Source organism: Spermophilus citellus (assembly GCF_964194105.1).
Source record: "Spermophilus citellus genome assembly, chromosome: 6".
In the NCBI taxonomy this organism is placed as follows: Eukaryota; Metazoa; Chordata; class Mammalia; order Rodentia; family Sciuridae; genus Spermophilus; species Spermophilus citellus.
The window spans coordinates 157563290-157685185 of NC_138187.1; the positions used below are offsets into that span (position 1 = coordinate 157563290).

The 121896-nt window shown below is 48.3% G+C and overlaps 1 protein-coding gene across 2 annotated transcripts; it reads left to right on the plus strand.

Annotated features, from left to right (window-relative positions):
- Positions 1 to 48540: 48540 nt before the first annotated feature.
- On the plus strand, positions 48541 to 121374 carry TNR (tenascin R; the record flags this gene model as incomplete). 2 transcript variants are annotated; one of them, XM_081300340.1, is made up of 21 exons in its annotated part: positions 48541 to 49039; positions 51309 to 51785; positions 57962 to 58225; positions 60488 to 60603; positions 62844 to 62994; positions 68315 to 68584; positions 74069 to 74254; positions 83724 to 83813; positions 84892 to 85155; positions 85709 to 85978; positions 87114 to 87233; positions 88133 to 88279; positions 91030 to 91149; positions 93945 to 94088; positions 94943 to 95073; positions 95978 to 96110; positions 110766 to 110917; positions 112273 to 112369; positions 116049 to 116210; positions 120237 to 120400; positions 121255 to 121374. In XM_081300340.1, 21 exons carry the CDS (start codon positions 48541 to 48543, stop codon positions 121372 to 121374), a joined length of 4077 nt encoding a protein of 1358 aa, XP_081156466.1. The 2 variants fall into 2 exon arrangements, with proteins under 2 accessions (XP_081156466.1, XP_081156467.1); XM_081300341.1 differs by lacking the exon at positions 48541 to 49039 and having other exon boundaries at positions 51705 to 51785; positions 58066 to 58225.
- Positions 121375 to 121896: the final 522 nt, after the last annotated feature.

Genomic DNA, 121896 nt, shown 5'->3' on the forward strand with positions numbered 1-121896 from the left:
AAAACTGAGGTCAAGGTTGCAGAGCCAGGGTCCCAGATGGTAAACCAGCTTTGGTGTGGGTATGAAAACATAGGAACCAAGTGGGAGAAGGCTGTCTCAAGCTCCCCTGCAGCACCTCGGGGACCCAGCAATGGTTCCATCCACAGGGGTGTTCACGGAGGAGGGGGTTTCGGGACCAGCCTGAACAGAGCTCTTGGCAACTTGAAGCTGGGAACCTGCAGGGCTGCAGAGGCTGGTCCACAGGCCTCCCAATTCCAAAGAGCAAGCAAGCGTCTTCTCACTTTTGAAAGACCTCATAAAAAAAAAAAAAATCTCATGAGGACACTTAAGTGTGATCAATGTACTTTAAAATCTACTTGAGCTTCTGTCATCAAGTCTCATCTTGTGCCCCTGACTGGCACAACATAATCACTAGCACTTATCAAGCACTTAAAATGTGCCAGGCGCCAAGCAAAATTTTGTGAGGTTGATGATCTCAGCTCCCTAACGGGGGGACTTCAGTAAATGGTCTTTCTCCCCGTCGTATAGGTCAGGATGCTAAGGTGGAAAGAAGTGAAAGAATCTGCCCGAGATCTTACAATAACTAAGTAGGAAGCTGGGGTTCCAATCAAGGCCAACTGAACTTTAATGGCTCTGTGTCATCAGCCCTCTACCCAAGGCCAGCAGGGCTCCTGTTCATCCCTCCATGATGCCCCTCTGCCCACCTGGTACCTGGGCCTGGAGAATTTTAATGATTCTCCCATCAGCCTGTGAAAACAATAATGGAGTATGAGGGGTGGCTCCCAGGACTCCCCAGACTCAGTGTCCTCTGGGTATGTGCAGGGCAGAATGGGCACCTGTCAGGGCTAATGGCCCGCTCCCCTGTCCCCTCCAAGAGAAGCAAAGCCCTCAGGGGACAAAGCGCACTCTCCACAAGCAAACTGGTGGCTAGACTTCTCAAGCCTGCATTTGAATGATCATCTTCATTTGCAGCGCTCTTTCCATGGTACCAGAACAGGGGAAAAAAATTGAATAAAGTAAATTGATAGAGTATGAGACAATGAAAAACAAATTTTCTCTATTATAATGAGCACTTTGCAGTGACTGTTAATGTAGCGTGACAGCAAAAGGTCCTGCAAGGGCTGCTTCTCCGCTCTGGAGAGTGACCTCAGCTCACACGGAGTGTGTTCCCCAGGGTCTTTCTTTAGGTAATGTTACTCTCCCTCTGCCCAGGAACAGTCCCAGGCTCCCCAGCCTCCGCCGGGTGCTCGAAGCCTGTGCTCGGTCTTTCCCAGCACCTCAGCCTTCCCATGCTCCTCTCTGCCGCTCCGTCCCAGTCCCCCTTGGTCAATTTCTCCCCTTCCTCGGGGCTGGCAGTGTCCTCTGGCTTTGTGCCATCGACACTCTCAGTGGGCTTCTTGCTCTTCTTCAGGATTGTTCACATTTCACTCATGGTTTTAATTCTGGACATCAGATTTTGGAAGGCCTGCAGTTCCTAGGACAGAGGTTAACCAGGTCTGTCTAACCTGGTGGGCAAAATAGATTTGTCCCTCATTCAGAAGTGCAGTGGGGATTTGTCCTGTCATCAGACTTTCCCCCGATTAGTCCCCTTTGAGTGAAGGATTTCTACTAAGCGTTGGGTGAAAGACACTTGTGGTTTGAATTTTGTGAGGGCAGTAATCAGATATGTGGGACGTGAGGGACCTGCTTCTCAGGATTACGGAGCCTGTGGGATAAATGCACGTGCTTTTTGATAGCACATTGATGGATTGATGGTTCGGATTTGAGAGCCCTGAGACAGGTCAGACCAGAGAGGAAAACAGCATCACTCCTGGTAGCCCTCTGCCGCATGTTTATATTACCAACTGCGTGGGAAATGGTGTTCTGTGGCCATCTGTCCAGCCACCTTTCCTGGGTCTTCCTTGCAGTGGAACCCCAACTTGGTTCAACTGTCTGAGGTCCGTTTAGGAGGAAGCTGAGTCCTACTCCAGCCCCTGGTAGGGAGCGGGGACCCTTGATACATCTAAACCAACGATGGCATCTCTCTTCTCCTTTGAGAGTAATTGGCATAGAAATGGGCATGTGGCACACTTCTGGCCAGTGGGCTGTGATGTAGCTTTAGGGAACACTGTCACCTTTAAAAAGAAAGGAAAATGCCTTTTACCCCACTTACAAACCTTGATACTCCTACAGAGAGGGGTGACAATTGGTCCCGTGGCAAGTATTTTGGGATCAAGAAGAGTCTAGCTTTCAAACAAAGGCCAACATAGGGAAAAGTCGATGCAGGAAGCCAAAACTAACCTCATTCCATGATGATTTATTGAGCTGATGAATAGAGTGGCTTTGCCCAAAGTTTGACAAGCATATATATATTGAATGTATGGTAAAATCAGAAAGGCAGAGGCTGCTAGCAAGAACATACTTAAGCTGTCCGTGAGGGTGCACTCCTGTAATCCCAGAGACTCTGGAGGCTGAGGCAGGAGGATCCCAAGTTCAAAACCAGTCTGGGCAACTTAGCAAGACCCTTTCTCAGAATAAAAAGTAAAAGGACTGTGGATGCAGCTCTGTGGTAGAACACCCCTGGATTCAGTCCCCAGCACCACACACACACACACACACACACACACAGCATACTTAATAGAGTCACAAATGAAAACCAGGAAGGAGTCAAAATCTCTAAACAGAGAGGAACCAGGAGATCCTGTTGGAACCTTCAAATAAGTGATAGAAATAGACCTGATGGGCCACCTTCTGTCTCTAGGCCTCTGGCTCTGGGCGCCAGACTCTCTGTAACAAATGTGGCCCCTTCTAAGGCAGAGCCTCTCCGCTGTGCTTCAGAGAAGGCTGCCCTGGCTCCTGGCTCCTGGCTCCTGGCTCCTATATAGTTACTATTGCCTGTTTCCTTCTCTAATCAAAGTCCAATAACACAATTCTACGTTCTATAGAAACAATTTCCAGAACATGGCTTATCACTGCATCAAAAAGGATGAAAAGCAAGTTAGGAACCAGAAACATCCAGTGCAGCCAGTCACAGGCTCGCCCCACCCCCACCACCCTGTGGCCCTTGCTCCTGCACCCTGGCCAGATGTTTGTCTTGTCACCATTGTTGTTTTGAGGGTGGTGACGATGCTCTAATCCTTGGTAGGCGTAGCATGATCTGCAAATCTCCCAACTTACCCTGTCAGTGTGAGTTAATCCAGTTTTAAGGCGCCCTAACTTAAGTTTTAGGACATTTCCATATTTGATCATCATTACAATTCCCGGACTGGTTCCCAGTGAACCCAAATATTGAGACTGCTTGTTTTACTACAGACTCCAAACACACAAAATTAGCAAGATCAGCTCCCACAGTGTCGGCTGCTGCCAAATAAGAGCTCGGGAGAAGTCCTGTGTGTATTATTAAATTGTGCATAATGATGGTGTGTGTCTAGAAAACGGCTTTCATGGGTGAGTACGTCTTCATCTCACAGGCTGTGACAGCGTGTCTGAACCAAGGAGCACATTTTGATTCTAGTCCTTCTAGTTCTTATCAGCTTTCAGTGAGCACCCGGTGCCCGAGGAGGCTGCGGTGGTCTCCTTCAGTGTGGAAGTTGCTCCTGTGTCCTCATTAGTGTCAGGTCAGACCTGTCCTGCTCACGATCTTCCACATACACCTTGTCAGGAGCCGATTATCCCATGCAACCACATCCACCCACGCAACTGGACCCAGGTCAGTAATGAATCCAAAAAGGAGTAGGGACACATTCTAGGAGAAAGTGACAAGGACACGCTGTGAGTACCTACAATTGCTGGGCCTGGGATCTCATTTAATTCTCAGAATGACTCTGTGCTGTTGGTAGATCAGCCCCATATTTCAGATCTAGAAGCTGAGGCTCTCAAAGCAGGGAAAGTAGCTTTCCAAGGTCATGCTGCTCTTGGTGTGATAGTCAAGGTCAAACTGAGGCTCAGCTCGATCCCGACTCCCCACTTTGCCTCGAAGACCTGCCTGTAGAGGAGGGAAAGCGAAGGCAGGGCAAAGAAATGTCCCAGGGAACAAGGGGGAAATAAAAGCAGAATAATTGGCAGAAGTAAGAGTCTATCAGAAAGAGACCATTAAAAATTCATAGGGGTAGGAGTAAAAAGTCTCATTGAAAAGGACATTTAAAAAATTGACAGAAAAGCATGAGCCGAAGCCATAAACACCCCAAAATATGAAAAACTAAGATTTCCCAAGAGATGTTGCAGAAAGATATCAAAATAAATCATGGGAATAAAGGAGGGTGAGGGTGGAAAGAAAAATACAAGATAGATGTAGAAAATTCACTTTCTCTTATTTCTTGGAAAGTCCCTTGTAGGTTATTTGAGTAAAGAATCAAGGAAAGAAGCTCTGATCAAACCATGATTCGGCTCTGACATTAATGATAGCTAATCTTTGGGGAAGTGAATCCGATATTTAAAATCGTAGAAAGCCTCTCACCTCTCGGAGTGATTCCTGAAATGGAAAGCCGAGCCAGAGAGGTGAACGTTTTCTTGGGAGCAAAAGCTGTCCCTCCTGTGAGGAAAATTACATCCTCCTGGACACGGGGTGCTATAAATCTCAGTCCCAGCAAATTGTAACCACCAACTGCTACCAACCCCAACCAGAGGTCAGCCGCTAAAAGAGGCCCCGATCATGATTCTCCAAAGTTGCAGACTCCTGCGGTGTGGAAATCATTTCCTGGGGCTCTGAGGTTGCTCCTCCCATCCATCTGGGACCAGGAAAAAGTGATTCTTGAGGTTTTGAGTGATTTTTATGTGAAAGCAGAGGAAAACAAACTGGATAGCAGAAGACCCGCCCCCCATCACCACCGCCGGGAATGCGTCTGAGGCTTCAGCCGTGCCAGGGTAACCATGTGTGCAGTATCTGTATGTACGTGTGCCTAGCACGTGTGCATGTACGTGTGCGTCCGTGTCAGCACCGCCCCTCACTCCACACTTTGCCCTCCCAGGCCATCATGCTAGTAAGTCCATGTCTGAGTGGACTCTCCCTCTTACTCCTTTTCTCCCGTGGACAAGTGACTGAGCCTTTCCAAGCCTCAGCTTGCCCATCTCTCAAGTGGGATAACAACTCTGGCCCCGTGACTGTCAGGATCCAATGACATAGCACGTAAAATACGCGTTCTCGGTGCTTTAGGGGGCAAAATAGGAAGTCATCCACGATGATCAAATTTTTAATACAACCATGAGAGACAAAAGTGTTTGTCTCTTTGAAATCTAAGGGCTGGCTGAGGGAGTGCCAAGAATCAAAAAAGTTTTTAAATATCCCTCTGTCTCTCCAGTCTCAGGAGGGCGAGGAGCCCCCGTGGCCCTGGGGGAAGAGCCCAGGAGAGGTTGTGGGCACATCTCTGCACACTCCAGGGGAGAGGTGCTGGTGAAGGCAGCCTGAGTCCTGCACTCCCGCTTGGGCAGGCGTCACCTTGCCACCTAGTCCCAGGAGCCCAGAACAAGGCCAGCCCTTCCTGCCTCCTGCCTCCTGCCTCCTCCCACCCTCCACCGAAAGGCAGAAGTGCCGGGCCCCAGCTCAAGGGAAAAGCCAAATTAACCTTTCTGACACTACAGCAAATGTTAACCGTCCACCTTGGCTTTCATAATGCCAATCCAGGCACCAGTCAGTCACTGTCTGTTAGAAATACAGAGAATGTATGTCAAAACTCACCCGCACATGCTGAATCGGAAAAGAGCAGTTATTACTGCAAACTCTATATACATTATTTATCAAATGAACTCTCTGCAGTAGGAATACAATTCATTTCTACTCTCTCGCTCTTGTTCTTTCATTTCAATAGGAGATGAAAGAAACCATTTATAGAATCTTTCTGGGCATTACTCATGCAACAGTATCCCCAGCTGGGTCTGAAGTCGGAGCTGTCTATTGCAGGAGGGAGTGGGCTGTTTGGAGTGGGAGAGAAACAGCCCCATCTGCCAGGCTTTCTCTGGTGCTCCCCCGAGGGCCCCACCAGCACCGCAGCCCACCCCCTGGAGCTGTGGTGCCTGGGCCTCCCTCCCTTCAGCTCTCCAGGCACACTCCAGGGGGCGGGAAGCTTGGCTCACACTAAGGCAAAGGACTTCCCCATGCATTTTTTATTTTTGTAACATCAGCTTTAACAAATTATTACAAGGTGAGGAAGGTGACCCCAGTCGGTCTGTTTGGGCTAGAGATCAATCCCCACTTGGCTCCACATTAGAGAAGAGAAGAAATAGATCTCTTACTCGGCCTGGACTGATGTAAGTCTTAAAATGAAGACTGTGCATGTTCACGCTCAGGTTGGCCCCAAGTTAGGAGTTTTGTCTGGAGGACATGGTGGTAGCAGTGATGTTGGAGGTAATGATGATGGTTGTGGAGGGGTGGTGGTGGTGTTAGGAGGTGACAATGGGTTGAGTTTGATCATGGCAGGAAAGGATGGTGGTGGTGCTAGTAGTGACAGTAGAGGAGATGGTGGTGGTGATGGAGGTCATCCAGTGGTATTGGCTTTGATGGTGGTGGGAGGGGGTGTTTTGGTGGTCCTGTCAGTGTGGTGGTGGTGGTGATGACTACAGTTGTATATTATGGGGTAGTTTCACCATATAATTTTTGGATTCAAGAGAAATTTCCTTGAGAACTTGGTCACTTTTTTAGTAAGAAGGCACATTGCTCCTATTCAGATCAAATCTTCATGAAACTCCTCATCTGAATTTTTGTCCTATTTGTGTAACTCAGAGTAAAGATTTAAAAACGAAAGTTCCCTTTCTGAGGGACTAACTTCCTGCTGGTAGACTAAGTGCATTCTTGATTTAGGGACCAGGTGTCCCAACCCTTAGCTTTCTGTGCTTGATCACCCCAACCAATCATAAGATTGTTGAAAGCAGGTGCATGTCTTCATGTCTTTTCTTTCTGAAGTCCTATACCCTTAAATAAATATATCTTAAGCTAGATGAAAACATGGATGGCTGGATGAATCTATGGGCATTATCATTTTCTTCCCCAAACACATGGTACCATGATGCATACGATGGTTGAGGAAGGCAGGTGAGAATGAGGGTCTCTGGGCCTCATGAGGAAGTGGGAATGGAGTTACCACTATCTATCGCCACTTCAACATCAGCCACAGGACTGGGCTCTCAGCGCATACGCACATTGTCTCCAGGATCTTCACAATAATCCCACGAGGTGGGGGCTAACTTTCACAGATGGAAATCAGGATCAGGGATTTTCAACAATTTGTATTATAAAATTATGATCAAAATTTTTAACTGGATTCAGAAAGACATGGGTTCAGATAATAACTGTCTCTTAAAAAGCAGTGGCATGACTTTTATTAGATCAGTTCTTGTCTTTGGACCTTCTCTTTCCCATCTGAAAAGTGGGAAAATAATAATTGTACAAGAAAGAATTAAATAAGGAAAGCCTGTATTTCTGGTATACAATAATAATCATTATAAATTTAATTTATATTTATTTAGTAAATATAATATTATCATAAATTTTATACACACATGTGCATACACATTCTCTGCTTCTTGCCCAAGACAAGAAACAAAAAACGTGTCCAAAACATAATAGCTCTCTTTATTCTCTATTTCTCTGTTTAAGGGTTTCTAGCTAACCCCCACCATTGTACTAAGGATTGAACCCAGGCGTGCTTAACCCTGAGCCACATCCCCAGCCCTTTTGTATTTTTTACTTAGAGACAGGGTCTCACTGAGTTGCTTAGGACCTCCCTAAATTGCTGAGGCTGGCTTTGAACTCACGACCCTCCTGCTTCAGCCTCTTGGGTCCCTGGCATTAGAGGTGTATGCCAGATGGCACAGCAGGCATCTAGCTTTTAAGTGGTGGAAACAGATTCAATTACAATGGGACTGTAAAGACCACACGTCCAGCCTGGGGGTGGGGTGGGGGTCTCAGAAGTCCACCTGCACAGAGCTCACGGCCAAGCCTGGGAGGCCACCAATGCTGAGCCCTACCTGGGAGAGGAGCCCCTCCCAGGGGTCAACCTCCCAGACCTCCTGCCCCCCCCCCAGCAGCCCACCTGGAACTGCTCTAGGAGTACATTTCTGCTCTACCTAAGGGTTAAAAATTAATTTAACTTTGATGGCATTGACAGGGGAAAAGTTAATAGAAGTTTTATTTTTAATATGTGAGGTACCTTAACAGGAATTAAGCTTAATGCCTCAGAAATGGGAAGGACTGCTCACAATCTGTCTCCCAGAATCTGTAGACATTAGCAGGCAGCTGAAGGAATGGAAGACGTATTATTCCAGCAACTAGAGGCAGGATTGAAATGCCCCCCACAGCAATCGGGAGAAATCCCAAACAGTCTGCCAACCCAAGAAATTGACTCATAAATTGTCCAAATCCGCAGTTTCCCCTTATTACCTTGACCTCCCGTTTTCTTTTCCATCTGGAAAATATATCATTTCAAATTTTTAAAGATATAATAGAGCTTGTCACTTAGAATCATAGAATTTTAGAGCTGATTTCTTCCAGCTATAATAATTTATGATACTAAGCGAAGTGGAGGAAAGTTTATAACAGGAAATTGTGCTGAACCCAGGCCATACATTTTGTTTTAGACATGGCTTTTGGCTGTTTTCAAAAGCTACTAACTTAAAAAAGTCTCTCATGCAAAACATTCTTCAGTATCCTTAGACCGGCCCAACTCCCTGAACTGTTCAGGGGTAGACTTCAATCCATTAAGGAAACCATCAACTGCTTTACTCAGGAATTCTTTCACCCAATATTTATTAAGCATTTACTAGGTGTCAGGCACTATTGCAAGAATTTAAGGAGGCAGCAGCCAACAAAAGACTCGGAAGTCCTTGCCTTTATGGGACGGGCATTCCAGTGCAGAGAGACAAAAATATTAATGAAATAAATAAGTTTTATAGCATCCTAGAAGGTGACAAGTGCCGAGAAGTAGACAAACCAAGGGAGAAGGGAAGGCTATTGGGAGAGTCCATTACAAACAGGGTGCCCAGGCAGGGCCTTACAGAGAAATGAGGCAGAGTAGAAACTTAACAGAAGTGAGGGGAGGAGCTAAGGGACAATCCAGGGACAGAGCACTGGGCAGAGGGACCCGGAGCTGCAGAGACCAGGGGAGAACTTGCCTGGTGTGTTGGTGAATCATCAGGAAAGCTGGCAGGCTGGACTGAGCCCAGGTGAGCCAAGGGAATCCGTGGGATGAAGTGGAAGGTCAAAGGTTGCCCCAGGCCTTAGAACTGGTGCATGTGAGTGACCACACATCTTGACTGCCCAGGACATCCCCGATTAGGCCTACCATCCTGGAAGAAATGCTAGTAGTGACCCCGATCACTCTCAAAGGGCCCCAGTTTGGTTGATAAATTATATGGGGGGGGGGCTGTTAGACTCTGGCTTTTACCGTGAGCGTGTTGGGAACTGAGGGGCTTTGGACAGAGTGACAGGACCTGACTTCCATTCACAGTGGCTCTCCGGCTGCTCCGTCTGAAAGAGGCTGCCAAGGAGCCCCGGTAGGAGGGGAAGTGTCTCCTCTGTCCCATTTGGTCTGACTGGTGACTTCCCAGCACACGGCGGGGCTTTTCCAGGGTCTGATGTAAATATCTCTTTCCGAGTCTTCCCTGCCTCAGCCCATAGCCCAAGACCTCACAAAATTAAAAAGCTCCCTAACCGGCTGGTTTTCTGGATTTTGTTTATTTTTGCCATTTTGTTTTCAAACTGACTTGGGTGTTTACACACTGTATTTAGTTATTAGTCAGCGGGCTGACTTCTGCTAGACAGTGAGGATCTTTCTCTTGAACAGGGAAACAAACTCCAATCACACTGTGGAAAGTTCCTCAGTTTCCATTTAAAATGCACATTCATCCTGAGGAATCTGATGTGGACTCTGGACTGGTTATCAATGCAGCAAACCATCTCAAACCTAGTGGTACACAGTAGCAGCCATTCCATTTTGCCCATGGACTCTGTGGGTCAGGAATTTGGGCAAAGCTTAGTGGGTACATGGGGCTCTGGTAGGTAGAATGACCAGAGGTCAGGTGAGCCGGGGTTGGAGGACCTATTTCCAAGATGGCTTTGTCCCTGCCTGTCTTTCCCCTGGGCTGGGCCCACTCAGGGTTGCGCTCCCTGTGGATGCTGGCCACAGTCTCTACGCATGCCCTCTCCAGCAAGGTGGCCTCAGTGTTCTGGGGAACAGGAAAGAAGCTCCGTGGCTCCGTGGCTGAGCCTGTGAAGTCAGTGGCTTCGTTCCCTCCACTCTCTGGGACTGGAGCATCATAAACCTGCCCAGATCCAGAGGAAGGGACACGGGCTCCACCTCTCTTGGGGGGTGTATGGAAGAATCTGCAGCTGTGCCTTTAAAGCTGCCACAGTTCTCCCTGCACTGATGAAGGACCCGAGGCTAGGGGAACGTGGGTTACTTGTCCAGAGTCACCCGACTGAACATGCTCAGCCCCTGCTGGGCCACAAAGCACGTTTCTTTCCTCCTCGTTGGGACGTCTCCATGCTATCACCTGTGCCCAGCAGAGTTTGGCATGCTGTGAAGGAAGGAAGGAGTGAATGTGGCATGGCCAGCAGCTCTGGAATGTTCTCCAACTTCTGCTTGTGACCTGAATGGGTGGCCCCGATGCGGGGAGTTCACACCGTGTGACCAGAGGCATGGAAGACCCTAGAGGTGTGGGAGACACTTCATGAAGGGCTCCGTCTGCCTGAACCCTTTTAACTTACAGACCCCTTCTGACATTTCCAGCCCCAACAAAGGGGTAAGACCCATTTGGAGATGGGCCAACGCAACTGTTGGGTGGCCTGGGTTGCAGTAGGCCTAAGCACATCTTCCTTCCCCTATAAGGACAACAAGAAGCCTGAGACAGGGAAGACAGGGTCCTTCTCTACTCCTGCCTATCCCTCCCCAACTCACAGTCTGACCTTTTTATAAAGGTGAAATATGGCTAGAATGAAAGCAGTTTCATCCTTGATCAAAAAGCTACAAACCAGAGGTCTGAGCTCACATCCCGGCCTCACCACAAATGTGCTGTGTGTCCCAAGAGAATTCATCTCACCTCCCTGAGGGATCGCTGTCCTCCCACATCAAACCTCCCGCAGTCCCAGGGGCTGGACTATGACTCTCTCTTGCCTTCAGCCTTCACAACTGTGCCTGCACAAGCCTGGCTCAACTTGATTCGCACACTGCTCACCAGTCACGGGGGCCTGGGGGTGGTTGGGAGATTTTCCCCCAATCTTGCACCTTTTCTGTGAAGTCACCGTCGTTTCTATCTGTTCGTTCTCTCTCCACTCCCTTGTAGCCACCAGGGGCTGTTCGTCTAGGCCCAGCCCTGACCTTGGGTGACAGGGCCACTGTCTTCCTGGCATGCTACGAAGCAGGCTGCCTTGCTCCCTGCCGCCATGCTCCTCACCTGGGCTGTGCTGGTGCCTCTTCCCTGCCCTTGTCTGCTTGGTTTCTGCATCTGCTCTTGCTGTCCTGCTGCAGCGTCCACACAGAAGCCAGGGTGGTCTTTACTGCTCTGCTTTTTGCTTATTTTTGCTTTGTTTGTTTCGGTAAAATATACACAGCCATGTGGACCATCTTGACCATTTTCAAGGGTATGACTCCCTCGGGTTTGGTATGTTCCCAGGGCTGGGAACCCCCCCCCCCAACCCTCTGTCCATCCACAGGACTTTCTCCTCCTGCCAAGCTGAGTCTGCTGTCGGGACACAGAAGCTCCCTGTTTGTGACTGTCTCATCTCACTCAGCACAGTGTCCTCATGGTTCCTGTCGCTGCATGTGTCAAACCGTCCTTCCTTTGAAACAGTGAACAATACTCCATTGTGGGCGTGTACCCCATCCCATTTATCCATTCATCCATCAGGGACATTCGGATTGCTCCTGCCTTTTAGCTCTTGTGAATAATACCGCCATGAATGGTGGTGTACAGGGCCACCTTTGAAAACTACCAATCAGTTTCTGTCACTCTTCACTCACCAAGTGAAAGTCACCAAGGCTTAGCACCTTTCCCTTGTCCACCGGCCCCACCTCCTGCACACCACTCCCGCTCACCAGGCTCCGACCGCATCAACTCGTCCCGTCCTCAGAGGCACCAAGCACAGCCTCACGAGGGCCTTTGAACTTGTTCTGTCCTCTGCTAGGGAGCTTTTCTGTCCAGCCAGAGCAAGGCCAGCCCCTTCTCGCCACCCAGGTATCTGCTGAATGCTCTGCTCCTCAGAGGACCTCCCTGTCCCTGAGCTGTAGGAACCACTTGTAGCCACCAGGGGCTGCTCGTCTAGGCCCAGCCCTAACCTTGGGTGACAGGGCCACTGTCTTCCTGGCATGCTACGAAGCAGGCTTCCTGTTCAATCACAGAGCCCAGGACAGCCTCTTGCCTGGCACACAAGAGGCTCTCTGAGTGAATAGTGTCCACATATTCGATTTGACAGTCCAGAGAGGAGGTGTAGCAGCACAAGGGTCTCAAGACCCCGAGAGGAGCTGGCAGCAGGGAGGCACAGGATGCCTGGTGTTGACTCCTGTTCCTCTTTCACCCCCGTTTAGCTCTGGCTTCCCCTTCCCTAGGTCACTGCTTTGGCCACCTCCACTGGGAGCCTGCCACGGACCACGTATGGCATGGCAGGAGACATGGACACAAGAACACCAAGGCCCAGGTCCACTCTCATCAGTGTCAGGCTCTGTGTTCTCAGAGAGCTCGGGATGACAGGGGAGACCTGGCTGGGCTCAGTTGGAGCAATTCTTTATAGAGGTGCACCTAAGTCACCACACCACATAATATATATAAAGAGAGAGCCCATTAGTCTGTGTCTCGCCCACGTTCAAAACGCGAAGTCGTTTTTCAGGCTTGGCTCGAGTTCTCCTTCATCAATAAGAGCTACAGCCCTGCCAAGCTGGGAACAGAGAGCTCTACCTGCTGCTGAGATAGGCAGGCCCCGTAACAGGTGACGAACATGCTAGCCATCGTAGGAGCCCAGTGGGTTCCGCATGTCTCCCAGGCTGGAGAGTGTCCATCCTAGTGCCACTGTGACAAAACCTCCCACTGGAGAGGTGTATCAAGGATCCCCTGCTAGGAGCAACATGACACGGCAGAGAGGCCTCCAGGTCATCCCTTGAGAGGTCTTTAAAAACCTCTTTGGGGGCTGGGGATAGAGCTCAGTTGGTAGAGTGCTTGCCTTGCATGCACAAGGCCCTGGGTTCAATCCCCAACACCACAAAATAAATAAGCAAACAAACAAATAAATAAATACCTCTTTGGGCCTCAGGTTCCCCCAAGTGCAAGAGCAAGTAATCAGGCCAGGTGGTCCATGGGTCCCTTTCTAGCTGGGAAATGCTTAGCCTTTGAGCTCTTTGGTCAGATACAAGAAAAGCATGCAGAGAGGAACGTGAGGGAGCGCAGGGAGCCCAGCCCGCTGTCACCCCCCACTGTCCTGCCTCACACTGGCCTTTAGTCAGGGGTCCACTTCAGGACTCAGCTAAGAGTGAATTTGCCTTTGTGGGAGGAAAAAAGAACAAGAGCGGAAAACCCCCCTCCCCCTCCCCCTAAAATGAGCAGCTAAGATCTGTGGCCTGGCGGAGGATGCCAACAGCTCCCTCCTTGTGCTGAGGACGTAACGGGCTGTGCTTTCAGACCCCAGGCTGCAGATGACATCTCAGGCCTCCCCGGATGCTCATGAGTCCCTTCGGAGAGAGCAGCTGCCCCTGATGGCCGGGTCCCTATCATCCCCTGGGTCTGCATCCTTGTTTGCACAAAGCATGGCTTCATTCACTCATTCACCAGGCAAACGTGCTGGGCACTCTAGCTGAGCAATGAAGGACAAAGTCTTTGTTCTCCAGGAGCTCGCTGTCCAGAAAGAGAGAGAAGCAGGGTGAACCAGCCACAGTGCTGTGATCCACATCAGAGGCACAGGGTGTCCCACAAACTGCTCTTCACGCCCAGGGAAAAGAACTCAATCCAGAGCTGGGCGGGTGCTTCTGCTATCAGGGAGGAGATGTCATTGGAGCTGTGCCTTAAGGGATTATAAAATCTCCAGTTTTGCCATTGTTAAAGGTTAAGAAGGACCACAACTGCAAGGGACTATGGGGAGATGGTCACACCAGGGCTTGGGGAGAGGAGGGAGTGTCTGAAGTAGGAGGGACAGAGAAAGGGGCCTTGTGAGGCCCCCAAGGACCAGCTGCAGCTGAAGCTGTGAATCTTTTGGAGCACCAAATGACAGCTTGAGAAATCATTTTTTCCTTGCACTGCTACGTAAGGCAAAGGGCCCCAGCAATGGAGAGTTGAGTTTGTCCAGGAGATGCTTTCAACGAACCGGAGCAGAAAGAGGGTCAGTGGCAGCCAGGTGGAGGAAAGCCCCATGGAGATTGAAGGGAGGGTTTGGGGAGCCAGCACTGGGGGGTGAGCAGGGAGCTAAGAGGCTGCAGATGGAGGTTACAAAGGAGGCAGCCCTGGAGAGGGAGGCTGAGCCTCACAGAGCCCAGCTGAAAAGTGGCAGAAGTTCCCTGGCCTCTGGACTCTGACCTCTCCCCTGTCCTTGGAGAAGGTCAAAGAGGACCTCCTGAAACATTCCATTCAATTCGATCAGGCCAAACACGCAAACCCCGAGGTGGGGCCCCTCTTCCTCTGACGTGCCAGGAAGCCTCACATCTCCTTATCACCCATGGCTTCGGCTTCCCGCTTTGCTTAGTCTTCACAAATGCCTTTTGGGAAACCAACAGCAGCCTGGTATCTAACCTCAGGGGTGTTGTGCCGGGCATGGGTGGTTCAGGTGCACACACAGAAGTGTGTGTTTGTGTGCCTGTGTGTGGAAGGAAGGGTGGCAGAGCCCCCTAGGGAATGGAACTTTCGCCACCAGGTTCCATTGAGGTCTGCAGATGTACCCAGTCCAGCTGCTTGGGCAGGCAGCAGTTTCCACAGTGTTTCCTACAACTCTCAGGGGTCTCTACAGCTGCAGATGAAAGGAGTTCAGGGTGTTGGCAGAGCTTCCCACAATCCACTGTCACTTAAATGTGTCAGCAGCAGCAGTGCCAGCAGGCTGGTTGGGTTCGGAGGCCAGGACCCCATGGGAAAATCACCCTGTCGAGTTGGAGTCAGATGCTTCCTGACCCACCAGGACAGCGGTGGGCCCGGGCAGCCTCCACGGCTCCTGGACTACCCTCTGTGTCGCTGCAGTGACACCCGGGCTGCTCTTGGCTTGGAAAAAAGCAGGACAGCTCCGAGCCATGCCCCACTTCCTCCTGCCCCCTGCCTGCCTGCAGAACAGGAGCTCCAGGTTCAAAGTGACCTTTGGGGACCCAGAAGCAGCTGCTTCCTACCAGGAAGGGCATGATCAGTCAGCTTCTTGCCATGGCTTCTGGTTGCTTCTGCTGATGCAAAGCTGAACCAGCACCCCTAGGTCTCTGTGCGTCCCATGTGACCTTCCACCTTGGCCTGGTCAGGTGGACAAGGAGAGCACAGTGCACCACCAACTACCAGACTGGGAAGCCGGTGAGACGCCTGAACGCTCCTGGGAGCAGGATGTGGAGGTAAGATGGGGTGGTCTGGCAGCCTGAGGAGCCCCCCGGGTCAGGGAGGCCAGGTGAGAACAGCAGGTGGAGGTCCCCGGAGCTCTGCGGTGGCTCCCAACCCTCCCCTTCCCAGGCTGAGGAAGGAGAAGCTAGGAGATTGCTTTCTTCTCCAGTGGAGAGCAATGAGCCACACAACAGTGAGCCCTTACTACACACCTGGCATGCGCTGAAAGGTTTCTCGTGGACTACCTCATTAAATCCTTGTAACAACCTTAAGAGATGGGGACCTAATTGGGTCCATATTACATGTGTTGGAATGCAATTTGGCGATATTAACTTGGGGATTTTCTCTTGAGCTCCACACACCTCCCTGACCAAAGCCTCTCTTGCCTCAGAAACCACACTGCCCATAAGTTGAGAGGACACAAAACTGGGAACTCATAACAACCAATGGACAAAAAGCAGAGACAACCCAGAACTTATGTCTCCAGGCGGGCACTGCCGAAGCCACAGCAGGGTCAGGGCTTGAAGTCTGGGTGCTTTGGATTCCCCAACGGACTCAGACTTTTCGACTTGCTGTTTCAGATAGAAACTGTTTCCAAGGTTCCAAAAGTTAAGTTATTGGCTGGATGTCAGAGGAACGGAAAGTGTCAGCCGTAAAGTGGCAAGAAGGCAGAATGGGGACCAGTGTAAGAGCCATGCTTCTCCCCCAGGATCCCCTGCAAAAGAAGCAGGAATAAAGAGGGGGAGAGAGACGGACAGTCCACAGAGGAGCACAGGAGGACTAGGGCAAGGAGGGAACCAAAGTCACCTCCGCTCCTGAGAAGGAAGAAGAGCTGCCCCTCCTCCACTTGGCACCCACCCCACCTGCTCCAAACGCCACCACAGCCAGCGGATAAGAACCCAAGTTAAGTGTGGGGACACGCCTGATGAGGGTCCTGGGCGGTCCCAGAAAGCAGCTGGGAAGGCTTGGAGCCTCTGAACACACACTCATACACGGGCACACACACAGAGCATGCCCAGGCCACCTGCGGCCTGAGTCTCTGAGGGGTGGGAAGCCTTCCCTTAGTGTCCCGCCCTTCCCTTCCCCAGCTCACCAGGACCACCGTGTCCCTTGCTCTGGGCATCAGAAAGAGAAATTTGTTTTTGTTTTTTTAATTATTTTACAAACAATTCAGAGTCATTGCAAAAAAAAAAATTAGAACATATAGATAAACACAAGGAATAATTAAAATCCCACCATTCAGAGAAAAGCACTATAAACAACTTATGTTCTTGTACATATCTATCTATAGACCTATACATATGATTTATATCTTTATAGCAATACCATTTCCATCAGTCTTAAAATCAGATGGAAAAGGACAAGAGCCTTAAATTAGACCGTGCCACCCAAACTTCAAGGCAGCACTTATGTCAGAAATTTATGGCCCCGGAAAGCCAACATAAAGGAAGAAGAGCATTCTGTGGATGAGAAAATGTGCCTCCAGGGAGGAAATGACGGAGCCCAACTTCTGACCCAAGGATCTGGTGCAGAGCTAGGTGACCTACTCGTGACTCCCAAGGCAGCATCTCCCTAGCTCCTGCATCGGGCCAAGTGACCGAGGTATCATTCTCCCTCTGCAGCTCAGACCAAGGGCTCCTTCCATGTCCAAGTAGGTGCAATGCTGTCTTGTAAAATGACCTGAGTTAGGAGCTCTCCTTGCGGGATCAGAAAGACGTGCATTAGGGGCAGGAGGGCAGATGGATCCCTAAGAGAGCCAGACCTAGAGATTTGAGGGTCAATATCCAAACCACCATCTTAGTTATCAGTGAACAATTTAAAAACCCAGACACACAGGACCCATGTGTTCCCCATAATGGTTCAAATGAAATTATATAGTCCAGAACATTTCAAAAGCAGGAGCTTATTTCAAACAGGGGCACGTGAAAGCTACCGATGTGTACTGTGAAAATTCGATAAGGGAGAACATCTAATGAAAACAGATAGAACATACAATCACAGGTCATGCATGACTTATTAACCCCGGGGAGTTTTCTATCAGTCCTGTGAACTATGGATTGCATCTCTGGAATACAATTTGGGAGCTGTTGGTTTCACAAGAGAGAGCTTGAAGCAGGAGATGTAGTTTTTTCTTCTTTAAATATATACTGCAATTACCGGTCGCAGTGACTAAATGTTATTATCCATCTGTTGGCTGTTCAGGGACCCGTAATCAGTACCCCTCAGCAGGTCTCCACCATTCCCTGTAGCACCAGGGCTGCAGCATGCCCACACCTATAAAGTGCTGAGAATTTATTGTTGAAATTTTTTACTGAGAGAAACTAAGAAATGAAAAACTCCTTGAACAGTTTTACAACTTCTGCTCAGAAACTTCTGATGGATTCTCATTGCAAGCAGAATAGAATCTCTGCCCTCCTGTTGGCCTCTCAGGCCTTATTGTCTGGTGCAACGCCCTGGGTCCCCGGCTTCCTCCTTACTAACTCTGCTTCAGCCAGGCTTGTCTCCAGAGGCATTGAGAGCCCAAATCCTTCCCCGGGCAGCTGCTCTCCTCCCACCACATCATTTCTTCCTCTGCTTGACTTTTTCATTCTTCAGGTCCCAGCTTAAACGTCACCTCCACAGGGCGGGACCCAGGCACCTTTTCTTAAGTGACATCTGCCTGCCCACATGGGTCCTCTCAGAGTTCTTGCATTTCCTGCAGGTCCCAATTACCATGTAGAGTTGTTCAGTTGTCCCTCCCATGGGGCAGGACGGCAACGACGTCTGTATCACTCACCATTGTAATTCCGGCCGCAGGAAGGCCACCTGCCATCCATCTGTGGAATGAGTGGATGAACCGTGTATTTTGTTAGTTCAGGGCTGTGGTGTGAAGGAGGGGGCTGAGTCAGGACCTATGACACATGTGTAGGGATCAGAAAAGGCTCTGCTCAGAGGTTAAGGAGGAGGTGTCCAGGGTGGCCAGCTGCACTGCCTCAACTCCCAGGGAACCTCGTATAGGCACCTCTCTCTCAGCATGCACCCAGTTCCTTCTCCTCGGTGACCCAGATCCTTAAGTCTGATAAGGCCCCCAGTAAGTCTCACTTCCTCCTTAGAAAGGTCTCAGATTTCTTGGTCAGAAAGTCAAGAGACTCCTTAAAACCCTTGCTCCCCCAGCCGGGCGGCCTTGGCCCTTGTAATGACACCTTGATCGTATTCTGTCTCTATCAGAGGCTTAGCTTTGCGTGCTGGGTTTGACTTTCCCACCAGGTTCTATGTGTTGGATTGGAGTCTCTAAGCCTGGCCCACTGCTAGGCCTGGAAGTGGCGTGGGCCTCCCTATCCTGAGAGACATAGACTTAATGGACACTGACCCCCAAGTCCAGACCAGGTGAGGCTTAAGCGTCCCCCTGGGTTTGTGGTTTCACTCATGTCAACTAGAAGTCCAGTCCTCTGTGAGTTTCCTCTGCAGATGGCTTCTGCCAAAAAGGTCAGCCCTGCACAGAGCTTTGTATGGACAAAATGGGAAATTTTGCACAGAGGGACACCTCAAGCCAAGGACCACCCTTCCCCATTTGTTTCTTCTGGGTCCTTCCAGCGACTACTCCTTCATCCTTTCTATGGGCCTTTGTCTTTGTTTTGCTTTGTTTTTCCTTCCCCATCTCTCCTTCCTCCCATCTTTCTTGGGAGCACAACAATTCTGCTTGGCCCTGGCAGAAATGTGGGCACACCGAAGGGTTTACTAAGAGAGACTCACCCCTGCACCGGCCGCTTAGCAAAGTTCTTCAAACACTCCTTATCCCACACGATAATCTCTCTCGATGTTTTAATTAGTGCACTGGAGTTCCACATAGGGTTGGGCTCATTTTGACATGACCATGCATGATGGAGTAGACTGTTCCACTGCAGTCCCCAGGGCTCCTCTTTCCCCTCCCTCTCCCCCCTCCTGGTTCCCCTCCTCTACTCTATTGGTCTTCCTTCTATTTATTTGTAGGTTTTTAAATCAGTGCTTGATAGATACACGTAAAGGTCAGGGTCACTGTGGCATAATCATATACCTACCTAGCATCGTTTGGTCCATTGAATTCTCCTGTGCCCCCTCCCTCCCCCTCCATCCCCTTCCTCGACTCCACTGATCTCCCTTCTGTTTTCATGGGATCCCCACCCCCTCACTTTTCTTTCTCTTATTTTGCTCTAGCTCCACATATTACAGAAACACCCAACCTTTGACTTTCTGAGTCTGGCTTATTTCACTTAGCATGAAGCTCTCCATTCATTTACCAGCAAATGCCACAATTTCATTCTTCTTTTATGGCTGAATAAAACATCGTGTGTGTGTGTGTGTGTGTGTGTGTGTGTGTGTGACTTTTTTTTATGTGTTCATCTGTTGAGGGGCACCTGGGCTGGTCCATGTTGTGGCTGTTGTGAAGAGCACTGCTGTCAACACTGACATAGCTGAATCACTCGGGTGTGCTGCAGTACTCTCTTTGCGATAAGTGCCCAGGAGTGGGATAGCTGGGTCAAGTGGAGGCTCCATTCCTGGTCTTTTGAAGAATCTCCATGCTGCTTTCCAAAGTGGCTGTACTGATTTTTGGTCCCACCAACAATGCATGAATGTGCTGTTTTCCCCTCCATCCTTGCCAGCATTTACTGTTATTTGTATTCTTGATGATTGCTACTCTAACTGGAGTGAGACGAAATCTCACTGTAGTTTTGATTTGTATTTCCTTGATTGCTAGAGAGGTTAAACATTTTTTTTCATGCATTTGTCAGCTATTTGTATTTCTTCTGTCGAGAAGTGTCTTTTTAGTTCTTTTGTCCCTTTATTAAGGAGCACTTGATAAAGATAGTGACTCCTAGGCCAGCATTCCTGCCCCTGAGCTTCCTGCTGTGCCAGAGAACCATGCCCTCTTCCAAACTCTAAGAGAAGTGCCATCCAGAGACAGGAAACCCACCATTCAAATTAAAGTAAGATGGCAATAAAGTGACATACAAATACCTAGTTGAAGGGACTTCAATCAAGCAAAAGGGCACGCGTTCCTATGGCGGCATCACACGAAGGCATTTTATTAGTATGGCAATTGGCAAAAAAGTCAAATGACTTTATGGGGCCTTTTTCTAAATTACATTTATTAATGCATGTAACATTGTTGAGAAATAGACCTCTGGGTAGATGTTGCATTGAGCTACAAGCTGCCTGCAGGGAGGCATTATAAATACCCGCGGGAGCACATGTCACTATCTTTACAACTCACTGCGCACTTCATCAGCCTTCTAAAACCCAACTAGCAACCAAAGCGTGGAAAGGTATGAGGATTTCACAGCAAGTATACAGCACAGGTACATTTTCAGAGCCTGGAAATACATCAGTTGTCTCTAAGTGTGATAACCTGTTTTGGAGTTCTTTCCCGACTACATTTTCTCACTCCCCTTAGTTCTTTCTGATGTGTTGCCATTTGCTTTTAGGAACCTGTCCTGGCTGGTTCGAGTGAATGTGGTGGCAGGACTTTTCATATTTGTTATATTTTCATCCTTGGAGACAGAATGGCAGATGGCAGAGGCTCGCCGGGGCGGACATGGGCGAGAGCCTTCTTCTCTCCCCCTGGTGGCCCTGTGAGCATCTGTCTTCATGACAAACGCACGGAGTCCGGTTGAGGGTCTCGAGCCGGCCCCTAGGCCTCCCCTCACTCTCCATGTCCCATAACCAGGTGACGCAGTTCCAGAACCCTGGCGTCCAGCAGCCACGTTCAGAGCCCCTTGCTCCCAGTCTTCAGCCTGACCGCGGGCAGGACCCCAGGGCCACTCGGCTTCCATCTTGCTTCTGCTTGTTCCCAGCCACCTCCATGGCGCTAAGTCACACTGATAGGAGTCGCCTGGCCCAGATTTCTGCAGCTTGCTTCCGTGTCCAGCTGGCTGCTTTCACATAGATTCGACAAATTGGTTGAAGATGGAGACGGGGAGGGGGAGAAAGCCAAAGGAAAAATAAGATGTAAGACAGGAGGCCAATGAAGCAACGCGACACGGACTACACTGCTCACCTGCTGTCTCCCTCCCGCGCTCCCACGTGGGAGGAGATGAGCCGCAGCCCGCCGCAGACCAAGCCCCAGCGGTGCGAGAATCCAGGCTCCAGCAGATACCAGCTTTGCCCCCTCTGTTCCCACTGCAGCTAGATCCGGGCTGGGAAGGCTTCCAAATGCAAAATATGTCACGCGCCTGTGTAGCTTTTCAATGCTGCGTTAGTAATTCACACTCCTCTTTCTTGCTTGTCTAACCCCCACTGCCTCGGTGTTTCGACGTTTTTGGAAGCCTTCCCTCCGTTCTTCTCGCAGCGATAGGCTATCATATTAGGAGGGTTTGACCTATTGGGAAATCGTCAAGCTGGTCAGAACTCGTCACCTGGGAAGGGAGAAGAAAGCAAGATGCTACCTGGGGCAGTCTTAGCACTAGGTGGATGCGTATGGTGATTTCTCTAAGCAGCCAGAGGGACTGCAAGAGCCCCCCACCACACCACTCCTCCACCTGTATCTGTGGACTCGAATTCCTGCAGTCTACAGGTTTAATTTTAAGAAGTATGTATAGACCATTTTAATTGCTAGGCACCATTTTAATTGCTAGGGACACAGAGATAGCAGAGATGAATCAGATATTCACACTCACCAACATCCTCAGCCGGTGACCTCGCTTCTTATTTCTTTGAGAAATGGAAGCAATCAGAAGAGGAATTCTGTCCGCCCCGTCTTCCCCATCCATCCACCACCATGTGCTCTGCCTTCCATCACGACGAGTCTCTTATCTAAAACCAGCCCTTCTCCTTCAATCCTGGACCCCGTCCTCGGTCACCGACTCGAGGACCGCAGTCCAGCAAATGTCCTCTCTGTTCTGCTCTGAAGACAGATAGTCATGTCTGACTTCCACAGTGCCAAGTCCAGTGGTCACTTCCCAGCCCTCCCTCATCTGATTGGGTGAATTCACAGCTCTTAAGACTAATGAATCCTCCTGTCCCCAGGAAACAGGGTCCTCACTGGTATCAGCAAAGTCACTCAGTCTCCTCTCACTCGCAGGAGCTCCTTCTTATTTTTTTCCCATTGGTTCCCCCTCAATATTCAAATCTAAATGCTGGCATGCCGCCAGTTCTGAGGACCCCCTCTTCTTCCTTCTACGCCCTCCTCACCCCTTTCCATGAAGGTTCCTGATGATTTCCCATTTATATCTCCAAGCTGAATTCTCCCTTGAGTTTCAGATTCATGTGTCCAACGTTCTCCTCCAATGACCTCTGGGTGTGCGAACAGCCATCTCCAAAGTCATGTGCCCTCTTCGGGGGCTTGAAGTTCTCCTTGTTCTAAATCGGATACCCCTCGTCTTCCCCATCATAGCACATGCAATGCCCATGTTCCACTTGGACAGGCCAAAAATTTTGATGCCATCTTTCACACCTTCCTTTCTCTCACCTATCGTATTCAATCCACGAGTTAATGTTAGTGCTCCTTCCCTCAAAATGTATCCAGAATATGACCATGACACCCCGGTCCAAGCCACCGCCATCCCTCTCCAATCCCACTGCAATGACCTCCTGGGTGGTCTTCCTACTTCCAACATGTGCCCCACCCCCAACCCCAGCCATTCTCCACAAGCAGCTGGATAGAGACTTCAGAACACAAGGCAGATCAGGTCACATCTCCACTTGTCACCCTCCAACAGTTTCCAAGAAAAACTCACGTCCTCACCCTGACTCCCAAGGACCTACACAGTTGCCCTAGGACAACACACTGGCTTTATCTTGTATCTCTCTCTCTCTCTCTCTCTCTCTCTCTCTCTCTCTCTCTCTCTCGCTTACTTGCTTCCTGACTGTTCTTGGACTATCCCAAACATAGCCCCGTCTCAGGGCCTTTGTACTTGCTGTTTTGCCTACTTGGAACTTGTCTCCTCCAGATAACTCCTGGCTTATTCCTTCACTTTCCTCAAATCTCTTTTTAAATATTTTACCTCTTAGACCATTTTACATCTTAGACTGCCCAGCATTGCTTTACTGTCCATATTTACTCTGTTTTAATTTTCTTTGGAGTACTTACCATTATTTGACATATTTATGTGTCTTTTTTCCTTCCTTCTACTGTCAGATGTAGGTTCCCTGGGAACTATTTTATTCATGGAAATATCCCCATTGCCTCTATCATATGTGTTGAGTGAATGGAATTAAAAGCTCGGTGCTTGGCTTTAATGAGCTCACAGTCTAGCAGAGAAAATAGAGGTGTAAAAATACATTCTCGAGGCAACGTACAAAGCCCAGTGAGGGAAGCTGGCTGGGCGCACGAGAGCACCCAGATGCTGCCGCTGGGGAGGGTCACAGAGCTCCGTGGGAGAGGTGACATCAGAGCTTCAGTTAAGGGGGAGACGGTGAGGTGCACGTGGGAGGGAAGTAAGGAGGGTGAAGCACCGTCGAGGGCCTTTTGGGCAAAAGAGCAGCAAAAGCAAACTCAGAGAGTGTTGCGACTCCACGCTGCAGGGTAGGAAGCCGGACAGGTCAGGTCGGAGCACACCTGCCATGATCCTGAGCATGAAGCAGGAGGCTGGGAGTGTGAGAGATGAGGTCGCAGACCAGGCAGAGTCCCACCAAAGAGCACCTTCATTGTCAAGTTAGTGAGCTTGGAATAGGACGGCGGGACACCTCAGGGTTGTGAGAAGGTGCTGTGCACACAGGAATGCAGTAGGCTTCTTTGGGACTGATCTAGGCAGTGTGCTGACGCTGGGAAGGTGGCAGGGAGGTCACCGCGCCACCGCCGGGCAGGGAGGTCGGGCAGCACCCGTGCTGCAGGAGGAACGGAGGGTGGGAATGGGCAGAGTGGTGTTCCCAGGGACCGTTGATCCCACTGTGCTGTCCCCATGAAGGTGGGGCTTACCTGGCGTCTTCACTCCTCCCCGTGCTCTGCCTCACACCTGCATCTAGAGATGGATGTGTGTCACCTCACCAGCTGCCAGAACCTTCCTGGGAAACCAGCATGTGGACGGATTTTGAAAATACGATCTGGCTGTGTCCGGAAAGCTTCGCATGCTGGTTCCCCGGGACCACACGCGGGGACACTTTGCAAGAAAATTCAACAGAAGACAGATGGTAGAAGTCATGGGGCCTCACACCACCGACGAGACAGAGGGTGGCCAGAAAGCAGTACCCTGAGGACTAGAGTTAGCTGGCAGACCAGGGGCACCGTCCCCACCCGCTTACTGACCTCGGGGGGAGCAACGGTGGTTTCCATGACCCCACAGACGAAGCTCGATGTTTATGGATTTATAGGTGAATTGCCCCACATTTCTCCATTCTGAATATTTTTGAGCTTATTACTTCGCCTCAGAATGAACACTCTAAATTTAGACCCAAACTCTTTCATGTTTCCAAGGGAACTGTAAATTACTTTGTGGATGTACACACGGCACAGACAGCACAGTCTGCCCGATGAAGCCCCCTTTCTCCTGTCACAAGCACCCCATAAATCACTGCCTGGCCCAGGCCCCTGGACAGTAGCTCACAGTCCCCGACAGATTGCCCTTGCTTCCCTGTGTGCCACTGCCTAGGACACTCTGCAGCGACAAGAGACTCAGGCCCTCAGCTGCGGCGGCTCAGAAATTCCCAAAGTCCCGTGTCCTGCTGCCTGCTAAGGGTGGGTTGATGGAGAGGAGTCGGGATGCCACATTGCCAGGATCAGCCGTTTAACCTGGCGGAGCTCCGGCTGCCCTCAAAGCACTCTGTCCCACCTGGTAGGGAAGATGGAAGAGTAAATGGCCCAGCAGGGAAGGGGCAGGGTGTGCAGGTGTTTGATGATGAGGCCAGTGTACACTGGGGCCGCCTTCAGCTACAGAAAGAGAGATGAGAAACAACATGATGTACGCAGCAGAACATTTTTTTCTCTTTCTCTCTCTCATGTATAAGACTCCAGGTACACTCAGGTCAGGTACACTCAGGTCAGGTACACTCAGGTCAGGTACACTCGGGTCAGGGCTGGCGTGTGGACACACAGCATCATCGTGATCTCAGACTCCTCCTCCTCCTCTCTGTCCTTCTTATGATGTGGTTTCCATCCTCAAAGTCACTGTGTCATCCAAGATGGGTTCCAGAGCTCTAGGCGTCCTGCCCGGACCCTGGCCAACAGGAAGAGGAAAGAGGAAAAGGAACGTGCCCCAGGGTGCCATCCTCTGCTACCAGACCACATGGGCAGCTTTCTGAGCTCCCCACTCCACCTTGATTTACCTTGGTCCAACTTGATCACCCCACACGAAAGGCTGGGAAACAGCGACCTTTAGCTGGATGCAATATGGCCCCACGTGACAGGAGAGGAGAGGACCCTGGACATCGGGTGGAGTCCAGCAGTGTTGGCTCCAGCTGGGCTGTGGTCATGAGCAGCAGAGGACCTGTGACCTCCAACAGTCAGAGGAACGCATCCTGAGATGATGGGGGGAATGAGAGAAAGAGGGAAAGGAAGGAAAGACTGGGGGAGGAAGAGAAGGAAATGAGAGGAGCCAGGAGAAGGAGAGAGGGAAGAGACAGGGAAGGAGAGAGGAGAAGAGATGGAGAAGGAGAGAGGGAAGAGATGGGGAAGGAGAGAAGTAGGGAGAAGGCTGAGGGGGGAGCGGCAGGTCAGCAGTTCCAGGGACCTGCCCTCCCACCTTAGGGTGACCTTGGCCACCGGGCAGATTCTGGCCTTCTCCTCCAGGAGCCGAGGCCTTGCTCTGTGCCTCCACAGGTGTGGGACTCCCTGCTTCTGCCCTAGCCACAGGTGTCTCAGCTCCTGCTCTTGCCTAGAAAATGGGATCAGCCACAGCCTCTGTCTCTGGGCTTCCCCTGACCGCCAGCTTTCATGGGCTCAGACTCAGATGGGTCGGGTGCACAGGGTCAGGTGCATCTCAAGGGTTGGGGTTGCTGCTCACTTAGGTGACCCCTTCCAGACCCGCTCTGGGAATGCCTTCTCCGCCTGTGACAGGCAACTCCTGCTTTAACCTCCCAGTCAGAAACCTGTCCCACCTCCACCCCCGCAGGAGGAGGCTCACTCAGGAGGCCTTCTTGGATTGGCAGTTGGGGCAACCGTATCTCAAGACTTGGTAGAAGACCTATGTGTTGTCACCTCTGTCAGGAGCCTGCAGAGAGAGAGGACGGGCCACCAGCAAGAGGAAAGTGGATCCTCAGGGAGAGCTGAGGCCTGGCAGGTCCTCACTAGTCACCTACAGGATAATCACCTCCCACAGAGGAAGACATTTGTCGTCCTCAGCTTTGGGTTCTGGCCTTTAGGAACCAGAAGGTGACCACCATGCTCACCACACATCTCTAATTGTGCTGGAAGCATCGGTTCCTCCTCCTCTGCCTGACCCCACTGCAAGAGAAACCCCATCACCAGAGGAAGATTCCCAGCCACTTGGGAGGAAGGGTCCCAGGCCACTGAGATTATTTTTATTCTGGATCTTCCTAGACCATAAAACACTAAGTGGATGCTAGCTCAATCCCCCAAGAAGGAAGAGAAGAGGAAAGGGAGGGTGTGCCCAAACTCATAGCTCTCTGCACAGGGCAGGCACTTAATCATTCTTTTTTAAATTTCTTTATTTGTTTTCATTAGTTATGCATGACAGTAGAATGCACTTATGCACTTTGATATATCATACATAGATGGGATGTAATTTCTCATTTTTCTGAGTGTACATGTTGCAGAATCTTATTGGTCATGCAGTCACATATATACATACAGCATATATATACATATGACATAGAGTCACATGTATACATACAGCAATAACATCTGTTTCACTCTACTATTTTTCCTATCCCCACATCCCCTCCCCTCCCATCACTTCCCTCTACCTAATCTAAGGTAACTCTATTCTTCCCTAGTGCCCCCCCACCTTATTGTGAATTAGCATCCACATAAAGAAAACATTCAGCCTTTGGTTTTATGGGATTGGCTTATTTCGCTTAGCATGATACTCTCCAACTCCAACCATTTACTGGCAAATGCCATAATTTCACTCTTCTTTAAAGCTGAGTAATATTCCATTGTGTATGTATACCACATCTTCTTTATCCATTCATCCATTGAGGGACACCTAGGTCAATTCCATAGTCTAGCTATTGTGAATTGAGCTGCTATAAAATTGATATGGATGTGTCACTATAGTATGCTGATTTTAAATCCTTTGAATATAAACCAAGAACTTGGATAGCTGAGTCAAATGGTGGTTCCATTCCAAGTTTTCTGATGAATTTCCCTACTTCTTTCCATAGTGGTTGCACCAATTTGCAGTCCCACCAGCAATGTATGAGTGTACCTTTTCCCCACATCCTCACCAACATTTATTGTTGCCTGTATGCTTGATGATTGCCATTCTGACAGGAGATGAAAGTAGTTTTGACTTGCATTTCTCTAATGCCTAGAGATGTTGAACACCTTTTCACATGTGTGTTGATCAATTCTATTTCTTCTTCTGAGAAGTGCCTGTCAGTTCCTGAGCCCATTTATTGGTTGGGTTATTTGTTCTTTTGGTGTTAAGTTTTCTTGAGTTCTTTCTATATCCTAAAGATTAATGCTTTATTGGAGGTGATGTGGTAAAGATTTTATCCCAATCTCTAGGCTCTCTCCTCATGTTATTAATTGTTTCCTTTGCTGAGAAGAAGCTTTTTAATTTGAATCCGTCCCATTTATTGATTCTTGGTTTTACTTCTTGCGATTTAGGGGTCTTGTTAAGGAAGTCAGATCCCAGGCCGACATGGTGAAGATTTGGGCCCATTTTTTCTTCTATTAGGCACAGGGTCTCTTGTTAGATAAATATATGAGAAGAAGTTTGTTGTTTCCCAGCACCACATAGTTGAGACACGAACCCAAACACATTTTAATAACAAATTTATGTGAAAAACTTCCAAGGAAAAAGTTCAGGTTCTGATGTTTCTACCAATTTATTTATTCCTCCCTAAAGGCCCATTTGATACAGTCTCCAAGTGAAATGGCAGTTTGGAGAAGGGTCAATGCTGAATGTCATGTGGATGATCATGTCCTGTGCAGGCTGCTCCCAGCCACGGGGGCTGGTGAAGGGCCCCATTCCTGGAATGGGTGCTCTGCTGGGGAAAAGCAGGTGTTGAGGCCAAATCCCGCCCCAGCCCCTTTCACCCATGCAAACCAAGGATGCCTCTGTTGGGCCTCAGAGACACTCAAAACACTTGGAATAAAATGAAAATGAAACGTTCCTTATCAAACAAAATGACATTTTTTTTTACTACAAATATGAAAGAGACCATTATAACAGTAATAATTTTACTCTAAGTAATGACATTTCATGAGGCCTTCTTTTCTATTTGGTAGGTACAAACCAATCTTATCTAAAAATAATGAAATTGGGAAATAGAAAATCTTGAAGGATTCCAATGAAAACCATGGTACTCGTCAGATGTAGAGGAAAAGTGTCAGACAGCATGGAAAGAGGAGGAGCCTGATGGAGGAATCGGAGCCCTTCATTCCAATCTCAGTTCTGCTCCTGAGTGGGATCAGTAGCAGATTAAATTAAAAAGATGTAAGGGACCCCGGTATACTCTCTGATTCCATGATGGACTTTGGGCCCATCGGAAGTACAATTCTATCATCACGCTCACGTGAGGAAACTGAAGCAAGAGAGTCATCCAAATGCAACTACTGGGACCAGGGTTCACCCAGGCAGAAAATCCAGATAGAATCTGCTCTTTTCACCGCTGAGCTGATGTCTCCCATCCCCCATATATGTATATATATGTAAAATCTCTGCATCTCTCTCTCTCTCTCTCTCTCTCTCTCTCTCTCTCTCTATATATATATATATATATATATATATATATATATATATATATATAAAATCTGTATCTTCATCTACATGTCTATTCCAAAACTATATTTACATCTATATCTATACCTTGATGATTCACAAATCACATTTGCACGTTAAGGGCTCTGAAATTTCTTCTGTTAAAAAAAAATCCATAGAGTTCTATTTAATTCCAAGATTCTTAAATTATTCATTCGACACAAGGAACCCCCTTCAAACACTTTTTCTCTCTTTGCTTCTATTAACAACCCTCATCAAAGAATGTTCTAGAATACCATGAAAAAAATGTTGCTGAGGTTTTAGCTATAAAAAAATTGAAGAATGAGGATTTCTAAAAGATGAGAATCTTGGATCCTAGGTTCAGCTTTCTGCTTTATTTAGACCAATATAAATATGACTAGATGACTAAAATCCAAAGGAAAGTTGTCAGATTGTTCAGGTCCTAAATGAGTTTAAGGGAAGTTGATAAATATAGAAAACAGAATGAACTCTATCCCTGTATATCCAATTAATTGTTTAAGTAATTGAGGACAAATGATAGAAAGGTCAAGTCAAGTCAAGGATGTAGAATAAACTAAGTAGATAACATTTCTACTTACATAAAATGAGAACAGGGGAGTAGGAAAGAAAAACTTGAAATTCAAGCATAAAAGATTTGCATCTAAGTTCACATTCAACCCATGGCTGTAACTCGGTTCCCTCTTAGGTGACCGATTATAATACTGGGTCTGGTCGATGCTCAAAAATTGCATGTTGAATGGAACAAATGTACAATCTTGAGCAATTTACCTCACCTCCTTGAGCCTGTTTCCTCACATGTAAAATGCAGAAAATAATCATCACTTCCACTTTCAGCGTTGCTTAGGAAATTCAATCAGAGGATGTATTTGTGAGCAAGTTTTAATCTTAACTTAGCCTGATGTCAATGTTGGCGGCTACGAGTCCTGTCATCACCAACAATAATAAACCTGGTGGGTTTGACGCTTGGCCATACTAGTTCCCATCAGTTCTCGCGGCCATGTCTCCTCCAGAGTAGGGGAGGCTGGTCAGCACAGGTGTGCAGGGCAGGTGTGCCCCTCTGATGTAGGAAGAGGAATGGTGATGAGGGACAGGGCCTGGCCAAATTAGCTTCTAGCACCGAGGAAAGAACCCCTCAAGAAGCCCATAGATGCACTCATTGGTTCGCTGTTGACACACAGTCGTCTGAAATTACTTGTTGCCTTCACCGACTTACACGTTTTGAGGTTTATTCACAGAGATAGGATGTGGTCCTTCCCCTTCCCCTTGACATTCCTCACAGCTACACAAAAGCTAGGATTTCTGTTAAATCCAGATACCAGCCCACAGTTGATCGAGCTGCAGTGCGTTTCTTGGTGCAGAGGCAGAGGTACCTGGGAAACACAGCTTCAAAACAAAAAAGAAAGCAAGAAAACAGGTTACCAAACCCCATACACACGCGGGGACTCTCGGCTATTCTTCCTGAAGTGTTCTCTAGAGCAGCCTTCTCCATCCCGTGGCCACCAGCCTCATGGGACAGGTGAGCCCTTGAGATGTGGCTGGGCCGTGCTCTGAGTAGAGGACACAGGCCAGATTTCAATGACTTAGCGTGATAAAGAGGCAAATATGACGTTGGTGATTTTTATGTGGATTCCATGTCAACCCAAAATATATTATCAAAATACAGCTTATCTTGTTTATTTTTGCCTGCTTAGTGTGGCTACCAGAATATTTAAAATTGCAGATGTGGCTCACTTTCTGCGGCTTGCATTGTGATCTTGTTGGGCAGGGCTGCTCTACAGCAATGATTTTCAAATTGTGGGTTGTGGTCTATTTGTGAATCATGAAGCCAATTACATGAATTACAACCTATATTTTTTTGAAGGAGAAGAGAATAGATTGGATGAGAATGCGTGGCATTTAGTGAAAGGTAAACACCATTCTGTGAAACCATGGTTTCCACTATATATATATATATTCCTGTATCAGATAATTGCAGATGTTTTGGAGAGCACCTTACAGATAAGTGTCTTTTTACAATCAATAGAGAAGAAGTGCTTGGATGCCCCTTTCCTAACTAACCCTTCATGAGACAATACTTCCTCAACCCAGAGGTCCCAGCACAAGCTACTAAGGCTGTGATTTGTACCTGACTCGGAACTCTGCAGCCTTCCTGATGATGCAGGAGAGGAGCAGCTGCACTGCCTGTGAATCCCTCTGTGAGCCACGGGAGCACAGAGGCCAGCGTGGAGAGCAGCTGCGGCACCCACCCTGACCCCACCCAGCGGCTGCCAGGGCCCTGGACGGAGGCCTGGGGGCAAACACAGCACCCCGTATCCAGGATGAGAAGCCATGCTCCTCAAAGGCAAATCAGACCTGGGGGTACTGATCTCATCCCAAGACCCGCTGCCTGCTTCAGCCCCTCCCTGGGTGGCAGGAGGTGCTGATCTCCAGACTCTTCAGGAATCCAGGCTCCAAATAGTCCCTGGAGGGTCCCAGGTCCAGCTCCAGGTTGACTGAGGACCCAAGGACAGCGTGGTGGTAAGCCCTGGCTAAACAGCCCTGGCTGGGAGGAGGCAGGGGCTGGGGCCGACCAGGGTGATGGTCCTGACCTTCCCCTGCCGATGCCTGGCCACAGAAGCTGCGGAGGCCATGGCTCCTGGGTTGTCACAGCACTCGTGCTCCGCCCTGGGCTGGACAGCGCTGATCTGACCTCCTCCACTGATTAGGGAGGAAGGGCCCGAGGGTCTCTGTGTTCCCAGGCCCCAGCCTGAGACGCTGAAGAAATACTGGTCTTTGCTAATCCAAGCTCAGCGGCAGGCGGCAGTGTTCAGGGAAAGGGGTGCAAGCACCTCCCGCTGCCACCTTCTCACCGGAGGCTCTTTCCAAAGCTTGTGAGGACGCTGCTCCAGGGACTGACACCACGGATATTGACACAAACCAAGTCCATTCTGTGCCCAGGAATTTCCCAGGATTCTCCCATGAAGCACCCAGACGGCAAGAGCTCCTTCAGCTCAAGTCCCGGAGAGCCTCAGAGGACACTTGTCAGGCACCTCTCAGAGCTCTCACTTGGTGCCGGGCCCTGGGCTCAGTGCTTAGCACCTGTCACGGAGTAAGTGATTAGGTGAGCCGTATTGAGGTCAGTGCTATTATTCCTTCCAAATTACAAGAAACCCAGGCTCAGAAACTCCGCCACTGTACACCATAGCACAGTCACCCACTGGACCAGACTCCAGGGCTGAACGACTCCCAAGCCCCACACCTACAGCACCCTCTTGTCTCCAGGTATTCTTAAAACGAGATCTTAAAAAACGCTTTGACAAGCCCAAAATGACATCCAAAACCTGAGCCCTGAGGTCTGATTGAGAATTACTCTGAGTCTCTCTAGGGGCCATGAACCCATCCTCCCCTGGACACAAGGAGGATGTGGGTGCAGCACCCCCAGGGTTTGAGTCGCCATCTTTGAATTGGAATCTCTTGCTCGGTCTCCAAGGCCCCGAGATCCGAGCTCAGCTGCCAGCTCCTTCACCCAGGTCCCTTCCTACCTCCTTTTGAGGCTGCAGCTGCTCTGGTGGGATCTGGTGGGATCCGGTGGGATCTGGCAGGTGCTAGGTAAAGAAGAGTGCCCACCCCTCTTCTGTCATGTCTACTGGGTCCCTGGGTCCCCACTCTCCCGTCCCTGCTGAGTTTTCTCTTCTCAGAGCTTCAGTCCCCTGTCTGAGGGCCGTGCTCACCAGGTTGGTCAGAAATGACAGTCCAGGAGGGGTGCACACCTTTTTCTCCTGGAGGGCATGCTCTAACAGACCTGCTCGTTATTCTGATGGGAACCAAACCAAAGTGTCTGCCACAGTGGTCACAGGTGGGGACACAATTCCATGCACACGTCAATGAGGAGAACCCTGGGCAGCCTATCACCCTTGCCGAGCCCCACCACCGATGGCCACGTGTGCCGAAGGGTGGGCCACTGAAGCAGCCCCTGGTTGGGATCTGCCCAGCTCCCCTGCTGCCTGGCTGGCCCTGGCTTCTGTCTGTACTGCTTGACCTGGTTGCTGACATAGATCTGCCTTCCAGGCCTGCCCTGGACCAGACAGAGCCATCTTCTGCCCTACTTCATCCACGACAGCCAGCCCTGAGGCACCTGTTGATTTAAATCGAGTATTGATTCCAAACAGGGGGCAATCTCGATAATGGAAATAAGCCCAGCGGGAAAAATATACACCCAAATCAATGACCTTTACTGGGTCAGGGCATTAAAATATAACCTTTCTGCATGCAATGGCTATTCTATAATGAATAAGTATTGTTTTTCTAATCAGAAATGGAAACATTTTCTTTAAAAAAAAAATAGACTCACTGGTTTAGCTTTAGGCCACCAAAGGTGTGAGACCTCTGGCTCCCGAGGCCTGAGGCTGGCATGTGCATCTTGACCCCTGGAATGCTTGGAATCCTCCACTCCTAGTGGTTCGGATCCTAGTGCCTCTACTCCAGAGAATCTGGTCACACCCTGCATATGCTACATTACTGTCTGACTGAGGCCACTTTCTGTTGTTATAACAAAATACCTGACACTGGGAAATTTATAAAGAATAAGAGTTTTTTTAAGGGCTCACAGTTCTGGAGGCTGAGAAGTCCAAAAGGACAGGGAGCAGGCATCTGCTGGGCAGCTGATGGGCCTTCTGGCAGCAGCAGCACCACATGGCAGAGGGCACCACAGGGCAAGATAGAGCCAGGGCACCAGCTCAGGTCTCTCCTCCTCCCTGGTAAAGCCACCTTCACGAAGGCATGACCTCATCTGACCCTAGCTACCTCCCGGAGCTCCCGGTGCCATGTGGATGTGACGACTGAGCTCCAACACATGAACTCCGTGACCTTGGCCCTGCTGCTTCCTGCCAAGGTCTCACATCAGCCACTCTAGCTGGACAAGCAGCTCCTACCCCTGGTGCTCTCTGATTTCTCAGAGTCTGGCTTCAGGAACACGCATCCCAGGAACAACCAAGGAGTCATGTGGGAATCCTCGTGACTCCTAGAGGACCAAGGTCTCAGTCACATTCTAGTCCTCCCCACTCTGGAAAGACGCTTGACTATTCCCTAAGGGTTGCTGATCACCTGCGTGAAAAGACAGTGGTACGACTCTACACTCGGGGGTCAAGAAGCACCACACTGAATGGCACCAAGGGATCTGTCACTCAGTGTCACCCTGGCATGCTCAGTTCTGCTCAACTCAACAATTCCTTTAGCAGCCAGTGGGTCACCATCATCCCTGAACCCCCTTGATGCTGGGGCTGAGAAGGCCAAGGAAGAGCGAGGACTTCACAGTGGACGTCCCACGATGACCTCTGGTTGGGTGGAGATGGAGAACACCTGCTTCTTCATGTTTCAACTGTCAACCCTGCGGAGGCCTTTCCATCAACTAAGGGCCACTCCACTGTGTGTAAAATACCGGATTCTCACTGTGACTAACTCCCACTCCACAGAGAAGGAAGCTGGGACTCGAGAGTAGTCACATGACAGCTCCAACCCATGCAACCATGACCAGAAGGGGCAGGAGGCAGGCACTGTGTTGCAGAGGCAGAGTGCCCCCACCAGGCGGTCACCCTCTCCAAAATCTCCCTGAGGGGGCCCCCTGGAGAGGACCGTCCATGGCCAGGCTCACAGCCAACAACCTCCCTCAAGTCCAAGGGCAAAGAAGGCCACAGATCACTCCTTCATGTCTAAGAACAAGCCAGTAAATCTTTGGGGACTGACAGGGCCTGAGTAATCAGAGGCAGGAGCTTCTCAGAGAAGATGGACATGTGGCGGGTAAAGACAATTAGGGGGTGTGGACAGCTGACAGTTTCCAAGGCCAATAATAAGAAAGAAGTGACAGGCAGCCACAATCAACAGGGAAGTGAAGGGAAAGACCTGTAATCCTGGAGCTATCAAGGAGGGAGGCTGGGAGCAGTAGGCAGGGCGTTTAGTACCCTAACAATAACCTGCAGATGGACAGCACGGTGTGCCCTGACCCTCACTGTCACCCAGGCACTAGAGGCCATCAATTCAGAGAAGAGCATTTCAGAAACTTTGGAAGCAGGAAAGACAAACTTGCAGGATATCTGAGTGGGCAAGGCTGCCTGGAACCCTCACTTGTCCAGGTGTGTGTATTAGTTAGAGGCGGGGCAGGGGGGGGGCGCCACACTCAGGCTCTGGCTGGTTTACAGACTCTGCCCTCCAGACATCCTCTCTGGGTCGGGGGGCAGGGAAGAGGCAAAACTGCAGATAACCACAGTGATATGTGCAATAACAAGTTTTGCAGGAGCTTGAAAGGGAAATAATTGTCACAATTTTTTTTTCTCATAAGCCTCCCCAACTGGGGAGTCCAAGATTTTGGAGTGAGGTATTTGTTCGAATCTTAGCATCCTCATCTAAAGGCATTGTGATGTTTGGACAAAGCATTTAACCTCTCTGCGTCTCAACTTTTTTATCTGTAAATTGGAGATGATAACAATGATTTATAAGGGTGGGGTGTGACTTGGTACACAGTACTCTCCTAGCATGCTTGAGGCTCTGGGTTCCATCACTAGTACTGGAGGGGGGGTGGGGGTAACGATAATGATTTGTATGATTGACATGAGGATTAAATGAGTTAATATTTAAAGTCCTTTGAAGACAGACTACATGTGCTTAGACTACGTACTTGTCAGTCCAAGAAAGCCCTTCCTTTCTCTCATCATGCAACCCCATGCATACCAAGACTCAGGAAGCACCAACTCTGAATGTGTGATTCTGATAGGCTTAGCTTGATGGGGATGGACACTTTTTTTCATAATAAAATAAATGCAACTACTTTGGGCAAACACAGCCATCAGTCCAATGTCTTCAGTCTTTTAGGAAAAGCCCAGTGATCCTTTTATTTTGGAGAAAAGCAATAAATATTCATTGTTGACTTAATACTGCAGACTCCTGATCAAAAGTTTGGATCATTCCAGACACATTTGTGGGACCAGATGACAAAGGTATAATGTTCCAGAAACATGGAAGGTCATGGCTCGGCCCTCCTCATTATTGTCTAGGGAAACAGCTCAGCTACTTTGGGCAACTCATTTAGTGAATCAAGCTGAGTCTTGCTCAACAGGGAGCAGTGCTATTATAAAGATTTCCCACCTAAATCTTGCTTGATAAGGCAAACTAAGATCCATCCAAGGGAGTATGTTTTCCCATTGCAAATTCCCAGGAAAGGGTCAAGTTTTGAGCTGTTGCTGGGGAAATCTGAGAGCCTCTTGGAGCACATTCCTCCAGCCCTGGAGGAGGAGTGTGGCTGAGTCAATCCATGGAGAGAATCTGCAAGGCCTCCTCGGCACCGACGGGCTGGGGGTCTCCACTTGCTCCCCTCTCACCCTCAGCCGCCAGGCCCTGTCCCACCCCAGCTCAGTGGCCAGGGTCAGTGTTGGCCAGTTTGCCAACCCCTGCCCCAGCCAGCTGCTCATTCAAGCCCCCTGAGTGTCCAGAGAGTGGAGAAGGTAGAAGGCTGAATTTGTTTTCATTGATTTAGAGAACACATTCTTGCAGAGAAATAAAAACAAATAAATAAACCTGTGCCTTTACTTGTTTATTTATTTATTTAATGTCACTGTATTTTTCTGGTGTCCCCGTGAGGAAAACAAACTAACGGCAATGTGAACTAGATTCTTTTTTCTCCCATAAATTTCTCAGATGGAGCAGAGATTACCCCCAGAAAACTCCATTTCTTTGGTAACAACTTTATGGCTTGTTATTCGTAAGAATGAGCCTTACCCTCACTCATCTGTGAAGTGGAGCCGCGTCCACACCTCACCTACTGCCCAGGCCCAGTGGAAGGATCCGCCGAGGTGAAGTTTGTAAAAGCATCCTAGAAACACTAATGAGCTCGGGAAATGCCAGGTTCGACTACCCCGGCTCATTGTAGTGCTTTTCAAAAGGGGAGAGGTAGAAAGATCAATGTGAGAGGAAATGTTGGAACCTTTTACAGACCATGAATCTTACTCTCTGCTACAGCATGAAGCCACACTGAACCATGTCCACCGTTAGGTTAGTTGAAGGCTGATGTTGAAATGAAAATGTCATGGTTATTTATGGTTTAAGGCCTACTTGTTTCCAAATAGATTTTCGGAAGGCATTAATTTATTGCCCATCCTGTGTCTTGTATTATTTTGGCATTTGACTAACTGAGACTAACACAGACAAAAGAGAAGTTTGAGCCAAATAGGGGACAGGAGGGAACATCTAGAGGAACAACCTGTCCTGGGGACCAGGTGCCTGTGGGTGCCTGAGGGAGGAACATGGACAGCCACAAGTGGTCACTGAGGACAGTGGGTACAGGGGGTCTGCAGCTGGTGGATTCTGAGCCCTGACCATCCTCAAACCCTAGAAGAGGCAGGTGGGTAAGTAAGAAGTTACCAGAACCTGGAAAAAGAGTCAGCCATATGGAGACGAGAAAGCAGCACCCTTCTGCTGAGGGGCACAGCCAGCCCCAAGCAGTCTCCCAGAGACGGGGCAGGGACCTCATGGTCCTCCGTGCTGGGCTCTGGTTGGGGCTCCCCTGTGGTGGGATGAGAAGGGGCCGGGCAGGAGGAAGCCAGGAAGGAAGGAGGCCTGTAGCAGAGAACTGGATGTCAAGTGTTTTCAGGTAAAAGCCCCAACCCACCTGGACACCTGTCCCCTCTTGGTGGGCGTTTGTCAAACACCATTCAGATCACACCTGAGCTTCCGGAACCCTCCAGACGTGCTCCGCTTTCCAACGCCTAGCCGCCCTGCAGCGCTCAGCACTCACTAAGCGCCATCTGTATTCTCAATTTGTCAGAAAGGCAGCTGCATGGAGCTGAATGGTCGATTCTTGCCTCTATTCAGCTTGAAGACATTTAAAAGTCCAATATTTTACAATACATATCCTGAGTTTAGCAGTTAATAAAACAGCATTTGGATTCCATTGGTGCCCCCTTTTAACAATAATGAACCAAGAGGACGCAGTCTAACTTAATGGACAGCAAAATGCATTTTATCAAGAAAGAGAGAGAGGAAAGGAATTTAAGAAATTATGTACCCTGAAAAACCACTCTCGGAAATAATGAGGAAAGCTAATCTGGGCCTTAGCAACTAAATAACTGAAAACGTAGATAAACGGTGAACAAAAACATCCTTTTCTTCTCTCACTTTGGAATTCATCTTGGGGTCAACTGCAGCTGCAGACGTCATAGAGTTTCTCCATCAGATCAGGCTTTGCAGAAAACCACGATGGCTCAATGGGCCCACAGGACCCAGAGCAAATGTCTCAAGGTGCCTGTGAAGCCACCAGACATCTTAGTACCTTCCCCCAGGACACAAGCTCCCGGTGCACTGCACCACCCAGGAGCCACACCCTTCCACCAGCAGGCCCCTCTTCCTCTTCCTCCTCCTCCTCTCCTCCCATTTCTTCTGCCTTTTCCTCTTCCCAAAATCCTTCTCATTCATCAAGACCCAGCTCAAAGGCCATGTTTCCCTCTGCCCTTTCTCTTAAGTCCTGCCGCTGAAATGGTCCCCTCTGCGGGGATCCCAGAGGGATTCCCCACACCTCTGACATGGTACATATCACAGTCTGCCATTTATTCTCGCTCTGTGGATACCTTTCTCCTAGGTCCTCAGAGACTTCTCCAGCCTGCCCCTGACATCTCAAATGGAGCCTTGCCCAGCCCCTGGAAGGCAATCTGTGTGTACCTGAATTTAATTAGAGCAAGTCGTGCTCCACATGCTACTACCTTCAGAGCTACCCCACACTTCAGGTAGAAAATCATTACAGTATTTCATGCACTAGAAGGTATCATTCACCTGCTTGTGGTCTCTGGGCCAGGGTGGTGCTACTTCATGCTCTAAAGATGCAATTTACACAATGAAGTAGACCACTAGAGCCAAACTCTAGTAAGTTGTCACTTCCAACATCTGAAGAAATTAATGGATATCTAATATGAAGCCAATTATTTGATTCCTGCTAGAAAGATTGACTCCAATATACTTATATCATATAATTAGAAACAGCATGACTTTGATATTTGAGTCTGTCATTAGGTATTTTTAGAGCAGATGAATTTATCTGGTATTCTGGATATGGGTGAATATAATTCTGAAGATGATTACTCCTGAGATTGTTTCTAAAGAGTTTCAATGTCCTAAAAATAAAGCGATCCATCACTATAGTCACACTTATAACTATTAGAAGTTCTAAGCCCATGTTTTATAAATCAGCATGGCTCCGGGTTGGTCCCTAAGACCCCTTGGGTCCATAGATAGCAAGCTCTGGGAGCTCTGCTAATGTGACCAGCCCCTTATCTAATGGGCACACACAGACATGTAATGTATTATTTTCATAATCTAGTTTTTATGGACTTTAAACTTTCGTGAAGGCTGAAAATGGTCCCTACAGAGGTCAGACTTTCTTGAGTTTGTCCTTGGGGCTCAGTTAACTCTTCTTGAACTGTACCTTTGCCGTCTCTCACCATCCACTATCCACAACTCTATCCACCTTCCCGTACCATCACTCTGCTGGACTCTGACACCACCTCTTCAGAAGACCTTCTCTGGTCACTTCTTCTTTCAATGAGTGCTCTTCAGTTTAAGACATAAAAATGGACCGTCTGGCCTTGGCCTTCTGATTCACATGTATTAGTCTAGTCATCTCCACTAGATTATAAGTCCCAGGAGGACAGAGACCACTCTTTATATCCAGATCTAATATTTCAGCCTGTTCTAAAGGGTCTCTTAGGCAGGAAATAGAAACCATCCATTTGGGCTGCAGTCTGGCTGGCAATCTTTCTTGCAAAGGAACTTTCTTTGTGGTTTATTAAATGTAAAGAAGGAAAGATGAAAGGTGAAATGACTCTTCAAGAAGAATAATTGAATAGCAAATGGTGACATGCTGTTCTCCAAGCTCAAGAAACACAGATGATAAATAGACTCTAATGACAGCAAAAGGTCAGACTTTTGGAACAATTTTTGACCAAAATGGTGGAGATTAATTAGGAATCTATTATTTATGTCCTACCTCCTTCCACAGGATAGAGGCAGCAGATGGCAGGGAGAATGTGGCATCCTCTGAGTTAAAGAGTCGGAGATATGACTGGGGACCCAGCTTGGTTCTCACTTTCTGGGTGTAATTGGGCAAAGCATCCCCCATACTCTAAGCCTCATCTACAAAGTGGAATAATCCCATTCACTGTTGTGAGCATTAAATGGGGCCATATATGTGTAACTGTCAAATGCTCTACTGTCATTGAGAATTCTCTGGAGTCTATAAAATTAGATCAGTTCTCATCTAAATGGGATTTCTACTTACCAAAAAGCGTGGGGAAACTTATATCATACATCATAATGTTTTGGAGGTAAAATTATCAGCCATAACTGCCCAAAAAGAAATAGGCATTCCTCAGCAGTCACGTTCCCAGATCCTTGCTGGTGGCCTTGTACAGTGAGGATTTGAACCTGGGTGACCTCACATGCACTTCCCATCATGAGATTTTTATGACTCACTGTGTCATTCCCTTGACTGACATTTAAGACCCCATTTTTCAGATGAGAGGTCAGGTCAATTAGAGCTCCCCAGAGAGTACAAGACAGAGCCAGAGGACAAGGCCAGCAGCCAGGTTCGCATCCCTTGGTGGCTTCTCTAATCCACACTGACACGACTTGCATAAACAATGCACGCAGACCCATCAGGTCCCGGACCAGAGCCCTTCCTGCAGATGCCCACGGGGAAGGGTTTGTGGGGCCCAGCAGCCAGGCCTGGTGGGAGGGAGTAACCCGCCCCACCCTGCGTCCTTGCTGTCAGCTCTGGGCCAGCCGTGGAGTCCTGTCTGCTGGGAGTTTTCTGCCCTCAGGTTCTTTTCAGAAATCTGACAGGTCCAATAAAGGCCCGGTGCTGATGGAGACTCCGTCTCTGCCTTCTCCCTGTGGCCCAGCACTGCCTCGGCTGACACAATGGGGCCGGCCGTAATCACATTACACCCCCGTCTCTCATAATTACCCTCTTTCTCCAAGTGACAGAGCATCCCAATGGCAGGGAGGGAACTATTTTTAAACTAATTCTAACTTTAAAAAAAAAGCATACAGAAAAATGTCTCCCAATATGGTTCTGGCTGATAAATCACCACTAGAGACTGAGTGGGGACGACGGATGGCAGAAGCTAGAAAACCCCAACAGAGCTCCGGCCACCGCCCCCCAGGGTTCATCTCCCCCATCCTGCCTGATAACCCACAGACTCATTTGTCCCCATTTTTCCCTGGAGGTCCCTCTGGCCCATGTTTGTCTCTTTCCTCCTCTGTCTCTGGGAAAAAATTAAAGAACGTAAGAGAGGCCAGAGGCCTGGGGTCAAGGGTGTGCCTCTGGCTGCCCTCTCTCCCTCCTCCCCCTCCCTCCTTGCCAGTGCCCTGATAATTATATTGATAAGGAAGCTGGAGTGAGGACATGGATCAATGGGACCGCACAGATTTCTGGAGTATCCGTCCATCGAATCACCGCAACTCTGTGGCCCTCTCCCTGATAGGGTTGTTGGCTATCTGTCTTGACTCTCAGTGCGTCATTGAGCCTGAGTGTGTTATCTTGCCCTCAGGTTCATGTCTGCTCCCTACCTGGAGAACACTTGCTGGTTTCTCTTGCCAGCCTGGCGCATGTCCAGAGCTCCTACTTCATCTTCTCTTTCCCTCCTCCTCTGATTTTTCCCTCCTCTCCCCCATTTTAGCTTGAGAGGCTGAAATGAAATATCATACGCCTGGCTGTTCATAAACAACAAAAATTTATTTCTTACCATTTTGGAGTCTGGGAAGTTCATACTCACAGCATTGATAAAATGCAGGCTCTGATGAGGTCCTGCTCTCTGGTTCTTGGTGCCCTCTAGCTGCAGGCACACACTGACAGGAGCAAGGGCTCTCTCTAGGGACTCTTTTATGAGGCCCTCATCCTATTCATGAGAATGCCCAGTGTCCTAGTCGCCTCCTAACACCATCACCTTGGAGGTGGAGATTTCAACCTGGCAGATTAGCGGGGGACACACACCATCTATCCAGGCACCCCCTTCTCCCACCACTTTATATTCTTGGTCCATTTTGCTTCTTGTCCTGCAGTCTCATTAGTCCTGTGGAATGACAGGTCTGATGGACACGAAGACAGTACTGGGAGGAAAGGAGCTTCTGAGTTGCTTCTGGATTCAGAGGTTTGCATCCGGCTTCATCGGGCACCCGCCACCTTGCACCAAAGACAGTGTGGACACACACATCGAAGGCAGCACTCCCAGGAACTCTGCAGCCTGAGGCCAGGTCTCTCTGGGAGAATTTGCAAAAATCTACCCACCACCCTCACTGAAAATGCAAAACCAAACCACTTCAGCAGAGCAGTCAGTAGTCTTTGCGACAGCAGAGAACTAGGAGGCAGAGGGAGAGAATGAAGGCACGTCTGTCAAGTAGACGTTTAGTGAGCCTCAGTTTCCCTCCCTCCTGCTTCAGTGGCTTCAGCGGGAGCATGCATCCGCTCACCCGCCTTCTTTCTCTGCCTTCCTAAGAGACAGGCAGAAGTGGGGGCTGCAGGGAGCCAGGGCTGGGACTGAGTGAGACACGCCCCCACCCCCCAGGAGCTCAGAGAAGCAGAGGGAGCCCATGCCAGGCCCTGGTTTTCAGAAACTGCTGGCTCCGTAGAGAACTCCCTGGCAAAGGATAAGTTTAAAAAGATGTCTCCCAGCTCCTCTAAGACCGAGGTTTACTGGTTTAAAATGGCTCCTGAGTCTTGGGACAGAGAGAGGCTGTGCATTTATAAATCAAAAGCCATCAGACAAGCCTTCTCTCAGGGGGGGAGACTGAAGCAATTTCTGGGGAAATAGCCTGGATCAGTGGAGAAAACATTAAGCTAAAAGTCATCGCTGTCAGGAAACCCTAAATCTGAACCCCGGAGAGGAGAAGGTTGATCTGTCAGAGTGTTGATGCTCAGTCTTTCCTGGAGACGGTGTGTGGCCACTAATTAAACCTGGCTGGGAAACAGCAGTGGGGAGCACTCACTGGCCAGCAAGATCCAGCTCAGTCCTGCTCCGCTGCTCATTAACTGTGCAATCTTGGTCAAGTTCCTCGGCCTTTCCTGAAGCTCTTTTTCCTCATCTTAAATAAAGGACATAGAAAGAGGACCTACCACCATTGCAAATTGTCACAGTGCCCTACTCCTACTGATTGTCCACAGCTGGTCCAACTGCCTAAAGTCCCCTTCGGATTGCTTGATGCCCCATCTCGACTGGTTGTTGCCCAAGTCGTCCCAGAGCCATAAATATCCAGAGTCCCAAATATCATTCCTCCCTACACTAAAGGGTTACTGCAAGGAATGAGGCAAAGCAACTCAAAGAACAGCTTATTTTGGTCCAGTTACTATTGGTATTTGTTTGGGGCTGAATTATGCACCTGAGCTGTAGCTGGGTTGAAGTCCTGGCTCCTAAGACCTCTTCGGATTGGAGTAGGTGGGGTCCCTAATGCAGTATGGCCAGTGAGCTTCTGAGAAGATGGTCGTGTGAGGATACAAAGAGAACAAACGGAACACAGAGAGAAGGCTGTACCATCCACCAGGCGAGGATCACCCAGGGCTCCCGGGCATCCTCAGAAACTAGAAAAGAGGCAGGAATAGAGTCTCCCTCGGAGCCTTCTGAGAGAACTGACCTGCCAACACCTGGATCATGCACTTCCAGGCCTCCAGCACCGTGAGAGGATGAAGCTTTGTTGTTTGGGGCTGCCTGTCTGTGATGATTTGTTATGGCAGCCCTAGAAATCAATACAACCTTGTAGTGGGTAGATTCCTAAAAGTCCACCAAGACTGTGAATTTATAAAATATCAGCAAAGAAAAGACGGTAACATTCATTTTAGTCCCATTTAGTCTCCTCCAATGCTTGAAAATCCCTTTCAGCATTCTTACCAAGTAGTGTTTCTGCTTGTCCCTGAACAGGTCCAGTGACCAGGAGCTCACTGCCCATGGTGACACCAGCAGTGCTCAGTGCCAGGAAAGACAGTCTTTATAGTGGACCAAAATCTCTTCCCATGTACATTTCCCCAGCTGATGGAAAGTACCTCCCGGGGCCCTTTTGCTGTGTAAATGTCCAGTCCCTTACATTTCACAGCCCTTCAGATACTTGTGTTCTTGCTCACATCAGAGTTTTTGCAAATGCAATTTCTCCCATATGGAATGAACTTCTGTCTCTACTAAAGAGGAATCCCTGAAGGGCCATTTCAGTATTTATCTTCTGATAGAAGGGGTTACGCTGTGGGGGGATGAGGAGGGGAAGCAATCCCAAAAATCTGTGCTTCAAAAACCAGAGGAGTATTTCTCTCCTACACTGAACATTCACCGTGACTCAGCAGAACTCTGTTCACGGTAGTCCTCTGGGGACCCAGACTGCCAGCGCAGCCACCATCTTGAACACGGAGTCACCATGGAGAAAGAACTGGAGGACATCCCCTAAGCAACTGAATGCATCAGCCCAGAAGTGACACATGTCACTGCCTTTCACAACTGGCTGGCTGAACTAGTGACATGGTCTCACCTAACCAAAAAGGAGTTGGAAAATGTGGTCTTACTGTGTGCCTGGAAAGCCGGGCCAGAAATACTTGACAAACAGCACTGATGTCTACTCACTCGTCTCTGTGTCACCTTCCCTGGTAGGACGGCTTGTTTTACCTCCCGGCCTTCCTAGGCATCTCCAGCACTTAGTACTCACGGTCATTATCACATTGCATTGTCATTGTGTTTACTGACATTTTTATCTCTTCCTTGAGACCATGCATTTCTCAAGGACTGTAAGGAGGTCATAATAAATGTTTGAGTGCGTGGGTGCGTTTGAGAATACATGCAACCATATATCCACAGTGAAAGTCAAAGTCCTTTTGGTGGCTTAGGGGGCCATTCATGATCTAGACCCCACTACTCTTCTAACCTCATCTCCCCACATCAGCTTCTCACCTGGCCCCAGATGTGCCATCACTCCGCCTCACCTGTCTCTTGCCGCTCCCCATGGCTGGGATGCACAGCCCCTGTCATTTGCTCCCCCCGCTACCCTGCTTCTGATGGATCTGCACTGAGCAATCATCTCCTCGGAGAGGCTTCTCCAGCCCCCTCTCTAAAGAATCACCTGACCCCACCTGGCCCTGTAACTCCCAGGCTGGCTGGCTTATCTTTTATTCTTCTCCACAGCACTTACCCCTTTCTGATGCAAACCTACCCAAGTATATGTTACCTTACCATGTATTAAATAGCATAAACATACAATGTGTTATGGTATCTATAATACACGTAATTGTTTTTGGTACTAGTTGTCTGTCCCCACCATCCCACACACTCTTGAATGTAACTTCCATGAACAAAGGGCCAGGATAGTACATACTTATTAATAAAAAAGGTTTATTAATGAATAAGTGATTCAGAAATGAATGACCTCCTCTCATATGACACAATTTTGAGCCCTTTTAACACCTTAGCCACCCAGTTTTGACTGATGATCAGTGTAGTACAGAGCAGAGCCGCCCCTTGTTTATCCTTTATTCTGTATTTCAATTAATAAAGCCTATGTTTAAATAAGAATTTGGAGGTTACTCCTGACTGACTTATAGCAAGTTTAGTTATTGAATGTTTTTCCCCATATAACACTGTGCCTTACCCTCTCTGGATAATCTTGTTGCTGTTGTTTGGGATCAAAGTGTAGGACTTAACATTTTTTTCCCTCTTGATTTGCCTGTCACTTGTCTTCCTTTTCATTTATAACGTTATTATTTATTTATTGAGTATCAACTAGGTGCAGAAATCTGCACTAAGTACTACAGAGTATTGTGTGATAATTCCCACAAGAAAAAAAGTTGTTCAGTAATATCAACATGGATCAGATAAACAAACTTTAATCCAATAGGAGAGACAGCAAGACCCCTCCCCTGTGTAAATGACGGAGGGCAGAGCCGTTCCTGGAAAGGTTCAATAACAGGAAGGCAGAAGTGTAATGCCTGAACACGGGGAATCAGGAAGGCAGGTAGAGCTGGGATGGGAGGGGGGCGTGGGAGAGCTTATAGTTATAAAGGCAGTTGGTTCAGATGCCACCCTCCACCTGCCCCCAAGGTAGAGTTACCTCACCTAAATGTGAAGGAGGCTCTCCATCTCCCACAACACTCAGTGTTTCCACAAGGTTATGCTAAGGAGCAGTCTTTTCTGATGTCCCCCAATAGATAGGACATTTCATATATTCCAGCAGTTTTAGGGCAATTCTTGAAAAAGAGAAGAACCAGAAAAAAATATTCTACCTGTCTGCAAACCATATTTATTTTAGTTAATAAGAATTATACAGATAATAAACTCAGTCGTCACTCCTACTCCTTAAGGTAGGTACCATTATTACCTCTATATATGAGAAACTGAGGCAGAGAGAGGGTAAGGGATCTCTTCACAGCTATAAAGTGAAGGGACTGAGGCCCGAGCCTGGGCAGCTGGCTCAGGAGCCTGTGGTCTCCACGGTTCTGGTCTTCTGCTTCCTCTGCATATTGGAAACCGAGATGGGCCACAGTCCAACATACAACCTACAGGCTGAGTAAGAAGAGAGAGTTTCTGTGGTTGTCAGTGATACATGTCGCTCCTAGTTGAACCAACCTCAGTCGTTGTTCAGAGTGGAGACTGAAGAGAACAGCGCGTGACTGGGGTTAACCGGGAGGGATCAAATGAATTGGAGAAGGAGCCAACCTTCTGCCCGCTGAGCACTTGCTCACTCATTCATCTATTTGTTCAGCCTTTCATACAACTGCCCATCCACTCACTCACCACCACACCCTGGGCACGTTCCCTGTCTTGGACACTGTCACGTGCTGCAGATAAGACTCAGGCTGGTCCCAGTCGCTTTGGCAGTCCAGGTGGGGAGATGCAAGCCGAGGAGGCCCAGTCTTGCACCCTCAGTGCTGTTAGAAGGGGACTTGTGGAATAATGGGGGTTAACTCAGCCTACACTGGGGGAGCAGAGCAGGGAATAGATGGAGAAGAATGCTTAGCGGAGGAAGGAACACTGAACGAGGCCCAATCAAAATCCAGCATTTCTGGGAAGATTCTACAAGTTCCACCATTTCTCTCAGAGACAAGACAGAGTTGAACTCCCTTTTTGAGAAAGGTGCTGGAATACAGCAGTTAAGAAGAAGGGTTTGGACGTCAGTCTGGTCTGCCTGCAAATCTTAACCTATCCAGGCAGAAATCACTCCAGTGCAAGATAAGTATATGGTCAAGTGCTGGGGTTCGTTGCCCTGAGGGGTGAGTGAGATACACGGCAGGGTCTATGCACCGTGCGCCTTCCGTGCCCTCTGCTACCTTCTCCTCAGACTCACAGTCACTCTCACTAGGTTCCCAAGTCCTTAATCTTCTTGGTAGCTCTAAACCTTCAGAACGAAAATTTGTCAGTCTCTTTTATTTTTTTTTTTTTTTACATAGGAAATAAAAAGGGAACACAGTTTTTGTAAAACAGATTTTCATTACTGTGAATTTATTGTACTCCTTGGTTCCCAGTGACTAGGTAACCAACAGAGGAGGTAATTTATTATTTTAGCAATTTCAACAGGACCTTGGAAGAAAGGCACCCTGTGGTCACAGAGCACTGGAACTATACTAATGAGATGATTAAAAGAAAGTTGGGCTCACACAGTCCCAGATAATCACAAGTGTACCCAATGATAATTAACAATTACAATTACCTGGAACTGTATTATTTGCCTGGTTGGTTATACAAAAGTCAACCTGTGCTGAAGAGGTGAGTTTAAAGGAGTTAGCAAGTTCTCTGAAGTGGCTCGTGGGGCCCTTTCCTGATAGGTATCTAGGGGAACTGTGGACGTACAGGTAAGGCTCCCTGGCCCACTTCATCTAATTCTCAACCAGAAGGAAAGGAAGGTCTGAGCTCTCCTAAGAGGAACCTTCTATCCACAAAGCCCCCGCTCCCAGCCGCGTGTGTCTTCTAGGAGAAACTTTCCCGCCATGGGGGCCAGAGTCCTTAAGTTCTAGGCCAGAACAGTCTTATGCAAAAGCAGTATCCATTTTCAGAGATCCAGTCCTCCAAGAACAAAGTCTTGGGACTTTCTGGCTTGGGCATCCACTGTCCCTCCTCAGTGCCTGCCAGAATCTTTGTCTGCCCCTACTTCAGCTTTGTAGGACTAGGGAGAGTGGTGGCACCAAGGCGCAGGTCTCAGAGGTTGCACTGGCCCTTGGATTCTCTTGCAGATTCCCACAACTCCATGCCCTGTGCTGAAGGCTGGTCTTGAACGAGCTCTGGCTGAGAGAATGGGGGCAGATGGGGAAACAGTGGTCCTGAAGAATATGCTGATCGGTGTCAACCTGATCCTTCTGGGCTCCATGCTCAAGCCCTCAGAGTGTCAGCTGGAGGTGACCACGGAAAGAGTCCAGAGGCAGGCAGTGGAGGACGAAGGAGGCATGGGCAACTACAGCACATCCAGCAAAGAGCAGCCCATGGTCTTCAACCACGTGTACAACATTAACGTACCCCTGGACAGCCTCTGCTCCTCGGGGTTAGAGGCCTCGGCCGAGCAGGAGGTGAGTGCGGAAGATGAGACTCTGGCAGAGTACACAGGGCAGACCTCGGACCACGAGAGCCAGGTCACCTTCACCCACAGGATCAACCTCCCCAAAAAGGCCTGCCCGTGTGCCGGCTCCGCCCAGGTGCTGCAGGAGCTGCTGAGCCGGATCGAGATGCTGGAGAGGGAGGTGTCAGTGCTGCGGGACCAGTGTGCCACCAACTGCTGTCAAGAAAGCACGGCCACAGGTAGAGTCTGGGCCGGGAGGTGGGGGATGAGAGGGAGGTGAAGTAAGGGAGCAAACTCTGCATCTTAAAAAAGTACCCTCATCCATGGCTCAGGCCTGCCGAGTCTGTGAGATCTAAACGCAGCCCGTCCCCAGGGATTCAGCTCAGGGATTCTCAACACTGCTTAGCCAGTTTGAAATACATTAACCTGATTTGGGGGGGATGAGTCAGGTAATGGTACAACGACTCAGCACAGCAACTTGGACGGCAAGCAGGGAATTTGATGTCTGTCTTCATTCATCTTTGGTCTTCACAGGCTGTTGAATTGATATCTATTCATGTTCACCTGAGGGACTAGAGAAAGCAGGCGCTGTGTTCACTCAATCGCAGCCTTTCTCCCATCGGAATAAATGATAGTCATTAAGGTCTCAGAGGACCTGTCCGCATCTTCTCCAGCAGGATGGACGCTTTAACCCTGTTCCCTCCACAAATACGCATGCCTGTGCACACACACATGCACACACACTCACACAGCTCATCCCGCCCTCCAAAAGGGCAAATGCTCTGAGGATTTATGCCTCACTCTGCCTGCCTGCTAACTAGTAGCACTTACGAGTTGTTACCTGTACCTCTCTGCAAAGCCTGATTAAGTATCCAGAGCCAGACTTCCTGAATTCAAATCCTACCTGTGCTGCTTCCAAGCTTTCAAACAAAGTAAGTTGCATAGCTGTGCCTTCCTTTCCACATCTACAGGGTTATCATCCAAACTAGAACAAGGGGCCATTAAATATCACAGACTGGCTTCTGGTGGGCCCCACATAAGTGGAGCTATTATCAGCTCAGCCCGCTCAGCTCTGTGCCCATCTGTTCTCACCTCAGGGTACCTCAGACCCAGGCATTTCCCTTCTTTGTTGAGCAGGGGCATCTGTTACCTTATCTTGGGTGCCAGTGTCCACTTCTAGGGCTCCATATCTCAAGGCCTCCTCGGGATAAGAGTGGAGTGCAGTTTTAACAGAGGATGTCCATAGTCCCCTGGTCACAGCTTTTGAGTAATGAAGTATTTCATGGGTTTTCCTCAGCTCCTTCTCCTCTCCCTCACCCACACAAGAGACAAACAGCTGAAGGCTAGAAGGGGGTGCTCCGTCGCTCAGTCCCCTGTTCTTTGGGAGAACTGATGGGTCATTCATCTGTCCAGTGGAGTGCAGAGCAGGGGAATGTCATAGGTTTCCACGGTCTCTTTGCTGCTCAAGAAGCAGGGTGGCTTCTGTAAGTGGTCTTTTTACCAGGATTCCTGGCAGATGGGAAAAATCATACGAGGAAGAACTGCTGAGCGATGTCAGTGTAGTATCTTTTCAGGCCACAGGGAGTGCATGAAGAAGCGGAGTGAATTTACTAGACTTCACATCCTCAGGGTCAAGTGCAGACAAGGATGCCAAGCAGGTACTTGGTGTGTGTGTGCTTAATGAGTTTGTTTAGACACATCAATTAACCACTGTAGCTATACCACAGCAAGGGTCAAGACAGGGATATGCAAAGAATCCAGAGGATTGCAGCAAAGGGTGAGTGGGGCTGAGGACGCTGGAAGACTTTGAAGCAACCTGGTGCTGAGCTTTGATGAATGAACTGTCAGTTGATAGCAGGCAGGACGCCTTCCTCTGCCCGCTGACCCAGTGCTCAGCCCACACCCACTGGCACTCCCCACCAATCCCTTTCAGTCCCCACAGCCAATAACGGAGGAGTGAGCATCTTTGATACAGGACCATCCTGAATCTATTGGAATCCCTGGACCTGCCCAAAGAGAGAATTAGAGGCCTGAAATGTACTGCCCTTGGGGACAGCCCCCAGTCCTCAATGTGGTGTGACCCTGCAGGGTTGAACCCAAGTCAGTCTCCCTGGGACATTGCTTGATAGCTTGCCTGCCCTCCCTTCTGATCTGCCCGTCTCCCCTACCAGGTTTTTCCACTAGGTACTTTCCAATAAGTGACCTTTACATGAATCTTCACCTAAAATCAACTTCTAATGAAATGACCCCAATCTGAGGCACCCTGAAGATGAGCTCCAGGGGGAGGATCAGATCTCCTTCATCCTGGCCCCCAGCACTGTGCTAGCATCAGGCACCATAACACCTGAAAATAGTGATTAAATTGATAGTGTACCAAACTATGTGGAGCTTAACTCTTAGCAACACAAATCTGATCAGAGATCACTAGAGGTCTCTGCCTATCTCCCCGCCTTGACCATTTATAGGAGAGGCCGCTGCTGCCCTTGACCTTCTCCTTGACCATTCCAGGACAACTGGACTACATCCCTCACTGCAGCGGCCACGGCAACTTTAGCCTGGAGTCCTGTGGCTGCATCTGCAATGAAGGCTGGTTTGGCAAGAACTGCTCAGAGCCCTACTGCCCGCTGGGCTGCTCCAGTCGGGGCGTGTGCGTGGACGGCCAGTGCATCTGTGACAGCGAATACAGCGGGGACGACTGCTCCGAGCTCCGGTGCCCCACGGACTGCAGCTCCCGGGGGCTGTGCGTGGACGGGGAGTGCGTCTGTGAAGAGCCCTACACGGGCGAGGACTGCCGGGAGCTGAGGTGCCCCGGCGACTGCTCAGGGAAGGGGACCTGTGCCAACGGCACCTGTTTATGCCAGGAGGGCTACGTCGGTGAGGACTGCGGCCAGCGGCGGTGTCTGAATGCCTGCAGCGGGCGAGGGCACTGCCAGGAGGGGCTCTGCGTCTGTGAAGAGGGCTACCAGGGCCCTGACTGCTCAGCAGGTAGGAAGGGGAGCTGGGCGGGAGGCTGGGCAGGGCTGGTCCGGCACACTAACTGGACACCTCCGGGGAGATTGGAAACAGGTGCGGGAGGGAAGGTGAATTTTAGGTAAGGTCATTCTCGGTCGGGTTGTAGTCATTTGCTTTCCAAGACAGCTGATGTTTCAAGTCAATAACAGTTGGTGAGGCAGATTAAAAGAGGGCTTAGGAAAGGTCAAGTTCAGGCTGAGAGGCAGATCTTTACCCCCGACAACTTACTAACAGTGATGACACCCCACTGTCCCTGCGGTGCCAGGGGAGGCTGCGGGTCTGTTTTCTATCACTGATTACAGGATCTCACAGGCTGTTGAATTATAAAGAGAAGAGGCTTATTTGGACTCCCAGTTCTGGAGGCCCAAGGTCAAGGGGCCACATCGAGTGAGGGCCTTCCTGCTGGCAGAGTGCAGGAGCATGCAGGGTGTCACCTGGCAGGAGACAGAGAGCCCACGCGTGTCTCTTCTCACAAAGCCACCAGGATTCAGTCCGGGGTCTCCACCCTGATGGCCTTATCTACCCTGACCACCCCCCAAAACCTCCACCTCTGGACACCACAGTCAGATAGCTTCCACTTTCTTCAATCATAATGAGGACAAATTCCACCTGGGGGCCCTTGGGGGACACCACCAGACCACACCCAAATCACAGCAGATGGAGCGGGCACCTGCTCACCCGTGGCTACCAGGCCTGACGCCATGGTCCCAGGCTGCCTCCTTTTACAGAGCTCCTCAGGGGGCGCGAGCCAGTCTACGAGGATCTCCACTCACCTTGGAGCTTGCAGATGGCGAGGGTTATTGATTCATGAAATGACCGAGGGCCTACAAGCAGAAAAGTGCAGGCAAGAAATCAAAGGTAAATAGGAAAAAAAACTACTATAGGCATCCAGCAACAGCGACATTCCGATGATTAGTACAGAATATTAAAAGGAGGGGGCTCATTTTGTTGCTGATGACTACAGCACAAATCTCACTCCAAATATAATCCATACCTTAGAGACGGACAGGGGGCATCTGAAAATGGAGCTCTCAATCCAACAGTGAGAAATATATTAATATTTAATTAGGGTTGATTTTTTAAAAATATATTTTGACCCCAAACAGGTTATTTTCATTGTCTCCCTTTTGTTCATCCTCCTCTGATTAATCAGTGAGTATTGCTGAGACATTTATTTGTGCTTTAAACAGCACAGATTAGTAATTGATCCTGTCCATTTAAAGCTCGGGATGCCCACTGGGAAATTTTAAAAGCAGAAATAACAACAAACATTTTCCAACTTTCTGGTTGAGCAAATCCAGGAGTTTTCTAAAGGAGAAATCCTGGGAAACTGGCTGTACCAGCCTCCTGCTCCTCAGTATCTTCAATGACACTCTGCTCTGTGGCAGACCCAACTTCCCACCATGTGACTTCAAGTTACATTCTTTTGCAAGATCAATGGCAATCATGAAAGATTTAAAATAAAATAAAAAGATAATCTACTGCCTAGGAGAATTTTTTTTCTACATTAAGTTTTTTCTGATTTTACTTATTTCATTTAGTCTCTCAATTTTGTTTACTGAACTGGAATGTCGCTCTACAAATATGGTCATTGTATCAATTGTTCCAAAGCAAGATTCAGACAGAAGTTAAGCCTCATTGTTTCTGAATCTAAAGTCACCAGGCAGTTTCTGGACAGCAAGGATAAAGCATAACTTAGTTTCCACCCAGAGGATGAGCTTCTGCTAAGCCCCACCTGGAGAGTACTCCGGGTCACTTCTGGCCATTGCTGTGTTGAGGGTATTCTATCCCATACACAACTCGTAATAGACTCAGTGTTTGTATGTCTGCCCTTGCCCTCATGTTCTTGACCTGTCTTTCTACAGGGATGGGTCCATTCACAAACAAAAGCTTGATCTGATCCAGGGTCCAAAATGCATTGGAGATGAGCCCTCCTGGTCACCTCCGGGAAGACTCAGTAACTGTCAGGATTCCTATGACTTGGTTGAGTCCAAACCATACACACATTACTTCTATGCTGCTTTAAGACTTCTGTAGGCCCAGATAAATCACTTAACAGGTTCCCAAAACATGTGAGGAAGGACAGTTGCATAATCTCCATCTGTTTCTATAGCAACCCTGGAACCACCTCTCATTGCATGAAGTACTGCTCTTAAAGCTTGCCTTTAAAACCAAATGCCACAGGTCTCTGCCAGAGAGGAATCTAGGTCATTCCTCAAGGGCTCCTTGGCTTGCTGTTTGTGAAAAGGCTGTCGGAGGGGGGGGCTATTTATCCCCTGCTTGACATTTCTGGCCAGGTGCACACACAACAGCAGGACTGCTCCTACCGCCTAGAGGAGCACAGAGGGGAGAGGGAAGGGTTGGGAAGGTGGGTAATGAAGAGTCGCAGGCTACACTCCCTCGGAGGTCACCGCTTTCTCCTTGGCAAGGGCATGGAGAAGAGCTGTCCATTGTGTGGATTTCATTCTGAGGCTGCTTGGGTCGCCAGAGCTGGAACACAACTGAATATTGTCAGCAAGGCCACTGTGTTTGACTCCTCAGCTTGATTTTTGCTCATGGTGCACCATGGAACAGAATCTCAAGCTCTATGCCTCTATTCTCTGCACATGTGTAGATAATAGAACAAACAATTCATGAATATGAGCACTTAAGACTTGCCTTACATAGAAGCTACTCCTGCCTTCTCATTTGACAGATTTCAAAGCAGTTGTCCAGAGAGAGAGAGAGAGAGAGAGAGACTTTCCCAGAGCCTGACAGCTCATTAATGGCAGAATAAGAATGAGAACCCAGCCCTCTTTAATCTTCTCTGAACTGCTAAGTAGACAGAGTTGAGAAATGTTCATTGTAAAGCCACAGCCACAAAGAAGTGACCTTTCAATATAAAAGCTGAGCCCTTTTAAATGTTTAGAAATCAAGGTATTAGAGAGATGGGGCAAAGAAGTACCTGGGACCATGCGTCTGCATCTTCCCCAGTGATGGCAGCCAGAGCAGAAGCTGGCTGTGAGCGGTCCTGATCTCCCTAGGAGCCAGGGCAAAGCAGGGAGCAGGCTCTGGAAATAATCCAGAAAGCTGCTCCCCAGACTTCAGTCGGGCCTGCAGAGATTTGTCAACATCAGCCCCTGCCTCTGTCAGGACTGCAGCCAGCCCTACCTTTGGCACCCGAAACCCCTTGCGTTTTAGAGCAAGACACAACGTGGACTGGTTCCAGTTGCTCTCACCACCTAAGTGCAAAAGTGACGTGAGGTTGAAAAACGTAAGCAGCGTGGGCGCTGTGCAGATAATCACCACTTCTTCCTTTTTAGCAGCCTGCTCTTCCCTAAGTTTCAAAGTTGGAACTCCAGAAAGTAAGACTGAGAATGCCTTTTCCCCACCACAAATGCATCAACTCAAGGCTTGAGTCTCCATTATAATTTGCTTTGTAACCCCACATTGTCTTGCTTGGTAACGACTACTGGCTCCCAAAGTACACAGCTGCTGCTCACTTACAGGGCAAGTAGCGATGCTGTCCCCCACTGAGCCACTGCTCAAAGAAGTACACTACCCTGAAAGACACCCCTTGCTCTTCCTCCACGGGAAGTGAAGGAAGAGTTTCCCCCCAGGCTCAGGCCTCAGGCTAAGCGGCTGAGATAAATCTTCTGCCCCTCTTGTTCACTTAACAATTCTAAAACAATCTGCTCAGATCACCCTTCACTGTCACGCTTAGCTTTATTTTCTAGAAGAGAGAACCAGAAAGGAATACACTGACTTGTCCCATAGGCCCTAAGAGTTGTTGGTGACTTGAAATTTGGAATGGCCTTTTTTTTTTCCCCTATGACAGAAAAATGTCCTGCAAAAGAAACTTGGGAACAACATGCTGAATCACAAGAGACATGCTCCAAATAACTTTTTAAAAAGGGGTTTTCTTAGCTCCAGGATGAGCACTATTCTGGAGAACACATCCTACACAATTGTCTGGATTGCTTCTCATGTAGTTCTACTTGGGGGGATGGTGCATGGAGAACAATCCACATTCTACTCCTTAAATCATAGGAGAAAGAGCTCTAACCATAGAAGATTCAGGCTGAACAATCAGTCTGCTACCTACAGCCCAACTCCTGATTTGACACAGGCCTTGACCCAGGCCTTAGATTCCTCTTTTGTAAAGTTGAAATAATTATAGCTCCTTGGACTACCTTACAGGCTGCTGTCAACGGATTTTTTTAAATAGTTAGATGGTGTGTGTGGCATGTTTTCTAGGTTGTGAAATGCCATGTACATGTAAACTGGAATTGCATTTGGGCTCAGAGGTTCTAGAGTCATTCTGGCTGGGTTCTAATCTTAGCTTCTGTGTCTGTCCCCTGTGTGGCCCAGTTTCCTCCCCTATAATATAGAAGTAATGATAACACCTATTCCGTGGTGTTGGTAAGAGGTCAAATGAGATAGTCCATGTTGGAGCAGTGAGCACTGGGCCTGGTGTGTAATAAATTCTCAGTGTGACGGTGCCAAATACTGACAGGTTCTCATCAGTCCTTCCCTGGTCCCAGGAGCCGTTCCATACAGGCTGCCCTGAATGTCTCAGTGCAGTTCACATCTTCAATAATGTCAGAATTATCAATGATGCAAGTTTATGCAGTATCATTGGAAGGTTAAATTGTTTAAATATCGTTTGCACTTCTTCAATTTTGTACATTTTTAAAAATAAATTTTAAATTTTTGTTTTGGTTCTGATAGAGGAAGCTCGGCTCTCTAGGTTTTTATACAATGAATGGTTTTGATCAAATGCAATCAAAGCCAATATCCAGCACTGCAGATAAATGCTGCTAATTTCCCTCCTGTGGGTCTGGGTCAAAGGGCTCCTCACTTCTGCCCTGGCTGAGGATTTGAGGTTTCATGTGTGAGCACAAGGAGGCAGGTATGAAAAGCAGCTGGCCTAGACCTCTGGCTTGTAAAGGTGAAAGGTTGAGATTACCCAGAGGAGAAATTCAAAACCAATGGCAATTCTTAAACCAACCAAACCCTTCACTACATATGAATGTATAGGTTAATTATGATCATTTAAGTATTGGCCTGATCTTTGATTTAATCTCCGAGCAGGTCCAATTACAGAAGCACTGGAGTTATCCTCTAATTAGTCTTAAAGTTTCAATTATTTGATGCCTACACTTCTGGTGAATCTTCACTTCCCAAGGGAACCAGACTTGAAAGGCTCTTTCAATGTGGTTTAACCTTTGGTGACTCTGAGTAGCATTTGGGAAGTCAGACAAGAGAGAAAAGCACAGCTCTCAAGAAGGCTTCTTGATCATCACCTCCAAGGTCAAGGCTAATGAAAATTAGTTTAACATGTTACATTTCTTCCAAAACTTTCTTTTTTTAAAAGGAAAAAAAATGCTATGAGAAGGAGCCACTAAATGTCTTTATCAGACCATAGTGTACAAGGGTTCCTGTCTTGGGGTCATAATCTGTAAGATAACAAGGAATGAAGTCTTTAGCCCCATTTGTACACTCAGACATTGGCTCTCAGGACAATCTGATGACAGTAACTTAGTAAACTACCAACACTTTTGGCCAGCGATGTGTTATGAAATATCTAACAACTGGATCTGTGATGAGAAAACCAAAAAAACTGAAGCTCTGCTCTGACCAGTTTCCATGGTGTGAACATTCCCCGTGTGGCCAGCTTCAAACTACCAACATGAGGTCACTCAACGGGACACTGGAAACGCAATAGACACATCACACAGAATCTCCACCAGAGAGATGGAACACACAAATGTCACTCAGGGGCCTAAATGATAGGAAGATGTAGTGAAACGACTTTAAAATGAATACTTACGACCTTTGTTTTTAATGCAATTTGCTTCACTGTTTTTAAAGTTTCACCTTTCATAATGGTTATATCTAACCATCTTGTGAAATTCCTGAAGATTTGATGACTGACTTTTACAAGCCAGTAAGAAGCCAGCTCCAGAACACCACTAACTCACAGCCTCATGGAGGTTGGGATAACTAAGTGCAGAAAGGAGGTGAAGCTGTTACAAATCACTCAGTCCGCTGAGCCTGCAGACCCTGTGGAGATGGCATGGGGGGTGACAGGCGAGGAAGAGAGTTGAGTACAGGGTGGGGCAGGCAATCCTCTGAGTTCACGCTGTCTGTGTATTGCCTCCCGGTAGTTGCCCCTCCAGAGGACTTGCGAGTGGCTGGTATCAGCGACAGGTCCCTTGAGCTGGAATGGGACGGGCCGATGGCAGTGACGGAATATGTGATCTCTTACCAGCCGACGGCCCGGGGGGGCCTCCAGCTCCAGCAGCGGGTGCCTGGAGATTGGAGTGGTGTCACCATCACGGAGCTGGAGCCAGGTCTCACCTACAACATCAGCGTCTACGCTGTCATTAGCAACATCCCCAGCCTTCCCATCACTGCCAAGGTGGCCACCCGTACGTACCATTCCCCCTTCCTGCTTCATTTTTCTTTTCTCCCACATGAGATCATGGGCATTCATGGTAGTGGTATCTTTTCTGAATTCTCCAGGGACGCCTATAATCGTCTTCGGCTCTTGAGGGGAAGGGCTTCAGACATGACCCACTTAGAAAAGGGTGTGTCTTTAAACAGGCACTTCCTATTAAGAGAATTTCCAAATTCAGGCGGCTTCCATAAATTATAAAACCAAAAGAACAAAAGTACTTAATTATTGAGTACTGACTTGTTAGAAGCTAGACTCAAACGGAAGCCATGTACCCAATGAGACTTATACAGACCTTGAATACAGTTAGGATCCAAAACCAGGAGATAGGACATAGGAAGAACCATAAGCAAGTTGCCAATAGATGGCATGTTCCCCAGGGCAAGTACATAGCAGAGTGAAAGAAAAACTCCTTGTTTAAAACCACAGCGACAACGTCCACTTCTCATACAGAGGTGGCAGCATTTCTTTATGACTTTTAGCAGAACATCTTGGCGTGTGTGTGTTTGTGGTGCCGGGCAAGCTCTACCCCTCAGCCACATCCCCAGCCCTTTTCATTTTTATTTTGAAATTGGGTGTCTCTAAGCTGCCAAGCCTGGCCCGGGACTTTCAATCCTCCTGCCTCAGCCTCCCAAGTCGCCTGGATGGGAAGCAGGCGCTACCATGTTGGATATAACACCGCATCTTAATGGCTCACTTTTGTGGTGAAAGTTAAGGCTCTAGGACGTGAAGTTCCAGAGGGAAAAAAAAGGTCAAGGTATAAAGAGTTGGCCCTGAAGGCTTCACAGAAGCCTGAGGACGTGAGCAGAGCTTAGAAAGAGGCAAGGACACGGACTAGCAGCAGGGCAGGATTGCAGAAGTCGTCTTGCCTCCTTGCTTCTCAGCTGACCCAAGTCCTGGGATAGTACTGGACTCTCACAAATGCTGACTCTGTTAATATGCCTACAATTATCTGTTTATATTTGACCTTTTTTCCCCCAATTCCTCTGGTGCCTGTGAACTAGTTTTAAATATCTGCAGTGATCCGTGGAGGCAGGTCACCATCTGCTGCTTTTCCCACCTGGCTCCAGGATGAGTCACCACCCCCAGTGCTGGCCGGCTCCCAGGCGTCCCCACTCTGATCCACGTGTACAGGCACGGATGAGGTTTCCAGCCCCTGTGGTGGTGGTTGTGCCAATTCAGGGCATCCCTGCAGGCACGCTCCCAGGTGACAAGGACAAAATCATGTAAAGGCGCCTGACATGCCTTCAAGTGGGTTCAGAACCAGCCCCGCCTATCAGCCAGGAAGCTTCCCGATGGGAAAGATGAGAATCTGTCAATTTTCCAACGGGAATAGCCCAGGAGAGGTGAAGCTGAAATGGGAGTCGAACCCTGGAGAATTGAGAGAAGTTGTGCTGTCATATTTCAGGGCTGGTAACTGGAACTCCATTAGGACGAGCATATTTCACCCCACTGAACCTGTGCATGTGTGTGTGTATGTGCGGTTGGGGGGAAAGGCTGGGGGGAGAAAGGGAGGAGATTAAGAGACAGCCAAAAGTTAGACAAGTGAGGCAGAAGGGAGTGAGGGAGAGGAGAATACGGAAGGAGCAGCTGGAGGAAATTTGGAGAAAGTGAAATAAGAGCAAAGCTGGTGTACGCCTTTGTTCTGCTTGTGTACACAAAATGAAAATTCAGACTGCCCTAAATTTAGGGATTTGCGCTCCCTAAAATACGTTCAGTGCACATCAGATGGTCAGGAGAAGAACCCCGGGCTTCCTTCTGAAGCTCCACATCTTTAACCAAACCTTCTCTGCCTCCTTTCCCTGTGAACGAGGTGGGAACACTGGGCTTAGCACAATACTGCCTCCCAGGAATCCTGTACTGCTTCCAAAGATAGTGTTCGAGTTCTCCGAAAAAGGCTTTTTATTCCATTCCAAGATTTATCACATTAGTAAGGAAAAGAAAACATGACTTTTATATTTAACATTAACAGTTTCTATTATGTAATAGAAAGCACAAAAAAAGTTTTGCATTCGTCAAGTGTATTCCTGTGTTGCACCAACACAGAGCCCCAGAGCCCCAGGGCAGTGCGCCCATCTGCACCAGGACACACTGTGTCTGCGGTAGGATGGGGCGGTCCTGCCACAGGCCACCACACCCATAGCATAGAGTGGGTTCACAAGACAAGAGCCAGGCACTGCTCTCTGTCCCTGCCAGGGACAGCCGTGACATTGTCACCCACATTGCTGTGTTCCAGATCTCTCCACTCCTCAAGGGCTGCAATTCAAGACTATTACGGAGACGACCGTGGAGGTGCAGTGGGAGCCCTTCTCATTCTCCTTCGATGGGTGGGAGATCAGCTTCATCCCAAAGGTAACACCGGCTGCCCTCCAGGATGCCCGGCAGCCTCCCTCGGCTCGTGCCTCACCTGGGGAGCAGGGCAGCAGGGCAGCACTGCTCAGGGTCTCGCTCCAGGCCAGTAGAGACATGAGAGGGCATTAAGTGGGTGCCTGGGCTGCAGAAGGCTCCTTTCACCAAGAGCTGAGGACAGGAGCAGAGCCCCTGGTCTGTACAGGGGGGACCTGGAAAGCCGCTCCAGCTCCTGCTGAGACACTTCCAGGGTTTGGAGAGTCCCATGTTAGTGGCTAGGAAACTGGGCCATCAAAAAGCCGGGGCCAAGTGGAACCAGCTTCGGGTTCCACGGATTCTTTCTGTACAAACAGATGGACTAACTGTCAGCTCGTGTCAGCTCATGTCCCCAGAGGTTAGAGGCCTCGCAGAAACGCCCTGGTTCTCCCAGTTACTCAGAATGAAGTTATAACCTATTAATTAGGCAACCTTTTCTTTAAGCAAATTACATGCTCAGTCTGTGAGTTTAAAAGTACCCTAAGATCCCTCTCTACTAGGTAAAGCAGCTTACGTATTTCTTTATTAATCCTAAAACTGTTTCCGGCTTGCCGTGACGCCTGTCCCTGACCACCACACCTGAGGGGGCAAAGTTCAGCCATATCCCTCCCTTTGTCCCTGTCCTTCAACAGGAAAGAGCACCTTTCAGACTTCTTCAGATTTAATGCCAGTGACACATTGGGGGGAACTAGACTATGATTTTGCCATTCTTTTACCACCACATTCTTGACATCGTGGACTGTTGGAGCTACAGAGGATCTCCAAGTTCACAGAGTTAAGACCCCACATTTCACATTTAGTTTAATTTAGTTTAGTGTGTAGAGACGAAGACTCAGAGAACTTAGATGACATAAGATCCCTAATTAGTACCAGGCATAAGACAAAAACCTTAGTCTCAGCTCCCTGCTCCAGGGCTCTGCCCACCAAACATCTTCTGGGGATGTAGTCCTATCATGGCAAGCCAAATGCTCCTAACAGTCGTTCTATGCAAATCTATTATTGTATAAATGATCCGAGTTAAAATGGACAATGATCAATGGAAAGCAACTGAGTTTAAAAGAAAACAGAAAGATCATGTTACTCTGCTGCCCAAGCAAGAAAAGAAAATCGTGCCAGATTCTCCTGTTCTACATACAATATGTGAAACTCTAAATAAAAGAGGGGCTGACCAGGGCATTCCAAGATCAAATGCATGGCAGCGGAGAATAACCTCTTTAGCCTCTGTAGGCAGAAGTCACAGGCTGTGGGAGGGTTATCACGTTGATTTACAAAAGCATGGCTATAAGTGACATACAGGGAACTCGAGGTGACATAAACTGAGATGAAAGAATAGGGAAGAAGGGGAGTGTCTCAAAGGGGGCCCTCTTGTCCCCTCTGTTTCCAAGGTCACACACATGGAAAACCTAATTAACAGTAGGTAGATGATAGATAGATAGATGACAGATGATTGATTGATAGATAGATAATAGGTAGATAGATGATAGGTAGATGGTAGATAGATATTAGATTCTGGACCCAACATCATCTAGTTCCTTTCTCATTTCCTTTCCACCTATTTGTCTTCTACCACTCTCCTTTGTATTTTTGTTTCGTGTTTCTTTTTTCTTTCTTTCTTTCTTTTTTTTTTTTTTTTTTTTTTTGGTACTTCACGATTATGTCTCTGAGTCTTAACTCATCTGGGTGAGGTGGAAACATGACACTGATAGATTTTCACCCTTTGTAGCACCATGAGAAATTCCAGATATAGCCAAATAATAGCCCCAGCTCATTAAAAAAATCTGGGAATATCTTAGTTTGAAATACATTGTGGATATGATAAAGATGTTTACACACAACTGTACTCTTCTAAACAGCCAAAGGCAGGCTCGTAACACTAAATGACAAAAAAAAAAATGATAGATGTTACCTGTAACCATTGAACATTTAGTCTTTGGCAAGAGCCAATCTGCATCACCTCATGACTAATTTTTATTGGCAAACTTAAAAACTCAGGAGAAGCCAAAGAAATGTTCTTGAAATCGGTTCTCACCAAGCCTGCTGGGAGTTGTTCCTAGCCCCGGACTCTCCTCTGTCAGCCTGGAGGAAGTAGAAGTAGCCCCCGTTTTTACTTTCCAGTTCCCAAGTCAGTGTCCCCTGTCCTTCTCCTTGATTTCACTCCTGGTGACTCTCTCTTTTCCTGTCTCTGCTCCCTCCCGCTCAATCTTCAGAACAATGAAGGAGGAGTGATTGCTCAGCTTCCAAGTGATGTCACCTCCTTTAACCAGACTGGGCTAAAGCCTGGGGAGGAATACATTGTCAATGTGGTGGCCCTGAAAGAACAAGCCCGGAGCCCCCCGACCTCGGCCAGCGTCTCCACTGGTGAGTGCTCCAGTTGTAGGTCACCCAAGAACAAGAACTGCAGAATCACCCAAGATGTGGGGAGGCAAACAGCCGCTAGGTTCCTGCCAGAGCTGAGTGATTGGAGGGCCTGGAGATGGGTCTACTCTACCAGATACTTAGCTGACAATACTCCTTTTGCTCTTCTTTGCAAGCATAGAAATCCGTGTTCCATTCAGGAACTCTCTGTCGAGATTCTCCAGGCAATTTTTCTGATCCTCATGACTCACCAAGAGACCTCGTATGTTAACCCCTTAGTGCCATAGCTTTGGAACCAAAATCTCATGACAAAGACTCATCTCACCTAGTGTAAGATTTGGAGAAAGTCAGCCAAACCTTCTCAGATGTCAACCTGCTTTACAACTGAGGAGCAATAGTATGTCCATGAGTCAGTGTGAGGATTAAATTAGATAAAGTATAAAAAGTGATTAGTACTATGTCGCTAATGTTACTAGAGTCCTAATCCAGAGGCCTAACTCTGGGGAATCCCAACAAATCAGATCTGGCCATCCACCCAAAAACCCATCCAAAAAAGTAATGGTGAGAAGCAGGGAAGGAACGTTAATTAGGATGGCCACCCTGGGAAGACGAGGAAGACTCATATATTCGGCAGTTACTGACATGAACTGCCAAGCTATATAGACAAAGGGGACAGACATGTGAGTACTCAAGCAGTCTTGGCGGGACTGTGATCTGGTTGATCCTTATCTGAGGATGGCCAAAGTCTCATTGATGACCATGGAGCTGCTGTGGCCCGTGGGGTGGTTTCTGTTCATCAGAGGTATTCACTGAGGTATTTGCTCTGCAGACTCAGAGCCAAGGGGACACATGCAAAATGGGGAAAGAGATGCCAGGATTTTTACATTTGTAGGTCCAAATGAAGACTCAATGTTTTTAATAAAAGTGAGTATTTAACACTTAGTATATAAATATATACCCAGAAACCATGTTTGGAAGTAAAAGTAGTCAGAGACAAACCATGTAAAAACAGTACGTAGAGCTGGGTCACTTTTCAGTGTGACAACATAAGTTGCTTATTAGTTCATCCCCACAGTTCATCTCCTTCAAGGTTATTATATTTTCAGGATTGATTAGTTAACTCTATTCTATTTGCCTTATTGTTTCCTGAACTAACAAAGGGTGTTCAACTTCAAGGCCCAAAATGAGCAATTGTGATGCAAATGTAAGTGCCTTCACACAATATCTTTTTTTTCCTCAAAAGTTCAATGTAGTCTGTGGGATCATTTTCTTGTTCTCATTTTGTTGCTGGGAGAGCTGTGGCCCGGGCTAAGCAGTTTTCCTTGTCAGTAACAAACACCGAGATAGGTGAACGTTGATACAGTTTTATTTTTCATAAACAGAAAGTGTCACCCTTGCAAGACAGTATTAGGTCCAGAACAAAATATTGAATTGACCAGGAAAGGGAACCACAGCACTGTGAAATAAGACCATGTAGATTAGTGATTCATCCTTTGCTTCTTGGAACCATGGAACCTCAGGTGCTAAGGCCTGTACTCTGTCTGAGAAGCACTGATTAAAACTCTGATGGCATTAGCTTGTGTTCCATTGATGCCCTAGGGTTCCACCACCTGTGCCTTGAGGCCAAGATCAGGTGGAGATCCACACCTCTAATTACTTCCTCTGAGATGCCTCCAACCAGGGCAGCTCCACTTTGATCTGTTTTATATTTTGAACAGCCATTTAAAATGTTCTGTTTAAAAAAAAAAAGTTTCACTCAAAAAAAAAAAAAAAAAAGGCTTTCAAGCTACTGTTTTAGTCCAAATATGAAACCCCATAGCCTAAAATCCAAAAGTGCTCTGCAGAAATATCCAGAAGGCTAAGGGCACCGCTCAGTTCCCCAGGGTTATGCTGCAACCTGAAGCCTTGACATTAGATGACAAGTACAGATTCTTCACTTCTGATAAGGATTGTTTCTTGGTCCCCAAGCCATTCTTGTGATTTCATGTTTAAAAAAAAAAAGCATTTGTAGAAGACAAAGGATGGTTCACAGAGGAGAGAGAACATTACAATTGAATATTAGTCTTCTAAAGCATTGAAAGAACTTAAAGAAGGGAGTCCAATCCTGCCTTAGTCTTATAGTCAAACCACATTTTTGCAGTATTTCTGGGTCTAGAAGTCCCTTAAGATTAAAATTAAAATGTGGATCTAGAAATCCATAGTAAATCCAGGCAGATCTTTTTCAATCAAGAAGAAAAGTCCTAGTGTTAATATTTTGACATCATGTACAGAGCATGGGAAAAAAATGAAAAATGAGAAACGTGTATTCCAGTTCACGTTTTGAGTAGAACTTGTGTTTGTTTAGAAATTGGGACTAAATTGAAAGCAAGATGATCCTTCCTTGATTAGAATGCGACATTACTACCAAGTGACCAACCAAAGGGCAGAATCCAAGGGTGACAACAGAAAAGATGGCCAGCTCCCAATCCCGTCAGCTGTTTGTAGGAAACGATTGTTTAATTATTTCCTTCTGTTAAGGTCTGACCTACACCAGCCCCTTCCTGTGGAGCTCTGAGTCCTCATCTGCACTCAGCTTCTTCAGGACAGGCCATTTAGTGCATGCAAATATGAGACCTCCTGCAGCTAGAGCCCTCTGTGCTACATGATCACAGTCTGATATGCTCACTCCATTATGGTCCGGGATTTTTTTGTATCCAAGAGTTGAAGGACAAAAGCCTTATGTGGTCATTTGAGTTTCCCTGATACCTTTTATTTTCTTCTAGAAGCTCCAGCTCCCTGAAATGTTTCCCCCTTTCTCATGGTGAAGAGGCTTACCCATTCATTTCATCTACTCAAAACCCGTTGACTAAGCGTCTCTTTCCATTATGCTCATACCACAGTAAGGAGGCCATTCCTCCATCTTTTAATTAAATTAAATGAAGTTAAAAAGGCCCAGGTTACTTAAAACCACCAAGTGCAGCATGCTGAAAAGAAGCAGTCTGGATATTTTCTGTTCAGTCATGTGACTACCTTAAATACAAAAGACAGGACTTCATTTGATCTCCCAACCACTTGGCACCAAAGTGGTCTGGTGATTTTCATTTTGGCTGGTGCTAGATGCTAGACCCCAAGTCCTAAAGTTGCTTAATAAAAAACAGCAGTGGGCTAGATCCAGAAAGAGGGAGTGGTGCCTATGGGACAGCCCAACTTTGAAAAGTCAAGGGACTCCGTGACAGCTGAGAGAGAGACCTCATATCTGGAGTCAGAGCAGAAGGTGGACCAGTGTGGGCTGATTAAAAAACAAGTCTCAGTCGAGACACTCAGCTAACCAGCAAGGAAAATGTACCTGAATTACCTGAAGCTAAAGAGAAGTTTCTGGAAGGACATAGAGTGTTTCATAGAAACCCAGGGTCAAAAGCACATCAGGGTCTAATGAAAGACTCAAATGACAAATTGGAATGGCAGGAAGTTACTCTGGGGCTTTCTAGAAGTTCCATATGGTCCCTCATCTCCCCTCCCTTGTTGTCCCCTCTTCAACCCTCTCCTCTCCTCTCCTCCTCCCTGCCCCATGCCATCTGATGTTTCTATTTCTGTATGAATATGATAGACAATGGCCACACCAGCTCATGGTCCAACAGAGGCTGCTTGGAGAACCAGAGTCAATTTGGTGCCAATTCCAGATCCTTGGGGAATATCAACATTGATCAGATCAAATCAGAGCAATGAGGTCACACAGCAAATGCAAATCTGGAGTCTGGGCCTCCTCTTTTGCAGGTAGTGAATAATGAATAGGAAAGAGCTATTAGCCCTACAGACATTCCCCGAGGAGTTGAGAAGTAATCTTCTATTCTCCCAGGTTCTCCCTCTTGCTATTCCCCTTCTATATTCCCTGGCCCTCTCCCAGCATAATTCAATATGAACAGCACCCAGCGGTGCTAGAGCTGCAGATGCTGTGCCCTGTAGGAGACTAGCCAGTTTTCCCAGCCTTCCCCTCAGCTACATGGTGCCAGAGGCCAGGGCTCATGAGGGACATTCGCTGGAAACCTTGAGGACCTAGGTGTAACTGCAGTGTCCTTCCTTCTCAGAAATATGCAAGCCCTGGAGGAGAAAACAAAAATGGCCCAGAGGCATAGCAGCACAATTCACAATTGCTAGACTGTGGAATCAACCCGGATGCCCTTCAATAGATGAATGGATAAAAAAAATGTGGCATTTATACACCATGGAGTATTACGCAGCACTAAAAAATGACAAAATCACGGAATTTGCAGGGAAATGGATGGCACTAGAGCAGATTATGCTTAGTGAAGCTAGCCAATCCCTAAAAAACAAATACCAAATGTCTTCTTTGATATAATGAGAGCAACTAAGAACAGAACAGAGAGGAAGAGCAGGAAGAAAAGATTAACATTAAACAGAGACATGAGGTGGGAGGGAAAGGGAGAAAAAAAGGGAAATCACATGGAAATGGAGGGAGACCCTCATTGTTATACAAAATTACATATAAGAGGTTATGAGGGGAATGGGATAACAAACATGGAGGGAAATGAATTACAGTAGATGGGGTAGAGAGAGAAGATGGGAGGGGAGGGGAGGGGGGATAGTAGAGGATAGGAAAGGTAGCAGAATACAACAGTCATTAATGTAAAAATGTGATGTGTAACCGATGTGATTCTGCAATCTGTATTTGGGGTAAAAATGGGAGTTCATAACCCACTTGATTCTAATGTATGAAATATGATATGTCAAGAGCTTTGCAATGTTGTGAACAACCAATAAAAAAAAAATGGCCCAGAGGACTGTGTCTTCCCAGAGGGCATGTTTCCTGGGAACAAAGGCACACATCTGTTGGGTTTGGCACAGTCTCAGCCACTGGGTTGTCTGGGTATGAGAACAACTAGGCAAGGTCAGCTTTGGAACACTCACAGTGACCTCTGACAACTAGGTCTAAGTCTCAGATGTTTAGCCAGGTGGTTACTCCAGAGACTTTTCCTAGGGGCTCCCTGAAGGTGGGAGCTGGGCACCAGAAGCTTGGTCCTCAAGTCCTTGTCCCATTTCCTGCAGAAAGAAATTGGTCTGAGTCTCTCAGACCAGGAAGTGCCCTTCCATTCCCAGACTGGGAAGTGCCAGCCCCAGAAGCTACAGCATGGTAAAGGGAGAACTGGACCAACATCAAGAGGACTGAGTCCTACTGCCAAAGTGTGTTCCTCACTTTCCCTGTCTGTAAAATGGGATGCTCACACCATGCCCTCTTTCAGCAAGCTCATACCAGAAGGAGGGGGCAGGTGCCAAAGGCTTATGCCCAACTGGTGACGTTTTGTTCTATTTGATCCTTCTCATTCAGTCATTGATGGGCCCACGCAGATCCTGGTTCGAGATGTCTCTGACACAGTCGCCTTTGTGGAGTGGACCCCACCTCGGGCTAAAGTTGATTTCATTCTCTTGAAATATGGCTTGGTGGGCGGGGAAGGCGGGAAGACCACCTTCCGGCTGCAGCCTCCCCTCAGCCAGTATTCAGTGCAAGCGCTGCGGCCCGGCGCCCGCTACACGGTGTCAGTCAGTGCGGTCCGAGGGGCCAACGAGAGCGCGTCCACCACCACCGAGTTCACAACAGGTAAGGCTGCCGTGGGAAGAGGAGCACGGAGGAGGGGGGAGCCAGCTGGTGGAGTCCTCACAAGAGGAGCAGAAAGGAGTGGGGTGGTCAGTGCCAGAAGGAGGGGAGTGGTCTGGGGCCTCGCAGCACAAAGGAAAAGCAGGCACCAGAGTGAGCAGAACAGGTTCTGATCCTCGTTCTGCCAGCCAGACCAGCGACTGAGTCCTGTCCTCCGATGAGTCCCTGAGGTTTGCAAAATGACATTTGTAAAATGACACATTTATCTTGAAGACATCGGGGCATCCGTCGTGCTAGCCCAAATGACAACTTGGGGACTGTTTGGGAAAGGTGCGTCTTGCTCGGGACGCTTCATGGCCATTTGTGGATATTGTTGTAGTCATTCTCTAAATCTGCAATGGCTGCATGGCCACGGTGGAGCACCTCGGCGTTGTTCAAAGCCCAACCCGACCCACCACAGGCCGAATGCAGGGCTGTGACTCGTCCTGTGTAAGCACCAGCATGGGGCCAACCCAAGCCCTGATTCCAGGGACAGGAAACTGGAAGCCCACCTGACGCCTCCCAACCGCCATGGTGACCACGGCCCCCTTCCCAAGGCTGTTAGCGTCAGAGAGCTTCACCAGCACTCGGGAAGGGCCAGAGCGCAGGTGACTCGCTCCGACTCTCAGTGCCCATTAGTCTGGCCAACTGTGGGCAAGAAAGACAGGAACCACCCAAGGGACCAGCTTCCTGGCACCCTGGCTCAGTCAGCAAGGCTCTGTGATCAGCTTGGTCACTGAGCCTCGTTAATCGGGGTGGGCCTTGGCCTCTCTGCCTTGGGGAACATGTCAGGGTTCTCTGCTAACTCTAAGGGGTCCCAGGGATTCGAGGAGACTGATGGCATCTGTAGGATCCAAGAATCATCTGACAGTAGAAGAATCACTATTTCAAGCATCTTGCCTTGGGTTGTGGCCTGAGATCCTGTCATGGGGTGGAGCAAGCCCAGGGGCTTCAAGGAGGCTCAATAGCTAGCACTCCCTACTCCACCTGGGTTTAAGCCATTGATAAATAAGGCAAAGAATAAGAGAGAAAGACACCCAAACGTTCCCTAGGTTGGAGCGTGCAGCCAAGTGTGACTGCCAGCTAGATTTGCAAGCTGACCAGCACTGTGGACCTGGGCTATCTGTCCATGTGGCAGACCTGGGGGCTACTTGGGTTAGGACTTAGAGCAAGGAGGAATGGGAAGAGACCTGGTCCATGGGGCAGCCCATCCCACAAGAGAGGGAAGTGCTGGACAGTGTCCAGGCTCTGCTGCAGAGCTGGCCATTAAGGCCACCCTCCCTAGTGACAGAGAAGCAGGAGTCTTTCAATGGGGCTCTTTCCACCCAGAAGATTTTGCTCCTTAAAAAGAAGCAAATGTAGACACTGGCGAGCTGCAGAAGGCAGGAATTCATTCTGCAAGAGAACTTCCAGGTTGTCTATCCTTTACCCAGACTCCACTCCCTCACCCAGGGGGTGGCCAGTGATAATTTTTTCTGAACATATCCCCAGACTGAATGTTCTCCCTGGAAAAGAGGAGCCGAATTCTGCCCATTTCTCTTCCCTTCTTCTCCCTCATTTAACTAAAATATTCCTGGCAGAGTGTGAGGAAAGATGAGAATTCAAGGTCAACCCCCACCACGCACACACCACAGCACCTGCCCCAGCAGTGCCGCATTCTCTTGTTAATTTCAGGAGAGTTTGTGTTTGGAAAGTGGTTTCTTTGTGCTCTGCTCTGATAAGGAGTTTGAAGAGGCAAAACAGGAGAAGAGGGCTTTCGAGCAGTGAGCAGCTTGGTGAAAAGCAAATTCTTGATGTTCGGGTCAACAAGATGGAAGCAGGATTGGCCAGCGGCCTAGGAAAATTCCAATCAAGACAATTACATCCCACCTCCAAGGGCCCCCTGGGGTTCAGCTCCCTGCTGCCGCCTCTGCTCCATTCTCCCATTTCCGGTGCCTGGTGAGTGGCAGCCGGCTGCCTTCTCTGTGCAACCTCGGCCTGTCCATCCAACCCACTCCCCTCTGCTTTAGGAACCGGAAGGGGAGAAGAGGCCAGAAGCCGCAAATAGCTTTGCAGACAGACTCTCAAATTCGGGGTTGGCATGTGCCAGCTGAATGATGAGAGAGTACCCGGGCCCTCGCGGCAGGGCCCTTAGTCATTCCAGAACTCCGCTTAAATTCAAATTAACCAAAGTGCTTTTCCAGGTGATGGCTTCGACACTAGGAGCGCACTAATTGCACAGGCAATTAAAACAGAGATTTGCTTCCTGCATGGTGAGTGGGATATTTGCCTGGGTCTTAGCGCTGCTCTGAAAAATGAAAAGGCTCTGATGGCAGCATCCCAAGCCAGTGGCAAGGGAGAAGCCAGCCCCAACCCAGGAAATCTAGAGCCCAGTCTCTTGAATCCCCACCCTCAGCAGCCTGGCCTTCCACTGCCCTCAAGGGGGTGCCACCATCCCTGGACTGTTGCTGTAGGGGGCATCTTTGAGCATAAGCCTGAAGCCACAGAGTTCAGCCACGGGTGCACGTGACCTAAATGCTTCCGAAATTCTCTTGAATGCTGATATGGGTTCAACTGCATCTCCTGAAAAGGTGTCGAAGCCCTAGTACATATGAATGTGACCTTATTTGGAAATAGGTTCTAGGCAAATTAAGATAAGGTCATTGAGGTGGCCTTAACCCCATACGACAATGTCCTTATGGAAAGGGGAACTTCTGACAGAGACAGACATGCCCACAAAGAAAACGCCACCTGAAGATGGGAGCGGAGACAGAAGCACCAAAAGATGGCTGGCCACTCCTGAGAAGCCAAAAGAGGCCGCCACGCTCTCTCCACGGCCCTCCGAAGGAAGCGACTCTGCCAACACCTCGATTCTAGACTTTTAGACAATAATTTCCTATTAAAATATCCAACTTGGAGTACCATATCTGGGAAACCAATGGGAACACCCGGAAGGCTCAAGCCCCACCTGCTTTTCAGTGATTCCACTCTGGGATTCTCATAGAAACTCTTTCCCAAGTTCAACCAGGACAGTACTTACCTTCCTAGCCAAGATTCTCACTGTGGATGGCAGAGGACATGGGGGCTTCCTGCCCCTGCAACACCAGCTGTCCTCAGCCAAAGCTCTTCTCCCTGAACCACCTCACCCCAAGCATCCCAAGCCCCATGGCTGAACAGCTGACAAGACTTTTGCAGAGGCTTTGAATTAGCCAACAAAACAGAGCTGATGGTGTTCATTCAGTGGCTTGGTGTGTCTTTATTGAGCATCTGCTGGACCTAAGGGTGTAGAACAAAAAAGGCAAGACCTGGATCACATGCATGGCATACTCCTGGGGGAAATTTGCCAGTGAAAAGGAAAGAAATGTACAAGATTGTTGTGATGGTGAGCTCTGTGATGAGACGTGAAATGGATGACATGGAGGGGATCCGCTGGATCCAGCCGTTTGGAAAGGCTTTCTGAGAACATGACATCATAACTAAGATCTCAATGACTAAGACATTCAGGGATCTGGAGCTCATTCCAGGCAGATGCAGCAGCCAGTGCACAGGCCCGAGGTAGGAATTAGCTTGATGTGTTTCAACAGTAGAAAGAAGGCAGACAGCCGAGCCCCAGGGATAGGGTAGAAGCAGGACAGGGTGATGCATGGGAGCAGGCAGGCCAGGCCAGCGGGCCTGCAGGGAGGTTCAGGAGCTCATGATGGGAGCAACAGGGAAGGCTTCAGAACAGAATCATGGGATCTAGCCTGTGCTTTAGAGTTCATAGCCACAAGTCGCTCCACAGCCCCCATTAGCCATCTACCTCTGCCTCTCGCCCCAGGCCTGCTGATGCATTAGAGATCAGCTCTGTTCCCCACCTAGAGGGGTGCCTCTCAGCCTCCCCTCCTAGCCAGGCCTCCAGACCCTGAAACCACAAGTAGGTTCCCCTCTGCCTAAGCTCTTGTTCCAGGAATGACCTCTTTTAGGGTTGTTGGCATTGGAAGTGTCTACTCCCTTCACAGAAAACTCTACCCCCATCCACAGGGCAAAAGCCCTAAGAAGAAACCTCCCAGAACCGTTGGCAGTGAGTCCTCTCTGAGTCCTTATAAAAAGGGGATGTTTCCAAGGTAAGAGCACTAGGTATAGGTCTCCACCTTGACCCTAACCCAGCTGTTTTCGCCCCAGTTCAGGTCAGGTGCCACACCCCGCCCATGACACTCAGGGCCATGATGTCAGGCACATCCTCCCACGGGCTCCTCCACCCAACTGCTAGAGAAATAACACACACAACACATCAGGGATGCACAGCTCCCCTTGCTAAAGTACTTTGACTGGAAAAACAGTTCTCAGAAAACAAGCTGCAGAGACATACATCTGCTAAAAGATTCACCCAATTTACATCACTAAACAGAATACTTCTCACTCCCAAGCCTCTGCTTTTGGGTGGATTTGCAGCATTCTCATCTTTGCAAGAGGATCCAGGATACTTGCTTTGCTTTTGCAGACTACAGTAGCCCAGGGGAGGTTTGCTTGGAACAAAGGACTGGTCTGCTCCAAGTTAAATTTGAGTCTCAGTTTTTCAGGGTCACACCTAGAGGTCCCCAAATGGGTCAGACAAGACCGTCAGTTCTCAGGGAGAGAAGCAGCTCCTTGGGGTTGTGGGAGAGATGCCGAAGCTGATAGTCCCTTCATTGCACTGGAATTTGTGGAACCCCAAGAGCGAGCATTGGGGTGCAATACTGTTGGAACTCAGGAAGAGTTTCGGAGGCAACAGGAAGCCAGCCCAGGGTCTGGACACCTATTTTCACACCAGGCACCAGGCAACCAAGTTGACATGTATTGTCTAACCGTACGGCAACTGGAATATGGCATCATTTGCTCCTTTTACAGAAGTGGCCATCAAGTCCCAGTGAGACTGGAAGACTTGTCCAGGACCCATTCCTGCAGGTGTCAGAGCTGGAAATCCAACTGAAGCTTGACTCCAAACCCCGTATTCTTTCTAGTACCTCACTTCCCCTGTCTGTGTTTTAATTTTCCAATCTGTAAAACTTTCAGCTATTTCTGTACTCGTAAACTCCAGAAGGGCAGCTTGAAATCAACCCTCCTCCCTTTGCTTGATGTTCAAACCCGATTTTGTTCTCTTCCATTTTAATCACTTGAGGATTATCCCTGATTTTCTCCTACTGGGGTTCCCTTTGCTTTGTTTTGGAGCCTGTGATATTAGTTGGCTCATTTCCAAGTTTCTGGAACCCTTGGATGGTCATGAGGTATCACAAAGTGTATCGATGTCTAATTTCCAAGAAAAACCCTCCAACCAGACCAAGGAATTTGCTGGGACAGACCACAAAGCCAGGGGCAGAAACAGAGCTCACTCAAATGTGAGGCAGAGGGTCAGGAAGCGTGGGGGTCTCGCCACAAAGATTTTTAAAATTCAAGGCGCACCACAGATGCACATTATCGGGCGTGATGTTGGTGATGTCTGTCTGTTTGTAGAGATTGATGCCCCCAAGAATTTACGAGTCGGCTCCCGCACAGCAACCAGCCTTGACCTTGAGTGGGATAACAGCGAGGCAGAAGTTCAGGAATACAAGGTCGTCTACAGCACCTTGGCCGGGGAGCAATACCATGAGGTGCTGGTCCCCAAAAGCATTGGTCCAACCACCAGAGCCACCCTCACAGGTAAGTGCTGTCTCTTGGGGGCACAATGGTTGCTCAGTCTACACCCTCACAGCTCTCTCTCAGGCCACTCTCCCCAAAGCCAACCCGCTGAGCTACTCTCATCCCTTCCCTGAACCTCTGCAGGGACCTCCTCTTCAGGCCCATCCAATCCATCAAAACGGGGGCGGGGGGGATCTTTTCAAAATACTTTCGTGGTGATGCCAACTCATTGTGCATACCTTTGGATGGTCATGGGGTAACACAAAGTGTATCGATGTCTAAGTTCCAAGTAAAACCCTCATGAGGTAACACAAAGTATTTGCTCATTGCTCTCAGGGCAAACTAAAACCCTAAGCATGGCTGGCCTGCCCTGCCCAGTCCCCTGCCTTCTCAAGTCCCACCCCTCTCCATCCCCTGGTGCCCTCTCTGCTCCTGGACCATGGGTCTGGGAGTCCCTCAGACGTGCTGTCCTTCCTGACATGGTGCTCTGCTCTGCTCTTAGTTCACGCTGGCTTTCCCTCCCGCCCCCAGTTCACATGCCACTTTGTAAGAAGCCAGATCATGCTGTCCAGCTCGCTCTCAGCACAGCTCAAGATGCCTCTGACCTGTGGGCGTGACTCTTTGACAGTTGAGCTTCTCCCTAGACCTGGCGCTCCAGGGAAGATGGACCACATTTTCTTTTTCCCATCATTGAATCCCCAGGGTCCATTACGGTATCTAGAATATTCTAGGTCCTAGAGCAGTATTTCTTGAAGGGATGAGTGAATGAAGCTGCAAAAGTTTACTCTGATTGGAACATAGAGTGTGAGAGGCCAATGACAGGGTGAGAGCCTGGTCATCCTTATATACCCTGTAAAAACTTGGGGTTTATTCTAGAGGGCAATGAGGAGCCATTGAGGGAGTTTTAAATAAGGTGATGTAATTACTGTGGTATGCAGAGAAGGTCAAGGGTAGAGGCTTGTCAGGAGACCAATGCTGGGGTTAAACAAGAGAAGTGGTGGTGTGGACTAAGGCAGTGCCCACTGCCCACCACACCTGGCTGGAGAACCGTGCTGACTCCTGTTTGGCCCTTCAGCATGCCCATCCAAGAGAGCCTGCTGCCAGACCTTGCCCAGGGAGGGCGACTGCAAACACAGGGCCTGGGTCCTGATGAAGGCAATGCTGAGCGGTCCTGGCCCAGGGCTGCCCGAGGGCTCCCAGACAGTCTGTTGACTGGTCTTGGCTTCCTGCAGAAGTGTCTGCCATCTTCCTAGTCAAAAGTTACCCAGCAAAGAGTGGACCACAAACCAGGGCGGCACAATCAAAGCTGTTTTCCTCCTGAGCTGAAATCCCAGACCTCCTTGCCATAGTTATAGCTTCTTTCATCTTCACAGAAACCTCATGAGATGGTCCTATTAGCAACCCCACTTTATAGATGAGGAAACGGAGGCCCTGGGAATCTGGACACTTGCCAGGTTCACAGAGCTAGCAAGTCCGCAGCTGTGATTGGACTGGGTTCCCGAGTCCCGTTCCAAAGGTTCTCCTCCCACCGCTGCTGCTTCCCACAAACGAAGCCAAATGTAAGGGACGGTCAGGATTCAAATGCCACAGGCTATAAGGGATGGTAAATTATTATGAGTAGTGGGTTTAGATAGGTTAGTATGTTGTGCTAGAGTGGGGCTGACGAAAAATCACACACACAAGTACACACACACACACACACACTCACACAATGTCACACAATTATCTCAGGGAGCTCACAGCTGAGGAGATTTATGAAGGCAAATGTCTATGTGATTTAAGGAAGGATTAGAGGTATGTAAGGAAACCAAATCAAGGACATGCTACTGGCTGAGACTCCAGCTATGAAGATCACTTGCTCTCTTGCAGCAGTATCTGGAGGAAGAAAAGGAAGGGCCCCAAGGAGAAAGAGGGGAGGGAGCAGTGTGATCTGAGCTCCAAGCGGCAGAGCTTTCTCCCTCCCAGACCTGCTTGTATCCTAAAGAGGAAATCGTTGCAGCCTCCAAGGTCTCCGGAGACCCTGGGCCTGGTGACACATTTGGAGCCCAGGCTTTGGACTTAAATCCAAGCTCACCCCTTCCTGCGGGTGATTTGAGCCACCAGCAAGACCTCTCGGCCTGTGTTTCTCCCTCTGTAAAGCAGGGCTGCCACCACCCACCTCCCAGGGTCACCATGAATCTTCCATGAGGTCACGTATGCAGGGAGTTTAGGGAAGAGCTGCTAACACTGGGCGTCAGAAGCCATTGGCAAGTTTGTACTGTTCTTCTCTTCCACAGAGCTCAGCCGGGGACCCATGACAGCCTGGTCACCTCTGGGCACACACGCAGCCCCCTTTATTCCCACAAAATACCACCAATGGCCCTTGGACTTCAGAGGCCTTGTCTCGGAGGCCCACGTTGGCCCTTTGCTGTGGGATCTGGGCCTTCCCCGACTCTGTGGGCTCTGAGTCATTTCAAGGGCTGCAGCAGCACACACCCCCCATCCCCCTTCGCAGACCTTGCCTTTTGCCACACGGATTCCAGCTGGGCACAGCACCAGACATCTTCCCCATCATTCTCTGAGCAGATCCCTCTGGAGTATGAACTTGTTTCTGAACAACAGACTCAGTGTCTGCCATGATAGCCCCCTGCTCTGATGGCTTCTTGTCTTAATGATGAGTCCGTTTTGGGCTTAGCCTCTTAGGTGGGTTGGTGTCTGCTTGGCCTGTAAACCACACCTGGAGTTCCAAAGGGTCCCTGAGTGTTCTCCAAGGCACCTCCAGGTTAGAACCTGGCACAGGGACTGTGGACATCACTCTGATGCCTGGGTAGCAGCACAAGACAGTCAGCCCTCACGGAAGACTCCTAGTGGACAGAGGAAGGGGATAGAGACTCAGCCAAGAAAGGAGATCTGGGCCCCTGGCTGAAAGGTGGTCAGGAGGCAGCCTCTCTGCCTGGGACTAGTACAAGTTGTCAACACCACTCTGGTTACTGCACCTGCCGTGACTCCTCTGTTGGGTCATCAGGGAGGCATGTGTGGCTACCACGTTTACCTGGAAGGCAGAGGAGTATGCCCTCGGCCACCTGTGCTCTCTCCCCAGACCTCCCTCATGCACAGAGGCCACCCTTGAGGGTCCCCAGGACCAAGGGAACAAAGGAGATATGAACTGGCCTGTAAGCCCTCTCGAGGGCCTTGCCAACAGCCACCTGACCAGCTAGCAAGCGGATCACCGGAAAAGCCACCAACAGGCTCAGGAAACCCAGGGCCTCAGTCCCTTTAGACATCACAATACAACACAGGACTGCAAGGAAAGAAGACTTAGGGCCAGCCACATGTGACACACTCACTCACACGTACACAGACACACGCACATTCACACAACCACTCACACACACATTCTCAAATACACAAATCACACAGGCACAGCTGCACTCTCACCCCACCTGCACTCACACTCACATACATGTACCATGCACACACACATGCAATCACATGCCTTGCGCACACGTGCGTGCTGGTGTGTGCAAGCGTGTCTTTATCAGGTGATGTGATCGGCCACCTTCCAGGCCTCTGGGGGCCAGGGGATGTGGGGGCAGGCCCACATCCCGGTAGGTGTATCACTCTCCATGTTTTCACTCAGGGCCTGGTGGGGTGGTGGTGACATGGTGAGGTCCTCGAGGTGCAGAGGCAGGAGACCATGCTTGTCCATGGGAGGATCTTCTTCGAGGAACTCCCGTCCCCTTGCCAGCCAGGCCCTCGGGCTCCACTGCTCCCTGTCGGCACTTCCTCATGGCGGCGCACAAATACCACGTCAGCACCAGGCCCTCAGTGCCCTGTGGGCTCTCCTGAGAGGGGTCAGGGTGCTGGGCCTGAGACCAGGGCCAGAATGTGTTCAGCCACCTCTGGGTGAGGTCACAGTGACCCCAAGTGGTCACTTTGGTGAGGCACCCTCTAAACACAAGGTCGTTTCTGGGGCTTCGGGGGCAGGACAGTGGGAGTGGGCTGCAGAGACCCAAGCAGGAGAGGAAGGCGTCCACACACCTCCTCATGGAGTTGGGACCTGGGGAGCCTGTCCCTTCTAGTGTTAAAAGCCTTGGGAAACGGGCCCAGGAGAAAAGTCTCAGCTGGGGATGTCTCAGCTTCTGCTTTGGCTTCTTCAGCAAGTAGCACTTGTTTAGAGAAAGCCCTTGTTTATAGAAATGGGGTGTGCCTGCAGGATGGGGGGATGAGCCATGATCCTCATTAATTTCACTGGCAACAAGAAAGTTCCCTCTGAGAATGCTTGGTATTGCTATTCTTTGCCCGAATGGGTTTAGAATCAGGATGGAGTGGACAGCTCCTCTTGATACTTGAACATCATTTATACCCCAAAGAGCAAGGTATGTCCTCAAAAGCCTGCCTCATCCGGGGAGACCTGCAGAAACACCTTCTTATGCAAGAACCTTGGGGGCTTAGCTCTCCATTTAACCAAAAAGGAGACCCTTGCCTACCTGGTGAGGTTTCAGGGGCTGTCAGAAGACCCCCTGTCTTCAAGTATCTCTCCATCTATGAAATCTCTAGTTTTTCCAAATTACACCACTGGGAAATTTGCCTGCGGTGGGGTCTGATATTAGGTTCATGAATGATTTTAATAGATCTACTTTGGCACATGCTGTTCTCTCTGCCTAGAATGCCCTTCCCAGCCAACTGGCCACAAGACCCTTCAAAACCCAGTAGAGACATCCTCTCTTGGAAATCTCCCTACCACCATGGGCACTATGCTACTTCTGCTTCATATATATTTTTCCACTATACTGCATGCTGAAAAAAAATGAGATCCTTTATCTTTTTTTAATATTTATTTATTTAGTTTTCGGCAGACACAACATCTTTGTTTGTATGTGGTGCCGAGGATCGAACCCGGGCCACATGCATGCCAGGCGAGCCCGCTACCGCTTGAGCCACATCCCCAGCCCCGAGATCCTTTATCTTAAAGACCTAAGATTACAGTAAAGATACAGACATGAAAACTAACAATAACCACTGAAAACATAATTGCTATTGAAACTAATAAACCAACTGCAAACTCCTTTGGGACAGGGTTCTCAGTTTGTCCCTCTTTGTGTGGGCAGGAATCCAGTGTGCTAGGGCCAACTCAATCCCTGTCCCCAGAGAGGGGACTTGAGCTTCAGCCCAGGGATTTGGGAGATGGAAGGGTTCATATTTCTTCATGCTCACCTGAGCCCAACCAAGGCGGCGGTCCACAAGCACCTCACTCATGCTTTTGCTGAGCAAGAGACAGCAGTGACCGTTCTCAGGCCTCCTTTCCCCGGAACCACCCTGTTTTCCCCACTAGCAGCAGCAAGTGTGCAAGGAGGCTTCCTAAACAGGAGGGGAGGTGTTCTGCCTGTATGTCACCATAGCCCTTGCAGTGCAGGTGAGCTTTGCTCCTCTCATTGCTCTCAGCCCTAATTTACCTATTACTGCTGCCCCTGCCCCATTCTGACCCCCAGAGAACTCTATTTCCTTCCTCCACCTAGCTTTCAGGCCCAACTCCAGCCTGTACTGATCCCATACCCCTCTGCAGTGGCTCTTAGCAGCCCACAGTGTGGTACCCCATCACTCTCAAATTCCAAGTCACTTTGTCTAGTCCCCACTGCCAACCTATTGCACTCTTAGGGACAGGGACCAGAAAGAACAAGGGGCTTGGGTTCTAAACCTGGCTTTCTCCAACACCAGCTTTGTGATCTTAATCAGGAATGGGCTTTTCAGAGCCCCTTGCTCATGAGCAGAATCCTCCCAGCAGAGCCACAGGAGAATTAAATAAGGTGCCGTGTGTGATCTCCAAGAAGTTGCAATTATAGCCGTGTTTGTTGCCATCAGAGACCCGAAACCTCTTCATTTTCACCTCTTCTTCCCTCCCTCCCTTTCTTCTTCATTATACTTGTAGATTATCTTTTGCATGTAGCTCAGTGCTTGGCCTCTCATGGGTGCTCAGTAAATAATTAATTTGCTTTTTCAGTTCAGATTCTTTTGATTCCCAGAAGGGCAAGGGCAGTGACCATTCAGCTTGCTGGTATCCCCAGCCCACAGCCTTGTGCCTGCCACAAAGGATGACCTCAATAATATTTGTCAAGCAGATGACCTGTATGCTTGAGGGGTTCAGAGAAGCACAGGAAGGTGTGTGGGGAGAGTTGGGAACATGTCGACCTCCAGCCGGAACACGGGAAAGTCTATAAGGGACGGAGCACAGTGGCTTCCCATGAGATAAATTTTCTGAGCTTTGGTTGAGAAAGAGAACAGACCATTTATGTGCTGCCACTTGCAGGAGATGGATGGAAAGATAAAGAAAGCGTTGATGGAGAGCTAAGGGTTCTTTAAAATAAGAAATCCCTAGGGGTCCTGGGAGCGCTGATGGAGGTGTCCTGGGTCTGTCTCCTGTACACATTTTCTTTTCCAGCAGAACTGCATCTTACTTGCTGGCAGAGAGCAACAATTCAGTGATAGCGCAGGAAGAAAGCTGCAAACAATCAAAGGCAGGCAACAGGCACACACCTGGAAGCGAGTCCCACTCCCCATTCCCGAGGCAGGAGACCTGGGAGGGAGTGCTTTCAATTCTGCTCTGCCATTTTCTGGGAGAAGACGATTCTGTTGTAAATTATTGAACATTTCATTTAAGCTTCATAAATAAGAAACTCGGATGGAAATGTTGCATGTTAGATCCGTTTGGCAACATATAATTTCTGTCTTTCTCCCTCAATCTGTCACCCTTCATCTACCGCCGAGAATTTCTACTTCATTATAGGCAATTGAAGGTCTCAATCAGTTGCCTGAGAATAGTAGTTTATGTCCCAAAGGTAATCTAATTTCTCCAACCAAGGATGTACCTGGGACTCACTGAACCTATTGACAGAACTAAATGTGGGCTTTGAAAGGACCTGGGGTGTTGCAGGCCCTGCTCCATCTAGAGATAGGTGCTCCCTGAGCCAGGGCAACTCCACACCGACCCCTCGACTCTGAATCTTTGGTTCCCGACAGAGTCGACAGGTTAAGCCTGAGCGACCCAGCATCTACAGGTGTACCGAGGACCCCCCTGTGCCTGCCTAGGGTACTTTATATAGCTCCAAGACCACCTACCCCAAAGGACTCAAAATCCTGGAGTAGTTTTCTTTGCTAGATAATAATAACATTGGCTACTGTCACTACGGGCCAGGTGCTTAATCCTCACATAGACGGATCTTGGTATCAGTCCCATTCTACAGAAGTTGAGACCTTAAGGTGGTAAGAATTCAGCTGTACCCTGTGGAAGGTGGCAGACCTCCATATAAAACAGTGCGTCAGAATTCAACTTGACCTCCACTTTAGAGACACACCTGACAGATTAGAGAAAGAAAGAACTAAGGGTTAGGAAAGTGGTCGAGCTGGTTAGGAAGCTGATCCTAATGCCTTCCTGACTGCATTCTTTCCATTCCTTTTAGGGAGCGTGGCCAATGCCACCAGGTAGTTTCTTCCACACGCACCATGGAGGTGTGTAGAGTGTAGCCTGTACCAAAGCTGTTGTTGGAGGGGTCTGGTTACCATGCAGCCTTCCCCTTGACTAAACCAAGCCATTTGTTAAAGGAGGATGGCTCAAAGCATCCCCTATCAAATTGGACTGACCTCAGGAATCTCAGGGCGGTCACAGCTGCCCTGGGAATCCACTCCCACCATCTCCTGGCAGCAGGAGATGGTGGGAGTGGAGGAGTGCTTCTCAGTTCTGAAAGCCCTGCACTCTCAGGCCAAAAAGTCTGGGAGTCATGGTTTCTAGCTCATCATAGACTTCCTCTGTGCCTCAATTTCTTTTTATTAAAAAAAAAAAAGGTATACTGAGTTGAATACCATTCTCTGAAAATGCATGTCCACCAGAACGTGGAGATGTGACCTCATTTGGAAACATGGCCTCTGGAGACGTAATCTAGTTAACATGAGGTCATACTGGATTAGTGCAGGCGCTAAAACCCATAAGACTGTTGTTCTTGTCAGAGGAGAAGTCACACACACACAGAGAATGCCATGGGACCCAGAGGCAGAGGGTGCGGTATTCAGAGGTCCTCCAAAGAATGCATTGCCAGAGAGAGGCCACAGAGCCTTCAGAGGGAGCACAGCCCTGCTGACCCTTGACTTCACACTTCCAGAACTTTCTGTAGTTTTAAGTAACCTGTTTGCAGGAATTTATAACAAGAGCCTCAGGAAACTAATACAGATGGAGAAAGCACAGCCCTCCCACCTCCCTCTCAAGGAGGCGGGGAGGCTCCCGGACACATTCAATTCTGAAAAGCATGAGTTGTGTTATATAAATGCAGGATAGCATTATAATAATCCATGGTTCAAGAGCTTAGCGGGACTCGGAGTGACCCTTGGAGATTCCAGGGGTGATCGTTTGATTTAGTTGCATTTTTCTACAATCACAGTCATGATAAATGGGAATGAGTCTGACCCCTGTGGTGGTAGATGGAATCATGGTCGCCAGATGTCCACGTTCCAATCCCGAGCACCTGTGAACATGTCATCTTACACGGCAAGAAGGGCTTTGTGGACGTGGTGAATCAAAGATCTTGAGACGGGCAAGTTTTCCTGTACTGACCAGATGGATGCAGGGAGGTTGGAGTCAGAGCAGATGTGACAGTGGAAACCTAGATCAGAGAGAGAGAGAGGCAATAATGCTAAGCTGCTGGGCTTGATGAAGGATCAGGGGGCTGTGAGCCAAGGAGTGCAGACAGCCTCTTGAAACTGAGATAGGCAGACAAGTGGCTCCTCCCACGAGCCCCCAGGAGGAGCGCAGCCCTGCTGTACCCTGTGGGTCTTCAGCTCTCCTGGACCAGGAGATCATAAATGTGTGAAGTTGTGGTAATTAGTCAGTAAAAAACCAATACACCAGTCCAACAAGCTGGTCTGAAAATGAATGTGCCAGAGGGTAGGAAGAGACCCCAGAGAATTCTGGAAACCCGGCCACAGTCCTTAATAACAAAGCCCAGATGGATGCCCTGAGAGGCACACGCCCTGTGGTCAGACAGTTCTGGCATTTCGTCACCTCCAGGAGCTACCAGAAGGGGCTCTAAAGTGGGATCCACAGTGGTAAGCACTCTGGGCCTGCATTGCTGCATTGCTGATTTGGGGGGAGCCTACTCTCCCCCAGTTTATGATTTCAGCAAGAAACCCCTTCACAAGTTCTAGCCAACGTGAGACTCTAAGCACAGAGGGAGACCTTCTAGAGGTGACCACACCTCTGGAGGTCACTGACAAGAGCAGCCTCATTGCTGTCCAAGACCAGCAGCAAGAAGGAAGCTTTGCACTGGCCGGTTCCTTCTGTTGGCTTGGTACGGATTTCCTGAGCAGTGAAATGAGATTTACTAGGTAAAATTAGGAGCACACTCAAGGAGGACGAAAGGTAAGATCTGAACAGGAGCCTGAGCTCATCTTCCTTCGCTCCAACCTTCCCACGCCCTACCCCCAACACACGCACACTAATGTTTGCTTGTGCCTCTGCTGATAGATCTGATACCTGGCACCGAGTATGGAGTTGGAATATCTGCTGTCATGAACTCACAACAAAGCGTGCCGGCCACCATGAATGCCAGGACAGGTGAGTAGGAGGGTGGTGCTGCGGGAGGCTAGGCAGCCCTGCAAGCCTGTAGAGCCATCGAGAGGAGGCATCTCCTGGCCCCCGAGAACAGGGCCCTGGTGACAGTTATCAACCTAGTGACAACAGCCACTTGATGTCCAATTCTAACATCAGACATGCAAGATAGAGTCCTACTCTCCCCATCATGGACCTGTGCTTGCTCCTCCAGACCTGAAGGGCTGCTCCGAGCAGTGCAGAGCCAAGGTGGAAAACCCCAGGTAGGTAGGTGCCACTGCAGGCTCCATTTCTATCTAGAACACCCACAGCAGGCAGAACAGGGCATCTGCAGTCTGAGTCAAAAGACAGTCCCTCCAAGAGGTCACTGGCGTGGAGGTCTAACTTGCAAATAACCTATAAAATTCAAAGGTAGTAGAAAAATCCACTAGAGACCCTTGCTGCTCTGGAGCCAGAATATTTGCTTCTAAATCCTGAAGAAATCTCAGAGTTCCTCCAAGAGCTTAGATACAAAACAGCCTGGGCAGGACTGGGCTGGGGATTTGGGACCCATCCCTGTTCCCGAGGTTCAGTGTAGCACAGACAACCTCACTGCCAAAGCCCGAGGACGAGGCTCTCCAGGAGTGCTCAGATCTGGCCACCTGTTAGCCAAGTCAAAGTGACTCAAGGACAAATGGGAGAGCCAAGGGAAGCTACCACTGCCAGGAATGGGGTACCCCTACTGGGCAGCGGCTCCTGTTGGCCTGCCGAGAGGCCGTCAGGGTTGGCCTACTGAGAAAGGCAGAGTGAAAATTAATATGAAGAACTTAAAAAACAGCATCCAGCTTTGTCCCAGAGGTGGATGTATTCCAGTGGTGTTGGAGCTAATATTGCCTTTCTGCAGATTGTCTATCTCTTTGCCAAGACATTGGCCATCTTTCAAAAATAAACTGCTTGACAAAAACTGAGACAAGTATCAGCAATGACAAGCTAAGGCTCACGGTCAGCAGGCCTGCTGATAGCTGGGAAACACACAGGGTAGTCCAGGGAAGACTGGTCATCCTGAGGAACCTGTATAAAATAAGCCACTTATGTTGATCCACAGAACTGGACAGTCCCCGAGACCTCATGGTGACAGCTTCCTCAGAGACCTCCATCTCCCTCATCTGGACCAAGGCCAGTGGCCCCATTGACCACTACCGAATTACCTTTACCCCCTCCTCTGGGATTGCCTCAGAAGTCACCGTGCCCAAGGACAGAACCTCGTATACACTGACAGATCTGGAGCCTGGGGCAGAGTACATCATTTCCATCACCGCAGAGAGGGGTCGGCAGCAGAGCGTGGAGTCCACTGTGGATGCCTTCACAGGTACCAGGGCAGCAGAAGTCCCAGCCAGGTTCAGGGATCTGTGCATCTTAGTGGCAAGAAGGTCCTCTAAGCTGTCCATCCTTCCAAAGCCCCGTTGCCTTCAGAGAAAGAGAGATGGGTTGAAAAAGAAGACATGGAGGAAAAATAAACAAGTATGTCAAGAGAGGATGGTTAGGAGTAAAGGGGAGGCAGGGATGCCACATGCCTGGAAATTGGTGTCTGTTTCCTATGAGCCTGGACAAAGGCACTGATCCTCTCCATCTTTCCCTGACCACACTCAGTCAGTGGGCACTCTGAGGACCCAAGGATCACATTAAGTCCCTTCCAGGATGGAGTTCAAGTCCTGGACCAGTACCAAAGAGTTTTCTGGTTCTTATCAGAACTAACTCTTCAATGTACAGTTTGGGAAAGGAAGGGTGGACAGCACTGGAGTGTGGAGAAGTGGAGCCCTTAGGAAGGACAGAAGCAGATCCTTGCAGTCAAGTGGCTCTTCTGACCCCACGGTCCCCACCTCATGTGTGTTTCAGAACCATCCACCTTCTGTGTTTTGCAGGCTTCCGCCCCATCTCCCACTTGCACTTTTCCCATGTGACCTCCTCCAGTGTCAACATCACCTGGAGTGACCCGTCTCCCCCAGCAGACAGACTCATTTTGAACTACAGCCCCCGGGATGAAGAGGAAGAGATGATGGAGGTCTCCTTGGATGCCACCAAGAGACACGCTGTCCTGAAGGGTCTGCAGCCAGCCACCGAGTATATCGTGAACCTGGTGGCTGTCCATGGCACAGTGACCTCAGAGCCCATCGTGGGCTCCATCACCACAGGTGAGGCTGAAAGACTGGGCAGCAGTGGGTGAAATTCAATAAAATTTCAAAAGGTGGCAGGGTTGGCCTCTACAGCTAAAGAGGGTCGGTGAGCCATCCTGTTACTTCTTCCAGTGTTGCATTAGATGATAAGATGGGAAGCTCCTGTTTGGAAGGTAGGATAGACACAATGTCCTGAGGAGGTCAAGGCTTGAATGCATTGGTCTACAGATCTACCTCTCCAGTAGAAAGCCCTGGAGAAAGCTAGTCTCCCCCAAGGAACCTCGACAGTGAAGAGACACCTGTTCCTGGTTGGGAGAGCCACCTTCAACTTCCCAACAAGGCCACTGGTGCAGATGATGCTTCCTCAGAATCACACAGAAGGGCCATGCAATCATTCAGGGATGTTCTGACACTCAGGTGGACTCACACATTGTTTGGGAACACAGGCACACTGAGACCATCTGGACACAAGTCCACCTCATCATTCCCAAATGCAATTCCAAATATGAGGTGTTCGTGGGTAAGAAGGTGTGTGTTCTGGTAATTTCCTACATTACTGACAAGAACTCACAAACTGGACGAGTGGGTTAAACACTCAGCTGATTTGACCTTGCAATTTCTTAGCAGTCAAAAAAATAAAAGTACCCAGCATAAATGAAATACAATTTAGGAAAGTGGATTTGTTCTGGACTTGTGCTCCAAAATCACTTTATAGTCAATAGGAAGTTTTTCCAAATAGAACCTAAGGTGGCTGCTAAAAAATAACAGATAAGAGCAAGTTGGGTTTTTTCCAAGAGAAGTTTACCCCAGAGAAAATAACTGTGTTATTCTGAATTCAAAACAAATGATGTGGACTTAAAAGAAAGTTCTAGTTGGCCTTTAGATGAATCGTATTTGCTGCACAGGTGCGGACCTTGCCACCTTGGCTTGGTGTTGTTAAAACCTTCTCCATGAGCACCACTTTGACCACATCTTATGGGTTTCAGGTGAAATATCAGCCTGACCATGGTATCCAGGCTGCCCCGTGATATCCCAGTGTTTTGTCTGCCTCTGGGGCACATCAGCTCTTGGTCAACATAAAACTAGGAATAGAAATTCCTTTTTCACATCATGTTGTCTTGTCTTTTTCCCACCATCACCTGGGACTTTGTAGGAATTGACCCTCCCAAAGACATCACGATCAGCAACGTGACCAAGGACTCAGTGGTGGTGTCCTGGAGCCCTCCTGTTGCATCTTTTGATTACTACCGAGTGTCATATCGACCCACCCAAGGTATTCAAGTAATTTGATTTCTCAAAGATTAATGGGATTGAAGCTGGATGGAAATTATTATGGGGAAAGTATTGTATCCTGATGGACATTAAGCCCTGCCTGTGTTCTTCCCCCTCTTGTGGGGCATGCTCCCTCAAAATGAGAATGTGTCCATGAGGAGCGGCCCAGAAACCTTGTGCTTGCCAACTCCTCTCAAAATAGGAGTGAGTACATTCCCCCAGACATCGGGCCCTTCACCAGCAGAGGAAGCTGGTCACCGAAATCTAGATTCTGCAATGACATAAAAGAGCTCCTAACAGAATCTGCCGAGAGCTAGGACCATGCACTTTCCAGAGAGGGTGAAGCCCAAGACTAGAATCTCAAGAATAGCTGAAGACCCAACAAAGCCAGAGCAGCTGTGATGTGGTCCTCGTCCTGCTGCTCCAGCCATGTTTTGAGTCAGGGGAAGTTGGCCCAGCCTGGCCTGCACCCTGGCATTCCTTGTTGGTGCACAAGGCACTGGTGATGAGGTGGGGGCGTACCCACTTCCTGTGGGGGGCAGGACAGCTTTCCAGGCTAGCCTGTCTCTGGGCTGCACAGACTCTTTACAGCTACGCACTCTAAACTGATTCAATGTAATTGCCTCAAAGAAAACTGGGCTGTTAGAAAACCACCCAATAAATAGCTCATTTCTCTTTGTTCCAAGAAGCCCATCAAATGAAGGGGTGGGACAAGCATGCAAGTTCTCTTTGAGCTTCAACATTTCCAGCCCATAAACCACTCGTTTCCCCCTCCTCACATCCAGTGCTGGGTCCCAAATCCATCTGTGCTTCATGACCAGTGCCCCATGTAGACCGCACCCCTGATCACATTGATGAGGAAGCAGCAAGGTTTTAATGGTGGATTCTGCTCTTCCTTAGTAGGACGGCTGGACAGCTCAGTGGTGCCCAACACAGTGACAGAATTCACCATCTCCAGGCTGCACCCAGCCACTGAATATGAAATCAGCCTCAACAGTGTGCGGGGCAGGGAGGAGAGCGAGCGCATCTGCACTCTGGTGCACACAGGTAGGCACGTCTCCCTGATGGCAGTGGACCCGCCATGGACTTAAGAGCCCAGAGCAAAGTCGTGTGAGCTCACACCAAGAACCTTAGTTCTGGGCTCTGAGATGCCATTCTCAGGCCTCCTCCCTGTGCCAGGAGGGACAGTTTGTGACTTCTCTCCCCACTGATGGTCTTGTCTAGTAATAGAATTTAGAGCCTCCCTGTTGGTGTCTTATTGGTTGAGATGAGGAACTTTCATGGAACTTCCAATATGAATAATGGCTGCTCAAGGACACACCATGCAGGTGAATTCCAGAACAGACAAGTCAATTATCCCCTCTTACTTTTAAAAAGACTCAGGGAAGGAAATCTCACCTGAGAGAAGAAAACAGTTGTCACTCCCGTGACAGGAAGCTGGGGTCATGAGGTTCTTCATCATGCATGGCCAGAAGACACCATGTATGGCCAGAGAGGAGCTGGCACCAGCGGCCATGAGTCCCTCACCCATGGTGAAGGCAGTGGAGGTGACGCAGCTCCACGTGGCATCCTGGGCCACCTGCAGGGGCACTCTGTAGCCCGAGTTCTCCATCAAGTCCTCCCATTAGACCCAGGTGCCTCCTGCCCCCCCCCCCAGTCAGCTCCTGTGTAGTGAGCTCCAGGGTGGGAGGCAGAAGGGAGCCACCAGCTTGCCACACGGGAAAGTGGCCGAGGGAAGTCCCAATCCCATGTCTTCCTCCTAAAATGAGCCCACTGGATGAGCCTGAAGGCAAGGCCCCTTAGGCAGCTCCTCTGCCCCTTCCTCTCTGGCCCCTCTGACCGTGGACTATGCAGAATCAGCAAAGGTTAGCTATGGAAGTCACTAGAAGGCACAGCCCACGTTTTCTTCCAGACCACCTCCTAGTAAGCCAGAGCACAGAGGAAAACGTGCAGATGGCCTCGTTACAGAACACCTGGGTTTCCCAAGGGTGCTTCATTCCCCTTGAGAACGGTATTTCCTGAATGAGGCAAATGTGCCTTGGAATTCCTCACTGCTTTTTCAAGCTCAGAAACAGCATCTCTTTTTTTGGCAATAGTTACACTTACACACACACACACACACACACACACGATTTCACAAATATGAAAAATTGTTCACTATCACAAGATAGCACAGAATAGTCTACTCTTTCTTAGTCTCCTTGCAGGTCTATGACTATAGAAAACCTAGCCATATTTTTTACTTGCGTCTTACCCTGAATCATTGAAGTATCTGGTCAATAAATGTTGACCAGAAATAACATCCAATGAGTCAAAAGAAGCCCCCTTCCCACCTTCCTGAAAATTATGTTACAAAAATCCAACTTTTTCTCATTGAAAACAATGGATTTCAAGAACATCCTACCCTCAAGGTAAAAGAGAGCAGGGGCTTGGGTCAAAAATCTTCTTAAATTCTTAGCCATAAGCTTTAAGTATTTCTAAAGCAGGTATGCAGTGGTACACCGGGCCAAGCCACCCTCCTTCAAGGTCAGGCAGAGTTATTTTTGCAACCTCCAGGTACTTGACTGTGCTCAGAAGTGTCCTGGTTCATGGTTGTTTGTTGTTGCTGTTTTAACTTGAGGTCTATGAGCTTACGTCTTCTAGAAATAAGCATTCCTGCAGGGCGTGGTACTTGTATCATGGTGTCATACACATCTCAGAAATCAAGCCAACTGAGGTCTAATAAGGGCTGCATTGGAAAAACTCTTGGAAACCACCAAGTATAGATAAAATTCAAATTTTTAAATCATAAAAAATTTTTCTGGTTGTTGCTCTGTGATGAGGGACATAAGGAAGCAAAAAAAAAAAAAAACAAGAAACAAACATTATTCAATTAGAAAGCAGAGGTAGATGAGGAGCAGATCTTGGCTCCCCAAATAAATTGTATGACCTTTAGGTTGAGCCAATACCTTAACTGTTTTAATAACATCCATTTCTAAAATAAATCCCAATTTTATCCAACTTGATGGAAGGGAAGCAAAGTAATAAGGCAAAGGCTTATAAAGCCTGAGCAAGTAAGAATAGACAGGCGGTCAGGTGACATCTCTGTGCCCCCACAGGCACTTGGCCTCCCGAAGGCTGCAAGAATCCTCTTGGCTCTCGCTCTCGGTGCCACAAAAGCCTGCCCTGGATCAGTCCAGAGTGAGCCTTGGGAGCAGTGAGCAGGAATTCAATAACCAGATACGACTCTGGAGGCTCCCGTATCCCATGCAGTCATCCGCAAGCACTCCCTGAGGACCTTTGAAGTTCTTAGAGCTGGAGACACCCCTGCACTTCCACTACACTTCCTTAAGTGCATCGGAGATCTTTCCACAAGGCACACCCTAATGTCAATGAAAGAGCAATGAGACTTGGAAGAATGATTACCTCATTAATTAGAGAATTATAACAATTTCTGTAGGTTCTGAGTTTCTGCATCTAGACTTAAATGTCTAAAACGCAACAAGGATACATTGAAATTCCCCATGGCACCTGCCACATTGCTCTGCACTTAAGAAATTAATGGATGAATTAGAAAGGAGAGCTCAGGGCAATGGAGGTGGGGGCTGCACACGGGACTGCGTACTTGAGAGCAAGGGGGAAAGGAGATGAGAAGGAGCTGTTGGAGGCAGAAGGGAGAAGGGAAAGAGGGCTCTGCTCACTTCACCCTGGCTCAACACAGCAGCAGACTGCATCAGGGGCAGGCGGAACTTCTGGGCTGAGTTGAACTTCATCCTGCAGCTTTCTTACCTGTACTGACCGCTCCTGTTCCGTTCCAGCCATGGATAACCCTGTGGATCTGATCGCTACCAACATCACCCCCACGGAAGCCCTGCTGCAGTGGAAGGCTCCAGCCGGTGACGTGGAGAACTATGTCATTGTCCTTACACACTTCTCAGGTAAGGGTCTACGGGCTCAGGCCTCAGGCAGGGGTGGTCAGGGTTGGGGCTGAAGACCAGGATAGAAGAGGAAGCAAAGCATTTGGTGAGTCTGAGGGGCGAATTGGAAAATGTACCGCTTCAGTTATACCATAAAGACCTCAGGTTAGCCCCAAACTCTGCCAACTGCCAACTGTAGGACTTGCAAAAGCTGAATCTGAAAGGTGCAGGCAGGGCAATTGTACAAACTGAGAAAGAACACTGGGAAAACAGCTCAGAACTGAGATAAATTTGCCCCAAAGCTCTAGAGACAAGAAAACAGACTTTTCTAGATATTTACAGAGCAAGAAAAACACTGAAATTATAGGACCAAGCCTGGAGCAGATAATAAGTGATAACAGGTGACAGAAGATTCAGAACTGCTAAGCTTTCCTGCTTTCCTGCCCCATGTCCACCTCACAAGTTTGAACCAACGTGAAACCTTAAATTTAAATGTCCCCTTCATCATGCTTGTTCATCTTAAATTTTTTGACATTGAATAGAGAAACCCAAAGCAAAATTGTGTACTTCAAGTCTCCTGCCTTGGGAAAATCGTTTCCCTGCCTGAATTAAACATGTGATCTCAGAATTGTTATGGGTTATATTCAGGAATCTAGTGAACGAAGATAGCAGAAAACAGAAGGCAGGCAGATGCCTTGGTTTTCAAAAATGGCAGAGAAAGCCATTCTGTAAACTGTAAAGAACTAAACTTATTGTCAAGTTTGGAAAAGTAAAAACTAAAACAAGACTCTTAAACAGAATGGGAAGGGAATTCGTGATTACTGCATACCAACACAGGTTCACCAAGAATGAGTTTTGTCAAAGGCATTTTACACCCTTGCTTTTTACTGGCAAGTCCGCCAGCACATTTGGGTTTCAGCAAGGCATTGGACGGCTCTGCCTATCACTTAGTTCTTCATTAAAATGGAAAAATGCATGATGCATCATATTTGGAATGAAAGGACCCTGCCCAAGAATGGATTTTGCTGCTGTGGCTGAGTCCTAGCCGACCCCTCTGTGTCCATCTGGACACCCGCAGGCCCTCCGTGTCCTGATCTGGCATTTCCTAACTCTTGTCATGCTTTCTAGAGCCCCCATGCTCTGTTTTTTTCCCTCCAAGAAATCCTCTCTCCACAGTTCTGCCTAGAAAACCCATCCTTCAAGTCTTCGTTTCAACACTGTTCGGTCAAAGATTTTTTGGTTGCCACAGGCAGTCAAATACACCTGTCCATAAACACAAAGCACATGTCTCCATCAGAGCCATTCATTTCTATTCATTCAACAAATGCTTCTGATCACCCTCATGGGCCACATGCTCGCCTCGGCTGGAAAGATTCAGGACCATGGCATGAGTTCTTGTTTTCATGGAACTCACGCCTAGTGATGGTGCCGAGAAGGAAAGTCACCGCCTCCCGTGAGCACCCGGATGGTAGAGGCAAGCACGGAACGTGGTGGGTCCCATCTGATGGGTGCTAAAGGGAAGAGAGGAGGAAGGCCTCACATAAAGCAAAAGAAGGTGAAGAGAAGAAGAAGGGAATTCCAAGAAAAAGAGCAGCCTGTCTGCTTGCAGAGGTGTGGGAGAGGTTAAGGAGTCTAAGGAAGCACCATAGTCTGGTGTGATTGGAACAGTGGTTGGGGGTGGGATGTTGAGGGGGAGATATTAAAAAGATAGTCATTATGTATTTCTTCCAATTTTTTAAACTTGTCTGTGTGCCTTTCTGTGCCTTTAGACCACAATAAACTTAAAACATCCGGCCCTACCTAGTTGGGAGATGTGCCTAATAAACTTGGTTAAATGCTGAATGATTTGATAATATTCTAATTGCCTAATGGAGGGCTTGGCCCAGATCTAATGAACAGTTTTATCAACAGCTTGAATGAACTCAGAGAGGACAAGCTGATTAAATTTGTGTATAAAACAAAACTGTGATTGATCGAATCCAAATTCAAATATATTTTAATCAACATAAAGGTGGTCCAAAACTCAAACAGCAACAGTAAATGCAAAACTCTGTCCCTGGGCCCAAAGAGCAAGTAGGCCAGGGCGGGTGGGGTGGTGATACACAAGGCCTTTCATTGGCAATAGGCTCAGCATGGGATGATAGCACGTGGCTGTCCTAAAACCCACTGAATTAATATGAATAGCAGAAATGGAGACAGAGACTGGCCCTGTTTGGTCAGTGAATTTTAATTATTCTCAATTCTCTTCTAAGCTTTGCATTCAGCAGGGACACTGTTAAACTTTGACTTGTTCAGAGAAAAGCATTCAGGACTGTTAAGATTTTAGAACTGTCACATGAATGTGATGGGAGGTGGAGGCTGAGTTTTGTTAATCTGAAGGAGACAGCACTTGATTGTGAAAATGTCACATAGACCAAGGATTCATTATTCTTTGTGTTTCCAGAGAACTAGGCAGAAGACAGACAGAATTTGCCCTCCATATAAGGTTTCTTGTTTGTTTGTTTGTGTTGGGTTTTTGTTTGTTGTTTGCTTGGAAAATCCCACCCTTCTTCCTTCCTTTGGATGTGGGGTGAAGAGTTCCTATTGGAAGTGCTGGCTGCCATCTTGAAATCATGAACTATAAGGAATATTTTTCTCAGGATATAATAGGATGTGAGAGCGGATCCTTTTTAAGACCAGGATACCAAGCTTGATATTATAAAGGAGTTTTCCCAGAATTCTGTAGTACTGAATTCTTGTGAAGCATTTAGATTTGGTAGGTCTTTCATAAATTGAGTAGTCCTACTCGGTCCTCAGCCACATTCTTCTGATTTCAGTTGCTGGAGAGACCATCTTGGTTGATGGAGTCAGTGAGGAATTCCAGCTCATCGACCTGCTTCCGAGCACCCACTACACCGTCACCATGTATGCCACCAGTGGACCTCTCACCAGCAGCACCATCAGCACCAACTTTTCTACCCGTGAGTACATGGTCATCTCCACACCTGGACTCTAGATCCTAGAAGTGACCCATTTCCTTATGGTGGGCTCAATTTCAGTCCATAGGCTTTGGACAGTGCACCTCTGAGCTGTTATTTTGGCTGACTGTGTGGTCCGAATCCAATGAAAGTGTGCCACGTCTCTTGGTCAACACACATGTCTAGTTTCCTGCTCCCATCCTGGGTCTGTGTAATAGCAGTAAAACTAGGCCAAGAGAAGTAGACACTGGAAATGCATCTAACCCAGAGCAGTCCAACAGATATTAAAAATATACACAGCTATGACCCAGCTACTGGAAGGAGGAGGCAGGAGGATCACAAGTTTGAGGCCAACCTCAGCAACTTAATGAAATCCTGTCTCAAAATAAAATTTAAGAGAGCTGGGATATAGCTCAGTGGTTGAGTGCTTGTCTAACATGTGTGAGGCCCTCCCTGGGTTCAATCCCCAGGACCTACCTATGGGGGAGACAGCTACTAAGAAGGGTCATAACCAAGAGAACAGTAGACCAAGGTAAAAGGTGAGAATATTGTAAGTTCCAACATAAACTCACATTAGTTGGAAAGGATCATGGTCACAGGCTTAGAGATTCAGATGGGAAGATGTCACTCCCAGGCCCAGAGGCCTACGTGAGCAGAACAGGGAGTAGCTGCAAGAGAGATCACAGCACTAAACGATTATCTTCTGACCCAGAAGGACCCTTTATGCTCCTGTCCATGCCAGAGCTGAGGGCAGCATGGGAGCAGCCCACAGAGGTGGGCAAGGAGATTTCGTGCCTGAAATCAAGCAGGGAGGAGCTGGAGAGACAGGCATCCCCTGGCATTTCCCTTCTTTGCAGTCCTGGACCCTCCCGCAAACCTGACTGCCGGTGAAGTCACCAGACAGAGCGCACTGATCTCCTGGCAGCCCCCCAGGGCGGAGATCGAGAAGTATGTCCTAACGTACAGATCCACGGATGGAAGCCGCAAGGTAAGAATTTGCTTCTCCTAAGCAAGGCTGCATGGAAACTGGCCAGTGGAATGAGAGGGAGGACAGGAAGCAATTAACAGGAAGCTGCCAGGTTTCCCATGCTGGGGACAAAGCCTGCTGCGAGAGTGCTCAGCCAGGTGGCCCGGGTGTGGTCCTGGCTCTGCTGCTGCTCACCACATAAGCTGGGCAACACCCCAGCCCTCTCCCAGCCTCCCAGTCTTCTCCAGAGAAGCCACTCTGCAACTTCACCAGGTCTGGTTGAACTTCCTGTATTAGGACCCAAACTTTGGAAACTTCCAACTACTTAGCGTTGAAATAACTGTTGGCTTCAGGGGCAAGCAAACGGGGGCTGGATCCCAGGTTCAACAGGCTTTTATGTCTTATAAGCATTAGAAAGGCAACATCGACAAAACCCACCGTAAAAAAAAATGACGAATCTTTGCCTTAGGCCATCAGTCAAAATTACCCACTAGAGCACTGGTTTTGAAATTCTTGTTCTCAGTGGGATTCTTTTAAAAAGTGAAATCATATGCAGGGGACAAATATACAGGATAGACTGCAGCAGAGCTAGCCTATTTGATGGGAGCAGGGCGGCCTAGGGTCCTGTTTGCTTACCCGCTTCTGCTCCTGAGCAAGTTCAGTGCAATCTCAGGCCACTGGGTTCAATAATCCAGGTAACCTAAATTTATCCCAATGTGCATTTCTGAGATAGGAGCTGACCTAAATCTCACACGAGAGCTGGTCTCTGCTTACTGGCACATTTTTTTCCTTCTGTGGGATGGAGGGGGCGGCAGTAGCCACTACAGTGCTGACCCAGCTGGCCAAGGAGTTTGGACTTCCCTTCCCCACTTCCCACAGTGCAAGCCGGTCTCTCCCTTCCACCTCCCCCTCTGGCTTTGTGTAGGAGCTGATCGTGGATGCAGAGGACACCTGGATCCGGCTGGAGGGGCTGTCGGAGAACACCGACTACACAGTGCTCCTGCAGGCGGCCCAGGATGCCACCAGGAGCAGCATCACCTCCACTGCCTTCACCACAGGTGAGGAAGTCACGGCCACTTTGATGGCTTCTCCCCTGGGTGACTTTGGCTCCTTAGAAGCCTCTGTTGAGACTTGCCCTGGGAGGAGCCTGACACAGAAGTTCAGCTGCCTCCTCCTTCCTCCCACCTTCCCAAGGCTCTGCTAGGAAGCACCCCACTACAGGGTAGTCACAGGACACCCAAATCCCTGGCCCACCTGGACCAACTAATGCACCCCATAAAAGTTCCTTTGAGTTCCAATTTTCTGCATGTCTTTCCAGAAAACTTTTCCTACTTCTCTCCTTCCTCCCTGGTCTATACCTAGTGTCAGGAACAGTGGTAAATCCTCAATATTAAATCTACAGCCCCTTTCCACCAGCAAAGTGGTTTTGCATCCAAAACTCAACTCAGTCCTTAAAACGACTGGCAAGGAAGGTCTTTTTATCCTCATTTCACCCACAATGAAGTGTGGTACATAGAAAAATGAAAGACCTACGTGGCTAGTGAGTGGCAGGGCCAAACCTAGACCCAGGTCTTCTACATCCAGCTGTCCCTCCTGCCTGCCCTCACTTCAGTCAGCAGAAGATACTTGTATCTGTAAGAGGAAACACCTGACATCTCCCTTGAGCACTCATCTCTGCCTGTCTTACTGCATCCCGTGTGTGATCCCGGTTAATCCTCACGCCCTCCAATGTGGCATAGGCTGTTGATAAATAGTCCTTTCTGTGATCTCCTATGACACCTCTCTAGTTGGCAACGTGGGACTGCCCAGCCCAGGCTGAATTCTCTCCCTGCCCCATCTGGGGATGTGGTGTGGGGCAAATGTGGGCTTTTTACCCCTAGTCGCATGGCTGCCTGCCTTCCTGAAGTACCAGTGTGGCTGGGTTCCTGTCCCTGTCCGAGAATCTGTCCCTCCATCCCCAGAGAGGGGACAGGAACTTCTCTCTGATGCATTTCCCTCGATACACCCATTCTGAAGGACAAAGCAGGACACTGTGGGAACGTGCCACCTCCACCCGTGGTCCTTTGGGAGTGAGGTCATGAATGAGTCCTCTTTGCCCTTCTTTTTCATACTGTTCAATACTTTACAAAGTGTCTTCAGTGAGCACATTAATCAGAAAAACAAATGTTTTAATTAAAAAATAAAAATAAACTATGGTCATACAACCAAGACATGAATCCAAGACGAGTCTTTACCAAGTGGAACTTAGATGACACTTGATCCCTGTTCAGGGACTAAACTCAATTATGCTGTTTCAGAGGTGTCTTAGCTGGAAACGAGGGTGCTGCCTCTTCTTGTTGGAGCCCCTCCCTGCACACTCACGGGTTAATTAAAGGTCCTCCATGGTCTGCTTCCCCAAGCTACCACTTAAAGATCCATGGGATGCAGCTTTCCACTGAATTAAGAATTTCTTTCCCATAAAAAGAACACAGATGACAGACACTTAAACGGAGCTCCCAATTTGCATATTTATGAGGTTAAACTAATCATTTTATTCCCCAAATGCATGGGCTTCAACATTTGCTCATTGTGGGATGTGCCTTTCATTCCCGTCCTGGGAGGCTACAGCTAGCTCTGGTGAGCAGTTGACTCTATGCCTGGAGCCTCTGTGGAGTCCTGCAGCTCTGCCTCACTGCAGACCCTCCCCTCCTGGGCTGTAGAAGTACACCAGCTCATGTGGCCATCGCTGGCCTCTCTTAGACACAATGCACTAAGGGATATGCAATAGTTTGGGTGTGGTGTTCCCGATCCAGCTAGGGGCTCAGCAGGATCAGGTAAGCCAGGGGTTCACAACTCACAGGGAGATGTGAAGAGAGGATGACTTTATTTAGTGGACAGTGCAGGGGACTGACAAGATATATTTAGGTGTGTATGTGAGTGTGTAGGTGGGTGGGTGGGTAGATGTGGGTGTGTCTACGTGTGTTTGCAAGACTTCAGCTGACACTGGGCTCCCGGGGCATGATCAACATCAACATAGAAAGGAGAAAACTAAAGAGTCCAATTTCCCGATGCAGTGAGGGTAGTTACTAACTGAGCTGCTTGCTCCATGTACAGTTGGGGAACTTGGCACTACCACCACGGTACCTAGGAAAGCAGTATCCATGTTTGGCAGTTTTTGCAGTTTTACTAGACAGCTTAAATTTAAATGTTAGAAGCTGATGAGTACCAACCTTGCTGGCTTTGTCTTGGAAATTTATCAGAACCCACTGAAACAACTGGTTGCAGAATGGAAAACGCTTGGGCAGAAATAATGCATTAGAAATGACCTTCATACAGCCTACAATGTGACAGACCTAATAGATGTTGACTAAATTAAATCCTAGCTGCAAAGTAACAAAGAGGGGGTCTCTGACGAAACAGAGCTAAAAGGACGAGGAAAAGACTAGTACCCTCCACAGGGTTGGCACAGGTAGAGAGGTGCAGCCTGCAAAGTCCAATGCCCAAAGTCCTCATTTTGAGCTCTGTCTACCACTGAAATGCAAATTTCCCTAAATAAATAACACTAGGCTACATTGTCACTTGCATGTTAATATTAATGAAGGCTCTTTGTCTGTGCCAGTCCCTTCTGTTCCCCTTTTCTGCCCCTGCCAAGAGCAAGTTTTATTAAGGAGGAAGAGAATACAAGGGTCTCTGCTTCCTAAGGGCAGGGTAAATATGGTACCAAAAAGAGAAAGAAGCAAATCCGAAAAGCAAAGTCTCTTCACTTACATGCAAGATTGGAACCCTGCCAGACTGGACCCCAAGAGTGTGAGCTACTCCTGCCCAGCAAGTCTGTGGAACGAACGGGGGAGCCTGCATGAAGGCAACCAGGGCAGAGGGATTTAGAGGCTGGTTGCTTTTGAGCAGTTAGCATGCCATCTGACTTCACTGTCAGTAGGGAGTTTCCCTCTTAAATGCGCCATGTTCTGAGGGTGGGCAGATCTCACTCACCATTCTGCGTGCTTTCTAGGCCTTCTCTGATGAAGAGTGGCCTCAATCCACTGAACAATTCCTCGCCTTGTCCCAGGTGGACCAAGATAAGAGATGAATTCAAAATAGGCCTGTCCAAGATGACCTGGAAAAGAGTTGATATCCCAAAAAACAATAATAAAAATAGAAAAGAGAAAAAAAAAAGAAAGAAAAGAGAGAGAAGGGCTGGTCTCAAAACCTCAAACACCTTTGATCAAGGTGTTTTCCCCGCTGTGTTGATGCCACAGAACATAAGCCCATTTCATTCTTTCCATCATGTTAATAGCTTCCTGTCCTCTTGTCGCTGGTGTTTGCACAGGACTCTGGGGGGAATTAAATACAAGTATATGGAAGAGAAAAAAATATGGATACATTATTTATAATTTATTGTCGCCTGAAATTTCATCCAAGGTCTGCTTGTCTTTTGGAGACATGAATATAAATGAGGAAACAAATATTCCCCGCGGAGCCACGGGGACTTGGTACAGTGATCTTCTGAGAGGCAGGTCTCACTGTCTCTTTTAATACTATGAAAAGCAAACAAGTCTCTCACTAAAGCTCATCCTCGGAGACAATGAACACTGTAAAATAGGTTGCCTTGACCTTGAGGTTAAGCGAAGACAATCATTGGCAGAGGTGCCCAGAGACAGGTAAGAAGAAATTTTCTCTCCTCGCCTTTGCTCCAGTCCTGGCTGTCCCACATCCAGGCTGAGCGGCTCTGTGGGCTGGAAAACCCGTCCTCTCTAAACACTAGCTTCAGTTTTTGAGATTGAGAAAATTAATGAAGATTACCAAATTGTAGGCTCTGGAACAACAGATGGTGGGTCTTGGAAATTCACACGCTTACCACAGATTTCAGTTGGATGGGAAAGCCTGACACCAGTCTCCCCCCCCCCCGTGTCTACCTGTGTACCCCGAGTATCCCCTCACCAAAGAAGAGAGCTAATAGGGTTCTCTTGGTGGCACTATGTAAAAACAGCTTGAGTTCTTCACCAAGACAAGCAAACCCCTAAAATGACAGGTCCCCCTTCTCCTTTCTTTGAGACCTGACTGTGGAGAAGGAAGGTGGTCACACAACACACCACGTGCAAATGAATAAATGTCAGTCAGAGGTTTGCACTGACCGCACTGCCCAGCTTGCTGTGTATCCCCAACGCCAGCCTCCTGCAAGATCCCTCTCTGGGTTCACTCACTGTTTCCCTTCGCCCCATGGCTCCCCCTTCCACATGTAACCATTCTAATGTGTTTGGGTGCATTTCTGAAAAATGTGTACCAGTAAAATGGTTTTGAGTCTAATTTAAACACATTTAAATGGGCCTGGATCATGCAAGTCAGTCTCCATTCTCATATTTATATATAAAATATATATATTTTACTCAGCACTTTTTCTAGACTATCCATGTTGTTAGACAAATATTTTTGCTTCCAGCAGTTGCAAATACTGCATGATAAGTACCTATCAAATTTTACCGATTCCACTCTCCCAAAGAGGTCCATCCGGCCCTCTCCAACCTTCCACCACCCCAGTGTGGCTGTGGTAAACACCTCCTGGGTGTCTGCTTGTGGATCAGTGAGGCCACACCTCTGGGTTACACCTCAGGAGAGCGATGGCTGGGTCAGGGAATGAGTTTGCCTTCGCATAACTAAGCATTGCTCTCGGCTGCCCGTTCCCCCCAGTGGGGCCGGACTCCTGTTGCTCATGGCCTTCGTCATTCCTGATGACTTGACGTGGTCCAGTTGTGTCGTTTTTGACAGTCTCCTATGTGTAACTGATGTCGCTTTGTTCTAATCAATTTCTGTAAATAATGATGAGCTTGAGTTTAAACATCTCTCCATATGCTTGTTAGCCTTTTGAGCTTCCTTTTCCTGTTACCTGATCGTCTGGTTTGTGGACTTTTCTATCAGGTTCCGATAGGATTAGCAATTAATGTTTGAGCTTTGGGAGTCTTAAGAAGTTTTTCAATGTATTCCTCTAATTGCTTTCTAGATTTATCTTTTGTATTCAGTCTATTTTGTATGTGGTATTAAGTAGGGATACAGTTTCATTTTTATTTCTAGAGTGAACCAGTTTTACTAATATGATATACTTAACGAATAACCCATCTTTTGAGTGGACTGATTTGTGGTTCTTTATTGTATATTAAGTTCCCATATATACATGAATTTGTCATCTCTCAATTTCCTATTTTATTTTATGGTCTATCTATCTGTCCCTTTGCAAACACTCTATTGTCTTTTTATATCTATAGCTTATTATCTTAATATAGGTGGAACAAGTTTACACAATTTCCCTTTTCAGGGTTGACTTTGCTATTTGATAGTGTTTATTTTTCCACAGGTGTCACCTTATTTATCAAATTTAGTTTATGAAGTTCTACAAAAGGAGTTTCAACTTCAGTTTAGATTGGAACTGTGATGAATTATGAATTAATTTGGTGAGGACAGACATCTCTTCTAAATGCCTAAATTAGATCTTCATTTATCCAAATCTATATTTTATGCTTCCTTTTACATCTATAATCATGCTTATGTTTTCAAAAGTTAAAACATTTCCCTATGGCATTCTTTATGTACTTGGCCAATTTCTGAACATTTTATGATTTGTATTGCTTTGTGACTTTATAGATAAATTTAGATAATATTGAATAATATTTATAGATTAAACAGAGATAATAGTTCTTTAAAAATATTTTCTAGTTAGTAATTGCTAATGTGGAAAGATATTGATTTTTATATATTGATCCAATATCTAGCAATCTCACTGAACTCTCATTACTTGTAATTATCTATTGTTTCTGTTAACATTTTTAGGTCGATATTTATGCCATCTACAGATAAGGACAGTTTTATTTCTATACTTCTAATCTTTACATCTGTTATTGGCTTTTTTCCTTTATCACATTAACTAGGACCTCCAAAACTACATTAAATAGTAACAATGGTATTAGTTAATCTTGACTTAAGGAGAATTCAATTAAAGCTTCATGCTGCATAATCTTTGCTAAATCTTTTTGAAGCTTCTTTTATATGAAAAAGAAGCTAATTTTTCTAAAATAATAAAAATCTATACTCAGCTAACATTAAATAAACCAGAACATTATTTGCTTAGATTTGAGGTTTAAGACATTTGTCAAGGTAGAGGATTGTATTTTATTCCAAGTTAAGAGCTTTTGTAATTAACTTTATCAAATGGTAAATTTTATAGCTCTGAGATTTATACTTTTATACAGTTATTTCTCATCTACTAAAGAACTATTTAGGAATCTCAACCATTGAAATTTCTCTTTAAGCAGAATTCTAACATATACAATTTTTCCATAGTTTTTCAGATTGATTGAATATAAGTTTTCATTGTACTCTTAGATTTAGCTATCTACTATATTTTATGCTTCCTTTTACATCTATAATCATAAAAAATAGCCTATATCTTTTTTATATCTTATTGGATTTTGAAATCCATGTTTCTCTAACTGCCTTGAAAAATACAATAAAATAACTGAGTAGCTTTCAATCTTCTTCTACTTCTTTCTCCCTCCTTCCTCCTTCTCCTTCTTCATCTTTTAATAAGTTGTTTAGGACAGAATATTTGACTGCCACTTTGCACTTACACATTTTAAAAATTAAATTCTATCCAGCCAGTCATGATGGTGCACAGCCGAATCCCAGCAGCTCCGGAGGCTGACACAGGACGGTCATGAGTTCAAAGCCAGCCTCCACAACTTAGTGAGGTCCTAAGCAACTTAGCAAGACTCTGTCTCAAAATAAAAAATAAAAAAGGTCTGTGATGTGCCTCAGTGGTTAAGTGCCTCTGGGTTCAATCCACAGTACCAAAATTAATATATCAGTAGATAAATAAGATAAATAAAAATTAAATACCCAAGTTTTTGATTTCTCACACCAGTTTTGACCCTTTATAGGTTTCTTGAAATTTACTCATTTCATCTGAATTTTAGAATTCAGCAAACAAAATTCTTCAAAAGACTTTGTTTGTAATCTTTACTGTGTCTATCACTATGTTCCCCTCTTTGTCTTAATTTTTCATCTCCTCTATTTCTTACTCAGTCTTTCCAGTGATATATTAGGTATTAGATCTAACAACCCCATTCATTTTATTTACCACTATTTATTTTTAGAGTGCATCATCAGAGTATATCTGATATAAAATTCTAAGCACCTGAGCATACTTTCAAATCCCTCTGGATTCCTAGCTTCCTACCCAATTCACCTCCACCCACACAAACCCTGTCTAGATTTGGGGTTTGGGCTCTGGGTTGCTATGGATAGACTTTCTCCTTATCTATTCTTTGATTAAAACCACCACCCCCTTTTTTTTTGGGGGGGGTACAGGGGTTGAAACCAGGGGCACTTAACCACTGAGCAACACCCCCAACCCTTTTTTATTTTTTTTTTAATTTTCAGACAGGGTCTAACTAACTTGCTTAGGGCCTCGATAAATTGCTGAGGCTATATTTGAACTCTCAATCCTCCTGCCTTGGCCTCCTGGGCCTCTGGGATTGCAGGTATTCACCACCACACCTGATAATTAAAGTCTTTTATTAGAGACAAAAATAAGATATTTCCCACAACTAGTTAATCACCTTCACTTTTCATGGCTCCAGAATTTGTCACTGCTAATTTGTGTATTTAATCGAAGTTTGCAATAACTGGTTTTGTAAAGCAAATTCCCTGAAATCTAATATTCCTGAAGAAGGTTCTTCGGGAATCAGACCTTCATGTTTGAATTACAAGTTGTTCAGATATAGAAATATTAGGCACAAATATTTGCTTCCAACATATTTTAAAATATTCTTCCACTGTCCTCTCACATTTAGCATTGCCTTTGAGAAGTCTAATGTCAATCAGATTTGTGTTCTGTGGGAGATCTGATCTTTCCTTCTAGAAAGTTTCAGAATGGTTTTCTTTATTTTTGACAGTCGCACACTTCATTCTATGTCTTAGAGTTCATTTATCATTTTATCTCCAATTTGACACTCTATGAGCCCTGTAAATCTACAGTGCTTTATCTTTACCTCTGACTCATTTATCTTCATTACTTATTTAGGCATTTCCTCTGCTTTTATTGGCTTTCTAGGGCACTTATTACCTAGATGTTAGAATATGAACTGCCCTCCAAAACCTCCAAATCCCTTGACTTATTTTTCTTTTCATGTTTTCTTTCTCTTTTTTTCTCCCCTTTATCTTCTCAAACAGTTCCTCGATTGGATCTTCCAATTCATACAGTTATATTAGCTGTATTTAAAGCTCATTTCTTCTTACCTACTATATTCTTACTATAAATTATTATCACATTGTCCATACCTAAAGTTTATACTTAAGTCGATTTCTTATTCTTCTTCATGTTGTTAATGTCTTTCTTGATGTCCTTAAAGTTGTCATGCTTAATTAAAATTCTGTTCTAATAACTGCACCAGAAGATCAACATCATGTGGCCTGTGGACTCTTCCACGGGAATCCTACTCTTCAACGAGTAAACATTCCATCCTGTGGAATTGTGTTCCTTTGGGGTTCTCAGCTCCTTTTTCTGGCCATGTGTATAGTTGAGAAGGACCAAATCCGTGTGAATGGACAGGTAATGACTTCTGTATGGCATTATGGAAGAGAGAGCAAGAAGATAACTGCAAAACTTTCTTCCAAACTATGTTCATCCTCTCTTTTTCTGGTATTGTTTGGTCTGCCTGGTTTGGGGAAGGTGTTGACTTGTTTTTCTTTTTTTTTTGGGGGGGGGGGTAATTCTGGCCTTACTGAATTAATTGGGAAATGTTCTTCCTCTTCTATTTTCTTGAAAAAGAGTATATAAAATCGGTGAAGTAGACGTCACCAGTGATGACACCTGGGCCTGGAGCTGCCTTTTTGTAGAGATTTGAACTACAAATCCAAATTTTCAAAGTCATCACCATCCTCTTCTGGTTATTCCATTTCACCTTGAGTGACCTTTGGGAGATGGTAATTTGTAAGACATTTCATCTAGATTGTCAGATTTATTTGCATAGAGTTGTCTGTGCTAGTCAATAGGTTAGGGATGCAGGATCCCCCTTTAGAAAGGCAGTGAATTCACGTGGAACAGAAATATAACCTATGATAGTCGTAAGACAACCGTATGAATGTTAGAGAAGGACCTCATACATCGAGGATTTGATCTTGTCCATTCAGATTATGGACATTGGACATTTAAATTACATTGTCCCAAATGTTTTCAGAACGTCTAATTATAATTCCCTTTTTGGTGACCATAGGGGAGCCATATAATCCTCTCAAGGATTTATACATCTAACTAGCCTGGGCATGCAGGCCTTCCAGGCCCCGGTAAGGGTTTTCTATTTTACTCTAGTTGGAAGGTAGAAACCATGGTAGAGAGAGAGGGGATGAGATAAGATCACGTTGCATTATGAAAAGATCACTCTGGTTAAAGGAGAATGGACACCAGTGGAGCCTAAAGAGTGGAGGGAGACGAAGCCAGAGGCAGCACCATGACCCCACCTCTCCTGGCCAGGTGGCATCAGGAGCCACAGAGCAGAGCCACGTTTGCAAAGCCAGTCTGTGATCAACCTAATCTGCCACGAAACTGGATCTTCTGATGTAAGTGAATACAAAGAAAAAGACAAGCTATGTCAGAACATTTCTCCGCTGCCAGGACGCGTTCAGCCAAACCCTGAAGAGAAGATTCAGAAGTCCTACCCTATGTGAGGGAGGGTAGGAGGCAAGGGGTCCACAGAGCTCCGGACCTTTCTCAACAGCTCAGCATAGGACGGACTCGGCAAAGCCATCTGCTGTTCAATTGATTCTCCACTCCCAATACCTCCTTAAAAGCTTTGCCCCCTCTCCCTGGGTTCCCACCACTCCCTCCTGAGCGCATCCTCCGTACAGTCTCACCCCATGTAATTGCTTCTCAGCACTGCGCGAGAATGCTCTTTCTTAAAAATACCCTTAAAGTTCATCAGAGACTCTTCAACCTGTGGCCTTCTGCAGAGAGCTCAACTCCTTGCACAGCACGGTCTGCCCTGCTGACCTCCCCTGCCCGGTCCTTGGTCTCTGGTGCCCTTCATCCATCCAACCCAGCTCGCGCTTTGTCTCCTGCCGCATCTTCAGTTTCCCCCGGGGGCTGTGCGCTCCCACAGGCCTGGAGCACCCCCTCCACCCATGTGGGGCTCAGTCGACAACAGATAGCCTTTCTGATTGGCACTTGGCAAGCCCCGCCCCATGCCCGCCCCTGCTTCTCCCTGCCTTTGCCGCCCCTGCCTTCAGTGCACGCCCACCTTGACGCTCTGCTACCCACCCCATGCTGATCTCTATCCCAGAGTGCCTAGGACTCAGAGGACGTCTGTTTCTCCCACCAGAGTGCGAGAACCGGAAAGGTAGAACTGCATCTTTTTTCTTTACATTCCCATCTCGCAGCCCAGTATTTACAACCTAAGAGATACTTCCTATGTTTGTTGGATTTTCTTATTTAAGAGCATAAACATGTAAATGAGTTGGAAGACGCCATGAGAAGGCCAAGGTAATAGATGCAGTTCACACAGGCTGATCTGGTCACCTTGCCCCGTCCATGGTCTCTGGCTGCCCCCAAGAGTCTAGCGAACTACTTGACAAATGTGGGTCATTAATTTTAACATGGGGGGACCCGGTGAGAGTCAACCACCGCAAACTCACTTCTAGAGAAAAAAATCAAAGTGCTGGTCGACGAGGTCACTTCGCTGCTGGTGAAAAGGAATAACAATTTGATGGAGAACTGGTGAGCCACACACTTTGTCCTGCATTTACAGAGAAACCTGTTGAGGCTGTTCTAGGGGAAGACACTGATGTCACAGCTTCAGTCCTGAAGAGGAGGCCAGGAGAGTGGGCAGCGGCAGGTGCTGTCCCCAGCTACTCAATCTGACCATCTTAAAGCCTGCACCAAGGTCACAAAAGGAGTAAAGACAGGGACAGAGAGCCTCCTCTTCCACTCCCGCTGCCGGGGGCCACCTGATTGCACTGTGCCTCACGTAGATGGTGGCTTCCACTCAGCATTCAGCCCAGTCTGCTGCCCAACGCAAACCAATTTCTGAGCAATTCTTCCGGCAAGTGCCCTGGTCCTGTTGATCTCACAATTACATCTAGAAACACTTAACCATGAGGCATGTCAGTGGACTGGCCGCTTGGTGCTGCTTCCTCTCAACTTGGTCATCGCCACAGCCTGTGCTAAAAATAAAAAAATAAATTTCTTTGTCAGGCCAGGCTCAAGTTATTGCGCCAAAGGGAAGAAGCCTCCCAGATCCACTCTTGGTACTAAAATTTCTACCTTTAGAAAAACTACCGGGATAATGTATGTGGGGGTTAAAGGTGAATTTCTAAGGTTGTTCAATGGAGTGACATACAGAGAAGCAGGAATGATGGAAATCAACCCTGACAGACTCCTAAAATGGATGAAGGCCCAGCAACATGCTCATGGAACCAGGGAATTATTATGTTCTCAATTATTAGCTGACTAAAGGTCCAGCGACCCTGAGCAGAAAGAAGGGGTAGGATCCAGGACATGAGGATCAAACACAAGGCTAACCAGAGCCTCTGGTCCCCTGTCCTTCCCACCATATCCAGTCTAGATCTTGGGATCAGCAGCCCACTCGGGGCACATACCTCCTGGGAACGAGAATGGGAAGGAAAGGGTGAGAGGCAAAGAGGACTCCTTCCGTTATCTACGAGATCTAGGCAGGGAGACAGGCCCCAGGCACCCTGTGTGTTTACCAACTCCACCTCTTGGCCTCTCCAAGGAGAAGAAAACGGACAACCTAAATAGTGGATTTCAAACCCAGCTTGTCTTCAGGCTCATCAAGGAGTTTTGGAAAGACACTGATTCGGGACCTAGCCCTTGACATGCTGGTGTAGTAGATCTGTAATGGAACACAAAATCTGAATTTTAATGAAGTCCTCAATTTGAGAAACCACTGATGAAGTTTCTCTTATCTGGTGAAAAGGAGTAACAATTTGATCAAGGACTGGTGAGTACAAAGCAAGACATGGGCAGTGTGGAAGGCTGGGTGGGGCTGGAGAGATGGTTTTGTGGACAGCTGTGTCTCCCCAAGTTCCCAGGATGTGGAAACCCCAGGTTGCTGCTCCTGACAGTTTGTAAAAGCAAAACATTTTTTGATTGTCTTTCTACTATTGCCACGAACTAAATCACAGTAAATTGAACCTATAAACAAACAAATGGCCTTGCAATTTGTCCAGGGTAAGGCAAGTGCACCCAACAGCTAAGCATCAGTCTCACGTGTATTTGGTGAGTGCCTCCGCCAACCACTTAACACAGGGGTCTCAGAAGAAAGAAAGCACAGTCTGTCCGTCCTCTCCAGAGGCACAATCTGGAGCCCTTTTCCCATCTAAAATTTGTCATTCCTTGGACACTTTTATCTGGGGACCAGCTCCCTCGGGTCATATACCTACGGGCAAAGAGATTTTATTCTTCTTTCAAACTTGAAAAAACCTAATCCAAAGAGGCACGGTGGCACACACCTGTAAACCCAGTGACTCAGGAGGCTGAAGCAAGAGGATCACAAGTTCAAAGCCAGCCTCAGCAACCTAACAAGTTCCTAAACAACTTACTGAGACCTTGTCTCAAAATGAAAAATAAAAAGGGCTGGAAATGTGGCTCAGTGGTAAAGCACCTCCAGGTTGAAGAAGAAGAAGAAGAAGAAGAAGAAGAAGGAGGAGAAGGAGAAGGAGAAGGAGAAAGAAGAAGCAGCTGATTTAATGATGAAACCGTCCTTCATGGGAAAGGACTGTTATTGCATAAGGCAGGTGTAAGGTGAAGGCCAAGAATATTGTGTGTTGATCTTCTAAAATGAGAAATTCTGTCAGTGAGCTATAAGGGGCGAGAGGAAGGCAGACATGCCAGTTGCTGCAGAGACCAGGTCAAGAACAGCCTGAAAGCTTAAAAGCAATAGCAGTGCTCCCAAGGCAGAGGGAGAGGGGACAGCAGCCACTTGCAACTGTCCCCTGCAGTGGAACTGTAGCCTTGAGAAATGGGTGGGATCAAGAACTTCAGAGACCTGACACACTGGAGATGAACACTAACAGGTTTCCTGCAGCTATTAAGGAAATCAGTTTTAAGGAGTAAAGATTTAATTTAAGCATAGAATCTTTTGAGGCAGCTTTAAACTTTGAGGTTTTATACGATAGTGGAGATGTTGAGCTCCTGCCAATTACAGCATCTGCTCTACTTCCCGTTTTAGTAGCATCCAAAGAGTGCTCGACTTGGGGTCTGAAAACTTGCATTCGAGTGGCCTGAGTAAGCCATGCAATCCTTCGGAGCACACTTTCCTTGTCTGTAAAGTGAGCCTCCCGACTCTACCCCTCTGCCTTCCTTTCCAGTTTCTCACAAGAATGAAATGGAAATTGGAAAAGCATATGCTAAACTTATAGAAACAGAGTGCTGTTCCCTGGTGTGGCCACACCTGAAGTTGGTAGTGGGGATGCCCTGAACAGTGCTGTGACAGTGTCCACACTGTTGGACAGTAACCTGCAACCAGTCCTTGTGCTGGGCATGAGTGCATCTTCAGAGGGGTCTTGATGCAGGCCACCAAACTCCAGCAGTCTTCCTAATGATCTTCCTGATAATCTCAGATGGGGCTTTAGATGACAGCGGTTTGGGTGAGGTTGCTATGTCACCTTCCTTCTGAGACATGCTGTCTATTACCTACCATCTAGCTTTCCAGGTGGTAGGATGTCACACCTGTGGTATATTAGTTCTACCACTAGGAGGCACTGTAGTAACTGACCTGTGAAGCCCTCCCCAGCCGCTCCAGGGCTGCTACAGTTCGAGAAAGCCTATCACTAGCCCAGAAGATCACTGTATTTACAGAGCACCCAAACCACCCTTCCTGGCAAGGCTAGCTGTGCCTTTAACTTTCTCTGTCAGCCCCTGCAATCCAGAAGGCTCCTCCAGTGGGCTTCTTGATTTGCCAGCTAAGCACTAAAATTTGTTCCAAAGCTAAACTCTCTAAGACACATGATTTAAGCTTCTCTTTCAGCTAATTAGATATTGTTCTACAAATTGGGCTGTTCTCTCTGAAAGATGAGCTGCAATTTACTTTCCCTGCCCTCTCCTTAAACTTAAACTGAACTGTAAAACATAGCTGTTTGCTTGTTTAGTACAATCAGGAGATTATTTTGTGCAAGGAATAGATATCCATCTTCTTGCTAATGCTGAGCTTGTTTGGGCATTCCTTAATGGCTGCTATGAAAATGACGGAAGCTTTGCTTAGATCCCTTTTGCCCTTTTGAAAGCTGGACCCCACGGTGATTTATTGGCTCGTGCATCTGCGATAATCTCCCGAGTAACCGATCACAAACAACTGTGTTAACATGTCTTTACTCCACAAGGCGGGAGATCTTCACTGCCCCCATTTTACTGATGAAGAATTTGATCTCAAGGAGGTCAGGCCATTTGCTGACATCCAAACAGCTAGGTACATAGAGAAGCCAGACAGTGAAGCCAACACTTTCATCCTCAGATCCCTTAAATCTATTGTCTGAAGAATCCAGTGTCAGGTGAAGAAGAGGAAGGCAAAATGGCACAGGGCTCGGTGCCCACACACCTCAAATCCACTGCGGATTTCTTACAGCTCTGGATAAAATTCCAACCCTGAGGTCCTTTGAAACCTTCTGGGGCCGGGGGCTCTTGGACATAGTGGGAGAAAGGATCTTTTCTGGAAATTGCCTCTTTTATTGTGCAGGGGGCCGAGTATTCTCTCACCCTCAAGACTGTGCCCAACATCTGATGAATGGAGACGCTCTGAGCGGAGTGTACACCATCTTTCTCAACGGGGAGCTGAGCCAGAAGTTGCCGGTGTACTGCGACATGACCACAGACGGCGGTGGCTGGATCGTAAGTACACACAGCTGCTCTCCTAGCATGCAAATGTCCTTGGTGTCGCAATCTGCCTAGCTCAGCCTCTGTTGGCCCAGCGTCACTATCCATCTGGCCATCCTTTCACCCACACCTCCGTGTTCAGTAGCCCAGTGGGAGATTTAGCCAGGCAGAGATGAGGATCAACATATCCAGGCTGCAGTGAGGAGGCCTGAGGAAGGGCCAGGATGACTGCCTTCCCTCCTGTCCCTTTTGCAAGGAGAGCGCATGCAGGAGGGTGCTGGGGAGAGGGGTCATGACCAGAGCCCAGGAACCTGCCTGCAGGGGGGCTGCAGCTGTAATAAAGCACAGAGGAGGATCCCCTCTGTATAAGAGGAGCCTCCCTGGCCAGGCAGTAAGGTTCCTTCTCTCGGAGGGTCACACTGGGGGGTGGGGGCAAATGAGGGGCAGAACTTGGATGGCCACCTCCAAGGGCCTTCCCTGTCCTCCTCCTTCTCCGGATGCTGGTTCTCTCCCAGAGCTATCATCACAGCCCTCAGAGAGCACCACTTACTGTCACGGCCCCCTCCCACGTCTAACAGGCCAGTACAGAGCTGAAGGAAAGGGGGGGCCTCCCTCATGGCCACCTCTCCAGACAGGCCACCGTGCAGATGGAGCTGCCTGGTGCAAGATGGAAATGGCCTCCCCTCCACCCCCTGCGCGTCCCCCACCAGCACCGCCGATGCACAGTGCCAGATCCTCGGGGCGCAAAATGGGTGGTTTTTGAATAGAGAGAAATGGTGACTATGCTCCTAACAGCCACTCTCGGGAGGCATTTTCTTTTATGTTTCTGACATATTTGTGCCTCCTTCTTAAAGCATAATTGGAAATTGAAGCCGAGGCTGATGTATTGGAGGTTAAATGAAATTAGCACTTAAACAGCTCAGGATGTGAATGATATGCGGTTGCTTTGGCTGCAATAAGACGATGACAGTTACCAGATGATTTGAAGCTGCTTCTGTTCCTGTGGAGAGAAATGCTTTCTACCACACTCTGTGATACAAAAGATTAATTTGAGAGTCAGACCTATTTCCCCTGACTATTTGAGAGCTTGATAAGTGTCCTGGATCCTTTCTACATTGTAAGGGGTGCAAATTGGCATCAATGTCACCCCACAGCCTAGTCACCAGGGGCCTCTGTGCTGCAAGGAAATATTGTGAGCATTTCTTCCAAAAGCTGCAGTGTGGATCCTGAGCTCTGTTCTGAAACCTTCCTTATCTGGGCATCTTCGCCATTGTCCATACGGGACCCAGTTGCACCAATTTATTCAATTTTATTCGCCGTCGCTTTTCCTGATCATCTCTCCCCTCTCGCGTCCCCCTTGCTCTTCACAGGTATTCCAGAGGCGGCAGAACGGCCAAACTGATTTTTTCCGGAAGTGGGCGGACTACCGCGTGGGTTTCGGGAGCCTGGAGGACGAGTTTTGGCTAGGTAACGCCTGCTTCCCGCTTTGCCCTGGTGTGCTGCTCTGGCTTTTGGTGCAGCTCTCTCCTTTCTGCGTCCATCTGGAATCATCCGGAACCCGTGTCTGCTGAGCAGCTGACAGCTTGCGGATTGCTTTCAGAACCCCCTGCCCTGTTTGGCTGCACTATTGATCTGTTTTATCTTATTGTGGTGTTTTCCTCTTTGCTCCGTCTCTTCCCATCCTCATTAATAGTCTCTTATGCTGATGGGTCTCGACATAAGGCAGCTACAAAGGGAAGGAACTGCTAGGCAGGGGAAGGGGCACCGGGAGCAAGGGGCAGGCTGGCCAGGGAAATGAGGCCGGTCGCTCTGCTTGGTTCCTGGGAGCATGTCACTACCTGACTGGGAAGGAGAAGGAAAAGATGAAAGTGCCATTTGAGGCGAGCGGCAGTTTCTTGGAGGTCTGACACAACAGGAGGTTTAGATGGAAAGCTGGGGCAGCCCGAGAAGGTGCAGAAACACTGGAGCCAGGCAGGGGACCCAGTGTCTGTTCGTGATGCCCTCGTCTCCCACCTGGTTAGATTTCCATAGCGACTGAGAAAGGCCAGCAGAGGAGAAGGCAGAGAATCAAGTCCCACTCTGGTGGTCTCCTCTCTTCCTCCCCTGCACCATCTCATCCAAGCCTCACCATCTACCCAGATGTCCAGGTAGCAGCCCCTGAACTCCCGGGCCTCCCCATTGCCCACAGAGCCTCCGAATGATCTTCCTCACTCCCCACGTCTGAGCAGGTCAAGCCCTCTGTGAACCCTTTTCAGTGACTCCCTCTCACACCCAGAGGAGGGGTAAACAGCTCCGCCACAGAACAAGGGCCTCTCCAACCACCCCTGCCTATCTCACTGTCCTTTCTGGCCAACTCCAAACTCCAGATTGCTCTCAGAACCACTGAGATGCCTCTGTAAGAACACTCTCAGCCACTTCTCCCTGCACGCACTCGGGTGTCCAGCCACCTATATGCAAAGTCCAGCTAAGCACCCCTTCCTCCATAGGACCTGTCCTGACCATTTCCTCACCTGTCACCTTTGGGAGAACTGGCTCTCCTCTCTCTGTTGTGACCCAAATCACAACATCCCCATCCCTTTCTGCCCTCTTGACTGTACTGTATAAGCTTTGCTCTGGGCTGGGCCCACCCCTGCACCCACCCCATACCCATCTTCCAATGCCATTGCCTATAGCCATGCCTGGGGATAGTAGGTGTCCACAGTACAGATGTCAATCATCAGTGATAACTATTTAGCGAATATCTATTAGATAGCCAAATCTGTGTTTGCCAATGTAGGTGATAAAAAAAGGTAAAAACTATATAAACACATTGAGGAAAAAGTCAAATGGGAAAATGTGCTTACCTTTTTGTGATATCAGAGATTGAACCTATGGTACCCTACCACTGAGAAAAATCCACAGCCCTTTTTATTTTTTGAGACAGGACCACACCAAGTTGCTGAGGCTAGCCTCAAACTTGTGATCCTCCTGCCTCAGTCTCTAGAGTTGCTGGGATTACAGGTGTGCACCACTGCACCCGGCCAAAATACACAGACCTTGAAAGCATTTGCAAATACTTGGGAGGCAATCATGATGCACATGAATCAATGTATCCATAAGCAGATAGGACTTACGTTTCCCAGGCCTAAGCCAAACCAGTTTCCTGGGTTTTTGTCAAATCTGTGAAATATATAAACTATCAGGAACTCAAATTTTCTATGTATCACTTTTTTATTTGGTTAAATCTATTTGTTAAAAAAAAAAAACAACTTTACAGAGTTGCCAAAAAAGGAAATCTGGTTATCATGTGTCATAAGTAAAAGGAAACCTCAAAAATAAATGCAAAGAAAAGAAAGCAATACTGTTAACTGAGAGTTCCACCCAGGGACTTTGGTGCTGGTGGTGGTATGAAAATGGAGATGGGAAAGTGTTGGGCGTTAAACCACAAAGTGCTAGAACCAAACTGGGACTGGGAATTGAGGCCAGGGTCAAGGTCAGGTTCAGGGTCAGGGCTCCTCCTTCAACTCTGAAGAAGGACTGAGAGAATTTGGAAATACCTTTCCCCTAAAGGTCAAGATTATTTCCTGCCTGTTTGAGTCAGCGTTTTTGATGCTGTGGTTAAAGATGTGACCAGAACTATTTTAAGGGAGGAAAAGTTCATTTGGGGACTGTGGGTCAGCGACTCAGCAAACACCAGTCAAAGAGCCTCCCACTTGCAGGCCATGTAAAGCTTTAAATCCCAAACAGGATAAAGAAGCCAAAAGATGTGGGTGACCTGCAGTCAATCGTTTCACTTCTCTGGACTTAAGCTTTCCCTTCCACAAAACAAAGAGGTCGGCTGGAGTAAGCTCTAATTCCCTCCACCGATGCAATTCTTTGATTCTAAATCATGGCACACTCAGATAGCTATCAGATGTCCCAGCAAAGCAAGAAGAGCCCAGTTCAGTTCGCAGATAGAAAGCAGAACTCGGAGGTCACCAGCAAGGCAGGGCAAGGCGTCAAATGTTCGGGCAGAGAGGTCAAAATCAGACCATCCTGGGGCAAGTGGGCAAGAAAGTATCTATGAGAAAATATCACCATGTGGGACCTGGACTCCACCCAAGCTCTGGGCTTGCAGGGATTTACACCTTCCAAGAATACATGAGCCCAAGGTCTGGAGTACTTAGAGGCCAAGGAGATAGTATGTGAGGGGGGTGGGGAGGGGAGAAACTGGCCAGGAGACCAGCAAAGAGGCAGCCGTGCAAGACATAGCAGGTAGAGAGAAGGGAACAGAGACAGAGCAAGACAGATGCTCCTGAACTTATGATGGGGGTTAAATCCAGATAAATTCACCATGAGTTGAAAATATTGTCCAGTGGGAAATGCATCTGCTATACCCAACACCCCAGCTTAACAACACAGTACAGAGCAGAGCACAAATCATTTCCCATTGGGATCAGCTGGTGGCAGCTGAGCACTGTGGCCCAGTGTCGAAAGAGAGAGAATACTCACAGCAGAGCATTAGCCCAGCCAGAGACCCAAACCCAAAGCACAGTTTCCACTGGATGCATACAATGTTCACCCCACTGTAAAGTCAGGAGATGGTAAGATGAGTCACTGGTAAGTCAGGTACTACCTGTACTCCCTGACCTGGGTCTGGTGATCCCCGGAGGCCTGGAGGCAGACAGAGAAGGGCCAGTGTGATGAAAGATGGATAGAGCCCCTTCTGCAGACTACAGGACACATGAGGACGTTGGGACCCCTGGGACGCTCCAGAATTCCTCTGTTGAGCCATGCTACCTCATGCTTCCTGCCGCCCATGCCACAGGCTTCCCGCCCTGCGATGCCGCCTGTCCTTTTCTTTCCATACCATGACTTGGCATAGAAGAGGGCAAGGGACAGGCCAGGAGTCCTGAGGCTTCGGGTGTGTCAGTTATAGGGTCAGCACGGGGGGTCAGCACCCTGTGCTGCCTGGTGGCCCTCGTCAGCAGCATTGGGCTGGCCTCTTTACAGGAAAAGTAATCCAGCAGGGACTATTGGATAACAGTTCGAGAAGCACTGGGGCAAAAGCAACCTGGATGCCCTTGTCTTCCCTGTACCATCTGTGTCAAGGTCAAAGTCACATTTCCCTTCCACTTCCAAAGCTGCCTGAGGCCCGGCTCAGTGCACTCTCTGCTCTTCTGCACAGGGCTGGACAACATACACAGGATCACGTCCCAGGGCCGCTACGAGCTGCGTGTGGATATGCGAGACGGACAGGAGGCGGCCTTTGCATACTACGACAAGTTCTCCGTGGAGGACGGCAGGAGCCTGTACAAACTCCGCATCGGAAGCTACAATGGCACTGCAGGTATCTGTGGCCCCAGGAGCACTGGGCATGCAGCAGGAAGGCCCCAATGACCTAGACCTGAGCTGCATGGGGGAGGAGCACCACCCACAGAGCTCTCTGTAGCCAGGGAGGACGGCTGGACCGCGAGAGTTGCTGGCTCTGGTCCCAGCCCTGGCCCCTCTGATGACCTGCAACCAATTTATCAGGACTTTGGTTTCCTCACCTGGAAAATCATAAGATGTCCATCCTACTTCATAGTGTAGACAGAAAAAAAAATCAGTAAATGTCATGAAAGTGCCTTTAAAAAGTTTTTAGTTGAGAAGTGCAGTGTGAGAGGGAAGGCTTGCTCTCCTTAGCTAGGTTAGCCTGTGTGGACTCTTACCCAGAGACAGCGGAAGCAGCTCTCATCTGGGTAGGATGTCCCCTGCAGTGACCTAAGACAGTCTTTGAGGAATGAAATTAATACAGATCCCCTCAATCCCTGAGATGCCCTCTCATCCCGTGAAGGAGCGAAGGACGGTCCCTAAGTGTTCCTCGTTGGCCATGAACATTGCTTTCCTTCCTCCAAGAGAGCCACATGCACCATCGGGTTTTCCGGGTAGATTTTTATGGCATTTCTACCAAGCAGACAAACCCGCTCCGGGAGCTCTGTGGCATTAATAGTTCGATCAAGACACAGCATCAGTCTGCTCCTCAGGCTCTGCCAGTCTGTTCCTTATTTCCTGTTATAACATATTTCATAAAGACTGTCGTGCCAGATATTCTACTGTCTGGGACAGGGAGTTACTGGCTCTCATTAACTCCAATTTCAGGGCTAAGCGTTGGTGTTTAATTTTAGCAACATTTTTTATGCCTCTTAGAATTAAGAAGAGCATCAAGGCATTGCCCTTCCAATTACTGCATCGGCTCAATTACTTCTGTCTTCAGCCAGGTATTATAACTCCAAAGAGAAGACGCACTTTCTTTTGTTCCTTCTCATATCTGAGATCATTCGCAATGGCTGTCAGACAAGCCCAGCCAAAGGTCTAATTTGCCACACTTTGAGCATAAAATAGCCATTGAAATGGACGTATCAAACAAAATGTCAGACTAAATCATTTCAAAAATAATCAAATGCTGTTCACGCCCTAGGATTAGAGCTGTGCCTGTAGGAAAGCCATTCTAATTCCCCTGGAGGAAGAACGGCACGCCCTTCCACTTCTGTGCCTGTGCCCCCTTCCTCGCTCCTCTTCTGCAAGCCTGGGCTTCACCTGTCTAGCTGGGGCACAGCCCCTGCTGCCTCTGGCCAGCCTTGTCTCCCTGCTGGGTCCCCCCCACCCCACCCCCAGGACAGAACAGGTGGATTCCCTCTGACTCTCCTGTGTCAGAGGCAAATCCTGCCACAGCTCTGCTCCCGTTGTTGTAATTGAATATGATTCATTCTTTGCCTTGCAAAGAGGAAATCCTGGCTCGCTGCAACTGCTCCATCTAGGCAGCTCCACAGGCAGGTTCCTCCTGGACCAAGCAGCTTTCCAGGAGGAGAGGCCCCGCCCCTTCTTTCTGGCATGTCTAATATTGCTGGATCCCCTTGATGTTGCTGGATTCTACTGGTCCTACTGGCAACAAGCTGTGCTGAGGCTCCAAGTTCAGCCCTTTTCTCAAGGTACTAACTTACCAGTCTCTAGGTGGGGCTCTACTTCGGTAAGAACGGAGGATTCCAGATTCCATGTGAATCCATAAGAGGGTGTTGCACAACTCCTAAACGTTTACTGTGCCCGTTGCATAGACTCAAAGGAAGCATAGGACGTGGCCTCCACAAGAACTAAACAGCCAACTAAAAAAGAAACAACTAGGAAGTTACTCACCACACCATGAAGGGCGCCCCCTTCCTATTTAAGGGGGGCTCAGAGAGGCAGTTGAGGAAGGCTTCTGACGGCTGCTGCATTTGAAGGAGTTGTCCATGGTCAGGAAAACGCCCCTGGATGAGAAGCCAACGTGGAGGGGGAGGCTGCGGTGGGCCACGGGGCAGAGTGAAGTTCATAAGGAATAGAAAGAAACTGGTGAAGGAGAGGAGCCTGAGTCTCCGCCGCCCCTACACTGAAGGAGCAGATTGAGTCTTAGCCTGTGGCCAGCAGGGAGCCCCTGTGAGTCCTGAAGGCGTGACAGCAGTGTGGGTCTAGGAAGGTCACTGGATGAGCCCTACACAGGATAAGGGAAATTTGAGCAAAAAACAGAGAGTCACTAGTGGCTGCTGCACAAAACCTAATTCATAGGAGGTGATGGGAGGCCTGCTAATGTTGGGGCTGAGAGAAAGGTGTCAGTCTAACAGTGGGTCAGGAGAGGGGCACCAAGATACATGAGATGATGTGTGAGGCAGAAACGGGGAGAGGAGGCAGATTTGTGGAGAACGTAAAGACCAACGTCAGGAGCACGTCTAAGAGAGTGACAGGCAGCATCAGAGCAGACACTGGAGAGGATGGAGTAACAGGGTGACTTCTAGGCTGCAGAGGGATAATCAGGCTAAGATAGTGACAAGGGTGGAGGCACACAGCCAAGACAGAACTAAAGAAAGAGTCACAGGACAGGAGGATTGGTCCAAGCATGTTTAAGACAAAGGATATGAGTGTGACTTAGGAAAAGAGGACATGAGAAATACTAAAAAAAAAAAAAAAAAAAAAAAAACAGAAGGAAAAAGGGAAGAAGACTTTTCTGCCTTTTCCAGGATTGGGAAGAGATGACAAAGAATAAAGTTATAGGTGGTGGGATTAGCTCCAGATGAGGCTAGAAGTATATAGCCCAGTAGTGAAGTACTTGCCCAGCATGCACGAAGTCCTGGCTTCAATCCCCAGCATTGCAGAAAAACCAAACAAATAAAATAAATAAACAAATAAAAACCCTTGGAGATGCTAAAGTGGACAGAATAGAGAAAATGACATGTGGCTTTAGGGACTCCCCCAGCCCCTGAGGTCAGCTTCCCTGTAAAATGAAGATCCACTGGCCAGGGGCCCGGCTGTGGTGGGATGCTCTGGGGGCAGTGAGCAGCCACTGTGGGCACAACTCAGAAGCCACAGGATCAAAACCCAGCCTCACAGCAAAAATCAGCTCTGGATGCAGCTAAGGTCATTTTCACTCCATCAACAGCATGAGTCCCCCTCTCAACAGCCCAGCCACAAATCCTCCTCCAAATCCTCCCAACCATTACACACAAATGACAATCTGACCCCCTCCTCAAACCTTCAATTCACATAAGCCCCCTGCACAATGTCCCCAACAAGAGCTCACCCAGCCCCCATGCACCTGAGAATAGAAATCTCACCACGGCTCTAAGATCTTGTGAACAGCTCAGATATTTAGAGAATTTCTCCCCTATGGTCAGCCAAACATGCCTCTTTAGTCCATATACTTCCTCACAAAACTATTGAATGTTTCTTTTTCTCAATAATCCATCAGATATTTGACAAAGGTGATCGTGGACCCGTCTCCCTCTTGAGCCTGCCATTCCCAAGATACAGCCCCTGGCCCCACCCACCTGTCCTCTGACACAGTCCTGGTTTTTCCATCCCCCTGTTTCCTGTAGATGCAACTCTGGTTTGCTAACGTCCAAGTTCTTGCAGCACCAAGTTCTGAACATGGGTTTGAGGCATGGTCTGATCAGGGCTGGTGTCTGGCAAAAGCCAGGCTGAACCTACACAAGGAACACCCAGAAAGGTCCAATGAGCATGGCTCATCACTGTATCCTGTGGAGACAGGACGAACCACGATTGCTCTGAGTCCCAGTGCAGTGTCCTTGTGCCTGGAGGAAGCAGACGGGGTGTGGAGAGGGGTCGTGTGGATGGAGTTCTCAACAAAAGGCCAGGGGACGAGGAAATGGGCTGGAGAGGGCAGCACAGAAGTCGCCACCCTGGGGTCAAGTGACGGGCTGAGCTTAGCCAAGCCAGGGGAGGGACAGAGCGGAAGGTACATGAGGGTTCCACAGGTGGGGGCCAGCTCTCCTGGGAGCGGGTCAGATGTCCCTATCCACTGTCGAGAGAGACAAATGGGACAGCCTCGTGGTGTTCTTCCTTGCAGGGGACTCCCTCAGCTATCACCAGGGCCGCCCGTTCTCCACAGAGGACCGAGACAATGACGTGGCAGTTACCAACTGCGCCATGTCGTACAAGGGAGCTTGGTGGTATAAGAACTGCCACCGGACCAACCTCAACGGGAAGTATGGGGAGTCCAGGCACAGTCAGGTGGGTACTGCTCCGCTGTGGTTAGAGGTGGCCCAGAGCCTGGAACCCACGGCCCTCAGCTCTGTCTTAAATGCCCACGTGAGTCCAGCATTTCCTGATGAAAAAGAGACACGGAAGAGTCTTGAGAAAGAACTGCCATAAAGAGAACAGTAACGCTGAGTGGGGTAGAGACAGGCAGGGCAGGAGCCAGGGCGAGGAGGGGAACCCACACCCAGGAGTGGCACCCCCAGAGGCCTGAGCAGCAGACGGCTCCCACTCCATTTCCTCATGGAAGGAGCTTGTCAGCTCCAGAGACGACTTCACGGGCTCAACTGCATCCTAAGAGGAGACCCAGGAAGGGAGAGATCAGAAATACCAGAGTAAGCTGGTATTTCCGCCAAAGACTGCGTATGCCCTGACGGAGCTGGGTGGGGGGGGGACAGCTGAGCCAGCTAGGACTTCCCAGGTGGACACTGAGAGGCCACACGGAAGGAAACCCCTTGGTTCCTGGCAAACCCAGATGGTTAGCCATCCCAGGTGGAAACCCCCAGCCTCCTTTCAGGAGCAAGCAGTCTGCTACTCTCTTCAAAATGCCTGCACACTCTCAGTATTTTAAAATTCACCACCATCCACTCATGCAGGCAACTCCTGAAAGCCAAAATGTCAAGCCAGCGATAAGGAATCACCTGCAACATGTTCCCAGGGAAGGCCAGGCCACCGGCAGGTAGAAAGGGAAAGTGGATAGAGGGTCCGCTCTGGCTTTATTGGCAACTCAGCCACAAAGCTACAGCTAGATCCACAACTTGGGCCCCCTGTACCCCCTTCTTTTCATCAAGGGAAGGGTGACCTGACACGCTTCTCTTTCGCACGCCCAGGGGATCAACTGGTACCACTGGAAAGGCCACGAGTTCTCCATCCCCTTCGTGGAAATGAAGATGCGGCCCTACAACCACCATCTCACCGCGGGGAGGAAGCGGCGGGCCCTATGGTTCTAAACAGGGGGCAGTTGATCTTCCTGTCATTTGTTTGTATTTTGTAATATGCCACCAGGGGGGAGGGTCATAATGATGTGCTTTGCGACATATTCAGAGTACTTGGAGGAGGCCAGGTGAGCAGGAATCAGTGACTGCCACCGCTCCTAGTTTCTGCTGCCTTGGAGCCTGACCCCAGCTCCGTCTGCGATGGCCCTCCTCACCAGTCGTCCCCGACCTTCCCCTCCTCTCCCAACAAGGAGGAAACGTGGGAAGTTTGCTTGAAAGGCACTCTGAAGGCCCCTCATAGAGTGCAGGTTGCTGCAGTGGCGCGGGCCTTCTCGTTCGACCCTGCTCCTGAGATGCCTCTACCTTCCAGGTAGCCTTGGTCTGGCCGTGGCCTTCTACCGGCCCAGAGAAGCAGCCTCAGCCAGGCAGCTTGGCCAACAATCCCCTTCAGAGGGCAGAAACCCGCCACACCCTGACCCGAGGGCCGGAGTCCTTGAGAATGGCCGAAGACCGTCCTCTCTGCCACTCTTACTTTTT